At 49.9% G+C, this 141454-nt stretch overlaps 2 protein-coding genes across 2 annotated transcripts; one reads left to right on the plus strand and one right to left on the minus strand.

Annotated features, from left to right (window-relative positions):
* Positions 1–16457: 16457 nt before the first annotated feature.
* Positions 16458–78966, plus strand: IGFBP2 (insulin like growth factor binding protein 2). The gene is made up of 4 exons (XM_059820646.1): positions 16458–16860; positions 74606–74829; positions 76286–76426; positions 78665–78966. Exons 1-4 carry the CDS (start codon positions 16458–16460, stop codon positions 78830–78832), a joined length of 936 nt encoding a protein of 311 aa, XP_059676629.1. The 3' UTR covers positions 78833–78966.
* Positions 78967–88622: 9656 nt separating this feature from the next.
* IGFBP5 (insulin like growth factor binding protein 5) lies at positions 88623–108839 on the minus strand. The gene is made up of 4 exons (XM_059820616.1): positions 108509–108839; positions 89674–89900; positions 89376–89495; positions 88623–88963 (listed from the first exon to the last, which is right to left on the minus strand). The coding sequence occupies exons 1-4, from the start codon at positions 108837–108839 to the stop codon at positions 88832–88834; spliced, it is 810 nt and encodes a 269-aa protein (XP_059676599.1). The 3' UTR covers positions 88623–88831.
* Between the last annotated feature and the right edge of the window lie 32615 nt (positions 108840–141454).

Consider the following 141454-nt stretch of genomic DNA (forward strand, 5'->3'; position numbering starts at 1 on the left):
CAGACCACAATGCTCAGCTCCTTCTGAAAAAGGACAAAGCTGTTCAGCAAAACTGTGGAACTGGGAGGCTTGTGGGCTGAAATGAGTCCAAAAGACATATTAACAGGCATGAGAGGCCTGTGATGAAATAGCTAAGGTATTAATGCAGCCAGAGGCTAGTAATGAATATAAGAAATGCCCACGTTTACCCAAGAGGTCCCAAAGGTCTCTTGTCCAGAACATTGTGATCCTTAAAGGAATCTTAAGAAAGTTAAACCACAGGGTTAGGGCTCCAGGAACAAAATCTGGGCTAGTGTGGTCTCTCAGCTGCTCTAACATCTTAGCTGATGAGACTCTATTTAGGAACTTGGTGCTTTTTAAAGAGCATGGGTATTATCCTCCGGGGCTTGTCACCTAGAGCCCTGTCAGATGAGGGTGCCCTCTTATCCCTATGGATGGCATGAGTCTCCCACTGTGCCCCATGGCTGTGATGCAGGTAACAAAGCTTAATCCTCATTTTTTAGCTGAGTCTCTGTCACCTAGTGGCAGGGGAAATCCTGAATGCTCAGATATTACCTGGTGATGTACAAAATGCCCTTCTAGTACTTCGCTGTCTCTCTCCATCTCTCAGCTGCTGGAGGAAACCTATGAGGTGCAGAGCATGGGCCAGCGCGGGCTAAACTGCTATCATCACAATTTGACCTTCGCTGCTTCTCCTTGTTGGCTTGTCCTGTTATTTCTTTAATGCACAGAGGGCCCGGAGATGGCCCATCAGTGCTGAGCGGAGCTAGGCAGCAAGGAAAAGATGGGAGCTGGAGACTGATGAGAGCAGGCAGTTGTTGGGTGGCAGAGCATCCCTGGTGCTGGATATGATGCAAACAGCGTGGCAACAAGGAAACCAAAGCAGGTTTGATGGATCTTCCTCTAAAGTTAATTCCAAACCAGTGCCCATCTGACCTAGTTTTTGGAGGGGCTGAACCCACCTTTCAGGAGTCATTCACTGTAGTCAGGCACCTTTTTGACCCATACATGGGGGTCCCAGCATTGGCATGGGCGGGTCCTGCCAGTCCCCAAGGTTGTACCCACACTGCTCAACCCATGTCTGGGTGTCCATTAGCCTCTCTATCCCTGAGAATTTGTTCCTCTTTTACATGTTTATTTTATAGGTTCCTCTTTTTCCCATTCAGGATGCCCCAATGAGGAAGGGCTGGTGAGTGGTCGTCTTGTCGCACAGTACTGGGCCCCTTGACGTGAAAATACCACCACGCTGTCCTTATTTTGTGCACCTGGTGTGATAGTCCTTACAGCCATTCTTTGCTTCAACCATTTACAAGCCCTGATTTTAGTCCAAAACAAGCTTCCTTGAAATAAAATAGTCATTTTCCAGTCTTCCTGTAGAAGCCAAAAGTATTTTAAGTTGGACTGGACTGGCCTAAACACAGGGTGGGGATGGAGTCAGTAGGTTGGGGACATTTTAATAATGAAAAGAAGAATGTGAAAGGAAGGATTAAACTAGGTGTTTTATGTGTATTTATTGAGTCAATTTATAAGGTGCCTTTTGCAAAATATCTTGAGCACTGCATGAAAAACCACAAGGCAAAATATTTGAAAAATTTGGACACGAAGCCAGCATGTCCCAGCGTACAGCCAGGCAGCGGAGGAGAACCTGGCACCAGGAGCAGCTCTCTAATCACCAGGCACCAGCAGAAAGGGATCTGCGTCTTTAGGGCAAGGTGAGCCATCAAGGGAAGGAGCTGCTCCCTGTGGGTCAGCCAGCCACTGGTGGGTCTCTGTGGGCAGCCCGGAGGATGGGGTGGCTGAGGCCATCAGATCTCCTCCAAGCAGAGAGTTCTGGGGTGAGGGACCTTGTCAGAGATGGGGTCACCCTGGCTGAGCCAGGAGGCCTGGAGGTGACCCATCGCAAGCCCGGCTGTTGAGCACACAGTCCCTAGGAGTGGGGCTGCCCAGATGGGGAGCACATTGGGGAGTGTAACCATTGCTCCTCCTGTACTGCACAGTCCCCGGCACTGCTGCCCCTGGACCAGTTTCAAGGAGAGGCCAATTAACAGCCCGTTACAGTAATTTCACCTGGCCACAGCGAGAGCACAGATGTTTGTGGCATGGTCTCTGTTACGGGATTTTCTTGCTCGCAGTGGAAGGTCAGCATGAGTGTTGACTCTGGCACGCTGCCGCACTGACAGCATGTTCCCATGAGATGTCCAGAGCTTCCCATTCCAGCTGCAGGGCTCTGCTCAGCCCTGCCCAGGGGCTGGCAAGTGCTGCCCCAGGGTGGCTGCCTCCCCAAAACCTTTGGGAAGTGTGTGGGACACCTATGTACTGAGGAGCACTATAAAGAAAGTGGTCAACGAGAGTGCTTTGCAGTCACAGGTAGCTGGGTAAGCTCTTGAATGGTGGACTGCTTTTGGACAGGCATGTGAAAAATACTCTGTTGAGGGTGTAGCTGAGTTAAAGAGCAGGTAAAGACCTCAGAACAAAATTGCGGGACCTCTATTACACACCTTCCTCAATCTTTTTTAAGGGTGGCAAGGAACTGAAAATGGGTAGAGCAGAAAAATGACTATGCTGATTGCTTTGAGCCATACAAGATACATTTTTTAGCATCTGTAGTGCAGTTAATATCCTGATGCAGTATTTTTCCTGAATATAGTTTACTGTAATAAAAATGAAGGAACACTATGCCCAGGGGACAGTAATTAATCTGCTGTACACAAGGACATTTCTTCAGGGGTGTAAGCATACCTACAAGATGAGGTTTCATTGCAGGAAATACTGCTCACCAAAATGCCGAACTAAACATATTTGAAGAGATAACTTTGTCTTACAAATCTAACTTGTGCAGTATCTGCTATGGCTCAGGCTGGGGGAGATGAGTGAGATCAACAAAACATTGTGTGTGGGGTGGGCTTCATCACTTCCTTCCTTACAGTCAACCACTTGCCTCTCTTCCAATGAGGAGGAGAGTAAAATACTTTTAAAAACCAAGAAAACCAGCTCATAAAACTACATCTGTTGGCAGTGAGGCCCAAGATAGGAGTTCAGTCTGGTTTTAGCTCTTGCTTTTGTCAGCTGACTGGAGCTCAGTCCACAAAGTAGCCCTTTGGTTGGCTGGGACAATTACTACAAATAACAAGGCTTCAGGCAATCTCTGTTGGGAAAGGGGTTTTGGATAGGTGTTCCTTGAGAGCGGTCCAGGGTCTTTCAGGTTGGCTTCCCAGTGGGAAGAAGACCATGGTGAAGAGTCAGAGGCGCTCTAAATGTGATCCATTTTACTGTTGTATGATCTGCTTGTCCACCTGTCCATCTGTCTGTCCCAGTCTTGGAAGAGAGGAGATAACAAGAATTATGAAGCCCCAACCTTCTGTTGGGATCCTGAGTGAGAAGCGTGAGCTGATGCACCCACATTTTGGTGTGAGAAAGGCAGCATCACCCAGCTTTCTGTCACATGGTTTTCAGGTATTATTTGGAGACTCTACGTGCCTTGAGGACTTTACCAGCTAAGAGTAGAGCTGATTTACAGCCTGATTTTTCTCAGAAATATGTACGTGCCCAAAGGAGAGAGGTACTTGTGTGGAAGATGTTAGAATAGGAGCTGATACTTGGCAGTGCTGCAAAGCATTGCCGGAGGAGCTGGTTTGCATGCATGAGGAATTGACCTTGAACTTTCTCCTGCAGTTCAAGCCAACATCCTCTACCCCCTAGGCCTGAAAAACGTTCCTCCCCCTTGTTTTAAAAATACATTTGTTATGTCTAATGTTTCTGGCCGGAGCAATGGTACAGACTTTTACCCGCAAAGCTATGCAGGTCAGGGGTGGGGGGTGATGTGATTTGTGAGTGGCTTTAGCTGGGCTCACTGAAGTCCCCAGTGCAGTTACACCAGCAGAGCTGTTCTTTTCTGGGGACAGCTTATTGCTGTCCCAGGGGATGGTGGCTTTATTGTCCCAGTGTAAAGTACAGCCCTGCTAGACTTTCTGGGCTCACAGTAGGCTGTGGCAGCCACAAGCTAGCTGTGACATCTATGCTGCCAGTTCAAGAGTCGGTTTGAAAGCAGATACCCAGAGCTCTGACCTGCTCATGTTCAAAGGACCTGCCAAAGGCTCAGGCTCTGGTGTCTGTCCAGGACCGGAGCAGTGTCTCTGATTACCCAGAGCATGTGAACCAAGTCTTGGATCTCGGCTGCAGGGCTCCAGGCCTCACGTGGGGCATGTGTTTGTGTGCGAGTAACATGCCTAGCAGATGAGTCCCATTTTGGGGACAAGCTCAGGTAGAGTAGTCATGTCACCTGCGATCCCACGAGTCAGGTACAGAACACGGCAGGGACAGAAGTGGTGATGGAGTGGGTTTGTCTGCCTGTGCTCCCAGAGCTGCCAGACTGCCCGGACCCCAGCCGGAGCACCTCAGCACCCAGGCCCAGCTGCAGACTGGTTCTCCTCGGGATCATGCACACAACCTCCTCCAGCCCGGCTGTCGGGTTTTGAGCGGAGAGCGAAGGCCACTGCCATGCCACCAGGTGCCTGGGGTGAGTCACGGAGTGCAACCCCCCGCTCCCCAAAGTCAGTCTAGACACAGGAGAAGTCCAGCTGCCTGCAAACACCCCATCCCATTAGCTTCCCAGCCAAGCTGTGCTCTTCTGGCTGGCTTGGGTAATTTGGAAGGACTGCAGCGGGGGATTTGGCAGGCTGATCTCTCACAGCTCTTCCCAGTTCAAACCAATGTGGTGAACAGGTTTACTAAGCACTTCATACTGTTCGCTGTGCTTTTGCCCTTCTTTGAGTAATGGCCGTGTTTACTGGCAAAATGGCAACGTGCATGCAGTGACACCCTTTGTCCTCATGTGAGAGGCTACCGTCATGCTGGACTGGGAGCATCTACTTGCTTTTGCAGGAGAAAAGCGGGTGTAGAGGGCAACCGTGGTGATTTTGGAAGCAGCAGTGTTGGGTATAGGAAGCAGCATGGTTGGGTCCCATCTCTGCCACATCAGGGTGGGTTTTCCATGAATTCCCAGCAGTGGGGGATCTGTGAGCTGTCCTAAGAAACACTTTACCTGTCTGAGAGGATGCAGGCAAAAGAGCGGGTATCACAGCACCATGTGGATCATGCTGAGCTTGCTATCAAACCTCTCCAGGTGCTTATCACTACCGTTGATTTTTTTGATGTGAATAGTTTGTCTAGAGACACTGACGTTTTCCCACAGACCTTGATTTAGACCTCGTGGGAGCTCATGTACAGGCTGCTGGTGGTGAGTGTATACAGGAATCCCGGCTGGCTCCCATGAAGCTCCTTGCCCTGACCTGTCCCATGAAATGAAGAGATGCAGAAGCTATTTCCTAGGAGATCTTTTGCGTTTATGCTCTGCTGCATCGAGCTGGCCCACAAAAGCCATTGGGCTGGGAGTTGTTTCTGCAGTGGCTAAGTGGCTGGAGGAGTTTGAAAGCTGGATGTCTTCTCATAGCACCAGCCGTGCCCCCATCTCCTCTCCGTGGGGCAGGGCAGTCCTGCTTGGACAGAAGGATGGCAGTACCCTCCTGACATCCACCTCTTCCTCTTCCAAGCATGTTAATGCAGCACTAGAAAGCAGTGTTAATCTCCTTCAGGAAGACAGACACCCAAGTCTTGAGAACCTGAGCTAGAAAAAGCTTGTTTCATTGAGACATTGGGCAATTCAGAGAGGTACAAGTAGCAAGAGGAAGACGTTTCTTCTTTTTTTAACTCGCCCTCCACCACTTTCTGTATCCATTGCAGTCTCTAGCTCTGCCATACCTTGTGTTCAGCTTCTCCCCACCTGGTCCCCTTGCAGTTCCCAGTGCATGCAGCCCTGCAGAAGTGCAGCACTGGGCTGTGAAAGAGCTGACTTTACCCCTGGTGCTCTCGCTGTCGGGCTGGGCTCGCCGAGCTCCCGGCACCCGGCAGAGAGCAAGCAAGCGGGGAGAGCAGCGCGGCCCCCGCCATCCCTCCTGCGCTGCTCCCTCAGGCCCACAGCAGCAAACCCAGCCAATTGCGCAGGAAGGATCCTCTGGGATTGTTCTGGGCTCTCAGCAGACAAGATGAGGTTAGCCAAAGCCTTTTTTTCCCCTCTTCACCTGGCTGCATCTTGCCGTTTCTCCTGGCCAGTAACACCATATTTTATTCTTTGCTACACTGGTGTCCTGATCGGTACTGGCATGATCTTATATTCCACATTTTTAGCTATTTTCCAGACTTACTAATGTGGCCAGATACAAGCAGTACTTTTTTTTTTTTGGTATGGTTTTTGTTTCCTATGTCTGTTTCCTGCTGTTTTGGAAGACATCTTCCTCTTTTTCTTCGTCCACTTTGGAGCACAAGCCCTGGGGTCTTGCAATCTGATTCCCTGGAAGAGCTGCTGTTTCCCCAGGCTGCCTGCTACAGGCAAGGAGCAGTTCTGCCCAAGGTGTGTATAACCATTGCTCAAATTGTGCTGCTCCTTTACAGCTGTAATGCATCCATATGTTCACGTTGTTACCTGTTACTGTTCCAGCTGGCAGGTATACAGTCCCACATGCTGTAGGACATGAGAATTTTCCTAATCAAGTCCCCTTCTTTCTGGGGATGTACACTGTTCACCCTTAGACCTGGCTGAGACTTAAGATTTAAGATTTAACCAGCAAATTAAAAAAAAAAAAAAAAAAAAAAGCAAGTTTGAAGTGAAACAGATATTTCTGTCTTTTTTTTGGGATGCTCCCTCTTTGTTCTCAGGACAAATTAGTGTGTGTGCATCATCAAAGTGATTTAAAGTGTGGTTCAGTTCTCAAAAGACATTGCAGAAAAACAGCACCAGTTGTTGTGCATTTGCTTCCTTTAAAGGGTCAGAATTGGGCTGAACTTGCTGCAGGCTGGGAGAGTCGAAAATGCTGGAGGAAATCAGGTACTCATTTGCCTTTAAATGCCTGTAGTGCACAGGCTCCTGGTTCTCTTAGGCTTCTCTGAAAAATCCCAGCAATGAAGGTAAGTAGGCTTTACTCCAGCTCATAGCTGTTCTGGTAGGTAAAAAAGTGAGTAACTTATTTATTGCCCAAGATAAGGGCTGTGTTTGCTCTTTGACAGCTCCCCATACCCCCCTGCAGCCACACCAGCAGTGCCTACAGGACAAAGTGACCCATGGGAGAGGTGGATGCTGGAGGGGAAGGATGGATCCAGCACAGAGCAAGAAAGCAGATTAGCAGGTTCAGGCTGGGTGGATATCCCAAAAGCCAGGGTGTTGCATGGGGTTTGGGGAGGTAGATTTGGACCCTTTGTTAGAGGGGTGGGTGAGGGAGGAGAACCTGCGTTTGCAGAAGGCTCATTAGAAAACAGCCCTTCTGGTGGGATGGGTTTCATCTGGAGTCTGCGAGAGACAATAAACAGGAAGTCCCACAATGACATTTTTATAGAGCTGCTTTGCAGAGAGGGGCTGCGCTTAAACTCCAAATTTAGTTTATTTGAGTGGGAGCATCCTTGGCTTTAATGTCCACTTGCTTTCAAAGCAACATGGTAGAGCTTGGCTCATGCAGCTCTGATGTCCCAACAAACCTGTGATCTGGATCCCTCCTGTTATCTTCCTAAAAGCCCTCTGCCCTTTCATTGGGCTACGTTGGTGCTCGTGCTTTGAGACCTTAGCTGTAGTGTTTCTGCAAAGGGTTAATTAGCAAGTGGTATTCTGCAGCAGAGATTACTTCATTTTAAGGTTTAAGTAGCTTTGTACATCAGGCCAGTAAAATATTCTCGGAAATAGACACAGAGCTATAAACCTAAAATCATGCTCTGCTACTGAGACACCAGAATCTTTAATAGAAGGTCTAGTTAATAACTAGCATGTGATAGCAAGCAATGAGGAGAGGCTGTGGGCTGGGTTTGTTCAACCTGGAGGAGAGAGGGCAAGAGCTAATTGCTCTATTTGACTCTCCAAAGGGAGGGTTCAGAGAGGATGGAGCAGGTCTCTTCTCAGGGTGGTGCCACAAAAGGACGAGAAGCAATAGGCACAAGTTGCTGTGAGGGAAGGTCTGACCCAAAAAAAAAAAAGAAAAAAAGTTCACAGGGACGGTGGTTTAGCCCAGAGAGGCTGTGGGATCTCCATTTCTGGAGATATTCAAAATTGGTCTGGGCAAGGACCTGAGCAACTTTTTCCAGCTCTGAAGGGAACCTCTGGAGCTCTCTGGCCCACCCTTCTGCTTTGCACAGCATCTGCTTGTTTGTGATGGGGGGCCCCAGGAAGTACTGAGTTGTGGGGTCACTAGGGGACCTTTTCTTGGGGTGGAAGGAATATACAGCCTTGGGCAGTTGTGGCCCATCCTTGTTACTTTTGTCACGCATTTTCTTTGGTAGGGTGTTCGTGTCAGCAAGGAGGGGGGAGAGCTTGTTAGTCCAGCTTCTTTTGCATAACAGGAATCAGTGAGGGTCCAGAGGGGCAAGCCAGAAACGAGCAGTGATGCTTGGGCAGAAGGTCCCAGAAGATGTCTTGCTTGTGGGCTGCATGTCACTGCTTGTGTTCACAGGCTGGTACATGTAAACATGCTGAAGAAATGCAGAGACACACTGCTGTGGGAGCGTCCTGCAAGGGGAAAGCCACCCGCCAAGCTGCCTGGCTGCCTCAGCAGGGCTGCACCGGTGCAGGAGGGCTCACTGCGTTACCCTGGAGTGAGCTTGTCCAGATCACCTCCTCCTACACCTGCCTTGACAGGTAGCGTGCTTTAAAGCATATGATTAAATATTCTGAGTTGAGGCCCTGTGTTTTTCTGCCGTCTTCTTGGCTAAGTACCATTATCGGTCGAACGGCCATGGTGCTCCCCAGAGTTGTTCATCTGCGGCCACTAGCAGAAGGGGACACTTTTATACAGGGTTGGTTCCTCAGTCTTTCTCCTATGCTGTTGCTGAGGAGGACAAGGGGCTGTGTTTGGAGGCAGAAAGGCAGAGATCGGGGTATCCCAAGAAGCCTTTACCACTGAGCAGGGACAGAGGTGGGACAGAGTTTATCTGAGGCTGGGGAAGCTGGGGCGTGAGGACTTGTTTCTGTAAGATGCTCTGTCCCCTCATCTCTGGGCTCTGTCTCCCTCTGCGTCGGCCACATCTCCAGAAATGAGTCAGACCCAAGAGAGGTGCAGACACAGGGCCAGGGTAACAGGACTGGGGAAATTCTCGGTTTAGGATTTGGTAGGGGGTCAAAGGCAGCACAGGCCTGCGTGCTCCCAAGCCCTGGAGTAGCTCCTGTTTCCCAACAGCCAGGAGACTGCAGGGGCCTGGGATTTCCTTTGTGTTAGGGCTAAATACCGGTGCACTTTCAAATACTTCTCTTGCCCTAGGAGAGCTTTGCGCTCTGGGTTAAGATCTGAATGGTCTGTCTTGTCCCCTGCCAACACAAGACTGTTCCCTGTATTTTTTCCAGTACTTGTTTTATTTGTCCCATGAGACGAATAAAGTTACTTCCCTGAGGAGGCTTTGACACAAGCAGCTAGATACCAGCAGCTGGAGTCTTTTCTTGATATGTAGTCGCACCACACTTTCCTTTCCTTCATCCTGTTCCATCCAAGCACTTTCCGTGGGCTCGTGTAAGCAATCCCTGCTCCTCCTGAGGCTGCAGCCCCTTTCCACTCCGTTCCCGCATGCAATGTTGTTACTCAAAGCAGTATCCCAGCATGGTGCCTAGGAAAGAGCTGTTTTCTCTCCTGAGTAGATTCTCCAAAGCTGTTATTACTTTTCCAACAGCAAATACAAAGCAAGTGGAAATGTTGGCTGATCCTGCTAATAAAATTCTTAAGCATCTACGTGTGCTTTGAAACGCTTTCATCCCACTGCCCTGCTCAAGGGGTACCAGACATTGAGGGAAAGCTTGTCTATGTAAACGTCAAAGGGATCTTTGGGTTCTCATATTTGTCAGGGGGATCCTGCCCGTTTCCTATTCCCGCTGTGTCACGGGGCTGGGAGGCTGTTCCAGCCCGCTCCAAGGAGCTAGACCCTCTAGCATCTGGACTCACTGAAACAAAGGGATTTCGAGTCTAACTTTTATCTGGGGATCTAAATCCCCATGGAAACCAAGGAGCACTTTGGAAGACTCAGCAGATGTAAGCAACGTGGTGGCACTTACACCCAGGCCTGTGAGTCTGTGGGAGCACTCCTACCACTGAAGGGAAATCAGGACTGAGTGGCCTGGAGAGGGAAGGTCTCTAAGGCCAGAGGAGCAGGTCCTCAGGTAAGAAGCTAGGGCTGTTAGCCACCAAACCCAGAGAGTATTAATCCCCATTCCCCATATGTTAGGACTGGGATTTTGTGATGTCTGAAAAGGTGCTGAAGTTTTAGGGTCTTTGCAAAGAGGTCACCTTCTGCTGGTATCCTGAGGACTGCAACTGGGAAACTGTAATACAGAAGCTGTGGGTGGTACCAGGTCCTTTAGCTACCCAAGGCCCACTTCAAACAGAGATTTGTTTCAAGTAGGAGTAGCTCTGCAAAGATGCGCTGCTACCTTGGACTGAGACAAAGGCTCTTCCTTCCCCTCCCTCAGCTACATCTCCTTCATCCTCACTGGGTCCTCTTCCAACAGCAATTAACCCCCATACCTGCTGAAGTCAAGGAGAAACTCCACACAAATCCTCTCGGCTCTTGTTTTATCATCCCTATAAGCTAAGTCACTGTGCCTGACCAGTCTAGGTCAATATTTAACCCTTTTTGCATCACTGTCTCCTGGTCAGCTGCTTGGTTTCAAACTGCGGGGTACACCTGAGACTAATGAAGGCATCTCTGAGGGTCGGTTAGGCATGAGCAAGGAGTTTGGCTATTGGGGTGTCCAAATCCACAAGCCTCTGCTATGTATGGCATCTACAAACCTCTGCTAAGTATGGCAACTGCAGACCAGACAAACTCATGGCACCCTGCCTCCCTCCCTTGCACCCTCATCAGAAAGTGGCGGTGCTGGGAGATGGGCAGGCACGAAGCACCTGACCCCTGAGCCTGAAAACCACCACTGCTTCATGCCTTCCAGCTAATGGCTGGTTTTAGCTCTGCTTATCTCTAATCAGTGCTAGAGAAACCTAAACAAACTAGCCTGGACCACTCCAAAGCATTCATAATTACTGGTTCAGGCTCCTAGATAATGCATTTAGGGCTGCTCTGAAAACATCTCAGATAGGGTAAATGTAAAGAAAGTGACATATAATTGACCCTTCTGCTGACATCTGAACTCTGGCCAGGCTGATGCACCTGGGGAAAACAATCTGAGGATGGAGAGGGGAGCCTGGGGCATCAGGAAGTTTCAGACCTACCTCTGAGCGTGACCTGTGGAGCAGCAGAGCTAAGGGTGCAGATCAGAGCCACAGGACCTCGCAGGGTGCCTGTGCTCCTCGCACCAGAGCCAGCCAAGCTCCAGAGAGCAAGTGCTGAGGGAAGCACGAAGTATGCTGGATGAGTTTTGTTGGGGGGAAGGACAAGAGACTGAGGTGTAACCGTAGGGCAAACAAAAGCGAGTCACCACCAGGAGCGAAGGCTGGAGGGCAGGGACAGGCAGAGGGTGTGCTGGGGAGACCTGCAACAACCCAGGTGGTGTAGCTCTATCCCTGCCTTGTGTGGGATCAGGGGCAGTGCTTGGAGCCCGCTCATTCCTCCAAGTGAGAATACATGAGCTTCATTTCAGACGAGAATCATTCCCGCTTCCATGTTCAACCATTGCTGCTGACTGAGCCTGGTGAGTGGGCAAAATCTGGCCTGGCACCACTTGAAACTTTGCCTCCTCCTGCATGCCCTGGCAGCACAGGTAAGGTTTGCAGCAAACCTCTGGGCACCTAACGGTGAGGAGGAGGGAGAGGTGATGCTGGCAACTTACTTCTGCACCATTCTTTTATTTCCTTAAAGGCTTGCCATTTTCAGCGTGATTGTCTTGGGGAGCAGCTAGCACTGTGAGCAGGCTGGATCAAGTGGGTCTCGCAGTGCCTCCTTCCTCCCTGCAGTGCCCTGCTCAGCTCCCTCCCACCACCCCAATTCGGTGGGTGAAGCTGCTGAACTGGGGTGTCTGGAGGCACGTTAAGTTTCACCCTCCCTGCTCGTGTGGCGGGGGGCAAGGCAACGTGGGGCTGGAGTGTTAGGAACCTATGGTCCTAGAGAGCATGTAGGAGGGATCAGGGAGCTGTTTCCCAAATGCCAGCATAGGAAAGGGGAGCTGGGCTTGTGGGTGAGGTGGAATTTCCCTCCAAGAGTGTGCGAGGGGGGTATCTGGCCCCCAAAGTTCCGGCAGCATGCTTGACCTGCTGCTGAGGGGAAAAACGTGCTGGCTGGCAAGGACAGGGCAGGGCATCACCCGAGACCGTGAATGCACACGTGTCTCGTGAAGAGAGTTGGCATCTCCGTAATTAGATTTTAAGGCTATTTTTTTTCCTTTTGAGGGGGAGCCGGGGTTCCCCCTGCAGAGGACAGGAATTGGGGCAGAGCTCTTTCTGCCCCCACTGCTGACTCAGCCTGACCTTAAGCAAGTCCCCCTGCCACCCCCCGGGGAGGGACAGGGTCAAGGGAGGGCAGAGCCCTCGCTGTCCTGCCCTGATGTGCTTTGCTGTGAGTCGGTGGCAATTCCCAGGTCCCAGCCCCTCAGCAAACCTTTACTCATGGCCGAAGTCTGCCAAATCTCCAGGAGGACAGCAAGATGCCGGGCACCAAATACTCACATCAGGTTCAGCATGCATCCTCGCAGCCTTCCTCCTCGCAGCCTTCTCTTCCTCATCACCTGTCCCTCACCATGACAGCTCTGGGATACGGGAGGCTTTCTCCAGTGCTTGCCGTAAAGCACTTTGTGTCAGTCTATGGAAAAAGAGGCCTTTAAAAATAATAAGACTGTTTTATTCTTCTTTTCTCTTTTTTCCCCTTTCTTTTTTATTCCCTTCTCCCCCCCACCCCCCACCCCCCATTACCCACTGAGCTAAAAATGAGGGAAAGAAAAACGCAGGAGGACACATTGTTTTCTCCCCCCCTGACCCAGAGCTGTAAAATACTTCTTAATCATTGGGAGCAAGAGGATCTCTGTGCTGGGCCTCCACTTTTTGTTTGCAAGTTTATTTTTCCTAATTCATCCTTGACAAAGGACAGAGCCATAAAAGAATCGACCAGCACGTCTGTGGGAAAAAACTGCCCTGAAAAGGGTCGGAGGAATACTGTAGCATTTCCAAACAATTCTAAGGGCTAAAGCCTCTGTAAGGCGCAGCTTCAGCTATAACTTGCCTTTCTAGGAACAAGCCTACATCTGTTTGGCAATGCCATATTTTGTAGGGTAAAATAAACCCTTGAGAACAAACAGGCCAGCTTATCCAGAGGGGTAAATGCCTGGGAACAGAGCTCACTTGTTAATCCTAAAACTGTCAGCAAAGACCCACTGGAGAAATTATAGCTGGCCACGGGCACTCAAGCTGTTTTCCCTCTGCCTCCCCGCCTCCCCCCATCCCCACAACAGCTGTAAAATCTTCTTTATTGTTCTGCTCGAGTTGGAGAGCGGCATAGAGAGGTCTCCAGGCCGAGGGCTGCAGCAGCCGGGACAGGGGGAACATCTGATCCATTGTATCTGCACCGGCATTATTGCTTCAGTGGCGGACAAAGAAAATGATGGTGATAAAAGGAGAATAGCCCGAGCACCTACTAAAGAGGCATATGAACAGGAAATCCTGGCTCATTCCCACATCTGAGCTGCGTACGGTTTCTTTCCCTCCAGGATCATTATGTTTAATGTCCTCCTGCAATTCAGGCAGCTGAGCTGACGGAGGCCTTCCCTCCCCCTCCTCTCTCCCTTCCCTTCTCTCATCAGATTTCGAGCCCTCCCTGTGGAAAAATGATTTGTGCACAAGCAGCCTACACAACGATGCTCATAAGGAATTTGCCCCTGCCAGGAGTTATTAATGGCACCCCAGTAAATGCCCCCAGCAAAATGGGCTGCTGCAAGCATCAAGTGCGTGTTGAAAAATAGGGTTTAAATCGTCCCTTGGGGAATGACCTATTGGCCACCTAAAAAATGCAGGATTGGTTCACTGTATAATTAAGTTCAGGCCATCTCTCGTGCTTACACACGCAGAAACCCAGATGTCAGCTTGGTACGAGTCAAAGTGCTGGGCTGCTTTTAAAGCACCAGGAGAATACAGACCATGGGGGCATAACATTTGCCACTGGAAGAAAATCTACTTTGAATACTTGGAATATTTAACTGACTGCAACAGATAATTAGCCAAACCCTCTTACGCCTCCAAATATAGATTCATTAGTCATATGAAAATATCTCATCGGAACCAAATGTGAGTCATTAGTGAAGTCAACGGCAGATCATAAAAAAGGTACCGAGAGCCTCCTTCCCCCTATCCCTGAGAAGTCGTGAGTGTGCGGTGGAAATAATTCGCTCCATTTTCTATTGAACATCTGCTGGCAAATCTGTTTTAAAGGGAGGCTTTTGAGGGGCTGCTTGTGTGCAGGGCTGTGCATCCCGCTTTCCCACTTCGCGATTTGTGGGAGTAATGAATGCAAAGTCTGCAAGGCTTTTTTCTATATTTATATTTTTTTGCCTTCTTGAAGAGATTTCCTTGAATCACTTGGGCTAAAATTCGGGTTCTGTAATACAAAAAGAGATTCTGTAACGTGAAGTGGAATAAAAATATCTTTGTTATTTCCCTCTAATTTCAGGGGAACATTTTTGCTAGCTTGGAGTTTCGGAGTCCCCTACACTCAGAGCAATGAGTGCTGCAAGCAGAAATGACAGCTGCTGCCACAGGGACCCCAAAACTAACTGGATTCCTCCAAAAGTGAAACGAGGATGGTTAAAATCACTGCCTAGCTTGAGTGAGGTGCAAACAAACAATGGCACGTTTTAAAAAGTAAACCAAATGGGCAGCTCTTCCACAACGAGGTATCTGCAGTGTGATGGGCAGCCAGAGAAAGGGACCATGCTTGATGAAACTCTTGTAAAACCCCAGTTATTGCTTGGGAAGACCCGGGGACTGGGATGGGACCACGTGCTTGGTCCCAAGGTGTATCACAGGGATTTCATGGAGCGTGCTGAATGCCGCAGACCGTCGTCCCACCCTGCGCTCGCTGATCCCACAAACAAACATCTTGTTGTATAACTCCAGGGCCGTGAGTAATCCTGTGCCGAAAGTTGCGCCGCACGAGTCATCATCATCAGCATTTTGCATTTTTCTTAATGTGAAAAAACAAAACCAAAACAACAAAAAACTACAGCAGCAAACGTTAAGTGCCCCAAAGCTGACATTCCCGCAGCTGAGGGAACTCAGGCTGCCTCAGTGCCAGACTTTAAGCATACAACCCCACAACGATATTAAGCGAGTTTTCCAGCTTCATTAGCTCGGTTGCATTCCCTTGGCTTTGTTGTTATTATTTTTTATTAGTGAACAGAAGTCACCTCTATGTAATACCCCTTGTATTTAAAATCCCCTGCGTAGCCTGTGACAGTCGGGCGGCAGGGAGAGGAGTGTGATAGAGTTTGAAACGGGTATTTCCCACCAAAACCCCAAAGCCCGGAGAGCTCTGTCTCTGCACCCCCTGTTGCACCCTGGATTTCAGGCACCCTTGCGGGACAGTGCCGCAGGGGAGGTGCTGAGCCTGCTGCAGATGCCCTGTGGGGAGCCAGGCTGGAGATGTGGGCAGCCGTATGGGCACGGAGCCCTACGTCTCCAAGGTGGCTCACCCGACCTGAGGGTCCTGCTCCCGTGGAGGCAGGGTGGCTCCCGGGCCCAGCTTTTGGTGGGGGGCTGGATGGCGGGACTGTTCCTGAGCCCAGGTTTTGCCCCCTCGTCCCCACGGTGGGAGCTGGCCTGAAATAATGGCTGCTCATGCCTGGCCTGGCACTTCTGGGGCAGCGGGGTGAGAGAGGGCCCCCACTCCCCCCCAGCTCCACTATGGGCTATCTGGGGGTGCGGAGATCACCCAGTTCCCCCCCAGCACAGAGTGTCCCTGTGGGGCAGGACCCCACCTGTCTTGTGGGGTAGGATCGCCATCCCTCCCCCGACTAGGTGTCTCCGTGGGGCAGGCCCCAACCCCCCCGCGGGGCAGGCCTCGATTCCCCCCGGGTTTGGCCCCGCTCCAGCCAGCGGGGCAGACCCCAGCCTCCTTGCGAAGCAGACCCCCCTCCCCTGCGGGCCAGACCCTGACTCCCACTGCAGTAGGCCCTCGCCCCGTCTTGGTCAGACCCCCCATTTCCTCTTCGGGGCATCCCCAGCCTCCGGTGCGGCAGCCCCCGACCCCCTCTGGGCCTGATCCCCTCTCCTCTCCGGGGCAGCCCCGACCCCCGCGGGGGGGCGGGCGCGGGGGCGGCTCTAGGACCCGGCGGCGCCGCGGCGCGCCCGGCCCCGCTCCGCTCCGCGCCGCGCCGCGCCGCGCCGTGCCGTGCCGTGCCGCTCGGCACCGCTACTCTCCGCGCCGTGCCGCGCCGCGCCGTGCCGCGCCGCCGGGGGGCCGAGCGGCGTGTCCACCTGCCGGCCCCGCCGCCCGTCAGTCCCGCCATGGCGCTCGGCGGGGTCGGTCGCGGCGGCGCGGCGCGAGCCGCCTGGCCGCGGCTGCTGGTGGCGGCGGCGGCGGCGGCGCTGGCGCTGGCGGGGCCGGCGCTGCCCGAGGTGCTGTTCCGCTGCCCGCCCTGCACGGCGGAGCGCCTGGCCGCCTGCCCCGCGGCCGCCCGCCCGCCCTGCCCCGAGCTGGTGCGGGAGCCGGGCTGCGGCTGCTGCCCGGTGTGCGCCCGCCTGGAGGCCGAGGCGTGCGGCGTCTACACGCCGCGCTGCGCCGCCGGCTTGCGCTGCTACCCCGACCCCGGCGCCGAGCTGCCCCTGCAAGCCCTGGTGCAGGGACAGGGCACCTGCGCCCGCCGTCGCGACACGGCCGAGTACGGCGCCAGCGCCGAGCGCCCCGCAGGTGAGCAGCGCCCGGCACCGCGCACCGCGCGCGGCCGGCACCGGGGACGGCGGCTCAGGCACGGCGCACGGAGGGCCGCGCACCGAGGACGGGGCGCCGAGCGCCCTGCGCGCTAGGGAGCGGGCACCGCGCAGCGGGACCGGGCGCCGGCGACCTGGTGCTGGGGACGGGGCACCGGGCGCTGTGCGCCGGGCACTGGGGAGGGGGCATGGTGCGCTGCACACCGGGCATGGGGCACCGGGCACCACGCAGCCGGGACCGAGCGCCGGGCGCTGCGTGCCGGGCACCGGGCGGGCGTGGTGGGCAGCGGCGGGGCAGCGGGGCACCGGCACGAACAGGGGACAAAGGGATCCTAAAGGGTGGCCTGAAGGGGATCCTCCCGGGGCAGAGGGGCCCCTCGGGCGGGCAGGGAAGGGGGATCCCTGCGGGAGAGGAGAGCGAGAGTCCAGGGAGCGACAAAGGGGACAGGAATGAGGGGGGCGCTGGAGGTGGGGAAGGTGCGGGAGTGCATCCATGGGGTGTGGGGATAATGGGGAATTTGGGGGTGCAGCTACCCCGGAGGTTAGAGAAGGAGGTTTCCTTGGCACGGGGCAGGAACCCGAGGGTCGGGGTGTAACGGAGGGGAACGCAGGGACTGCCACGGGGGGCAGGGTGGAGGTTGGGGTCTTCTAGAGAAGAAAACCCATGAGGACAGATAAGAGTGAAGTTTGGGGAGATGCGGCTGAGGGAGAGTCCTTCGGGGAGCAGAGGGAGGTGGAGGTTTAGGTTTGGGTTTGCTGGGGGAGTAAAAGCACCCTGGAGGGTGACGGATGACCCAAAGATACGGGGCGAGACGGTGCGGGAGGACCGTGTGCTGTTGCCTGGTGGGAAGGGGATGGCTGGGGGACTGCCGGGGCCTTGCTACGTGGGGAGCCCGTTCCCTATGGCCATCTTCCCAGCAGAGCCCACCTTGGAGCTGGGGTGGCCGCTGCCGGCTCCCGTGGGGGTCCTGGCCCCCTCTGCTCCCCCTGGTTCAGGCACTAGGTGCCAGGGGGAAAAGGAGTGTCTCCCGAGGACACGGTCCTGAGGACAGGGACGCCAAAATGCTCCTGACCTGTTGCTGCGATTGCTGTGGGAGGGAGCGCTCCCGGGGATGCCGATACAGCAGAGCTTGGTTTTATTAATGCCTCCTCTCCTTCGCAGTCAGCCGCAAGCTCTTTCCTTTTCTGTGGGATGTTGAAAATTGCCAAATCAGGTCTGGGAGTAGAAACCAGCACTTTCTCCTTTGAAATCACCCCTCCTTGACTTCTGCCTCCTTGCTGGTTTTGCTCCCTGGGCTGTACTCGGCTTCGCTCCCCGGGAGGATGGGAGCGCAGCCGGGTACCGGCGCACGCTGCTCTGCTCGAGGGGGAGAGATGGAGAGAGGGGAGTGAAGAAAAACCAGCAGCAGGGAAAACTTTGCACGTTGCAAGCTGCTGCTTCCGTGCACCCAGGCTGCGACTGCTGCGGTCCCCACTCCTGTCTCCACTCTGTCCCTCCTCCTTTGCTCAGCTGCGAAGGGCTGTGGAGAGCCCGGAGTCTGGAGAACATGTTGAAGTGAAATCTTGCTTGACTACAGAATATGAGTGTCAAGGGAGTGAATTTTACACTCTCCAGAAGAAGCCAAGGGCATTTAGATGTAAGGAATCTGGCGCTGACTTCCAGACTTAGGCTTTTATAAGAAGCTGGGGGGGGGGGGGAGCAGAGAGCATTGCAGTGATGGGTTGGGAGTGATTTTCGGAGTTAATGCTGCTTTTTTTGCTTTTACGGAGTGTATTTCAGAGTTATGTTACTTCACTGGGTATTTTGCTTGATTTTATTATTATCTTTATTCCTTTACAATGGATGTAATTTATTTGACTGTATCTCTGTGTGTAATACACACACATGTAAATAGCACAGTTTAAGAACACTTTAATGTATGTGTGCTCTGTAACGTCCATAGGGGGTGAATAATAAAAATACTGGCACATCCTTAACCAGCATGACGTGAAACATGCAGCTGGAATATTCACAGTTGAGCACGTCTTGGCAGAGGAGCTTGAACATCCATTAAAGGGTTTGCTCTCTTCAGATTACAAAACTTTCAACAGGTTGTTGTAGCCATTAGAAAAAAAACAACCAAAACAACAAAACCCACAACAAAAACAAAACCCAAATCTGCCAGTTTCACTTGATCCTCTTCTGTTCACTGACATCGTCGCTTCCATCTGCAGAGTGCCTGCAAAACGTACACGAGGGAGAGTTTGCTTTTCGTTTAAAGCAGTGACAGGGAAAGCAGTCTGGCACCCGAAAGAGCAGAGATTGGAATTCCCTTTCAAATGCTGATGTCAAGCTAGTTTCAAGGGTGCCCGGAGAGCAGGTTTTTGCCTGCAAAAGGCAGGTGTTGAGGCCTTTTTTTTTTTTTTTTTTTAAATGTGCTTAAAGGTATTTGCCCTTTTTCCCCTTTCCAGCTTGAAAAGTCTCCTTTGGCTGATTCAGGGCTGGAATGCAGAGCTCATGCTATTCCTAAATTAAGAGGTTGGCAAGTTTTTTTGTCCCTGATGAGAGGCAGAAGGATTGCCCAAATGAAACAAGGAATAAAACTCTGCAAATTCTCCTGCTGTGGCTCCAGCATTGTTTAGTCTTCCACTTAGGTCTGTAAAGCCAATCCTGAAATGGTTGTAGGCGGAAAGTAACATAAACCATCATGTAGCTAGGAAGCAGGGGATGTTGCTCATTGCACAAGAGGCTTTGGGTATTTTGAAGATGTTGGGAATGTTGGAACAACATAGCAGCAGTCTGTGGAAATAAGGCTGAGAACTTCTACCCCTCCCCGGGGAGGCGAGTGCATGAACTCCCACCGATGGTGGGAGCGAGACGGAGGCTCAGCACCTCCAGGGATTAGGGCCTCTGAAATAGTTTCGATGCCACTGGACCACACTGTTTTACAGTTTATTTCAGGTCATCGTGTAACAAACTACGTACTGCTGACTGAAACTGCCTGAACTAGGGTCAGAGGGTTGTTACTGTGCGCGTGAAGCTCGCGGAGAGTTCATGCCAGTCTCCAGCGTGTTTATTCTCTCAGCACGTCAGTGGGATCGGCACACTGTTTTGCACACAGGGAGCAGATTGAGGACTGTCTGTATGTCGCATTAGGTGTCAGTGACCTGGCAGATAATGTCCCGCTCCCCCATGGCCATCTTCTCTCCAAGCAGGTCTAGGGTGGCCCAGGACCAAATGGGTCCTGGAGACACAATGTGCTTTGAGAGGCATTTCAGGCAGCGTTGGGGTCTCTCAATCTCTCCAATCTCAGCTGGAGGGTGGGGATGCTGCCTTCTGCTTTGGCCATGGCAAACTGGAATCGAGGGCTCATGTGGTCTTGTCCAGCTCGCAGCTGCACTGTCCCTCTTCCTTCCTTCTGCTGAGTTTAGGTCTCACCTTGTGTCAGAGTAGGTTGGTTTAGGAGCTAACCCTGCAGAAAGCCAGTCCTGCGAAGCAAGTCAATGATTTTCTGTCGGATCAATGACCTGAGCTGGCTCAAGGTGCAGCAGGGTGCCAGTGCTGCGCCAAGGTGGCAGCTTGTGCTAGGAGGTGGAGCAGGGCAGATCTTAGCGATGTCAGCAAATGTCCTAAACTGTCTTGCTCAAGTTATGAGAATAGCTGAAGAACATCTATTTTCTCCTAATGGAGACAAGGTCCTAGGAATAAAACTTGTTCCACTCTGGAAAAAAAGGCTCTCGAGCCACTGTTCAAAGTTGACCAGTTAAGGGAATTCTTTTTTTCCCTTTGCCAGTGCAGTTCAGTTGGGTTTGTAGAATTGTTTTATTTTGTTGTTGGGATATTTGTACTAAGTCAGTGGGATCTGCCTCTGAACCCACTGCTGGCTATTGAGTCCTGCTTTGGAATCTCACTTTTTTATTAAAACAAATGTGTTTTTTTCAGTCCATGCCAGTGCAAAGTAACCTTTCCAAATGGAAAGAAAGCTGTGCAAAGAATGAGGCCCCAAGCAAACTTGAACTTGCAGGGCTGGGGTTGCCTCATTCACCTGGTCAGGGACTTGACTTTGAAGTCCCATGATACAAAACCAGCATCAAAATAGTTAACTGTTAAAAACACAGCTCGTTTTAGCATCCAACTAAAATCCTTATTTGGGTAGCCCCAAATGCCACACATCCTTCCTTATGGGTCGAATGTCAAAACCTCCATTTCCCCTTTGCAGGCAGCTGCTAAAAGACAGTTTAATATATTGCTCCAAAACAGAGAAGATTCTGAGGTTGGAGGTAGCATAGTATAAATGGAATTTTAACAGTAACTTGAAAACCATGCCAGTAATGCTATGAGTGCATTTCTCACGTCCACTGAATTGCCAGGAAGACTTCCGCTTTTCTCCTGCTTTTATAAGGAAATGAAGCATCTGTCATGATCTGCATGTGCATGTGTGTATCTGTCCTTCCGCCCCCCACAACTTGTGACCCTGCCAGTCACCTTGGCCAGATCTAGCACAGCAGTGGAGGTCCTGAAGGCACTGTGTTGCTAAAAAGTGGGCGAAGGGTAGAGGAGAGCCAGACTATGAGTGTCCCCCTCGCCCCATGCTAGATGCCTTTTGAGGCAGAAGCACACGAGCAAGAGAAGAGGGAGGTTAGCTACAAGTGCTGCAACCAGGCGTTCAGCCTGGCTTATGCAAGGTTGGACATTACTAGACGTCATAGAAGCCAACTGCCAGAACCAAAGCCACAGGCGCACGTTAGTATGTCCACAGCCACTACAGTGGCTCTGCCCAGGCTAAACCAAATGTCTGCAGAGCTCCTTGCGGAGGAAGAAATTATTAAAAGTGAAATGCAATTAATAACAGCTCTAAGGATGATATGTGAATGAGAAAAAACCACACAGCTCCTCTGTCCTTGCTGCCTCTGGGGCTTTGCCAGTAGGAGGACCAGGTGTCCCAGCTCCTTCGCGGCAGCTGTGTCTGGTCAAGAGCTAACCTGGTCCGGCCCTGGGCTGGCTGTCATCTTTAAGTATTAAGACAACAAATAACACCTTGTGGAGCAGCTTCTTGAAAATAACGCTACCCCCTGCCCCAGTCCCACTTGAGTTTGCTGTAGGGGGGGTGACAGTGGTGTGAAAATGGTGGTTTGGAGGGAAGGGGAAGCCTGGGAAGATTTCAAGGCGCTGGCCCAAAGGAGAAATGTGTTTTCATGCTGTCCCTTGGCAAATGATCCATTTCCTTCTTGCCCTTTGCAGTTGTTTCCTTTCCTCTGGGTTTCAGGCTTATACTCGCTGAGCATGGTATTTGTCAAGGGAACAGCAAGAAGCCCCATCTGTGAGAAAGTCCATGTCGTTTGTTTTATCCACATCCAGGAATTGAGCTGAGATAGATAAACAATTCAGGAGGCAAAACAGTGAAAACTGGAACGCGAGAGGTGTGTTTGTGTATGGGTCTATACTAGACCTGGCTGCAGTATTAGCTGGGGCTAATTTATCTGCCCAATGGGCAGCTGTCGCTGTTACCCACAAACATGACCGGATTTGTGAAGGCAGGGTTTCATCCCAGTGGCCAGCAGCACTCCTGTACCTCTTTTTCCTTGTCACCTATTCAGCACTAGCGACCTGGGAGGAACAGCAGTTTCCCTGCCGGATCTTTTGCGTTTCTGTTTGGATTTGGCAATCCCAGCTTTCTGAGCATGGTCACAGCTGCCTTCCCTGCTAGGGCTCTGATTCCTTCAGGGAGGGTCTTTCGCTTTAGGCAGACAGAGGTAAAATGTGAAGAAGCTTTTAAAGCATTTCTGTTAGAGGAGGAGGGCTGAGCCTGGTGGTGTACTGAGTTTCCAGGTGTAAGAACTCCTGGTTTCTTTCCTTGAATCAGGATGAAATACGTAACTTCGATCCAGTGCCTGCTTAGCAGACCCCTTCTGTATCAGGGGGATGCAAAGCCATTGCCATTGTGTACACTTCCACTATTGCTTCTACCCATCTTCACCCTTGCTCGTCCTTGGGGAGGTGCTGCCTGAATCAGTGTGTGTGTCTGACCACTTTTGAGGGTGCCCTTTAGCAGCACGTATTGAACACATTGGGCCTGGCTTTCCAACTCGTCCTTGCTGACTGTTTGCATTTGCCAGAAGAGGCAGGTTTGTCCTCAGTGGAAGAGCAGGGCTTTACCAGGTGGTATTAGCCTTCTGGAGGAGGCTGCGTCAGGGCCCCTTGTCTGCCTGGGGGAAGGAGTTGTGTTACGTGTCCCTTTGCTGTGTGCCATGCAACAACATGCTGCTTTCATGGGTGCCAAGTGTGCTATGTGATTTGGAGGCTAACCGTGGTGCATGCTCCTGGTGTGGACTCAGGAGAGAAGGAAAAATCCTTGCTGCGGGTCCTAACTTGTTGTACAGATTATTCTTGGCTGCCTTTCATCCCTGCTGAGCTGATCTCGTGGCAGTCATGCCCCACTCCCTCCCTGTCCTTGTGCACATCCTCCTGCTCCATCCTACAGGTCTTGGTCCTTGCCTGGACCCCAGGTGAGCCATGACAGGCAGTTAACCCAACAAAATCTTCACTTTTCTGGAAGGATGAGTTTTCTGCCAGTTTAGCAGATTGCAAATCCAGTTTTATTATTGTGTCCACAAAGACAAACTACCTTCAGCAGACCGAGTCTCTGATTGAAACATCCTTGCCCACCTTCGGCAGTCACTGCCAGCAAGCTGGGAGGTGTTTCTCATTCACGAACTGGCCAAGTGTGACCTCATTAAATGTGTGAGTTGAGATGTAATTACAAGTGAATGTGATGTGGTGGTTATCCTGGGCAAAGGCTTAAGAGCAAGGGGTTAGTGCACAGTTATCGGAGCTTTGCTACAGACCAGCATTTGACAGCTTGTTGTAACTGCCTTATTGATTGTCTTCTGTTCAATGTTTTGCCCCACACGTAATTTAGCTAGATACTATTGGGAAGATAAAGTCTCTTGCTGCATCAGCTTATGGTAGAAACGTTTTAGAAAGGAAAGGGTCAGTAATCACGTGTCTTTCTTACGGACTGAAATACTGGGAAACATCAGGTCACTTTATAAGCCTTAAACTATCCTTTGACATTGCAGCTTTTATTCTGAAGAAAGCTGCACTGTGCCTCTTGGCTGGTAAGGGAACAAGTTCAGTGCCTGGTGCTCACTGTAGTCAAAGATCCCATTAATTCTGCCGGCCGCGAGGAACGATTTCTTGGTATTTCATTCTGGACTGTAATTGAGAGTGACACAAAGCGCTGGTGGGAATTGGACCATGTTGAAATCCCTGCTTTTCCTTACAATTTTCTGCAGATAAACCAGTTCAGGTGGGATGAGGGGATTTCTAATGCTCTGCCCTTGAAATTAATAATGTCTCCAACACCTTACTTGCTGGAGGCAATTTTAGAGAGGAGTTCTTGTGCCTCCTTGCAGCTTGTCCTTGTAGCCAAGTGGTGCAGGATACCTACAACAGTGACATGCTGTTGCAGTCACTTGCATGGTGTTGTGTATGGGAGAGTCCCGTAGTCCTATAATGTAGGGAAAATTCATTAAACCTTGTCCATTACTTCTGCTTCAGACCACAGCAAGATTTCCCTGTAAGATCTTGCATTTCAGACTTCAGCCAGGGCAGTCTGTTCTGAGTTCTTCTGGCTAGTTGTAGAAGACCCAGTCCATACTAATGGACTTCTGTTGGCTTGGTGAGGAGGTTATCTGATAACCTTCCCACGTTTTCTTCTTGCTGTTTTAAAACTAGAAAAGGGTGGGCACCTGATGTCCATGTCCCAGGAGTGCTTGCTGTTCAGTCTGGGGGGACTGGTGGGTGCAGTGAGTTGCTGAAGGTGTTTTTCTGGTTCTGGGTGTCCTCCAAGACCTTTTTGGTACCTCCAAAGATCAGGTCTGTGTCCCCCAGTGTGATCTGTCTCCTGTAGGGTAGGGAGTGCCCTGTATTTTAGAAGTCCCAAATTTTGCTCTCGAGGGGAGCAGGGCAGATCCTGAGCAGCCCCAGCGAAGGCAGAAGAGCAGAAGCAGTGAAACTGTCCAGAATCTGATCTTGTTTTGCATCTGGAAAATTGCTCGGGGGTCATTTTCTGTTTGAATCCAGGAGGTTTTGTCTGCAGCGCTTGGTGCGCCGTTCGGCTCTGAGCTGAGCCCGGGGGAGACGCAGGGTTTGCGACTGGCGCGATGGCAGCCCTCCCACACAGCCCATGTGGAAACGCTCATATCCCATTGCTTTCAGCAGGCAAGCAGCTCGCCTCCATCTGGTGCTGTTTCATCTGGCACTTCAAAAGCAAGCAGAAACGTGGAGAGGAACTCAGGTTTAGCAAGGAGGAATGGCATGAGGAGGAAGAGTGGGAGGGGTGGCCGGTTTGAGGCTCCATCATCCCACAGCACTGGAGCCCAGGGCTGGTGCTGGGGCTCTGCCCCGTAGCCCCATCAGGGACGTGGAACTACTGAGGCTGTGGATAATCTGGGGTGCCTGGCTTGGGGGGTCCCCAAGGTGCCTGGTTTGTGTCCTCTGGGTCCTGGCCGCCAGCAAAGTTCAGTGTGGGGATTGTAGCATCAGGGTAGTTGGCCACCATGGTGTTTCCGTTAGCAGTGAGGCTAACCCAACGGCCCCGGGGCTTTCCATGGCTGTATTCTATTCCTCCTGGTCCTCCTTACTCACCTTGCAGTGCCTTTGCTAAAGACAATTTCCAGTTACATTGGTGAATTATGTCTTGCTTCCTGGGGACACTTGTCAGGGGTGCTGCAATCCACCCTCCACACAGTAGCCGCTTTGCTCTTCTAGGTTTGCAGCTGAACCAGTGCAAGGAAAATGCTGAGTGATAACACTATAACAAATCTTATCACTGCTTTCTGAAGGTTGGAAGAACTGCTCCAGGCTCCATCCCAGGCTCCAGCAAGGCATCTCTTAGTCCAACTGGTCAAGGACAACGTTCCTGTGGTGGTGGAACCTTCTCCCTATCTGGAGAAGCTGAAAAGCTGCACAGCAGAAAAGGACCTGGGGGTGTTGATTGACAGCCAGCTGAATATGAGCCAGCAGTGTGCCCAGGTGGCCAAGAAGGCCAACAGCATCCTGGCTTGTATCAGAAATAGTGTGGCCAGCAGGAAGAGGGAAGTGATCGTGCTCCTGTACTCGGCGCTGGTGAGGCCGCACCTCAAATACTGTGTTCAGTTTTGGGCCCCTCACTACAAGAAGGACATTGAGGTGCTGGAGCGTGTCCAGAGAAGGGCGACGAAGCTGGTGAGGGGTCTGGAGCACAAGACTTATGAGGAGTGGCTGAGGGAACTGGGGTTGTTCAGTCTGGAGAAGAGGAGGCTGAGGGGAGACCTCATCGCTCTCTACAGTTACCTGAAAGGGGGTTGCAGAGAGGTGGGTGTTGGTCTCTTCTCCCAAGTGAATTGTGACAGAACAAGAGGAAATGGCCTCAAGTTGCGCCAGGGGAGGTTTAGGCTGGATATTAGGAAAAATGTCTTTACTGAGAGAGTGGTGAAGCACTGGAACAGGCTGCCCAGGGAGGTGGTGGAGTCACCCTCACTGGAGATGTTCAAGGAACGTGTGGACGTGGCACTGCAGGACATGGTTTAGTGGGCATGGTGGTGTTGGGTTGATGGTTGGTCTTGATGATCTTACAGGTCTTTTCCAACCTTAATGATTCTGTGATTCTGTGATTCTATCTGCACTACTGGGCTCCAGCAGCTGTTCTTTTTCTAGTATAGTACCCACCACTAGCCAAGGGCCATGAGTTTGATATGATCCCTGATGTGTAGAGGGCACTTTCCTTTCTTCTGAACATCATATGAACCAGACTGATATAATGGCAGGGAAATCACTGCTGCACCATCTTGATCTGACTGTGGTGTGAATGGACAGGTAAATCATCTGCCGTGATAGAAACTGGGATGAAGAGGCCTAAGGCAATGGGTGGCCATGGTAGGGGACCTCTTCCTTTGACCATGGTGAACAGTGCTGCCTCCACAGCTTGTGCAGTGGTGGTTTGGGGAGGATTTTGTTTAGACTGTTAGAAATCCAGGTTGTTACAGATAGTCCATTACACAGGACATTTGGGGCAGAAGGTCTGGATTTCTGGTGGTGTTCAGGGAATATATCCATTCCTGGGATGGGATGGTGGAACAGCACTAGAGGTGCTATTTAGAGGCTAACCCTCTAACCCATCACTGAATTTAAAAAGCAGTCCAGAACTGGGGGAGAAAAATGAGACTATGGCAAAATGGTGCCTTCTTACACAACAGGTCAGCTCCCTGTGGGTATTCTGAGTCATTTTGTTGTTGTTGATTTTAGTGACTAAAATAAGTTTATTCCATGCTTTTTTTCCCTGCCAGGCCCCGCAGATCCTGTCACCCCCAGCTCGCAGGGAGTGAGACAGATTCCATTAATTCTTGTGCATTATTGAGGGATTTCGGTTGATGAGATTCTTGCCTGGAATTTCTCTGTGGAGGAGCCCAGCTTCCCACTGCCTGCAGATGGGACCTGAAAAGCTCAGCTTCCTAGCACGCCCAGCTGTGTGGTGGGAATACAACTTCTGATGTCTCCAGGACAAATTTGGTACCCTGCTCCCTTCAGGGCACCTGTCACTGAGAGCATTGCCAAAGCTGGGCAGGTGGAAACAGTTGGTCCGCAGAGCTTTGAATAATGCCAAACTGCCTGATGTGCACTGATTTCGGAGGTCCAGACCTCTTTGAACGTGACTGGGCCATGCTTGGTCTGGGGGCACTGGGAGGAATTTGGCATGGAGCCATCTGAGGCAACTGTCTTGTTTAGTAAAACTTGGGCTGTGGGAGTCGGTGTGAGGAAATAACAACATCCACTTTGGTTTCTGCAGTCTCTGTCCCGGGGGCCGGCTGGGTGTTGCAGGAGGCCACAGGAATCCTGCTCGTGACCACAGCCAGATTAATGGCCATTTTGGCAGCTTTTCAGGAGTGAGGAATTTGGCCACTTTCACAATAATGGCTAGAAATTCCACATGAATTAATTAATTTTATTACGGGACATGTCCTTCCCGCTCCTCCAGGGCTCCCTGAAACACTGAACTCATTACATGAAGAATGAAAATAGTACTAAAAATAAGAATTGGTATCCCAAGCCTTTATGAGGAAACACGCAGAGCATACTGACATCCTCCACCAAACGTGCTTCCCAAGCTGTGGCTTTTGGCCAGATGAGATCTAAACCCATGTTTTAGACCTATTGCAGCCACGAAAACACCCCAGCCTGCTCCACAAGGGTGGCTTCTCTCAGCCTCTTGGCCCCTGCTCAGCTTAAGCCATTCATCTAGGTTTCTTAATTACTCCCACAGTTTCAGTTTGATGCCGTGTTCAGATCCGACCCTTGAATGTTGCATAGTGGAGGCTGCACACCTTCAGCCTCCTCTCTCCCATGGGATGGGTTTCCATAGCACTGTTCCTACCTTGCAAGGACACTCTTTGCTTCTATGGTAGTAAAGTGCTTAGAAATACCCTGGGGAAAGGGTGCTCTGCATTTGAGTTTTGGTCAAGGGTATGCCATAAAAATGACAGCATGGGACTTTGGAAAGGTCTACTTGAGAGCAGCCAGAATAACATGAGATTGAGTAAATATTTTGGGAGCCCAGATCTGATAACTTTCCCTTGCTTACGTTTGTGGGGAGTCAGCCTGTAGAAACTTATCGCCTCTCACGTGGCTTTTTAAACAAAGGTTGTCCATGGACTCAATGTGTTTTTATTTTAATCCCTTTTTAGATGCGCTGACGTTGTCTTGAGATTTGCCTGCTGGTAAGGGGCAGGTGTGCAAAATGCGTGCTGCTTGCCGGTCGTTTCAGTGTTTGCTTTACGAATATTGCTTCAGATACTTGTGTTTGGACAGGGGGTTGTCCTTTTGAGTCTAACCCCTCCTTTCTGCTCAGCCCCACCTTTGTGAACTAGGGCTTGACTTGTTTACTTTTTTTTCCCTTGTTTTAGATGAAGTGAGTTCAACATGGCAAAGCTGACCAGGGAGGTGGTAAAGTTCCTGCAGGTCCCACTGCAGAAAGCGTGGTTTGGTTAGTGCTCAGCCTGCTTGAGAATTGTGACCCTCAGCCTTCAAGGACTAAGGCCAACTGAGCTGACGAAGGGCTGAAACACAAAATTTTCAGCATTATCAACATGTGCCCGGTGAAAAAGAGTAAAAAATCATAATGCAGACATACATTCTTCTAATCTCAGACAGTTGGAAAGCTTCCGTCTTTCTAGTAATGTTTGTTATTGATTTCAGTCATTGCTTTCCTCCATTTTTCTGTTTATTCTTTTTATCAGGCTGGTGTCAAGGATTTGTTACCTTAACCCCTGGCCATGAGGCTGGTCCTGCACATGCTGAAACCGACCTTTGCAAATTCAGACCACACTGAAAGCACTTGGGCAGTGCAGATATGACCGAGCAGCAGACCAACCCGGCCAAAGGTCCCTCAAACCCATAATCCTGCCTTAGGTGGTAGCCAGTGGTGCACAAATTGGGAATTTATGAAAAGAGTATGGACTGAGCCTTGCGAAGTGGGAGCAGTGCTATGGAAATCCATCCCGCTGCCAACACCGCTCAGCCCACAATTTCAGGGATTTCCAAAACACAGCCCAGTCTGCCAGCTGCTCACAAAGGTACCTTCTCCACTGGGTGAGCTGCCCTCCTGACTTCTAGCAGTGGGGCTTCAACCACTGGGGGAGGCAAGCAAACCCGTGGCTGTGTACATCACTGCAGTGTCTTGAGGCTTCGGGGCAGGAAGATCTCCATGGACAAGACCAATTCAGGGTTGCTTTTGTGAACCCAGTTTGCTACCTGCTCCTACCTGCTGCCACCTTATGCGTCCAGCAGCAACAGTCGTGGCGAGAAGGGAGGTCCCATCACTTGGGCTGTGCCCAGTAGAAGCACAACCCTGCCTGGGCCTGTTTTTAACCTGAGTTACGTGCTAGGAGAGTTCAGCCTCCGGTTTGTGGCTGTCGGCAGTGTCCTGTCCCCTGGAACTGATCTGCCCTAGCAGAGCTGAAATGTCTCAGCTGACCTAAAAAACTGCTTGCGATTGAAATGCGGCGGCCCCCTATAAATATTTAACTGAGTCTGTGTTTCTTTTTTTTTTTTTTTCCTCCAGTTCTTCTCTTTTATTTTTCTATGCCTATGTGGGGATAGTCAATTGAATGCATATCCCTTCCATGGCATCCCGTGATGAAGCTGCATTTTTGGCAGTTAAGTCATGCATCTTGCTCGTCTCCCGTCATCATTATCCATGTTCAAGACTGACATCGAGCTCAGCGTTGAGTGTGTGAATACTCCTATGGGCTGCCCACTGCCATATAAATTACATCCTGAGAAACTCCGCAGTGTCTGCAGTAAGCTTTTTCAGCTCTTCTCTTGAATCAGCCCACTGTGGACTCCGCCAGATTTAGGAAACTTTTTTAATGGGGATAGTCCCCACAATTTTGTCCATGAAAGAGCTGTGAATGGGTGGGACTTCAGGCTGTGTGGCAGAAAGCGTCTGCAGTGCAAGACTGCAATTAGTGCAGTAACACAATGAAGAAGGTACCTCTGCGAGCAGCCGGCAGACTGGGCTGTGCTTTGGAAATCCCTGAAATTGCGGGCTGAGTAGTGTCAGCAACGTGACCGGAGCTGGGCTGACTGTCTGACGCCAGTACCTGGGGCTTGTTGTGGAAGGTGTGCAGTCTGCCCTGTACTGGAGTAACCCCAAGCTGGGTTGCTCTCTTTTCGCCAACCGTGGACGTAAGCACGGTGCCTGGAGGGCACATAGCCACAACCCATCCCTCCAGGCTGGCAGGACATCGCATATCAGATACTGTCCCCATGATGGAGCTGGGGAGCTGGGCTGGGGGTGCTAGCTTCGCTGCAGGAGCAATGCCGTGAGGTAGGGCCGCTTGCCGTCACAGCTCAACGTGGAGCAAGTGCAAATTCCCCATCATGATGGTGGTGAACTGCTGCACTTCGGGGCCGGAGACGTGGCGTTGGTTCTCTGCTCTGAACCCAGCCTTGCGCAGCGCAGGGGCTGGTGCGGTGCAGTGCAGTGCTGCCATCCTGTCCTGGCTTGCATGTCGTGTGGCGGGGAGAGCTTTGCTGTTTTCAGCTGGTGAGTCAGACCCTGAGCGGCCTTAGGCCAGGGTTGCAGGTTTGCTCTTCTTCCAGCTAGACACATGCATCTGTTTTAAGGCAGCCAAGGCACAGAGTGGGCAAGACTGAACCTCCCCAAAAACCCTGCAGCTCCCCAGGGAGCCAGCGTGGGGACCTCGGAGCGGGTTTAGACACCAAAGTTTGGGCAAATGTTGCCCCATGTTGCAATGCTACCTGGAGAGACTTCTGTCCAGGGGCTTTCCTGTAGAGAGGCATACCCGGGAAGCAGAAATAGCAAGTGACTAAACGTCATGGTTACATTCCTGCCATCTGAAAAGAACTCCCTATTTTCTTTTGGCTGTGAAAATTAACTTCCCTTTTCTCCTCCCCGAGCGGGTGAGCTGGCTCCCGGTGGCTGTGCCCTTGCGGCGGATACACAGGACGGTCCAGGTCAGGCTGAAAGGAAAACTCTCATACTGGGGGCTTTTCACTGTTGTGCTCCTTTCTAAAGAAAATGTGCAGGACTTTTCCTGGCCCTTGTGAAGGCCAACATGCAGGTCCGTAGCTGAAATAGGGTAAGACTGGCCTCATTTGGGAGCTTGTCTGGGTTTTGAGCTGCTCGCTTCCCTCCCACATCCCCTTTGCTGCCATCTGAGCTGCGTGGGATGGGGGCTGGCATCTGGCTTTTTCTTACTCGTGTAATTAATCTCATCCCTCCCTGGCTGTGGGTCTGCTGCTACCAGGCACAGACTGGCCCTGGGCACCTGCATTGGCCTCTGCTGCACCACAGAAAGCCCCACCTGGAAGTCAGGGAAGCTGAGGCAGGTACCGTTGGGTGTGTTGTTCTTGGGGATACTTATCCTTTGTTCCTGGAAGACCCAGTGATGGGATTGTATCATCTCAGGAGAGCAAGTTTCTTAGACTGAACAGCCTGCTAGTTGCTCCAGTGATGAACACTACAGAAATGATTATGGTGCCACATGGCGCCTAGTTTGAAGATGCCAGGGTGAGGAAAACACTGAAAAAGCAGCAATGCAAAATCCCCTGGGATTTTTTGGAGTTTATTTTAATATTCTTTCCAAAAGTAGAAGCCTGGACTTTTGTGGGATGAGAGCCTGACGGATAAGGAATGATCCAGCAGCTGCTGCACCCAGGAGAAGTCAAGAACTTGGTCCTGATTTGCAAAAGAGTTTTGGGGGCCCTCTGGAATCTTCTTGGTGCCGAGAAGAAAATATGCACCATTATACCCATGCTGACCATGTGCATTCAGACCAGCATGTTCATCCCAGCCCCTCTTGTCTTCTTCCTTTGCTGCTGATTTTTTTCCCTAGAGCCCTGTACATTTTTCCAGTCGTGTTTTTTTCGTCAGCAAGTTTATTTTTTCCCTGCTATAAAGTGCTGCACTCTTTCTTCCTCTTGTTTTCTCTTGCTGCATTTCTGCCAGCCTCACCTTCTCTCCCCATGCCTGCTCTTAGATTTACTTTGCATATTTTCAGTGGGGTGCTGGCAGGCTCATTTTGACCTGTCTGGCCCAGTGAAGACATGCTGAAACCTGCTGTTGCTCCAGAGAGAGGAGCCATCAGGGGCTATCCCGCCGGGGTGGGAGGGTCAGGCCCAGAGTTCTGCGTGAGCACATCTGGGAGCTGCAGAGGTGACACACTCTGGGTTTGGAGTACGATGGAGTCCGCATGTTGGTTCCTGCTTTGGGCTGATCATTTCGGTTTGGCTGCCAAACCATTAAAAAAAAAAGCACAAAATCTAAGGTTTTATACAGGTAACTTTCAAATACTGGCTTTTGTCCTTGGGAGCACAAAGGAACCTCAAACAAGCTTTGCAAAGATGTTGAGGGAGACCAGCAGCAAAAAAAGTTTCCCATTTGAGCATTTTTAAAGAAAGCAAAGGGAATGAACAGCCAGACTCTCAAAAGAAGAGCATGCCACCAGTTTACCCAGTGACCCAGGATGTGCAAAAAGTGGCCCCAAACTCTTCCTTTGCCTGAGACGTGAACACAGGCTGTCTGGGCTCCCGCACTGTAACACTTGGGACTTTGCAAGCGATGGCATTTCAGTTCACGTAGGCAGCTGGTGGTGTTTGGGGGAGAGGCTGGAGGAGGGCAGTGATCCCACTTGGCTTGATGAGCCTCCTGAGCAGCAGCTGCAGGAGTCCCGGGATCTCTGGCTCAGTGGGTATGGAAGAGTTTAGTCCCAAATGGCCAGGCTCTTGGTGGCTTGTGTTTTCATTGCTCTTCCAGTTCTTGCTGAAACTGTGGCATAAACGTACCTCCTTGGTGGAGCTGCTGGTACACAGGCTCCCTCCCCTCCACCCAACTGGCCCCAGTACTAACCACAATCTTCTATTTCTTTTCCTTCTATAAGGACCAAAAGGAAGCCTTGGGCTTGACCATAAGCAGACCTTTTTGACTTGGTTGCTGTTATTGCTGTGATTAAGCCCAAAGAAAACCAAAACCTGGAACGTTTTCTATATGTCCAGTTGTATTTCCTTTTTTCCAGGTCATCAGCCAAACCAAAAGGCCCCAAACAGACCCCAGGTGTTTGCACTGTCTTGGTTTTCATGGAAACGCAGAGTTGCTTTATAAAAACCTGTGCAAGAATTTGAACTACTTTGGGGTTTTCCTACTCGCTCTCTTTCTCAAGGGCATTTGGAGAGAGCTTCTCTTCTCTGTTGCAGCTGTACTGAGATGTTTTAGTCCTGGCGCTCTCCCTCCAAGATGGGGCAGGGAGAAGGCCATCAAGAAACTATGTAGAGACCAGTGTGACTGTGAACCCAAGTGGACTTTGGAGCAGAGCCCTACAATGAAGTTTTCCTGGGGGTGTCATTGACCCTCTGGATGGGTTAAATGTCTGCATCTGTAGCCACCCCTTTTCCCCCACTCCTGCAAACTGAACGGGGCTTTCCTGGGAGCCCATCCCAAAGCTGGGGCTGGTGGCTTGCTGTCATGTAGAGCGGTGCAAATCCAGCGCCTGGACTGCACTTGGACCAGTGCCCATCCAGTTTCCAGTGGGTGGGGGGCAAATCCGCAAGGAAAGTTTTCCCAGGTTTCGGCAAGTTGAGTGACGATCAGGTCACGTGGGCTGAGACGGATGTGGACCTTCATCTCTTAGCTCTTTTTTTCCAGTTACCTGAGGCACTGTCTGTCTCCTCAGCATGCAAATTCCACTCTGCTTTGCATCACCCATAATTCAAACGGGTGCAAATTGCTTGCCTCCCGCTGCTGATCTCCATTTTCTGACTTAGCGTTTCTGCTGTCATTGAGTTTTGGCCTTCACCCTTTGGGGGCTGGCACCCACTGAACCCAGCTGAGAATGTAGTCCTTTGTGCTGGAGCTGTTTGCAGGAGCCGGGGAGCTTTGCCTTCCCTGCTGCGAGCCTTTTTGGCTGGCGAACGCGTGCCCTTTTCTGGTGGGGAGGGATTTAGGGGTGAGGGGGAGGTGAGAGCGCTCCTTGTGCTGGAAGAAAAATGATGAATGACTCTCTTGTGCTTCTGAACAAAACCAGGAAATCAGAGGGGGGGGAAAAAAAGCAAAAAAGGAGGAAATGAGAAACAGTAAAGAGGCCTCCCCCGCCTTCATATAAGCAATCACTCCACAGCATCTGGAGCCCAGTAAAAGGGCCATTCCCAGGAGACCTCGCACTCTCCAGCCACACAGATCTCCTTTATTGCAAACTCCCGGGGCTTGCACCCCCACCTCCCTTGCGCCGGCTCGGAGGGCAGCCCTGCGCCCAAAAACAGCTTAATGAGGGCAAACTGAAGCTCGGTTTCCATGGCCGTCGGCACCGGAGAGCGTGTCCGGCTCGGCTGGCAGGTCGCGGTCTGGATCCGTCCCGAGGACACGGTTGCATTGCTGTCGAACCAACTGGAGCACCCGACATGGTGTTTGTGCTGGCATGCTGCCTTGTAGCGGCAGGGCTGACAGTACCTTACCGGCATCACGTTACAGCAGCACAGATGATGCGATAGTCTATCCGGTGTGAAATCCGCTGGAGCAGAGTTGCACCTCCTGCCCTCTTCCCTGCAATTGTTTTGGATGCAGTAGATGCATCAGGGATGAGCACGGAGTGGCTCACTGGCCATCGTGGTTTGGGTCTGATTTTAAGCATCCTCAGGATGGAGTTAGCATGTCGAGAAACCCTGGCATAAGCAATTTAGTTAAAATGATGTGGGAATACATAACTGGTGGGGCTGGAGGTGATGGCACTCCAGCACAAGCCATGACCGATGCGGTCTCCATGCGGAGAGTGGTCCCTCAAAGCTCTGCTGCGGCTTGTTCTGACATAGCCACATCCACCTCCATCCCTGCGAGGCATTCAAAGTGCACTGCAGTTTAGTCATTCAGTTTGAAGAAGCTCCTTTGCTGTTTGTTAAAAAACATATCTGGTAGGGACTTTTAACAGGCCAAACTATTCCTCAGTGTAACCTCCCTGGCATTACCGGTTTACTCGTTGTGGAAGCGCCTTGTCAGCAGTGGGAAAGCTGTTCCTGAGCGTAGCTTTAAAACCATAATGCTGGTTTCAGAAATAGATACCCTGCGAGGGGAGCAGCTCTTACCCGTTTTCAGCTGGAGGTGATTGTGGTTCAAGCAGCTGAGCATCCTCATCATCCCAGCCCAAACACTGCCTACTAATTTGGTTGTAACTCTTATCCCTCTGTTGTTTCCATCGAGTCCCACCTGAATTTAAATGTTAGGTGGGGGTAGGTGAGGAGGCTGGCTGTTTGTTTCTCCTTCCCAGGCTGAGAGGCTGTGGAGGAGCTCTTCTTCCCCTGTATGTAAGTCTGTTTGGTGTGTTTTACCAACTGTTGTCCTCTGGTATGAGGATGGTGAGTGTTTCTGGCATGGGATTTGTGTCTTGCTTGGGAATTTTCAGCGTTCAGGGCTCTGTAGGAGAATTGTTAGTAACAGCAGTAACGCAGATACTGTGGGCCCTTTGTGCTGATAGATCCTTTTATTTCTTATATCCAGAGATTGTATTTTCAGCCAGGATTTAGCACAATGCTTGCTCACCTGCTTGTGTGACCCCGCTTTCATTCTTAAAAATCTAGAGGATGTGATGTGTGTCTGAAAAATATATTTGCTGTCCTGTGTGGACATGGGGAGAGAAAGTTTCCTCTTGTGAAAAGGTCAGTCTTAATCGCTGCCTTGGATGTTTGCAGCTGCTTTTGGAGGTACCTCTTATCACCTTGTGAGTAGAAGGGGTTCCTCATCCTCTTTCACAAATGCAGTGTCATCAATGTGTAGCTCTGCTTGGTACATTCCCGAAGGAGCTCCCTCTCGAGGGGCTGGGGAGAGGGATGGTTGGGCTTGTGGAAGGTGCTGTGAGTGCTCACATGGACGAAAGGCAGAAACACCGTAATTGCAGAGGAGCTGCAGACGCTCAGCTGTTGTGGGGAAAGGCAGAGAATAAAATTAGGTTGCATCCTTGCAAAATGGTATCTTAGGCTTTCCCTAACTAGTTAGTGGTGGGGTTGGAGGTGATGCTAGGGATTTGGGCTGTTCAGCTGGGGCAGCTTCCATGTAAGTTGGTGGGACTCAAGAGGAAAAGCAACATTGCTCTTGAGTTTAGAGCAGCTCCCAGGATTGCTTAATCTCTAGAGCGGGGTGCTAAGCAGGACAGTATTGTAAACCCCCTTGTCTCTTCTGCCTGCAACTGACAGGGCAGCACCTTCCTGAACCTACTCTACCTCTCCCTCTGTGCCCTCAGCTCTGGGTGCTCAGGGAGGCCTGTGGGAAGCCAGGCAGTGCCTCCGCTCTTTCCACTGCCTCTGTGAACCCCTGGGTCAGCTTTGGGGTGACCCCTGAATTCCACAAATTTGGAGGCAGTGATCAGAAAAGGCACTCTAAGCCCTGCTTGCCATGTCTGAGCTGTGCTGCTGTGGGCTCCTTAGCTGGAGAGTAATGGTTTGCGTGGCAGTGCTGTTTTGTGTTTCGTTTGGTCAGGGACTGGGCTGGGAGCTGGGCATTTCTTTACAGTAGTTGTTAAGATGTAGGGGGAAAATATAGGGCTTTCTCCTTGTGCCAGCAGTGCCCGTAGGAGTCTGGTGAGGAGTGTCTGGTTCTTAAAGGAGGGCAGCTTATGATTTTCCCCATGCTTCCTTTTTGGGTTTATACCAGCGATGCTTTTAAAGCAGGGTCCTTGGGTGGCCAGGGAGGGGAATGTGCTGATTCAGCACTTGTTGCTGCCACTGTGTCAGACCTTGGGCAGGGATGTGAATTTTTGGAGAAGCTCTGGAGCATCGTAACAGCTTTTGCTGGCCACCCCTGTGTGAGGGGGACCTTGTGCTCTCATTAGCGCTGGCACAAACCGGTGGCATTTGAGCTTGGTGAGCTTACTTTCTCTGGAAGTCACTTGATTGGAAACCCTGGGCTGGTTGGCTGGATGACTGCTGCATTTTGGTCCTGAGCCCTTCGAATTAGCTGGGCCCGCTCAAAGGGAGAGAAATCTCCGGGCTTGTCTTCCTTGGGAAAAGCTCCTGAGGGAAGTCTGACTCCTCTGTGGTTTCCATAACGCCATGCTGAGGTGTCTGCGCGTCCTGATGTCTTACTAATTTGCCAGTGATGATTTTTTTGAGTTATTTTTAACAGGCGCATTGTGCAACTAATGGGCTTTTTATTGGTGGTAAACAAGCCGAGCTAGACAGGAATGCTGCTGAGGCTGGACAGGCAGGCTTGCCTCTCGGTGCTGTAGAAATAACTTGTTCACTTTTTCCCTTTAGGAAAAAACAGAGAGAAGACCTGTGGCTCTCCTGCAGCCTGATGTTACTGCATCCCCACCAGCCTCCCCTGTGGAAGCAGTGGCAGAGCAGCTGAGGTGTATGCTCTGCACCTTGTGGCCTGACTTTTAGGTCTAAAACTGCTCTTTGCTTTGGTTTAAAGGGCTGTAACCACTGCTGGAGAGGTAATGGCTTAGCCCTCCATAGCTGGACCATGCAGGGCCCAATCCTGTCCTGGCACAAAGGCTGTGGCCGGGATGCTTGGGGCGGAATGCACGGAGCTGGTGGGTCTTGGCGGGGGCTGTGGAAACCCCTGTGTCTGTTATCGTGCTTCTTGCTTGCTAAGCTCAAAACTGGCTGTGGACACACAGCGTTTAAAAACCCTCCTGGGACGGGAGTGGGGGTGTATTGGAAACCTGTACAACTGGTGGAAATGCAGGTACTGCCGCAAAGCGTGCGGCTGTTGCCTTAAGCACGCCTGGTGATGCCCGATGTGATGTGTGAACCCCGACCCATCACCACGGGGCTGTGCTTGGGGCACTGGGGCTCGCACCAAGCTGGGAGCTGCCCATGGGCTCAGCCTCCCTCGCTGCAGCGTGTGTGCCACCACTGTCCAGGCTAACCTCAAGTGAAAAGTATCAAACTTCAGTGGCCAAGAAAAGAGTGCTGACCTATTTTGGACACTTATTTATATTCAGGTTGCTTCTCTCTGTCTCTGTGAAAAAGCTGTTGTGACTCCAATACTTTTTAGAAGTTTTTCCCCTCCCATAGCTGTTGTTTTTAACAGGGTATAATCTAGGACTAACATCTGTATTTTCCAGTAGTCAGAATAAATGTCTTATTATCTTTTCTTTTTAGCTTTCTTGCTGAAACAACACTTTTACAGAGCAAAGCCAGCTCTGTAATACAGCTAAGCCTTTAGTTGCATTGTGTCTCAATTCTTACAGGTTGTCTTTTTATTTAAAGTCTTTGCTGCAATGCAAAGTTTTCGGACCAAAATGGAAAAAAGTTGAAAATATATCACTGCTGTCTCTGATCATGAGCCACAATAAAAAGTCATCTAATGTAGCGTCACAAAAATTATGGAAAGCTGTTGTTTTTAGTTTCTTCTATCACTTACTGGCTGTATCGCTTTGCTGAAATCTTGATCTTCTCCTGAAAGGTCTTATTGGTGAAAACGGTTTTGGGTTTTTTGTCTTGTTTTGACAGCTAGCTGTTCTCTAGCTTTATATGCTGCAGTTCACAGTTAATTTCTGATGTCTTTTAAATTGAAACTGTAGTGTCTATGACAAAATTGTATCATTGGAATAATAAAATTTGAACAGCTTGGTCAGTGCAGCTGTGTGCACTGACCCTAGCTGGATACTTGTCATCCTGCATATTTTAGGACTTGCATTTATTACTGTCAACAGTAGGAATATAAGTTAGATACTTAACCAGCAAGAAAAACAAAGGCAAATGCTATGGATATGTCATCCATATGAATGAGTGATGGTTATTTTAGTCCATTGTATTCTGTGATTTTTCCTACTTTAATGTAGGAGCTTTTTCTGTGTATCTGTTTTCTTCTCTTTTTTTTTTTCTTTAAGACCTGAAAGAGCAAGGGTGAGAAAACTGGGAGTGCTTCTGATACAGGACCTTGTACTGATGCAAAACCATCCTGAGAAGCTCAGCATTGCCCTTAGCAGGAGTGAAATAGATCCTGGCCAAGTGAAGGCTCCATGCTGTATGCTGGGGTTTGAAATGCCAAATGCTCTTTAACTTCCAGTGGTTCACGTCTTTTTAATGTTGTTTGTGACCCCTGTGTGTTAAAAGCATTTGTAAAGCTCCTCTGAAAGGAGGTAAGTCTGGAGGTGACGCTAGTTCCTACTGCTGCTGGGATCAGAGGTATACAACAGCTCTGTGTCCTGAGTGATGTGTTACTTGGGCTTGGTTGTTCAGACCTGGCCATGGAGAGACCAGAGAGAAGTGTTTCTTGAATGTTTTACCTGTGTATAAATGGTTTCAATGGACACCATTTCTTTGCTTTCAGTAGAGCAGTTCTAGGTGACCAATCACCCTAACAAAGAACATAGCTTAAAGAAATGATGGGCTCCGGAAGAGATGCTTATTTTGTCTCCTGAGTATCCTCCATAGGCTGCTGCAGATGAGCAATGCTGCTGGCACCTCCTGGTCAAACCTGCTGGGGTGCTTTCAAATCAGCAAGGAACCCAAGAGTTTCCCAAACCCATCTGGGATCTTCTGGATTAGGCATGATGGGAGGCTGCTGAGTGTGGATGCCCAGGAATTAATGATGTGTATGTAGTCTGGATTAGCTCTATTCATAGAAGGTTTAATGCAATACACTTACTGAGAATTGAAATGCTCCTTGTTCAAAGTAAGCAGAATTATCCCTGCAAATAAGAAGGCAAACTCAAAGGAGGGATGCTCTGTATTGAGTTGGCATGTATAACATAGTTTAACTACTCTACTGTGAAAGGGAATTCAGATTAAGCTTTCCCTGTGTAAACAAGCCAGTTGAGGGATTTTGTTATGTGATGAACTGATGCAGTGAAGTGTCATTTATAAAGGACATCTGTCCTGAGCACAGGGACTGTCCCTGGAGCTGGTGTTAACTGTCCCTGGCTGGTGATGTTGGCGAAGGTGGGGATAGAGAACTCTGTGGGGAATGCATTACACTATCCACTTCAGTGCTCAGCCCTCATATGTCCTATACATGATATTGGGTCTGAAGCCACAGTTTTCCTATACTGGAAGCTCATGGAGAGGGCTTTTTCTTTTTCCTTGAGTCCCTCAGAATTCAGTCCCTTGTACTTTTGCTTAGTTGTCTTCATGGTGCTGATGGTGTTGTGCACATGGGTATTGGCTCCACACCTGACACACCAGAATGTCAACAGGGTAACTTTTGGTGAAGTTACCAGGGAAAACTTCTGGTATTTTGAATTGTCAGTTTCTTGGAGAGGTTTGGATCCAAATATGAGGCTTGGGTGGTGGTCTTTCCCTGTATTGCCACCACTGTATTTGTCTCTAAGCAGGAAGACTGGTTAAATGACAATGCACCTCTGTTAATGTGCAAGTATGGCAGCTCCCTTAAGTTTCATATTAGCTTTATTTTTCATGTGGTGAGTAATCATGCTCACACATCCAGAGGGTTGAGGAAAGAGCAGTGCACAGCAATTGCTGGATATGCATTTCAAAATTCCCTGTGGAAGACTGTCTAATTAGATTTAATGAACTGGCTGGTGACCATGCGTGTGTGTGTGTGCTTTCACCACCTCTCTCTAGCTAACAGGATCAGGAGTGCTCATGTGTGTCTGAGGTAAATTGGATGAGTATGTGGGAGAGATGTTTTTGCACTTGTAGAGTGCATGTTTGAAGCAGACATTACAGCACATGTCTGTGCTGTAATGAGAGGCTTCCATCGTGGAGGTGTAGCATTTGATAGCGCAGGAGGTAAATTGGAAGTGAGGTTTGCTGTGGTTTCAGCTGCTTAGGTGGGGAGGGATGGGAGCAGAGCATCTCTGATAGTTGATATCCCATCCTCCGTAATGTCCTCCCAAGAGCTGTTGGTGCAGGGGGGTAGCAGAGCTACAGAAGGTCACAGGACGTGTGCCACCAAGCTACTAGGGGAAGGTTTTAATTTAACTGGAGACAAATGGTCGGTGAGGCTGGGATTTCAGTGGGTGAGGTGGATAACAACCATCAGGTTTGCATCTTGGGTCTGTCACCGCTGGCTGATTTCCTGCCCCTCCATTGCTGCAGATGGCCCTGAGTTGGCTGTGTGTAATTTGGCTTTCTTGCAGGGGTCACAGCCATGGGTCAGTGCTCTGCTTCCAGGACGGACCAGTCTGGTGGAGAGCCGTGCCGAGAGGGTGGCCATTTTAATGAGGGGTTTCTCTTTGTGGTTTTTTTATTAATTAACCTTTGTTTTCTGTCAAGAAAGCTGTCCTGAGGCATGACTTAGCGAGGCAAACATGCCCGGACAAAGGGAGCATTAAGCCTGCACAGAGTGAGCAGAGAGGGTTACACCCCTAATTACTTTGTGTGCGTGTAATTTTTTTTCCCCTCTGGTGACTGATGGGTCTTGAAAGGACTTGCCGGGGTTGGTGTGTGATTCACCGGGGCAGAGCGTGTTCCGTGCTGAAGCTGTGGGCTGTCTGGGCCCTAGATGCCGAGGGCAGGCGATGCCCTCGCGCCAGTGTTGCTCATGCCTGAGTCAGCGCTTGTGCAGCACGGCTGCTCCCGAGCTGGGGGTCAGGCCGTGGGTTTCGCTGCTCGCACCCCAGCCGAGCCAGACGGGAGGATGGGGAGGCTTAGTTCTGCCATATGAGCGCTGTCTTGAATGGAGTGGTTTGGGAACACGTGGAGTGGCATCTCCTGGTAGCAATGTACCTTTGTGGGTGCTCGGAGCCATCCTGAGCAGATCTGAAGCACTGAGCTGCAAAACTGCCGCTGCCAGCCAAGGGCTAGAGAAGGAGACAGTCCTGAACCTCTTTCGTGCATCTCTACCCCCAAATAGGGACGCAAGCAGGGAAAAAGGGATTGGTGCTCTCCCACCCTCACAACGAGCAGAAGCCTCCAAACCACTCAACCTGCCATCCTGTCCCTTTCTCTGGTCTTCTTGCCTGGCCCTGGAGTTCACGATAGACACCCAGGCTCTCCTGAACAAAATGGGACCTGGGTTTGGGTGGGAGGGGGGTTAGGGCTCATGGTGTTCACGTGGGAAGCAGGAATAGGGAGGAAGAGGAACTGGGGTGGAGGTGACGAATGGTGGATAAGCAGTTGTGGGGCTGGTCTTCAGGGAAGAGGAGGAGAAGCTGGGGCTGCCTGGGGGAGGGGAGAAGGAACTTGCAGAGTGGGCTGCAGTCCTGGCCTTGAAGGCAATGGATTAGGAGAGCTTGGCAGGGAGTTGGGGATCTGGTTTTAGGGAAACAGTGTAAAATATGTTGTAGAATTCAAGGAGAGAGCTCCAAAGCCAGTGGGCTTGGCTCTGAAAGATCCCACTGGAGGGAATGTATTTTAGCCTTATTTCTATAAAGGTTTTCCCTTTCCCACTAGTTTTTGGATCCATTGACCAACTCCCTGCAGGTGGGGTGGTGCAGAGATCTGACTGATTATTTTCTTCCTGAAAGTTTGGTGAAAATCAGTGGACAGGTAGTAGAGGAAAGGCCCTGCTAGTGCCCACTCAGAGAGCAAGGCTGTAGCGAGGGTTCAACTACCATATAGGACATCAGGGTACCTCCGTGGGTGCTAGTGCCCAAGATGCACTCATGGGTGGCACTGCTCCTGAGGTGTCTGGCTCTTCCTCTGGGAAACAATGCACTTTCTGCACTAGAGTCATAGAATCATTTAGGTTGGAAAAGACCCTTAAGATCACTGAGTCCAACTGTAAACCTAACCCTGCCAAGTCCACCGCTAAGCCATGTCCCTAAGTGCCACATCTATATGTCTTTTAAATGCCTCCAGGGATGGTGACTCAACCACTTCCCTGGGCAGCCTGTTCCAGTGCTTGACAATCCTTTTGGTGAAGAAATTTTTCCTAATATCCAATCTAAATCTCCCCTGGTGCAACTTGAGGCCATTTCCTCTTGTCCTATCACTTGTTATTTGGGAGGAGATCAACACCCATCTCACTACAACCTCCTTTCAGGTAATTGTAGAGAATGATGAGGTCTCCCCTCAGTTCAGGGATGGCCTCTACCCCTTCTCCCACCTCCCAATTTCCTATTCTCACCAGGTGAAATGCTTGGGACATCCCCTCCTCCCCTCTTGAGGACTGCTGCCTTTGAGGAAGGGTCCTTTTGGCTGTTGCTGAGAGGATACTGTCAGCCCCACGGGTTTAGGGAGGCTGTTGGTCTTGCAGGGTTTGGGCACCCTTCTGTGCATTTCAGTTGGCCCTGGTAGGAGACAGGATGTAGGGCAAAAATGGGCCTTTGTTCTGGGTCAGTTTGGCTGCTTTTAGGGTTGTATGGGAATACAGTGAGACCAGTAGCTCCTGGGGGCAGAGGCCAGAAGAGATTGTTGTGGGGTTAGATTTTGCATATGGAAAAAGCCTAACCCTGCCGTGGCTGCTGGGAAATGCAGGGGAGGGGGCCTTTCCTCATGCTGGGTGGTTCCAGGTTTGCATCTTATAGCTTGAGAGATGGGGCTTCCCCACTTCCGGGCATGCCACTCAATAGCTTTGAGTAGATCTTACTGTTGGGACTCTTTTTCTTTTTTCCTGCTTTTCCAACCTTCCCTTCTTCATTTCACCAATTCCTCTTTCCTGCTGGGAAGTGATCCCATGCTTTAAGAAAACTCAGTGTTTTAGAGAAAATATTTGTCAGCAGATTCCCCCCCTCCTATGAACATTTCTTACATTGTTTCCATTAATGAAAAATTGTCTTTAGCAAAAGGGAATGAGCATCTTTGCCATTTAGAGCAAATTTCTCATCCAGCCATGGTGGGGAAATGTGTCTCCAGTGTCGTCTATTTGGTTGGTTCCCCCAGCTCTTCTCTGCTGGTGGAAGATCAATTGCATCTTACAGCTTGCAACAGGGTTATAAGCATTGTTTTTGAAAAGAACAAAATAACCCCCCCCCCCAAAAAAAAATCAAAACCACCCAACTGTCTGGGGGTTCTTTCATTAAGTGGAGCGGAGGGACTGCAGCAAACTACCTCTTTTGTAGGAATTGCTTTTGGCTTGAAAGAAATTATTCATGCAGTTATGCAATCCATGTTGAATTTTCAATTTGTCAGTTTTACCCTGCCCCCTCCCTTTTGTCCACCAGCCCCACTAGGTTCCTGCCGAGTCTCTTCATTGACTCATGTGCTTTAGAGTCCTAATGTGGAGGTGCAGTCCTGATCCGGCAACCCTCTGTGCTTGGAGATCTCTGCTTGGAGCAAGTGGCTGTGGTGCAGAATGTGGGTCTAGAGTCTCTCCCAGTTTAAGGTTACCCCTGCTGGGAGGGAAAGCCATCATTTTTCATCACGAATTCTTTTCTGAGAGGCTGCGGTTGCCTGGTGTCTCAGCTTCCCTCCCTGCATCTGTGTGGGAAAGGCACTAGCATTTCCAAGCAGTTCATGTTCCTTGCAGGAAGAAATCTCAGAAGCAGAGGGCTGCATGATCCTCTGCAGCCATAACTCGAAGATGGTCCCAGCACAAAGTGTAGTGGGAAAAGCTCAGGAGCCTTCGCTTCAGTAGTATTGGCTCAGATGAGCAGTGGCTGAGCTCAGTGTTTCGTTTTGTTCAATTTCAGATGTGGGATGGAGGTGTTCACTGTTTATCCTGATGTAGGAGAGATCTGCCATTTGCAATACGAACCTGAGCTGCTGCTGGCACCTGTTAAATCTCAAATATGAGCCTACCTGTGCTATGCATCAGTTGAAAATCAGTCTGGCACAGATTATTCCTTCATTGGTTCTATGTAAAAATAATCCTCTGCTTCCAGGGAACCTGTGTGGGGTTTGAGTCTGTGTAGGCATGAGCATCAGCATCTTGCAGGGCAGAGGTTTCTCCTGTTGGTGGAAGCAGGGCCACTGAGCGCAAGCCTGCTCCTCCTCTGCTCCAGTTGTAAAACAAAATGGCTCAGCCTAAATCACCCCAGATGTTTGAGTTTCTTATGAACCAACTAAAGTGGAAGTGAGGGGCTGGATGTGTTGAGGCTCCTGGGAGCACTGCATGCGGGTGGCTGCCATGGCTCAGCTGGTGGCCCAGGAGGCTGCTCTGAGCAGGGGGTGAGTGCCCTGTGCTGCCCCAAATGCACGTGCACCAGTGCTGCTCTCCGGTCAGGGGGATCCTGTGCACGTGCACCCTGGTGGGATGGCGGGGAAGGCTCCTCCTGTGCCACTGCTCTTGCCACAGGGCTCAACGGTTGCAGTTATCTGCAACAGGAGTATGGGGATGGGGTTGTCCTGAGGAAATGGTGAATGTGGCTCCTGATCACCTTCACCCTCATGTGTTTTCCCCCTGGAGGAGAGGGGGCCTGAGCTGTGGGGGGGCCTCATGCTGAAGGAGCCATGCACTGGAGCTGAACTGCTGTGAGATGGGGTAACATGCATTATTTTTTCATTTTACTCCTCCTATTCAGTACTTTGCAAGGGTCAGTGGAAGGGACTACAGATAACAAAGCTAGCTGTTGCCATTCACAAAAGAATTCTCTTTCGACTCACTAAAAGCTCCAGCAGAGAAAACAATAAAAATTCACTTGCTGTTCTTGTTTTCAGGGTGTTCATGCCTTGGAGATGCACCAAGATGGTGGAATAGGAAGATCTAAGGGAGGGTGTACATCTCCTGGGGCTGTGGTCAGGAGTCTGAAGAACTGTTTAAAAAAAAAAAATATAAACCAAAGCAGAACAAAGCCAATCAACCCTTCCCTAAAGACCACTTTTGCTGTTCTCCCCTTGGTGCAGCACAGGCCTTGAACCTGACACCCCCATCTTTCCCTGTGTAACTTTCTGTTACTAATTTCTCTTGCTGCAACAAGTGTTAAAATCCCAGCTGCTAAGCAGCAGGTCTGGGCTGCGTTTCAAGCCCCCCCTCCCCTTTCCCAGGGGCTGTGGACGTGCCTGTGCTTGCATCCTTTGTGCTGTGTCCTCCATCCTGACGCAGCTTTTTCTTTTCTCTCTCCTCTCCCTCCCTCATTTTTGAAGGGTTCAGGCTGGGGATGCAATGTGTGGTGGGTTTTTTGGGTGTATGTAAGCCTTGACAATGTTCCTTGAAAACTGTCCCAACCTGAGGAGTGAAGAAAATTTGCAAGAAGATGTGAATTGCTGACTAGTTCAATGGCCTCTTGGGTGACGTGGCACAGGGCAAATACTGCTCCTTGCAGGCAAGGCTAATTGGAGTTGGGAGGGCTCTCACCTGGAGAAGGTGCCCCTGAATTCCTCAGTTGCAGTGTGGACAGCCCAGCCAGCCGGGTCCCCCAAACTGCTGTATTTTGTTTGAGTCCTAAAGTTGCTTTAAGTGAATTCAAACGTAATTCCTCCTGCTTGATCCAGCCCTGTCCCTGGGTTTCCTCCACAGGGGATGTGCTGGAGTCAGAAACATGGGAACACCTCCAGGCCTGGATGGTGTTTGGGGTAAAACATCCCATTCCTACGTGCAGGGCTGCCCATCTCTGTCCTTCCCCTGGGGTGCTGCCCCACTGGCATTGTGCACACAGGGACCATGTCTCCTTGCCACAGCATCTGGGGGCAGGCGGTGAGCAAGCCTTGCCTGCAGGCTTTGGGAGGTGAGCAGCTGGCTTTCTGCTTCCCAGCGGGCTGCTCCGTAACACGTCTGTCCCCGCTTGTTCGTGCTGCTGCCTGAGCCCCAGGGATGGGGAGGGCGGGCGGGATCCCCTGCGCTGCTCCAGGGCCTGACGCTGAAGCTCTCGGCATCTTCGCTTAGTGCAGGCGAGTGCGTGCATGTGTTTTGTGAGGCTGGGTTCACTGTGCCTGTTCTTTGCTTCTCCCCACTCCTTAAAATACCCAAATCTTGCATTTTTGATCCCCATCATGTGCATGCATGCTTCATGTATCCAGAGTGCTCTAAGCGTCTGATTCCAGTCAAAGTGCAGATCCTTCCCCCTTAACATCTCTGCGGTGTGCTGTGCCATATTAGCTCTGTCGGGAGGGTATCTGGGTGATAAAGTGCAAACGTGGTCCTCATTTAGCTTTTGCACTCAGTAAAGACTTCTCTTTCTTGTTTTAAAGCAACATACTGGCTGTCCCATTTTGAGCCTGGCTCTCTTCCAAATGAGCCTTGTGTGTGGGCACGTGTGGATTATCTTTGTCTCTATGGCTACCCTGAAAACTTTTGAACCAGAAAATCCACTGGCGGGATCGAGCTCTAAGATACTGATTTCCTACAGCTTTCATGAAAAATAGTTGCTGGGTGGTGGGATTGTACCTTGTTCACATCTCCTGAGGGGTTGTAGCAGAAACTCAGCCAGTATTAGACGTCAGAGAACCAACAACCAACTCTTGAGCACAGTCTCAGGAAAGAGCTACATAAAACCCCTTAAATCAAGCTTTGTTAATTCTGTCACTCTGGTGCATTAATATTAATTAGGTCATTTTACTAATTACCTGTTCATCTGTATGTAAGGGGCAATTGATAGCTTGCTGATGGGTCCCAGCTGGAAACTGTAGAGCATGAGAAACAGACCTTGGAAGTCACGTGTAGGCAAGAGGGGGTTGATTATCACCTCCAAAAGCTCTTGTTTGCTAGGGTTTTAAATCATTTTGGCAATCCCTAAGGTCACATGTGGAATGGGAAGTACTCTCTCTGAGGGTTAAACATGTGCTTTTTAAAAGAGAATTAGTGCATGTAAGCACTGGTGTGTGCTTGCTAAAAGCTGCTGTCAACATTTTGAGAAGATAACAAGTAACATCAGTTACAAATATCATCATTATGTTTTGGCTTTTTTCCGGCACCTCCCCAGTTGGGGATTTAAAGATGTTTCTAATTAGTCAGTGTTTCTGGCTCTGGGAGATGACTTGCTGAGACTCCTGTCACAGTGATGTCTGTCTTCTGGGCCTCTCTGGAGCTTATGCCAGGGTGAGCATCGTCTCTGCTCCCCTTGCGAAGGTCACACGCTCTGCGGTGAGCGTGAGGAGCTGAAGCAGTGGACTGGAAGGGGAGCCTTGTGGACTACCTTGTGTTATCACATTTCCTGGGGGTGTTAGGCCTTTTGGGGGGAGACATTCATTGGAGACTCGCTGACTTGTCTTGTACCATCAGTTGGATGTGCCAGGTCCTTTTTCTTTCTCTGCCTCGTCCAGCTGCAGTGGCACACAGCTACTGTCTGGCACCAGGAGTTTTTCCAGCTCCACCTTGACTCTGGGTGCTTCTATGCTAGGCTGGTACTTTGGGGGTGGGTAATGCTCGGAAAGCAATGATTTGGTGGTAAGCAAATGTATAGTCTCTTGTCAGTCTTTCTAGCCTGACTGTGGAAGTCAGGTCCTATGGGTGACTTCCAGCCTGTTTTTAAACAAACGTAAGTGGTGACATTCCCCATGTTTCAGTTGTTCCATTGCATGTCCGGTGTCATCATCTTTGAAGCCATTTAAACTATCTGTTATTCATTCTGTGAAAATTAGCAGAAATGAAATCCTTTTAATACTTTGAATGTGATGTCAGAGAACTGCATGGAAAGCGTTCATTTGTGCTGGTCCCCTGGACAGCTGGCCTCCTTCGTTCTGCTCCCTGAGGGACCCACCAGTGCATCTTCATTTTGGTCAGAAGAGATGCTGAAACTGGCCTCATCCTCCCCCAACCCAAGAATATTCTGGTAGAAATCTGGCTATTTTAAGGTAATTGTTCTTTTCTGCCTTGTCAAACCTTTTCTTTCCTATTCTCTGTGTTCTCCCTGAGAGCTGCTGCTGCTTCCCAGGGAGGTGGTGGAGTCACCGTCACTGGAGGTGTTCAAAAAACGTGTAGATGTGGCACTGCGGGACATGGTTTAGTGGGCATGGTGGTGTTGGGTTGATGGTTGGACCTGATGACCTTACAGGTCTTTTCCAACCTTAATGATTCTGTGATTCTTCCACCCCTGTGGATGGCAGGTTGATATCTATCAGACCGTCCAGGTTCCTTCTTCAGCTCCCTGAGCCCAATTCCCTTTCTCAAAGTGTTTCTTGATCATGCAGCACAGCACAACCTTCAAGTTCAGAGTAAGCTGCTGGAGAAACTGCTGTAGTCCCCAGAGGCTCATCCAGGTGGGAATCCTCATTATGGAATGGGTTTGGACTGGTGCTTATTTGGCATCAGAGCAGAAGGGAGGATAGGGTCACAATCTAACATTCTTCTTAGAAGAGAGACAGCAAAGGCTTGGTCCAAGATGTGAAAACATGGAGGGGAAACAAAGAAAAGAGGGAGGAGTGTCCTTCCCTGAAACAAGAGCTGTTGTTGCTCAAAGCAGGGAGTGAAACATTAGATATAATTGATGTTGTGGCGTAAGTGGTGGAGACAAGACAAAAGAAACATGGAGGTAGCTGCCTCTGGACATCTGTATGTGAATGAACAGCTGTCTCAGGAAGAAATTAATTTGCCCTGGGAAGAAATTACTCTGGATGGGAACTGGTTAGGGCAGGTTTACTTAAGTACAAGGTTGCATCATGCAGCCTTTTTTCCCTTGCCGTAGGCTGCCTGGGGATTTTCTGGCTGATCCTGTTCATGCTGCTTTCCCTGGGTGCTTGAGATATCTCTAACAGGTGCTTGCGATCAGCTGTGGTGGAAGAGCACAGAGCTGGCCTAGCTCATTAAGGGAAAATGGGTTCAGAGCAAACTAGGCTGATTGGGGGGTATTTATCAGTGCCTTCAGTGGAAGATAAGGGTTGGGTTTTTTCTGTTCGTTGCAGCAGTTTACTGAAGGCACGATGGATCTGGTGAGATAGGTAAATGGCTGTTGTATTCGTGGAAGCAATGAAATAAGATTCTCCACTGCCCTTGGCAAGAGTCCTTTGCCCTGCTGTGTTGCTTCAGCAAGGCACTCTCATCTTCCAGTCATTAGTCATCCTCTTGTTATTTCATTTTGTGGAAGAGATTATAACCAGCTGAGGAGATAGGGCAACATGACAGACCAGGCTGCATCATATACCGCTGTATTGTTCCTTTGTCTTTGCCTTGTCCTCCTTCCAAACCCATGGCCATCGAGACCCTACAATGGAGAGCAGGCAAGAGCATTCTTTATGGTGGGAGGAGCAGCCAGTCCAGACTTGTGCAAGTCAAGTTGCCTAACCCTGGAGTTATGCTATCCATTGTGGAAAAAACAAGGGCTGGAGCCTGGGACTCTATTCCCAGCTCTGCCACTGATGCCTGCATGATCTTAAGCAGATGACCCTCAGTTGCTCCAGCTTGCCTGTCTGCTCTATGTAAGCATTACAGTGGTGCAGTGTTGATTTCAGAGAACTTACAAACTTTGATGCATTCAAGGAGAGTGAAGGCTCTGGGCTGGAGGACTTCTCCATAACGTGGCTGGTTACTGCAGCCTTTGAGTCAGCCAGGCTCCTGGAGGTTCAGCAGGAGCAGGTGTATTTGAGGGAGCTCAGCTTCAGGACCTGAACCTCAAGATCCATATTAGCTAATCCAGTCATGAAACAAGGAGATCAGGGGTGCTCAGCTCTTCCCTTAGAGCCTGACGGTTTTCTCTGAAGAAGTCTTTAGAAGACAAGACTATCCCTAAATGGGTCTGTTCAGCAAATTGTATGCTGGGGCTTTGTTGTCCTGAAGGGACCTCAGGTCAACATGTTCATCTTAAGTGACAACAATAGCATTTGAAGAAGTGACTCAGGTGTAGAGTTAGATTTATGACTTCTAGGAGGCAGAGTCTGACCTTTGCTCCCAGGGTCTTAATGATCCTTTCAGGACCAAACCTTGGTCCCTCTGAAGATCTTTGCTGACTGGGATCAACTTTCTCCCTGTGAGTAAATAGCTCATTACTGCCTAACTTTTCTCAAGGGCAAGTTAGAGACTACTGTTGCCTCTTACGTGCCTAGGCTCATGTGTGTTTTGGCACGTACACCTCTTTGATATGAAAAATGACTGGGTTGAGAAAATGCAAATTACTTCTGCAAAACTGCTGATTCTTGTTGTGTGGGAGGGAAAACAAGATGCATCCAAATCTTTCCTGAAAGTCCCAAGTTTGAGGAGTGTCCAATCTCTGCCATACTCGGTAATCACAGTGCCTGGTGCCAAGCAAGAATAGTAGTTTTTCAGCAGGTAACAAGGTGGTATGGTTAGGGGGATTTTGTTTGGTGCTGTGGGGGAACAGCTGCATTTCCCCCACCCTGCTGGTGGTTTGGGGTAGGAGCCAGGTCAGGGTAAGCATCCAGAGGCAGCTGTCTCTCCTAGCTTTCCACATGGGGTCAGCTTTGCTTAATCTGCATAGCCTGAGATAAAAAGCAAGTCAGATGCACAGCTCAGGGTTAATGCCTGGGGTTGTCTCAGTTTGGGCAGCTGCAGTGCATGAGGTTTTTTGTGAAAAGGCAATCTTTGGAGTGAGGCAGGTGAGGTAATTACCACAATCCTTTTCCTCTCAGATCTCACTAAACAGCTCCACCCTTTGCAGGGCTGAAGAGAGAAAGAAATCTGACTTTTTGTCCCCCCTTTTCGCTTTAACCTGTATGTGCAGAGATAATATGTTCCCAAATAAAGTGAAATTATTTATGTGGCACTAAAAGCATGGTCAATGTCAGAGCAAGGGACTTGCACCTAAATGTGTATTCAGTGTGGCTATATGGCTGTCCTTGCCATAGTTACAAGGACTTCCTCCTATCTGCTGGCTTGATGCTAACAGTCGTTCTGTCAAGGATGGGATTTTTATGATCCCTTTTTTATAGATGTGTGCTGCTGGATAGAGTGATAAAATTACTTCCTCAAGGTCTCTTAAGGAGGGGGAAGCAGGGTAGAAGGGCTTGAATCCAATTCTCTTGAATCCCAGTTCGTGAACTTGGCCCTGGGACTGTTTATGGGACCTTTCTGGTGTCAGGATTGACTTCCCTGAAGTCAGCTATATTGCACCAGCGTGAACTGCCTTAAGCAGATGATGGCCAGGGCCACACTAGCTGCTTTCAAGGACTTCGCTGTGAAAGACAATGCACAAAAATTGGAGTGGGAGCACGAACAAAGACAGTACTGAAAGCAAAGCTCTTTGGCCTCACAGTCAGTAACAAAATGGGTACTGGGACTTTCTTAGTCTCCCAGAATCGATTTTTGTCTTAGTCTAATTCATCCTCTTTCATTTGCATTTCCCCTTTTTTTTTTTGATAACATTGGGTTTGATGAAGAAACATGCCAGAGCCTGTGACTTCCACAAGTCCATTCACAGTCCCTCACATTGAGACAACACTCCTGACTCCACCTCAGACAGACCAAAGATGAGGACACCAGTAGCTGAGCCTTAAATGATCTTCAGTGAAGGGTTTTTGTGGTGGTATTTTTGTGTGGTGATGTGTTTTGTTTTCCTTCACAGTATCCTCAGAAAGGAGGAGGGTCTGGGTGGCTGTGATCAGAAGGTTAAGGGCCCCAGAGTTCATGGTGCCACAAGCACTAGCAGGTAGACTATATGGACTGGTAGTCCTAGCCATGGTAGCCTAAAGACATAGGCAAGGCAAGCTTTGTGGGGAGGGTAACCTCTCTTACTAGGCTGGTGGCCAAGATTTCAGGGACACGAGTTGAAGTCTGGAACAGAGATGGCAATCTTCAAAGCTACGTTCAGTTTGAGAGCAAATACTCTGAGCTTAATGAGGTATGTTGATCACGTAGGTTGTTGGAGAGAAAGGTAATTCATATCTGCATACAAGAAGGGTGTTAGCAAAAAAGTGAAATTAACTTCTATGGGGAAGAGAGAGAGAACTTACCATCTGTTGAACATGGGATTAGCTGGGAGGAGGCAGGACAGAACTACAGCAGGCAATAAAGCTAATCTCCCTGTTGAAACCAGGATTTCTAGTGTCTAGTGGAGTTACAAATGCTTGTTTCCAAGCTCTCCTTTTGAAGATGTTTTATGGGTCTCTTTTGAGGACCACAGCTGAGAGGTCAGAGGCTGCCCAAATAAAGGGATGTGCCTTTTCATAGCATCAGTAGCTGAGTTGTGGGGCTACTTTCCAGAGGATGCTGTGAACGCTCAAAACTTCCGAGTGCTCAAGGGGAGACTGGGGAAGTTAATGGGAGTTAAAATCCCCTCAGTCAGTCTTTGATCTCCACCCAGTTTTCTCTGCTGCAGGAGATGAGGCTATGTGGACCTGTGGTCTGAGTTGGTACAGTTGTTCCTGTGATGGGCTGGTTGTTTTGAGAGACAATCTGGTGGTAAGACCACTTGAAGGTATTCACAAAATACATTAGGAGACTGCAGTTCACCTAAGTACCTTGGGAAATAGCCATGGGAGGATAGATAGTGGTTGTGGTGAGGTGGGTGTTGGTCTCCTCTCCCAAGTGACAAGTGATAGGACAAGAGGAAGTGGCCTCAAGTTGTGCCAAGGGAGATTTAGACTGGATATTAGGAAAAACTTCTTCACTGAAAGGGTTGTCAGGTACTGGAACAGGCTGCCCAGGGAGGTGGTGGAGTCACCATGACTGGAGGTGTTCAAGGAATGTGTGGACGTGGCACTGCGGGACATGGTTTAGTGGGCATGGTGGTGTTGGGTTGATGGTTGGGCTTTATGGTCTTACAGGTCCTTTTCAACCTTAATGATTCTGTGATAGATAGAGCTGCAGACTGTGAAATGAGGGGTGGCAGGGGTTGTGTGGATAGATCTCTCTGTAATGTTAGTAGAAAGATAAATGTTACCAAAATAATATTGCCGTGGGAACTTAGGAATGTATCTTAATATCTAGGAATACACATTGGCAAACACATTGTATTAATAAGGTAAAACATAGATATTCCTGGATGTGATAGCCCAGATTATTTCATTAAATAGTAACAGCACCAGCAAATGGAGGTGCTATTTTAGGTTTTGTTTTGGTAACTAGTGTTGATGTTACAGGAGGGCCTGGTTTTACAGAGGAATCTTGGACTTAGTGCTCATAAAATGGATTCCTTTTAAATTAAATGGAAGCCTAAACAAAAGTAGGTCTGGAACTAGGATACTTGTCTTTGAAAAGGCAAACTTTGAAAAATGAAAAAATCTGGTGGGTGAAGTCATCTGGGCAGAGAAGCATGAGAACTTGAATGCAGAGGATGCAGAGCCTCTCTCTAATTCAGAGGTGCAGAAACTATCTGGACTAGGGATCCGAAGCAAAGGAGGAGAACATGGCAGAAAAGGGCTCCAGGCTGACGCTGGTGAATAGCCACCTTAAAAAGGATAGTTGGGATTAAACAGAGAGTCTGTAAAGAATGGAAAAAAAGACTAATCGGCAAAAAAGCAATGTCTTAGAGGTCAGGAGGGGTAGGGATAAAATGACAATTGCCAAAAGTCAAGCTGCTTTAGGCCTGGCAAAGGAAATTAAAACAAATAGCAACAGGTTTCTCAGCTATATAAATAAAGAGACTTGAAGCTGCTGCGCAGTGAGGACCAGCTGGAGATTAGAGATGATCTAGGTATGGCTCCAGTATTAACCAAACTTTGCTTCAGTGTTTAGTACAGTTGGAGGGGATGAGGATATGGAAACCTTGAAAACTGAGGGGAAAAACCAAGAGTCAAATAATTAAATTAATTGAAGTTGGTCAGAGAACAGAGGCCAGGAACACTGGCCCCACTTTCTGAAGGGACCAGGACAAAAAAATTTAATTACTGTGTTAGGTTTAAAGAATTCTAGGTCACAGTGTAAATAGGAGATGGGGACCCAGTATTTCAGTTAGCCAAAGGTCAGGGAGTGATTCAAACAAATGCAGACCCATTAATCCAGCCTCAGCTGTGGATGATGCTGGCAGAATCTGGAGGACAGAGTAATAAAGAACTTGATGGTAGATGCCAAGCAGGTAAAGCAGAGGTGGATCATGCCAGGCTGAGCCAATACCTTTTTCTGGTACACTGCAATTTTCTGAAAAATCAGTTATCTGGTCTGTGTGATCTCCCATGGAGCGGTAGATACAAATGCATGTGAGAAAATATTCCTTCAAATAGGGACAAGGGGAGTCAGTTTGAGAAGTGGTGAGGGAGTGACAGAGGTTTGTGCAGGGATGGTGGGATTTGGTTGCAGAAGACCCCAGGGATAAGTGAGGTGTACCTGGCTGTGGGTTTGCAATGATGGCCCTGGTGGAAACCATAGGTGTTGAACATTTGTGATTGCGCTGATGAGGTTCATTGTCATGGAGAGAGAAAGCTCATAAAAACTCTTTAGGATAAGTGCTGTGGAGGGGTGACAGGATCAGGAATGGGATAAAACTGAATAGCACAGAGTGCTGGGATGGGCAGTGAAAGACCAGGCTGGAGACTTTGAATGGGACTGTTGCTAGCAAAATCTTTCAGTGGACGACTGAGACCTGTATGTTTTAGTCGATCCCAGGGTGAGGGTGGACTGCCGCTCAGGTCCTGCTTTGCAGAAAAACACCCAGGCTCACCCTATATCCAGAGAGAGAACCATCCCAGAGGGGGAGGGAAGTGTTAACCCCTCTGGAAGCAGCTGGCAAGCCCTTGGCTGCAGTCACGAGCTTGAAAAAATGGATGTGGGCAGGCACAGGTGCAGGCAGTAGCTCCAGGGGGGTGTGAGCATGTGCCATGCGGAGGGCAGGGGAGGACTTGGCTGCTCCCTTGAGATACAGGAGGGAAACAAAGACAGGGAGGGGAAAGAGTGCTGTGAGCTAAAGTGTTGGCATGAGAACAGCATACCATAACTCAGCCCTAATAATACCCCGTCTAAAACCACAGCATCTTCTGCTGGCTGGAGCACTGTCCTTCTAGGACATCTTCTCCAGGTGAAACCTCAAGGGCAGGGCGGATGCTTTGATGTTACCAAGGAGTGATGTGATGTGGCTGATGGCAAGTCCCACATCCAGTGGCTCAGGAGACCCTTGCACTAATACCAGGGAGGATTTTGTTTTTCCCTTAAACAAGATTTTTTTTTTTAACTTTTATTAGTTCTGTTCATGGGCCCAGCAGGTTTTGCAAGTGCACAGGGAAATGTAGGGCCAGCCTTGCCTTACTAATGTTCCTTCAGCTTGGCAAAAGGGAATTTTTGTCATAGGAGAGTTGTTGTTAAAGATCAATATTTATCCACCAAATTCAAAATAAAATTCTGCTCTCAGAATTTGGGGTCTGGTTCAAAGTGCAGTTGGATCTAGGCTAAAGCAGTGTTATTCTTTCACGATAAGTTACTGTACTGAATTTTCAAAGGGAATGGAGATGTAGAGTTTTTTTGCTGTCTTTGTTAATACTGTTTTCTAGGTTTAGGACCCCAATCTGCCTGTCTGTTTTCTTTTTTAAAATAGATTTTATTTTTAATTGTAGCAAACCAAGCAGCATGACATACTCTGACCTAAAGAGAGTTTCCATGTATTTATTTACTGAGATTTTCTTGCTCAGCATTTCAGGGTAACAGAAGTGTCCTATGTGTTTGTTTTCTTTAGGCTCTGGAGTTTGCCCTGCAGCCAAGCCAAATTACTCCAGCTTTGGGGGGAACTGAAATGAGGAAATCTGTACTTTGTGACCTTAAACTTTCAATGAAAGGGGATTTGGGGAATGGAGAAATGTCAAGCGCTCAGAAAGTGGATATTTGCAATGGCGAAATGGGGGAAAATTTCAAAACAAAGCCCTTGTACCATGCCAATAACTAGATAATGTGATAAAGGATGCAGAATCAGTTGCTCAAGAGGAGGTATCAGGTACATTGTCTGAGGCCAACAGCCCCAACAGAAACAGGGAAAAGGATAGCTGGCATCTCTGATACTTTAATTGCAAATGAAACAAAAGCTGGCAGGAGAGAAATTGAGAAGTGTCACATGCCTTTAAGGTCTCCAGAAGGCTCTTCCCCAGCTTACAGTGGTCCTTTGTAGATTGCTGTAGAGCGATTTATTCCTGTGACTCAGTGAGGGTTGGATTTTTTGGCATTTGCTTCTCCCCACCTCCAAGCTCCCCCAGCGCGGCCGTGCTGCCTTTGGGGCAAAGGAGCAAGATGCACTTCAGACTATTTATGGCTCATTCTACAGTTTCATTCTGGGAACATCCCAGGGAGGCTGATGGCTGTTTCAGCGCCAAATATTCATCATCCTTCTGCCATTTTCCAGTTAATTTGTCTGGATGACTTCTCCAATGACTTCTTACATTTTCCACCACCTGATGCTCTATTAAGAGTTTATTTCTTTGTCTGTCTCTGGGGCTGTTTTGTTGTATTGATGCTGCCTCATTTTCTGTCTGATTTAAGGATTTATGCTAACCTCATCAGTCGTGGCAACTGATCAAGGCTGCTTTTGTAAGGAATCATCATCTGGAGACCTCTGTCCCATGCTCACCAGCTCCACAGTAGCGGGTCTTACCTGAGTACTGCCCTTTTCTTTGGCAGAGGTACTCAGTTTAGGGGTCAGCCCATGTGATGTCAGGTCTTCTAGGCGCATCCATCTCTGCTGCTTTTGGGTTCATTTTTTCACAGCTTGGTCCAGTTTAGACCACAGATTTTTTGCTGTGTGAATTGCTGTTTTGACTAGAGCATTACAAAAGATGTTGAATTTTGGCTTTAAAATCACTCACAACAGGAGATGCCATCACAACCCTTTTGTAAACTGTGCCAGTGGCTAATTAATTGGATCATACATGTCTGTCTCATCCAGTAAAGCCTTAATCTCAGTAACAGTTGACTATTTGCAAGTGTCATTAATTCCTTTCTGCTCTTCATATACTTTAACTATAGGTGAAGTCAAATTTTCCCTGGTTGCTCTTTTTCCTTCTTAGTATCTTATCTGACCAATTTATCCTGCTTTCTTCTGTGGTGCTCCATTACAGTTGTATTTTAGGAATGAGTAAGAAGCGTGTGGGGAATTTTCTCTGCAGGTTTTATTCACTTTTGCTTTTCATTATTGATTAGGAGTTTCCATTCTCCTATTCTTACACTCCCTTAATAATAAATATTTGTGCTGCCCCATTGATTTACATAGTATTCTGCGGACATCAACAGAGGCAAAGTCCTGTCCCACTGATCTCTGGTCTTTCCATGCCTCTCCTGTGCTGTTGGGGGGGCAAAGGGAGCAGAGATGATACAGCTTTGCTGTGGAGGACCCAAGGTGCTGAGTGTATTTTGCTCCTTTGGAGCTCCCTGGGAATGGAAGGCTTTCCTACTTCTCCTTGAAGAGAGGGGAGGATGTATCCACTGATGATGTTTCATGCAGAGAAAGTGGAAGTACTCTGTTAATTCGCTTGGCGTGTCTACAAGAGGTGGCTCATGCAGTGCATTATGCAGTCTGGTCTGTGTATGGAAACAGCAACTGCCGTTAAAAACCCGCTGATCTTTTGTTCTCTGCATGTTGGGTTGTTGCATGCTGAAACCCACTGACAAACTTTGCAGGGCTTGCTCAGCCTGCTGCATGGGGTCTTCTTCTGCTGGGGTGGGGGAACCAGCCTGCTACCCGTGAAACCGATCTGCCAACTCTGCTGTCTCGCTGCTGTAACAAATCCTGTCTTTGAATGCTCTCCCCCTGCAGAATTTGCAATACTGCTCCCGTGAGGGGTTAAATGCCCCCAGTAACTCTTGGCTGCTGGCTACAAGCCCTTCCCTCCAGTGCTGCCTGTTTGCTGCTCCTCCAGACACACTTTAAGCAATGTAGAAGGGAGATGTAGTGAAATGAGTCTGTCATTCAGCTGTTGCAGCTTTAGGGATGTCTCTGGTCTGGAAGACCATGATGATGAACAGATCAGTGGCTGTGTAGGGACAAACCCAGTGAAATGGGTAGAAATGAGATCAGCCCAAGGATTTTCTTACCCTGGTATTCAATAGGAAGAGTCAAATGCAAACATGATGATTGCAAGCACATGTGGCTGTCCATCTTGAGGCCTGTTCAGTGAAAACTGGGTTTATCTGTTTGCCAAGAGCAACACACTTTTCCCTTTAACCCTCAGCAAGCCTTCCAGCTTTAACCCAGCTGACACCACCATGGTTTATTTAGCAGGGCAAAGCATGGTGAGGCTGAGGGAGTGGTGCGAGAGGCCACAGCTGGGCTTTGTGAAAGGTGGGGATAGGGCAAAGGAGAAAACAATTAGGAAAAAGCAAGTGTTTTGGTGTAGAGTTTTAGAATGGGACTTGCAATGTTCACAGTGGTAAATAGTTGGTTAAACAATACCAGATTGTCTGTTGGATGTCCTCTTAATTGCTTCAGCCTGTGCCAGACACTGATATCCTTGAAACCTGAAAAATCCCATTAGAAGGTGCTTTCATTGGGGTGTAGCCAACATACTTCGCAGGCTTTTCAGAAAGAGCAGCATGTGACAAGAGCAAGCGCTGACGGGCTGGGGCTGTCAGGGCAGCAATGGGGGTGGCACTGGAGGGGTCTCTCCCCACGTCAGGGTACCCTGTGCAACTTGTCAGGAGCTTGCAGTGAATCCCTTGCTCTGGGGTGGCATCCCAGCTCTCCAGTTAGGCAGTGGTAAGAACTGCTGCTGCTGTTTTTCATGTGCTTTGGCTTTGTTCCTGTGCCCTCAGCTTGTACGAAGGCCTTCTGTATTAGAGCAATGTCTGGCCTTTTCACATTCTTGTTAAAGAAGAGGTGTCCTGGCTCCCACCCCTTTGTGAGGGCTGTGGTTGACTTCAGAGGTGTGATGGAGGTGTGTGTGGCACACAGCAGGTGCATGTTGCTTTCTGAAGGTCACCCCTTGATTAAGTGGTCTTCAAAACCTGTCTCAACAGAGTATGAAGACCTGTGCTTTGGTGTTTAGGTCTTTCTGCTGACTTGTTACTGTGGGCTGAGATGGATAGCTATGAAATTGTGAATAGGGGGAGGAATGAGAAGATCTCTATTTTTCAGTTCCATTTAGCATCCCGTGAAAAGATCAAGCAGCACATCTGGGGGAGCAGGACACAGAATTAAACCATGAAAGTCATTGCTGTAGGAAGTTGGAAATGACCTTGATATAAATGGCTTCTAAAAGGAAGTATAGAAATTCAGAGGGATAGCTGACTATGAAATATGAAGATACTTTACAAGCCAGAGGCTGCACATGTCCGTATGCCATTGGTTTCCAGAAGCAGAGAAAAAGATCCTTATGCTCCTCCTAACATCTGCTGCTGACCACAGCTGTAGCTGCTGGTGGATCAGAGAGATAGCCTGGTGCTGGAAGAGCATGCTGGTGACTTGGCAGGGAGACATGAAGCAGAGTCATGTGCTGGGACCTCAAACAAGCTGCATGCAGCTGGATGGGTCTGCTCTGCTCCTCCCTCAGCCTCTGTGTGGATGAGCCTCTGCGTCATGGTCAGCTTGTATTTTGGACTCATGACTGGTTTGGTGTCTGCACAAGGAACCGTCACAGCCTGCTCCCTCTCTCACTGGCGAGCATAGCTGCAGATGCCCTCCGCTGTCCCCTCTCCATGGCTTTCATTTTAAGGGGGGGTTAATGTGGGTTCCACATAAGCCATACTCGGCTCATGGGGAGCATGGACCCTGAGCAGAGGACACCCAGTCAGAGGCTCCAGCTGCAGGCTTTGCTTTTTATGTACTGCAGTATAAATTCTCTGCCTTCCCCAGCTTTAGAAGATGAGGTGTCCTTGTGAGGATGACTTGGGTTGGTCTTCCTGTAGGTAGAGCCCAGCTGGGTTCAGTTAGAAAGCCTGAAGAGGGATTTTTTTATATGAAAGATGTCTCTGCTTTGTGCATATGAGCTTTGCTGGAGGAAGGGAAAAGGACAGGGAGAGGTTTAGAAACTGTAATTTGCTTACTGCCTTCCTCCCAAGGAATCCAGAAGAGCTTGTCTTGTTAAAGACGGGACTGTTTTCCTTTCCAGTGAAACGAGAGTGCCTGAGTAACTCTCAAACCCACAGCAACACCCACTAACAGTTTGGGATAGGAAGTGCAGAGCTTAATTACATTTTGACCCTCTTTCACTTCACTATTCAGATGTTTCTTCTCCTGGTCTTGAAGTCTTGTTGGACTGCGGCAGGAAGGACCAGGGGAGCTCATTCGGCTGCTGCTACTACGCCTTGCTTTTTGCTCACTTCAGGGGTGGCTTTTGTGTTTAGACATCTGAGAAGAGATACCAGGCAGCAGGGATAAAAGATGGTTGGACTCAGCACTGCAGCATGAAATCAAACTGGAACATAGCACTGGGAAAGCTGACAGTGCTTTGAATATCTTACTCTCGTTGAAAGGGAGACAGGCAGGACATCAATGCCTGCTTCCATCAAAGTTGAAAGCCAGAGCTTACACGGAGGGATCAGAGTTAGGCTGGCTGAACAGGACTCCCTTGTGGGTGGGGGACAGGAGAACAAGTAGCTGATGGTCAGGGCAGCGCATCTGGGGAGATGACCAGTGGGGTGAGGTATGTACCTGATAAGCACAAAAAACAAGTGGTGTCACTCAGGAGCTTGCTTCTGAGTGTCCAAAACCGATTGTGAGGATTGCTGCATCACAGCCATGATATGTGGTGGTGGAATGAGGCATCACTTTTCATCTAGCCACTTATCCTGAAGCTGCAGTAGTCCTGGTTTCAGCAGGTCATCCTGCTTTTAGCAGGTATAAAGCTCCTGGGCTTCATGCGTGGGTTGCATCCTGTGTTAGCATCAACTAGCATAATGCATCTGCTGCACTTTTGGTGCTCGGTGAAAGCCAGGCTGCCTGCTGAGTGGTCTCAGTCTATGGCAAGAGAAATACTGTCCGGGGCAGTGTTTTAAAGCCAGGGTTTGGAGACATTGCTGGTGCCTGCCTAATGCCAGCTCGTGGCCTGAAAGCTGTGGAAAGATGCTGGGCATGGGCCCCTGGGAGGATGCTGCAGCCCAGCGATGGTGCCCCAACTCCTTCCCGCAGGAGGGACCAGTCCTGTTATTCTCCCAGTGGCTGGGAAGCACTTGAGGTGTCTTAGTGGGCAAACAGCCAACTTCTCAGCCTGTACTCCTCTCCGTTCCCAACTATTCTGTGTCTGGCTTCCCCTTTCACAGGGAAACACAAGCATCTTCCAGTGTAGGAGCTGGCAAAGGGGCTTGAGGGTAACCTTTCCTCTGTCTGGGGGCATGAAGGACCTTTGCGCTTCCTGGAAGGGATTTCGAGCACCCCATGCATTGGATGCAGGCTTCCTGAGCTGGGCTTTTCTGTTGTTCAGGCCACCTGGAAGGATGTGCCAGAGGAGGCTCGCAGCGTGATTGTGAGCAGTAGCTGGCACCAGTGCAGCCTGCGCTGGGTGGATTGAACGGGACGTGGGGGCTGTGTTTTGATTCTCCTTTTCCTGTTTGTTGTAACTTGGCAGAGGCAAAGTTTCAGAGACTGCAGGGGCAGCAAGATCCTTTTCCTTTTTCTTCTTTTTTCCCTGGCATGTACTGCGATACCTTCCGCCAGTAACTCTGATTTTTTTTCCAGGGGGAATGGAGGAAGAGCGGGAGGGGAGGATTGGTGTGTTGAGGCTCTGCAGCTTTGGAGCCCATAAACCAGAATATTTAGGATGGGGTTCATTGTCTAGAGGGGAGACTTTCATAAAAGCAGCCCCAAGAGTGTGGGCAACTGCCATGGGGGCTTTTGTTCCTGCTTCAGGTGGGATTTCAGTGGCAAAAATTTTAAAAAGGACAAAGGAAAAAGAAACAAACCCAAAATGCACAAAACCCTCTCCCCAAGGCCTGTTCAGAAAATGGAGATAAAGCAGTAGTAAAGTCAAGTGCTCAATTAAGCCAAATGTACGTGCTTTAAAGCACTAACAGATGTGGTAACAGCAGCTCTAATGAAGTGGAGTTTTATGGACCAAGTGTGATGGAGGTGGGTGCGTGTGCCCATTGCTTCCCGACAGGGAATGACGTGGCAGCGCTTTTGTTCTGGAGGCTGATGAAAGCCCTCGGAGGGTTTGTGGATGCTCGAGGCTGATGTTTCCCACTGTCCCCTCGGCTCCTGCCCCCTTGCCCCTGAGATGGCTGTGGTTACAGTGCTTTTCAGTTGTGGTGGTCTGTCTGAGAGCAGTGAGGGTGGGTTAATTATAGCACTCCGGGGCAATTTCTCTAATGACAGCCTCCCACCTTAGTGGTTCCAGGAGGTTGTGGTGGCCCCCTTGATGTGCTCCTTCCCCAGACCCTATGCCTGGGGAGTTCCATGCCCTTAAATGACTGCCACATTTTGTTTTGCAAATCTGGGGGTTCAAAAATGCAGCAGAAAGCTGTGAGATGCTTTTGGCTGTAAGAAGATGGATAAAGGCCAGGTAAAACCTGTTATTCACATTCTGTGCAACACCTGCAATGTATGGGGTGAGTGATACTTGCTGCAGAGCAGCTGTCTGGGTTTTGGCTGGGGAGGCTCACCTGAGCCAGGCTTAGACCATGTGCAGGGTTGGTTTGGAGAAGGACTTAAATGTCAGTATGCCACAAGCCAGCTGAAGCTGTGCAGTGTTTTGGGGTGAACTCCATGTGAATGCCAATCCTTCCTGAAGCCAGGGGACTCCCTGGCATGTTCTTGCAGAAGCTCAGTGTTTTAACTATTTGGCTTGTTAACACAGGCATGGGTGGTTTGCTCTAACTTGGGGACCACCCCACCACCACATGTCAGCACCTCCTCCCTTTAAAGGGCTCTTTGCCACAAGCCAGGGTATCTTCCAAGCCTTTAGGTGGTAGCTAGATCCTCCCACCAGGAAAGGGGTGCTGTGTAGATTGGGTGCACAGCAAACACACAAGGGCACTGGTGCTGAGCGTACTGGCTGGGTGTACATGAAATGATTTATGAAGCTGTTTGAGTGGAGAGCTGACTGTTGCACATCTGAGCTTCCCTTCCAGTGGTTCAGCTGGCTTATCACATCTGTCTCCATCACACTGTGTTTTGCGGTGGTCTGTTTTTTAAGCTTTGCAATGCCTCCCTCCTCCTTGGGAATGCAGCTGACTGATCTTCCCCTTTCTTTTCTTCCTTCCTCTACCACAGTTTTATGACTCTCTCTTCCTGCCTTTTGCTCAGCGGGAGCCTGCATACTCCTGAGGTTGGAGCTTGGGCAACTTCATGGGTGGCCCAAAATACATTTGGAAAAAAGTGAGATCCAGTGCCTTTCTCTATAAAGGCAAGAGACCAAAGCAATGACACAGCAGGGCGAAGCAGCAGGCTGCCTTGCACTGCTTCCCTCCCACCTGTGTGGGAGGAAACTTCCCCTCCTGAAGGCCAAGTGACATTGATCTGGCCATGCTGTAGGCTCTGGAGTTTGGAAGTCACTGAAGGACCATAAAGGTAACTTAGATTACTTGCGTATGCATGGCTGTTGTATGCCATAAACAGTTATTACAGATCAGCTGATTTGCAGTAAATTGCTGCCTTCTGTAGTCTGTCCGTGAGTCTGAGCCCTTCATGGCGTTACTGCGTGTGTGCGCATGTCATTCAGCAGTGGGACAAATCCGCAAGTCTTAATTTTGGCAAAACTCCTGTTAATTTCAATAGCAGTGTTGTGTCAATAAAGACTTCATGCCTAGAGAGTGGCAGTTGCCTTATTTCAGTAAATGCACATAGTAAGTTAAATAGTAAATAAGCATAATAAATACACATGCACATACACATTCAGTCCCTTCTCACATGGTCCCTTCTCACTCTAACATGAAGGTTCAAATTCAGCTCTGCCCCTATGTGGGAGAAGGATGAAACAAGGGTTAAAGAAATTCAGCAAAGTGACTGCTGCAAAACTGAGTGAAATTCTGCCCCAAGAACAGATGAACGAAATGTTTTGACATAACTTGAAACAATTGTAATGTTGTTTAGTTTGTGGTTTTTTCTCATTTGATGTTCAATCTGTGAACAGCTCAACTCGGGGCTTAAATGTAGGATATGGCAACTCGGTAATAGCCCCCATGAGGAGGGAAGGATAATGTCAGTGAGTGCTGGAGGCAGCTGGAAGATGCTGGTGGGCAGAAGAGACTCACAACTACATTACAGCAGATACTGCCTCTTTCCACCTACAGTTCAGTGTTCTGGTTTTACTTGGAGGCACTTGTGCTTTGTCCCTGGGGAATGCAGGTTCCTGGGGAAAAAGCAGTCACAGGGTTGGCTTCAAGGGCTCGTGCTTGGCTGGGGGGCTGTATGGGGGCAGCAGGTCCAGCAGACCTCGAGGTGACACTGGTGGTAATGGCTGTTGGGCTCTGGCAGGGTTTCTGAGGAAAAAGGTAGGAAGGAATTACCATAATAATAGTGCGTTTTGAAAAAGGCAGACTTTGAGGAAATGCGCAATGAGATTTGGGTGGGTGGTGAGGGGAGCCCTGGACTGAGCCGCTGTCTGGAAAATCGACCGTGGAAAAGTGAGATGTTATTTAAAAACTACTAATACAAATGGCTGAAGTTCATTCCGTTTGCATGCAATAGTCATAATAACCGGAGAAGCCAATGTGGCTGAGAAGGGAGTGGAGCAATACCGGAGATAGGCGAGAGACGGCTCTTGGCAGGCAGGGTGTGGCACTGCTCTGACCTTTCGGGGATTTTAAGTCTTTTTTACTTGTATTTTTTTTCCTCCTAATTTTGAAACTTTTCCACCTTTCTGCAGGGCGGAAGGTCAGACTTTTGGCTGATCTGCATGCAGCCTTCCCAGAAGGCATTCAGAAATACTCTGCCGTAGGCTCCTCTGGTCATGCCCTGTCCAGAGCTCCTTCCTCACCAGCTGTTGATCTCGGTGGGGGCTGTGATCAGGCACCAAAGGGCACAATTTGGCTTCCAGAGCCAGAGGACATCTTTCTGGTGAGCTAAACCATCCTTGAGGAGCCACAACAGGCAGAGGGCATTGTCAGAAACAGCCCCTAGACTATCTCCCCTAGCTTCTTACATGATAAAGACCACAGAATTTCCCTCAGCCACCTCTCCTTGGAGCAAGATGCCTCATATTTGGCTAAAGCACCCTATCCAAGAGACACATTACATGGGTTTGAAGACCCCGATGGGCAGATGTGAGCACTTCCTCCAGCAGCACATCTTTCCTTGTTGCAGGTTCAAATTGATTGTTTGATAGTCTGTCTCCAGCTGACTTGATGTTTGCTTGTCACTGCCTACTTCTAGAAAGGTAATCATCTTAAAATAGGAGAAGAGTCTGAACAGGTCCTGTATGTTATACTTTTTCCAAAAATGCGTGAGAGAGGCAGAAATGTTTAATGTGAATTTGGAGAAGAGTTTCTTGTTTGTGATTGTGAGTCCATCAGATCATCAGTCCTTCATCAGCCCTTTCTGGCAGGCTGCAGAGTGTCATACCTGGGAATCAGCCTTATTAAGACTCACAGCTTTTGTAACTCTGCCAGCCTCTGGCTCTCCTGCAGGAAAGAGCGGTGCAGCATCCCAATATCAAACAGAGATCATGTGGGTAATAATTAACATGCAGGCACCCTCATGGAGACTGTGGTAAGGAAAGCTCTTCTGTGCTTGCATAATCTGGACTGGGATGCAAAAGCCCCGATGGGCTTGGACTCAGGGTCAGAGATGAGCCTGTATTTCCCCAAACAAACTGGGGAAATAAAGGTAATTCAAACACAGCAGTAAAACCTGTAGGAAATGAATGAGGAGGTTTTGTGGTCTGGTTACATTCTGGAAATTCACAGGAACTGAGGATTTAGGAGCCGAGCTTATACTAGAAGTCAGTGAAGGCTTTTTTGGGGTGGCTGGGGCACTGAAGACCACACGGATGCGTGCGAGTGACTGGGGAAGGAGATCAGAGTCTTGGCCTGGTAAGGTTAATGGCTCATTTCATTCAGGCAGAAGGCCCTAATGACTAAGTAACAGCTACTCTGGGGATTTTACAGACAGGGTCAAGGTCAAATGGGGAAGCTGCAGTGCAATTAATTTAAGCTTGGAAGTGTTTTCAAGTTAATTCATTTGGTTCTGCTGGGAAGGTTGCAACCTTGCAGAGGGCTAATTGGATAAGTGTGTTGAAAGGGCTGAGATATGGTTCACTAACAAGGGGGAATGCTTTTATGGTGGCAGGGAGCTTGGAGAGCCTCATTCGGCAAAACCTTCCAAACATGTTAAGGTCTTTCCCCAGGCAAGCTGCCTTCGCACATGTTGAAGATAAGCGCATGCTCAAAACCACTGTCATCAATCACAAGGTGAGACCCTCTGGCTCCTCAGCTTTTAGGTGAGTCTGGAGAGTCTCTGCTGTAGGTGCACATTGGGATGCTCAGCAGCCACACGCTGCGGGGAAGAAGTGGGTGAAAGAAGAGCAGGATTGCAAGTGGAGGTTGGGTAAATGAGGGGACTTGAAGTGTTCCCCTGCTTTTTTGAGGGACCTGAACAGCGTTTTCCCTTATCGTTCTTGGCATGCAGTGAACGGCTGGCGCGGGAGGGAACAGGATGTTGCAAACAACACTTGCAGGCTCGCTGTTGGCAGGAGGAGGACTGGAGCAGACCTTCCCCAGTGGTGGTTTGTGCTCCGCTGGGCCCACACAGAGTGGGCTGGTGATGTGCTACACGGCCCATCAGTCGAATAGTTTGGGAAGAAAGCCAACAAAACAAACCTTGCTATTTTATCTCTCTTCAGCCTGACTGCACATTTCCATGAAATGGTGGAAACTTACTATTTTTGAGAATACTGTTCCTGTTTGAGATGTAGTTGGCATTTGCTGACGTGTTTGTAGATATATTGGGAGGTAGAGGGGGAGGAAGACTAATAGGGAGACAGGCAGTCATGCAAACACATGCACATGCAGAAACACATAGAGGCAGGCTGTGTTATTGCACAAGTCCTGTATCCTTGGGAAACCAGTCTACAAACATGATTTAAAAAAAAAAAGACTGTTTGAAGTAAAGCCCAGGGGAGGGGACATCTCGGTCCCTCTTCTTCCCTCATCTGACATCAGCTCCATTTCAGTATCCCTTCTGTGCTTGCTCCAGGGTGCTAGATGAGTTTGTGTCTGATGGGGCACAGGCACACTGTAGGGCACTGTGGACTGGGTAAGAGGTTTTTCACTGGCTCTGGACCTAGGTGGATGGAGGAGGGAAAGTTGCTCTCTCCAGCCACCAGGAATGGGCAGGGAAAAGGGTGAAGCAGGCTGCTGAAAGCTGTGCTGCCCCGAGTCAATGTCCCTGGCACTGTGGAGGAGCATAAAGCATTTCCTGTGGGATGCCTGAGCCAAAGGAAGGCACTGGGTGCCTCTCAGATCACCCCTCAGCACCTGCCACTCAGGGCAGTGAGAGAGCTTGCTAAGCAACCCCTGGCCAGGACATGCTGTTCCCTTCCCAGTCCTGCCTTCCCGCTGGTAGAGATGGGCTGAAAAGACCTCATGGCAAAAATAAAGGGTGTTTGCAGAGCCCCAGGGCTCTCAGCCTCAGGGGATCTCACAGTGCTTTGTGGACAGCTTATCACAGAGGTAAAACAAGCTCTTGGAGACTGATGCAGGAATTTTTTGGCTGTGGTGTGCAATTGCCTCACTATTACTAAGCAAGTTGGCGTCACGAAATAAGCCTGGGGAGTGCAGGCAGGCAGAGGATCCCGGCAACCTGCCCTGAGGAGCTCCTTGGCAGATAGAGATGCTCCGAGCTGATCTCCGTCCCTGTGTCTAATGGGATCCCATGGTTCTGAGAGATTTGGGAGACCAGCCTTCCTGGCAGCCCTCCTGAAAGTTGAGTGGTGCGGACACCCCTGGGCTGCCCAGGAGTGCTGGCACCAGATCAAGTGCTTAAAGATCCACGTGTTGCCTGTGCAGAACTGGATGAGACTGAGCAGAACAGGCTGCTGGCTGGGGAGACATGACCAGGAGGAGGTATGGGGGGGGTGTCCCTGTAGTTGAATCCGGAAAGGGATCACGCATGACTCCTCCCCAGTTAGGCCCGTCAGTGGCTATTAAACCCAGTCTAGATGCAACCTTTGGCTCCTGAACTGCTGGTTGCCAGGAGGAGAGCTGGGGAGGGATTGCCCTGTAATTGTGTCCTTTCTTCTGCTTCTTCCCCTGAGCATCTGTGGTTGGTCCATGTGAGAGATGTTGCCCTGGGGCAGGGGGGGGCTTCTTCTCTGCTCTACACCCTTCTGGTTCCCTTCTCCCATCACCCCCTCTCCTACATAGCCCATTGCTCATGTTCCCTCTGTAGTATTTCCCAGTCGTGGGTGGGGTTTTTTTGTACAGAGTGAAGAGGGAAACTTGAGCGGCTGCTTTGGTTTCGTCTGCCTCTGGAGAGCTGCATCCAGGCTGGCTTGCTTACGCCTGGGGCTAGACCACGTACTGGTGGCCCCGTGTTTCCCCTCCACCACTGGCTGAGCACTGACGGGTGCTGTGCTGTGGCTCAGTGCTTTGCAGTTTTTGGCAGTGGTAATCGGCAAACCTTGGGTCCTTTTTGGGTTAGGATGGGCTAGAGGGCCTGGGGGGTACTTTGTTCTTGGCAGCTCCTGCTGCGAGGAAATTGCAACGCTGGTATAATCCTGACTGGCAAACGTTTTCTGAGGTATTCAAGCTTCAGGTCAACAACACCCACACTAGAGCTATTGCACAGGAACCTTTGCCCAGGGCTTTTCTAGAAATACTTTGCAGACTGATGAGGCAGAGGTCACTGGGGCTGCGGTCAGGGTTTGTCTGTTCCTTCCCCACCTTCCTGCAAGTAATTCTCCAGCCATGGCGGCTGTTCATGTTAAAGGTCAGGTTTAAAGGCCTTGTCTGCTCTTAGGCTGCAAAGGACAAGTGCTGCGTTCCTGGCAGCCCAGGACAGGCAGCTTTGCTCTTTAAAATAAAAAGTGGCAAGCAAAACCCAGAACAGGCACTTAAATTATCCTGGAATGGTAGAACTTATGGCTACAAGAAGCTAAAAGCGTTGGGGGGTGGGGGGGAAGCTATGTGAGACAGACAACACTGCTCAGGGTGAAAAATAGCTCTCTGGATGCTGCGTTCCCGCAGCCCCAAGTGCGCTCAGTCCTGTGCGCAGTGTGGTGCCAGGGCAGAAGCGCAGGCTCCTGGGTTTGCTCATCGATTCCCTGCGTGGCTTTGGGCAACGCTCTCAAATTTTTCCGTGCCTTTGTTTTTTTACCATGTGCAACCCAGGATGAATACCTCTCTCTCCAGGGTAATTAATGAACTGCAAAGCGCTTTGATGTCTTCAGAGGGAAAGTGCTGGCCAACGGAGGAGGCTGCGATTGCTGTGGGAGGGAGATGTAAGCTCCGTCCAGCCTGGGACACAGCCGGGACCTGAGTCTGGCGGGGCTCCAGGCAGGCTGTTGAAGGCCACTTGGGTGAAACTTTCTGTAGGTCTGGGACCTTAAGCAGCGCTTAAATGCTGTGCAAACACCCTGGGCAGATAAGCAAATGCATGTGAAACCCTGTGGGCAAGCTGTCGTCGAAGGAAAGCAAGTGCAGAGAGAGAGCAGCGCTGGAGAGGGCAGCTGCAGTCCTTGGCATGGTGCGTGCTCCCCGTGATACAGGCTGGCCCTCTCATGCTAAGTGAGTGCTACTGGCTCGATCCCGTCCCGCAGCCCAGATACGCTTTGGGGCTCTTCAAAGGGATGAAGATGTATTTTTAACTTCAGGCAGCTGCCTTTTTTTGTGTGGTGCTTTTTTCTTGTAGCTCTGGAAGTGGCAGGTTGTTTTTAAGCCCCTCTGTTTCTCAGCTGTCTCGGCAGAGGTGCCTAGAGGTCTCAAACCAGATTCCCGAAAATTTCAGCGCTGGAAATTGGTAGCCGCTTTTGGAAATGTTGGCGAGACTATGCAGCTCCCTACAGACATTAGCTGATGGTCATTTGAACATGCTTTCACCTCAGCCAAGTCCTCGCCCCCTTGAAGCCAATGGGAATTTTCCTTGAAAAAGGCCATAAAGAAATCATTTTCTTGGCATGGAGAGAGGTGTTTCATGGGCTCCACATCAGTGTTCAGGAGAACTTCAGCTATCTGCTTTGATTCCTGCCACGCTTGTCCCACCCTGCACAAAGTGCTCTACCTCTTGATCCAGAATAGTGCAGGAGATGTTTTCCATATGCCATAGGAAAATGGAAGAACTATAAAACTTTGTTTTGGAGTTTGGCAGTTCACAGATATATTAGTGTGAATTGAAATTGGTCAGCAAACAGGCGTTTGCCAGGATGACAAACAGATTAGGGTTGTATATCTGAGGTAACTGTATACCTGCCCATCCCATGCCAGTAGCATTGATGGGTGCCTTAATTGGTTCACTGATAATCATAAGCAAGCATGCACAATTTGCTTCCTTTGGGCAGTGTTAAAAAGCATTATCTGGCTGTAAAAGGCATTGTTTGGCTCATGGCATGCTCTGTGTTCTCCCAGCCTTGAGGTTTGATGTTTCCACTCGTCTTGTTGCCACCTGGCCCATTTGCTTTTTGAAATGTGGTCCGTCACAGCTGATGCTCAGTCTCCTCCTGTGCATGCAGCTCACCTGTGAAGGAAACACTGATGCTTTGCATGTGGGGCCAACTTCTGTCCTGTCTCCCTTCCCCAGTGATTGAGCCATCTCTGCAAGCTCCAGGTCAGGAGAGCTCCTCCTGAGAGCAACACCAGGTTTGGGAGAGGGAAAAGCTGTGATGGGGCTCCAGCATCAGCCCCATGTGGATCAATCAAGCTCAGCGGCAGGGCGAGGGAACAGCTTGCTGTGGCTGGCTTAGCCTTGGAGAGGAGAGCTTGCAGTTGATAGCAGCTAGACCTTCCTGGCCTCTGCTCCAGGCTTGCTCCTGTGATGGTGCCCAGGTAGCCAAGACCAATCTCTCCTGTCCCTGGGTGTGTTCATGCTCGTGGGCTTGCACGCTCTGCTCCCATCGGTGGTTTTCTTTGGGCTGGTATTTGTTAGCATTGGAAAGTGAGAAAAATGAGCAAAAATATTATCAGAAGCAGGTTTTGTGAATGAATCAGCCGACAAGAGGCTTACCAGCTCGCCTTCATTTACTAGCGCAGTGCTTATTTGGGCAGATGTCTATATGTTTTAGTTGGAGGCAGGAAGGAGCAAGAATCGATGGGGGAAGGCACCGCTTCTAGTTTGCTGCTTTTTCGTCAGTTTGTACGATTGGTTTTCTGAATGAAGCAGGGGACTGCGATGTGTCTGAGATGCTGCCCTGCTGCTGCGCTTGCTCTTTTGCTGTTGACAGCTTGGTGGGACGCTAAGGAGAGGAGCACAAAAGACTGTCAGAAGGCTAAAACCCTCCTAAGCAGCTCATCGAGGATCAGAGCCTGGCCAGCCTTGCCCTTCTCTTACGTGGTGCTTTTTCATTTGATCCTGTCTGAAGGGCGGCCTCATGGTGTTCTCTCTTCTCACTATGTGTTTCTAATTAACGAGGAGACTGGTGTATAAACAGAAGATTCCTGCTCAAAATATTCCTTGTCCGGCTCCTAGGATGACAGCCAGATAGCAATCACCAGGCAGCAGCCCAGACTTTGAGCTCGCCCATCTGGCTATCAAACCTGGTCCCAGTTCTCATCTGGAACAAGTATTGGAGAAAGTCATGGACTTTGCCAGATTGGTTTTGCCCCGTGTTTGCTTTTCATTTGCTACCTAAGCAGCTAAAAACCTGCAGACCAAAAGCATTTAGTATTTCTGGGAAATGGAACAATCCCAGTATTGGGAGATCTGAGGCCAAAATGGTGAGGAAGTTCAAAAAGGATATTGGACAAATCCATTGAGAGATGGGTCTGTTGGTGGCTTTTAAATCCTCTGGGTCAGATGTAGTCTCCAGCCATGAAAGAGCTTTTACTGCTGAGCTGCAGCACCAACTGGGAATGGTCCTTCTCATGTGTGTCCCCAAGCAGCTGCTGATGGTCTCTTGTGGATGGCATGCTGGGCTGGAGTGGCTCTTTGATCCACCCCACTTAGGCTGTTCTCTTGCCATCAATCTGCAGGCAGCTGCACATTTGCTGAGTAAGTTCAGACAAAACTCTTCTTGCAGTTTCCCCTTTGTGAGCTTGGCATTGTCATACCTGAAAAGAGCTTGGAAAGCTGTGGCAGAAATCAAACACTTGCTATTATGATTTTTCACACTCTGTCATGACAGTGGGAGCTATGCCCCAACAAAACATCACAATGCAGCTTCTGGAAAAAAAAGGAAATGTTAAAATCTGTAAATGCTCTGCATACTTGGTCTTCCAAGAAGCAGGAGAGAGCAATAAATTAAGCATTGTTACATGAGCTAAAGCATTGCTTGCCCTCTGTTGTGCACAGTTTGATGCGATTTCTTTACTTCTATGTAAGTGCCTGAGTTCCGCAGTGCTGGAAAGCTGAAATCAGAGGTGCCAGAGAGAATGCTGATCTTGGGAGGCTGGGTGCTACAGTTCCTCCTTGGCATATGTTGAAAGACACTTCACGTTTGTCACCGTTGTAGGACCAGAATGGCCTGGTCTGTCACTGGTATGGGACCTGTGGAGCTGCTGAAGAGCTCCTATATACATAGATGTACTTAGCCTGGGTTATTGAGGTGAGACGTGATATGTGTGCGTGGGTTAAATCACAGTTTGGGCTGGAAAGTACCTCTGGAGGTCTTGGTCCAAGCCCCTGCTTAAAAGCAGGGCCAGCTTCAATGTTAGGTCCAGCTACAGTGTTAGACATACTTGCTCAGAGAGATCAGACCAGGCACCAAGGAGGGGTCAGCTGTCACCTTCTGGTTTCTGGAGTAAGCAGGAGGAATTGAGATCCGTCCTCATTGCCGCCATAAAGTCCAAAGGGACTGGTGTCTGCAGCATCGCAACTGTTATGTCCTGCTTTGGCAAGGATTGCTTTCAGAAATGGCACCCAGTGAACTGGGAAAATGCGCAAAGCAGAGAGTGGAGGAGGTGGAAAAAGTCCAGTGTTTATCCCCAGATTTCTGCTACCTGATTTTGAAACGGCTGAATTAGCTGGGGGTCTTGTGGCTTGCAGCGGTGGCAGATTTGGACCCAGGACATGTGGGCCTGTTCCACAGTCAGCAGAAGCAGCCAAATGCAGAAGTAGGTAGAAGCTAAATGAGTAATGCACTGTATGACAAACGATGTGAAAGACGATACGGCAAGGACGATCCCTGAAATGGCAGGATCTCCAACGGAAATTGGGGTGGCCATAAAACAGAGGCAAGGTATTTTTGAAAGCAGGCCTGAGAATTTATTTTAGCACATTAATATTGAGTAAGTATTCCTGGAGATACTCTGGGGGATGACAGATGGACTCAAGGTATTGTTACTAATCACTGTGGTTTTAAGTTTTGGAGCCGAAGTACACTTGGCATCCCTAACCCAATTGGACTTCTGATGGGAAAATTACATTCTTCGGGAAGTAATTTAGAAGGTCAAAGAAAAACCAGAAAGAACTTCTCCAGCAGTGATTTCCCCTGCTCTCTAAACTGTCTTTTAGTGGGGTAATAACTCCAGAATGAAAGGATCTATTCTCACCTTCCAGATGAAAGGGCTAATGCAATTTAAAATTTTTGCGTGCAAAGATTTTATGGCTTGGTAACCGGCTATGCTTGAAAGCGATCCAGGATGGGATGAACACATGAGAGAGCGCCTGGCTGAGCTTGACCCTTTCCTTATCTTTTCTGTCTCCTGCAGATAATGGCGATGACCGGACCGAGAGCATTCTTGCTGAGAACCATGTGGATGGCACTACAGGGATCCTGAGTGGAGCTGGCGGGAGGAAGCCCATGAAGACGGGCATGAAGGAGCTGGCAGTTATGAGGGAGAAGGTGAACGAGCAGCAGCGGCAGATGGGCAAAGTTGGCAAGCCCCATCATAACCATGAGGACTCGAAGAAGTCGCGGCTGTCGACGGGCAGGGTGAGAGGGCAGGGAGCATGGGGAGCTAACGGAGGCAGCTGCAGGCTCACTGGGAAATACTGAATGCAAAGCCTTAGTGACATCTGCAACAAACTATCTTAAAAAGAAAAAAAAATAAAGAGAAAAAAGAGGGGAGAGAGAGGAAAAGAAAAAAAGCAAAAGCAAACGTTTGTTTTGGCCTGAAGCTGGGGCCGAACACAGCATCTGATGAACTTTGATGTGCTGGCGAGGAGGCGTTATTTTCATTGCAGCTTCACCTCCTGACAGCAGAGCTGGGGAAGGGGGGGTCCCGCTGGCTTGACACCTACCTCCGCAGGGGTGCGAGCGTGCCCTTTGCTTGCGGACCAGCTTTCTCACATCCTTTTTCCCTAAGCAAGTGCCAGAGATGGCCCAAGGGGATTTGGGGGGGGAGGGTGTATGCCCGCTGCAGGGCAGCCTTAGTCAAGGTTGGGGGGCGGGGGGGCGGCCGGAGCCCCCGAGGATGGGCTGTGGGGCTATCACATAGCAGGGAGAGTGCTCAGAGCCCTCCCTTTCCTCCTTTTTCCCTGTCTCTCTGCCCTCTAGTTCTTGGCCATGGTTTCCCTCTAGTGGGCAGCTTGGTCAAGGCAACTAGATGGAATGGGGATGGAAAGTCACTCTAAAAGGTCCATAATACATATCTCTGTAAACATTTAGGGTATTTATATCTGGGGAGCGCATGAACAGAAAGGGTCTCTAAAAGAGAGCCCTCATCCCCTCCAAGAAACAGGCAAAGCAGAGGTTCAAAATAAGGTGCAGGCACCATCAACTTAGAGAGCTCCCACACTGCTGCTGTTCCTTTGGGGAAAAAAAGCCAGCAACTGCAAAAGCAGAGAGGGGTGGATTCACTCTGACTCTTATCAGGCGTAATTCAACCAGGCTGCCTTGGCTGGGAGCCCTGGCTTGGGGCTGCTGTAGAGCATGAGAGATGCCTCCAGAGGCTGGCTTTGCTGGGTGCTCTCGTTCCCAGGGCTTCCCCTCCACTCCCATGGGGTCTCACATACTTTGAGTTGCACTTTTAGGCCAACAATGCATCACAGATGTGGGATCTGGGCTGTGCTCATGGAAACCCTCCTGGTCTGTCTGGATTAGTCCTGCTTCACATCACTTGTGACCACCAATAGGACCCATGGGAGCATCTCTGAGGCTTCTCCTCCTCTGTGCTTCCAGGGCCTGTGACCTGGTGTCATGTTGGCTCTTGGCTACATGAGGCACATAGGAGAGATGGCACATCTCCACACATCGGCATTTGTGGATATGTCTTTGGGTGCCTGCAGGTGAAGTCAGCAGCAGGACCCAGTGGTAAACCTGTGTCCTGAGGAGGTACACACAGGTGTTCATCCTTACTGGTGTTTTTGTTGTCCAAAGTGTTGATACTGTGAATGGTCCCATTGCCCTGATGGGTTTTTTGTTTGTTTTCTTTCTGGGCTCTTTTCAGACCCCTTGTCAGCAGGAGCTGGATCAGGTCCTGGAACGCATCTCCACTATGCGGTTGCCGGATGAGCGAGGTCCCCTGGAGCACCTGTACTCCCTCCACATCCCCAACTGTGACAAGCATGGCTTATACAATCTCAAACAGGCAAGTGGGGAGACCCAGAGCCCCAGGGCTGGCCGCACTCCCAGCAGCAGCCCTCAGCTCAACACACGTCCCCGCTACGTGCAGCCAAGGAGTACACGCAGCAGCTCAGGGCTGGGCTGATGTTGTGCACATGGTGTGGGGTAAACAGCAAATATCACACGCTGCATGGACAGATTTAATAACACCCAGGTGCACCTGCAGCCATGGGCTAGCAAGTGGAGACGTGAGACCCACATCCATACATGGCTGCGGGCAGCCCAGAGATGGAGAATCTGCTTAGTTCAGAGCCCCTTCTTCCCTGCAAGAGCTGCTTATCTGTCCAGGTCTATTTCATGTGCTTTGAGCCAAGTCTTGTCCTGGCTGGGCCCCACTACAGGGGAAAAGCAGAGAGGGGCTGAATGCTGGCCAGTCCTGCAGACAAAGCAGACAGCACTTCTGCTGGGGTCAGGAAGGTTTCTAGTGCTCTTTACTGGTTTTCCTCCACAAATAGAGGCTGGTCCCACGGCTCCAGGAGGGATTCCTTCCAGGTGAGGTGGGGGTTGGGGTGCAGCATGCTTCTGAAAGTATTTATGGTGCTCAAATGACTTAATGTGTGTCAATTCTGACTTCTTGGCTTCATTGATGTCAAACCAGCAGGTGTCAGCAGCTGAGGCGTGGGGGGAAAAAAATGCCAGGAAAAACCTCTTGGGCAGCAAAACACCAGCTTGTCCAGGGTTGACTGGCAGTCACGTGTGAACGGTACCTGGATATGAGCACCCCTTACAGCTATGTGTAACTGAGCCTTTGGAGGGGGCCCCAGAAAACCTGCTGTTTTCATGGCTAAGTCGTCTTCTTGGGGCTACTTCTACCCCTTGATCAGGAGCATTTAAAAAAAAAAACAAAACCAAAAAACATTAAAAATGTAGGATGGTCTGAGATAATACCGCTCTGTCCCTTCTCTCTTCCCTGTCCCACCTGGACCCTCACCTTCTGCCTCCCCCTGAAGTGCCCCACAGGCTGGCTGGATCCCCCAGCATGAGCACACTTGGAAGGGGTGCATGGAGCAGAGCTGGCAAATTCCCCGTAAGGAGATGAGCTGTGTCTGGGGAATGAGCCTGGGCAATGCAGTGATGCATCATGTGCTAAAAAAAAAAAAAAAGACGACAGTCTCTGCTGCTCCTCGTGCCTGGGAAACAAGTCCGCCTGCACTGAAGGGTGCAGATGAGTTACACACTGGTCATACTGCAGAAGAGAGGGGACAAAAATTGCTTTCTCTTCTCTGCCCACCCTGCCCTGGCTAAGGGCAAAAAAGGCAAATGTGAAGCAATACTCATTTCCCTCCATCTGGGTTTCCAGAGCTGAGCATCAGCTCCTTTTCATTTGCTGGAATGCAGGTGCCAACAAAAGCATTCCGCGTTGCCTCCACATCCCATGGGCCAGCACTTGGGTGGAGGGTGCCTGGATGTACTCTCCTGCTGGGGAGGCTTTTTCTTCCTCTCTTCTTGTGCTTTTTATTCCCATGAACAAGGCTGCATTTTGATCTCAGTCCAGCTGCAGAAAATGGCTTGAATTCAGCTTTACAGAGTGCACGCAGAGCCCAGCCTCCTGGAGTAACCTCTGTGTCTCTTGCTATGCCCTATTCAGAGAGGTATCTGCTGGGGATGGATGGATGAGCATCAGGTTCAAAGTGCCTGCAGCCCTGCCAGGGCAAGAGGTGGAAGATAACAATTAGGGCAAGAAACTTCTCTCTATGCAGACCAGGCTGGGGGCAGAGTCCAGGCCCAGATGCACCACAGTCTCTACCTCTGCGCTGGGACAGAGTGAGACCCTGTTTGGAAACATGTTTGGATCTGGCTCTGGGGGCCTTACTGTCATGTTTCAATTTGTTTAGCCCAATTTGCAGGTGAGAAAAAGCTTACACAGCTCCTCTGTCAGTCTGTCTCATCCTTCTTCCCCTAGGGATTTTTGACTCCATGGATGCTTTCTTCCACAGGTGACAGAGCGATGCATCTCAGGGGCAGATGCCCTTGTGGTTCATTAAAATGGGCTTCTTGGTCCCTGGCATAGCCTCTGGGAGAAGAGGTCCAGCCCTCAGCAGTGCTGCTAGTGCCATATATCTTGCCTAAATCTAAACCTGTGCCAAATAGCTGGAGAAACCCCAGCTCTGCCTGTGTTCGGGCTTTGGGCTGGTGGGGCTGGGAAGGGCGTTTTGTCCCCCTTTTTCCTCAGCTCATGCCTGCCCTGTCCCTCTCCGTGCAGTGCAAGATGTCGGTGAACGGGCAGCGTGGCGAGTGCTGGTGTGTGGACCCCATCCACGGGAAGGTGATCCAGGGCGCACCTACCATCCGCGGGGACCCTGAATGCCATCTCTTCTACACAGCCCACGAGCAGGAGGACCGGGGAGTACATGCCCTGCGGAGCCAGTAGATGGACGTGATCCTGCTTGCTGGAGGCAGCTCGCTGTAGCCCCAGTGCTGGATTTTATATGGGTTTCAGTGTGTCGCTTTAGGCTCTGGAAGAGACTGGGGTTGTGTCCTGCGTGCTGCCCTCCTTCCCCTGCTGCCCGGCTCCTGGGGAGGGGAGGGATGAAGGGAGGGGAAGGGCGGTGGGGGGGTTGCAAGGAGAAGGGACTGCTTTCCTATAGTCTTTCACCCAGTGTAAGCCAGAAAACTGGTCTTTTTTGCTCCTCACCCCATGGCCTTGCCTTCCCTGCTGCTTCGCGGCATCTTCCCCCACCCTTCAGCACTGAGCGCGGTGTGCTCCTTGACACTTACCAGGGGGCAAAACCCTTCGCCAGGGGCAGGAGGGGAACAAAAAACAAAGGAAAAAACGAAACCCACCCTTTTCCCCTCTTTCCCTCCCTTCCCCGAGACCAAAGACTGTAAATACTGTGTCGCCTGCCTCTGGCATCCCACTGGTCCCCTGCACCCCAGCCCGGCCATTGGTCCTGGCAGGGGATGCAGTGTGGGAAGGAGAGGAGGAGGAAAGCCCCCTGCTTCCCAGTGGCATCAGGATGCATCCCCAAAGAATTATCAGCAAGGGAAAGCGCTAAGGATGAGGCAGCCCCCACCAAAACAGCCCTGGGTGCTTCCCTTCCTGGCACTGGGGCACAGCCAGCCCTGCAGGGACCCAGCTCCAGCTGCTGGTCTGGGAGGATGGGGCTTTTGGGTGACGGCGAAGCTAAATGCTTGGTTTTCCATGGGGTTTGAAGGGCTATTACCCAGTATTTCTTAGGATCAGCTTATGCTGAGGGAGCTAAAGTGAACTTGCTGGGGCTGGGGGGAAGGATGCCTGTGTAGATTTAGGCTAACAAGCCAGGGAGTGTCTCTCTCTCTCTCTTTCTTTCTTTCTTTCTTTATTTCTAGATAGGAAAAAACCCATCGAAAACCTGCACTCCCAAGCAGCTCCCCTTGTCCCTCCATTTTTGCTTGGGACTGGAGTGAGCATCTGCTATTCAGCACACACTTTTTCTTTTTTTTTTTTTTTAATTAAATTACAGTATATATCTTGCTTTGTAAAGGCCCTGAAACACACACGCCCCTCCGCCGCCCTCGCCCCCAGTTTTTATAGATTAAATCCAAGCAATTCCAGGCGCTCTGAAAGGTTTTGCGCTGGACATGTTGCTCCAAGGAGAGATATTTCTCTGCTGTTATTTTACCTGTTGATTTCTTTCTGTACAGAGCACACCGACGCTGAGAATAAATAACTTCCCCATTGCCTAAGCAAGGAGATTTTATTATTTTCTTTTTTTTTTCCCCTTTTCAATATAGATACCATTTGCAGACCAATTGCAAAAATCCTCTCCTTACAGTAAAGGTCTCGGGTCTCCCTTAAATGAAGTCAAGAGAGGGTGGGAAATAAAGTGTTTCCTAATTTCTAGCAAATGCTTCTGAGTAGCTAACAGCTTCCAGATCCCAGGTCCTCCGCAGGGTTAGGTTGAACAGGGTGGAGGAAGGGGGTTCCCTGGCAAGCGTGGGGTCTGGCTGGGAGCACCCTGTGCCTGCACCGCACAAGCCAGGCAGCAAAGCTGCCTTACCATGACTGCGACCTGCAGGGACCAGCCCAAAAAAACCCAAATGGGGCTGGAAAAATACCACATCGGGACCCGCGCTGCTCATACCCACCTCCATCCAGGGACTTTGATCTGGATAAGGAAAAGCAAAAAGCCCAATGGGCTCTGGAGGAAGGGGAGTGCTGGGGTTCGTTGCTTTTTACCCCACTTCTTGGCCCCACATTTCAGATCCCAAGTATGAAGGGCACAGGTGGTCTCTGCAAATTAAGCACCTCATGACTTTGAATGTGGTAGTGGAGGAGACAGGGAAAAGACTTGCTTTGGAAAGTTGGGGTGGGGGTGTGTGCATGTAGATGTGTATGAGGGGGAGTGAGAGTGCACGAGAAAGAAAACACACCTGCATGCAAAGCCAGGTAACTATAAAAATGATGCTACCTGTTTTTTGTTAACATCCAAGGGTGTTTTGCTTTTTCATGTAAACCTTGCACATGTTGGCTCTCATCTGCAGTTTGTACTTTTTGGTTTGTTTAGGAATCAGGAAGTTTTCTTTTGTGTTTTTCTTTTTCTCTTTTGGAAAAGCTGAGTTGCATAAAGTTGGAATAAATTAAATGGGATGCCAGAAAACTGTCATCTTCCCCCCTCCCCATTCCCCTCTGTTTATAGGACACGTTTCCTTGCCTGATGCATCACTCCCAAATTTGGGCTTGTTCAGCTTTTGTCCAGGGGGTGTTGTAAACACCGGGCCCGACAAGCGGCAATGGGACTTGGGCCTTTCATCGTTGCTGGTCCCGGTTGTACAAGCAGAGAGGAACTGGTGTCGCTCATCCGCTGGCCTGCTATGTTCCTGCCCCACACGTAGTACCGTGTGAGTCTGCAAAACGCAACTGTGCCCTCAAGTCCTCTCAAGTCGGTGTCTGGCCAGCACGTCTGCAGGGACCATCTCCCTGCCTGACAGCAGCTAGGTGTGGTGGAAAAGGGTGGTTGTGTCCCGCTTTGCTGGGCAGAGAGGATGGCAGCGTGAATGCTCTGTCCGACGTGATGCTCATGGAGCTCCCTGAGCTGCCAAGAGGCTGCATGAGCGCGGTGGTTTCCTGCTTCTTGAGCAGGGGAGCAGCTTTGCAAGGGAAGGTCCCTCTTACCCAGCGCAGGGACCTCAAGGACCTTGGCAGATGCTTGGGCAAAGGCTGCAAGGAGAAAGGAGCTCTGCTCTTTCAGCTTCCCAACCTTGGTATTTCAGGAGCTTCCTGAGTTGTCAGTTGCATCCAACCATGCTGCTTATTAGCCAGCAGACAGACCTGTTCTCCATGAATCATCCAGGCTCTTTTAAGCATCTTGCTGTGGTCTCCTCTGCACCCCATGCAAGGAGTTCCTTGGCTGAGCGGGGCGCTGCAGGGAGAAACCCTCCATGGGGGACCCTCCAAGGGCTGTCCCCTTTGCTTGCTCAAGTAGAGCAAAATTTGAGCCAGCCGAAAAGCCAGCCTTAGTATTTCTGTGTGAAGTCTTTGCCCAGAATAGGCTGCTGGGAAGGTGCAGGGAGGCCTGGGCTGTGTGTGGGATCGGAGCTTGGCTGAGCTGCTCCACTCATGGGGCCGTGGAGAAATGTCCCTTGAAGGTCTTGCACATTCTCCCAGAGTGAGACGTGCTGCCTAAGGGAGCATGATGGCACAGCTCAGTGGTTAGGGCACCACAGGGAGGCAAAGAATAACAATAATAATTAAATCCCTGCCATGCTGCATTCAATTAAAATTGCAGCAGACTGAAGGAGAGGTCCCGTGTGGCCCCGACAGCCAGCATCCAGGTGGTTGTGGTTCACCGTTGGCCTCCCCAAAGGAAGGCAAAACCACCGGGCTGCTTCCCCACCTGTTTTTTCCTACCCCATGCCAGTCCGTTGAGTGGGACCGATGTGTGCTGAGGGGCTTGGCAGTGGTGGGGAGCACCAGGAAAATGTATGGGGACAGGAGGCAGCGAGCACATGGGGCTGCAGGGGACGGAGGGAGGGAGGACAGGCAGGATGGGGGGTGGGATGTGAGCTGAAGAACATGGGAAAAGGAGCAAAGTTAACATTTAGTACCACCCTGTTTTAAGCCCCTGGGGGGAGCTGAAGGTGGCTCGGGAGATGCCATGGGGGAGATGCTATGGGGGGGATGCCGAGTAGCACCGTGGGGTGTGAGGGTGCTGCAAGCCAGCAGCCCAGGGAGGGCTGGGGGTGGCCGAGAGCCCAGCCATGCCTGGGGCCACCCTCTGATTCAAGGGCTGGAGGAGAACAGGAGCCCTCAGCTGAGCAAAGGGAGCCTGCAGCTGGGCAGGCACCTTGCAGAGGGGCAGAGGGACAGCAGTAAGGCAAGGGGAACAAAGAGCTGCTGCTTAGGTTTCGAAGGGTTGCGACATGGCCTTGAAGGCTGCATGTGTGCATGGGTTTGGATCCTGGCTCCGGGGTTTCGTCTGGGCTGGCTTTGTGCCTCCTGGGCTCTGGGTAATCGGGTGTGCGGTCAGAGGTTGGGACCTGGCCAACTGCACGTAGGGTACTAGCTGAAACCCCAGCAGCTCTGGTGTACACACACAAAACTAGCTATACTGGCAAACTGCAATTTTAGTGTAGCATAACAATTATGCACTAGTGTAATCTAAACAATAACAGTTAATATAAAGAATATAATTAGTCTAAGACTGTATGACTGCATCTATGTACAGCTACTGCTGTCTATATCTATATACACGCATATAGCTATAGCCTGTGGGTAGGACTAGGATTTACTAGCCCACTAGCTGAGGGGGCGGGGGGGGGGGGGGGGAGAGCCCTAACTTTTTGGGTGGAAAGCCCATTTTCAGTGCCTGTGTGGCTGAAAGAAGCAGCAATGCCTCCCTGCCCAGCTGCGCAGTTAGCGCAGGCAGCGCAGTTAGCGCAGTTAGCGCAGGCAGCGCAGTTAGCGCAGTTAGCGCAGGCAGCGCAGTTAGCGCAGTTAGCGCAGGCAGGCTCGGCGCGCCGCCTGGTGCCGGCTGCGGCGCCGTGCGGCTCCTGCACGCTGGGGTGCGCGGGGGGAGCGGGCCCAGCCTTGCGGGGTGCCGTGGGGGGGCAGCGGGGTGCAGACCCCCCACCTCGCTCGCTCGGGGTGGCAGTTTGGCCCCATTCGTGCTATGGGGTGAGAAAGCCATCGGGGAGCAGGTGGCTGAGCCGGCCCCGGTGGTGCAGATAGGAGGGGGGATATGTTTTAGCACACTCCTGGCAAGCCACGGTCCCCAGTGGGGGCCGAAGACGACGTTTTTGCGTCCCACCCTGCTCTGGGTGCAGGGGGTGATGCTGGCAGCCGGGGCGGATGGAGGGGATGGGGGGCAGAGGAGGCGGGAGATGGGGGGGGGTGTGGGAGGATGAAGGGTGATGGCGGGGTGGGTGGAGGGGGAGGCTGGATCCGACACTGGGGAAGACACGGGGCAGTGGGAAGGGCCACCGAGGACTGCCACGAGGTGTCTGAGGACCACGGTCTGGCCGGGCGGCCCAGGGATGGCACAGGGATGCTGCTGCATGCTGGGGCAAATCTCCCTGCTGCCCAGAGGGTTCTGAGGCTCAGACATCATGTCCAGTCCCAAACTGGGGGGTTGGACTTGATGATCTTACAGGTCTTTTCCAACCTTAGTGATTCTGTGATTCTGTGATTCTGTGACAGCAGATGGGGCCTCAGCGTCACCAGCAGCCAGGCCCTCTCCCCCCAACTGCTGAAGGCAGTTGCCGTGCCCCACTGCCACATCCATGCAGAGAAATTGCTAAAAAGATGAGGGCAGCTCTGCTTTAAGGATGCTCTGAACTCAAGCTTGCAATTTTACCACTGCCTTAGCATATTGCTCCAGTATCAAAAGTTCTCCTAAACCATTGCCACCACATTACCCTGCACCCTGTACCTCCCCCAGCACACCTACGGATCTGGCTGAACCCCCCAGGGGGGATGCTTGGCGTTGGAGCAGCTCACTGGTGGGCCCTGGCATGCAGACGCTCCACGAGGGTCAGGCACAAGCTAACTGAATGCATAACTTTATTAAATAAATGCTTTGTCATGAGAAAAGACAAAGATCAAAGAGTAACATAAATTATAAGTTGAATAAATAGTATACAGCAATCTTCACTTTTTAATAAAACGTGAGATTTTTTTTTTTTAAGTACAAAATGCTAAACAGAGCATTAAGCTCTTCTCCATCGTCAGTTTTTCACAAACTGCTTTTTTTTTCCCCACCAGTAAGATTATGAGTATTTCTTGTTTACTGGAAAAAAACAACAAAAACAAAACAAAACGAAACAACAGAGCTACCGTATGTATGTAAAGCTATAAAAAGCTACCGTAAAATGTGTAGTGAGTATTGCTTAAAGATAAAAACCAGGCAGGAAACTCGGAATCTGGTGTGTTTTAACAACTGTGTTACAATGGTGGGTAATGTGCACGGTGACATCTGTCCCGGTGGCAGTGGTGGGGGCTGGCGGGGCTGGGGAGGGGGGCACAGTAGGCAGGGCTCCTAGCCAGGGCCAGGACAGCGGTCTGGAAGCGAGGTGAACTGTCGGTCCTTAAATATACAATGCTCCATTTGGGGGAAAAAAAATCAACAACAACAAAAAAAACCAACAACAAAAAGAAAGTTTTCATGGGGAAGGGGAGAAAAAGAGAAGGGAGGAGAGAGAGCAGAGAAATAGTGCAAAATGCTCTTGTACTAGTGGTTTTCGAAGTCCACTGCAGTACAGACAAGGGGTAGCCCAGTCGCTGAGCGCTGCTCCCCGGGAGATGTGGTGGAAGGGCTGTCCTGAGCCCTGTGCCATCCTTGTCCTCTCCTTCCCAGCCAGCATCCCGGGTACCGGCATGGGCTCGGTGCAAACACTGTGGCCGGAGACCCTCGAGCCTGACACCTCCCCCGATGCGCAAATTGCCAGCACTTCCCCATGTGCCTCGACCCCCCCCCCCCCCCCAGCCCCATTGCTCACCCAGCCCTCTCCAGCTCCCAAAGCTGTCCTTTTGGTTTTTCTCACCCCAAATGCAAAGGGGTGCTGCTGGGTGCTGAGAACGGGAACACCTCGTCACCCTAGCCTGACCCAGGCTCCAACCCCGGTCCTAAATATTAGTGCAGCCTGCAAACAGCCTCGTCCTGCCGGGGATCCTCAAGGGAGCGGGTGGCTGGGGGGTCGCTCGGTGCCCAGTCCTGGGAGCCGAGGTGGCTTGGGGGGGGCGAGGGTGGTGCAGCCCCTTCTTTGCATCCTCCTCCCCCCAGGTTGGTGGGGACAGGACAAGCAGTGCCATCCCAGCGCTGGATGTGCAGGGAGGAGGGAGGCTGTGTGGGATGGATTTTGGTGCTCTGGGCTCCCGGGGCTATAGCTGAGACTCATTTTGTAGGGAGAGGTCGGGGAGGCACCCTGTGTCCCCCTCCCAGTGTCACCGTGGTGGCCACTTCATGAGACCACCACTGGGCCTTGTGAACTGACCCTCAAGCTGCAAAAGCATCAGCCCTGAAAGGCAAGGTCCATGGGGAGCTGCCATCCCTCTGCCTGCTCCCATCCCATCCTGGCAGCACGTCTCCTTTCCCTGCAGCCACAGGCTTTCAAGTTTTGGGAAATCAAACAACAAAACAAACAAACCAACGAACAAAAAAGCAAGAAAGAGGGAGAAAGAAGGAGGGAAGGGTCCTGGGGAAGGTGGTACTGGCCTATAACAGTCAGGAAGTTTTGCACGGGGATCGGCAAGTGGAGGAGATGGGAGACAGTGGCGACAATGGCAACCTGCAGCCCTTGGGGTTGGCACAGGCTCCTCCTCCTCCTCCAGCTGCCTTCTTTACCCCATTCTTCACCCCACCTTCATTGCACCGTTAACCCACCACCCTGGTCAAACTGACCCTGCTCCATCAGCCCTGCAGAGCCTGGAGGGGTCCCTCCCCCGGCCCCAGCACCTGCCGTGCTCCCCTCCAGCAACACGGGGGTCACCTCGCTCCAGCAGGCTTTTTTGGGGGGGCAGATCTGCATTTGGTGGCACTCTCCCTTCTTTTCAGCAAGGGAAGGTGCCTTGCCCCCAGCTCCAAACATGCCCCACCAGGTCTCTGTGGAAGTCCATTGGCAAAACTTGCCCCCGTCATTACTCTGAGGGAAATCACTGCGGGGCGTCCAGTCCTGCCCTTGACGGGGGCAAGCGTCCTGAGTGGGGGGGCCTGTGGGGTGCTCGGGGGAGTGGTGCCATGCTGTGGGAGGCTATGAGGGTGCCTGACCGGTGACAGAGACGAGCCTCCACCAGACCCCCCTGGTGTCGAATCCCCCTTGTCCCATCCCTGGGGACGCAGTGGCACTGTGGACCCCCTTTCCTCTCTGCCCAGCTCCGGGATGCTCAAAGGGGCTTTGGGGGTGCAGAAACCTTCCCTCTGAGATCAGCCGTGTCCTTTGACCAGCACCAGCTGCCATCTCCAGCCATGGCAGTGGGATGTGGTCCCCAGTGGATGGTGTTTGCCCGCTGGGACTGTAGCACCCAGACCGCACGGCTCGCTTTCGTTTCCTTCCTTTCCTTCGCTGCAGGATCTCCTCCCAGCACCAACGTTCCGGGGACCCTTGTCATGGGGAAATGATAGGCAACAGTCCCAAAATTGAATGTAAAAATTAAAAACAACAAAAAAGTCAGGAAGGCAGCTGAGGGCTGTCCCAGCATGCCTGAAGCAGTGGGTCTCTGTGGTGTGGTGGCTGCTGTCACTCAACAAGGATCTGGGTCCCAGGTTAAAGGCGAGGGCCCATTGCAGGATCTTACCGTAGGGTGGCAGGAATCAGCTGTGGCAACGTGAGCAGTATCCTCAATGCGAAAGGCTGAAGACCGGCATTTTTCTACCCACGGGAAAGGCTATAAATCAGCCTTAACAAAAATCCAAGACAAAACAAAGTGTAGGTTTGGGTATTTTTTCCCCTGGAGCAAACCACTTTTTTGGCTGTGAAAAAAAAACCAAACAAAAAATAAAAATCTCCCTAGTTGGTCTTCCATGTGGCAGCAAAGGGTGGTGAAGAGTTTTGGCCCTGATCCCCCTGTCCCTGCATAGGGATGCTCCAGTCTGGACAGCGATGGAGTATCTGCGGGGTTGGCTCGGATGCAGACCTTGGCGTCGGCGGGGCCCTGATCCCGCAGGCACCGATGCTCCTCCGTAACTCTGCTCCCGTGCTCAGTCCGACAGGTTATTATTACTGTTTTGGGGGAGGTAGCATCTCTCCCCCTGCTTACAGTTAAGCTCTCCAGATTGCAGGTTTCGAGGCAAAGTTTTGCAAGGAGGAAAAGCCATGTCTGTGCACACATACGCATGCAGGTGACAAACGCTTCCACACCTGGATGGACAACGGTCAGAGTCCCTCTTGTCCAAAAAGATTTCTGACCTCCTGTTCAAGAGGAAGAGGTGGAGAAGGATATCTTTCCATTTTGGATGATTTCTTTTTGAAGTCCATGAATATTTTTGTGAGGAGTATTCATGCCGTTACAGGAGCTGTGTTTCCCTCACTGGCGCATCTCCAGACACGAAGCCATCAGTCCCACTCCTCCTCCCGACTTGTCAAAATCTGCCTGGATCCAGGGTGGTCATTTGAGACTGAAGTCAAATCAAATCGACTTGAGTGAGTCCCAGCAATGGGGGGAGGAGACTCCGGAGGACCGCAGCAAGGAGGGGGAACGCTGGTGGCCGCAAGGTTTTCTCTCGAGACCCTTTAGAACATGACTGGCTAACCCAAAAAAAAAAAAAAAAATTAACCCACCTGAAACCCGTACTGGAAAATCACCGACTCGGAGAGCTTCCTACATCGGGGTGGCCTCTGCTCAAGGCGGGGGTGGGGTGGGGGGTGGCACTGGGGAGGGGCATGGGATGGCAGAATGGCCACTGCTGGTTTGTCTCTGGCTCTGTCCTTTCCTTGCTGAGTCCTTGTTGTCAAGAGGCTGCTGTAGATTCCGAGTCCTCAGTTTCTTCGGGGTTTGTTTTTCTCTTTTCTTCTTTTCTTCTTTTCTTCTTTTCTTTTTTCTCTTTTCTTTTCTCTTTTCTTTTCTTTTCTTTTCTTTTCTTTTCTTTTCTTTTCTTTTCTTTTCTTTTCTTTTCTTTTCTTTTCTTTTCTTTTCTTTTCTTTTCTTTTCTTTTCTTTTCTTTTCTTTTCTTTTTTCTTTTCTTTTTCTTTCTTTCCTTTTTTCTTTCTCTCTTTTTCCTTTTCTTTTTTACTTCTTTCTTTCCCTTTCTTTTTTCCTTTTCCTTCCTTTCTCTTTATTCCTTCTCCTTCCTTTCTTTTTTTTCTTTTCCTTCCTTTCTCTTTTTTCTTTTCCTTTCTTTTTTTCTTCTTACATGAGATGAAAGGAATCGGAGTCCCGGGGCGCGGGGAGGTGCAGAGGGGAGGGTGGAAGGGAACCTGGGTAGGTAGTTATGGGGCGGAGGGAGGGGATGTGTCTTCACTCCACGTTGCTGCTGTCGAACGCATGGCACTGCAGATCTCCGCTCAGGTAGTCAGTCCCCGGCAGCTTCATGCCGTATTTGTCCACGCACCAACACAACCCACGCTTCCGGCCTCGGGAGGGCTTGCACTGGGGAGACACCCAAGGGCAGAGATCAGGAGTTGGCCACCAGACGCCGCGTGGTTCCCTCACGCTGGGGATCAGCATCAGCCCTGCGCTTTGCCCCTTTCACCCCAGCGATGCAATCCCCTGGATGGGACCTAGCTCCTGCTCTCTGCTTTCACCATATCTCCATCCCCACCGGTACCCCAGCCCAGGGCTCTCTGCCTTTTCCTCCTCCCACACCAGCTCCTTCAGGATGCTTGCCTCAGGCCAGACGGCACTCAGAGTCGTCAGCAAGGCCACTCACCACCAGCTGTGCTTGGAGATGTTCACAGCAACCTCCCCAGCAGCCCAGCAGAGGAAAAACCTCCATCCTTTCCATCCAGGGCAGCGGACCCTCCCGGGGTGGGAAGCATCCCTCCACGGGGCTCTTTCTTACCTGCTTCCTCTTGTAGAAGCCTTTTCGGTCACAGTTGGGGAGGTGGACAGCACGGGGGACCATCCGTTGGCTGCTCTTGAGCTCCTGCAGGGATGCCTCCATGTGCCTGCGGCAGGGACCCTGCGAGCAAGGAGAAGATGGAGCGTGAGAAGGGGAGCACCCTGCAGCAAGCCTCCAGCTGCAAATGCCCCCAGGTCCCCTCTCCCCCCCCCACCGGCACCGGCTCCCCAGGGGGGCAAAGCCCTCCTGCAGCCCCCTGCCCGCAGGAGCCCCGCGGAGGGAAGGCAAAGGCACCCACCAGCTCAAACTCTTGCCGGAGCTCGGGAATGACGACCCGGGGATGCGCCGTGTTCTCCGCCATGCCCACGAACTTGGCCAGGGTCAGCTTCTTCCGGCGGTCCTTCTTCAGGGCCTCAGCCTTGAGCTCGGAGAGGCGCCCATGCTTGGGCCGGTAGGCCTTGGGTGGGTAGGTCTCCTCTGTCATCTCTGACGTGGTCGGCTCCTCATGCTCTCGGGACTCCCGTTCTGGAAGGGAAGGGGAGTCAGGTCTCCATGAGCTGACTGGGGCTTGCTTTTGCACAGAGAGCCTCCTGCCCGACCCCAGAGGACATCTTTGCATCAGGCAGGACGGGAACAAATGACCAAAGAAATCCCTTTCCCAGCTGTTGCCTACAGCCCTGGCTTTAGGTCACTGTGTGGGACTTGGCGTGGCTTTCGTGTGACCCCCCAGGCTCAGGAGAGGAAGGTGTCTGAGGGCGTGGAGGATTTGGGGGTCAGGATGGGCTCCTACATACAAGGCTACCGCCGTTCGCAGTGTGTCAGTGGAGAAGGACTGGTGGGAGGGTTATGCCACACCCAGAAAGGACCAGATAACACACAAAATGTGTCAGAGAAGCCCCTCTTTAGCCATGGTGAGAGGATTAAGTGACAAATTCACACCCCACCCCACCTTGCAGATGCAAGAGCAAAAGCCAGGGATGCTTGAAGACAGAAAACTCCAAAGTCAAGGTAAATCCCACAGCAAAGCCACCATGTGGTTGTGGCAGCGATGCCGAAGACGTGGCTGACAAGTGCTGGGATCTCCGGGGTCCTCAGTCTGCAGCCCCACGCTCACAGGACCGAACCAGCCCCTGTCCGCTGGCACTCGCAGAGCAGCTGGCAAAGCCCAGGGTAACACTGCCGAGCAGTGCTGCCTGACCATAGCTGCCACCGATGGCAAGGGAGGAGCACTTTTAGGCTCTGCCCACAGCAGTTGCCTTCCTATACAGCCCCCGGATCACCCCAGCATGACCTGTGCTGGCAGGATGCAGTCGGGAGCCCTGCATGGTTATATATAGGAGAGAGCTGGTGACAGTCTAAACTTAGATGACTTGTGACATTTAGTACAGCTACCAGAGTGAAAAAGGGTTATTTCTGGACTAAATTTGAATAGAGTTTAAGGGTCCTGAGGCTCCCGGTCTCCCAGTCCCTGGTTCTCAGCAGCCCTGCCCTGACACCAGGTTTGTGCTGGGGCCAGCGGACAGGCATGGACAACCCACCGCGGTGGGAATAAAAGCATCAAAGCGGCTGAAATCCCTTCCTGCATGGTGTCTCCTGCAACTTTGATGCCAGTGAACCCGGCTCATCCCCTCCTGCAACCCTGTGGTGAAGATAGCAGGCCACCCATTTTGCCCCTCCTTGCAACATCACTATTGGGACAAAAGAAAAAGGCTCAGGATAAAAATAAAAGTTTGCCAACAAGGCAAACAGGAGTCTCCCTGCGGACCGGCTGCTCCCTGGAGCCCAGATGCACCCCAGGCAGGAGGAGGATGGCTCTGCCCCACCGGACTGCCCAGGGGTGCCGGGGGACGACCGGCGAGCGCGGCAGATGGCAGTACTGGCCAGGACAACCCCCCCAAGGGGGGTGGCCTTTGAGGTGGCTGAGGGGACAGGCTGGTCGCTGGACCCCCAAGCCTGCCACAGCTGCCAGTCTCCCCTCCCTCCTTGCCAAGGTGGACTTGCCCTCTCCCAGCAAGACTGGAAAGTTTTCTATGGCCACTTATTTATTAAAGCAGCCTTTTTTTTTTCCTCTTTCCACAAGAACAGAGCTGGGTCAGCATGCCAGACTCAGCACCCTCCTAACTGCCCACAGCAACGTAAATAACCCCATGCACCATCCCTGGGACTTGCAGGTATCCCCAGGATGGGATTCTCTTGCCATTTTGCCCCATGATGCTCATATGTTTGGGTTTTTTTCCTTGCTGCAGGACTTAAAGGCCCCCACAGGTTGGGGGTCCTCTATTAGAAGGAGATGACAGACAAGGGACAGGGAAGAAATTGACTAAATTGGGAATGAGCTTGTCCCCCAGGGAACGACACTCTACAAGGTGCAGTAGAAGACCACCCTTTGACACAAAAATGTTGCGGCAACTCGAGGTCCAACAGGAGACCAGAGACATCCACAGTGACTAAGCCCTTCCACGGCAATGAAACACGCTGTGATCTGTCCCAGGAATCCCCTCTGGCACTGACTGCCAGGGCCGGAGGCAGCAGAGCCAGGGCATCTCCCTGGGCTGCCCTAGTAATGAAGGGGAGGGGAGGATTCACACCAGTGCAGGGAACCCTACAATAACACAAGAGGGGCACAGCTCATTACCTCTGCAATAACAAATATGAGAGGCACAGCTACCTGGGTAAACCTAGAATAACAAACAAATGGGACAAGGCAGTGAGGATTCAGTCAGCAAAACAGCACAGGGTGTCCGGTTCCTGCGACTTGCGGTGCAATGGGTGATTGCAGCGGCTCAGCCTGCTCATACAGCCAGCAGCTTCAGCCCCTGCAGACACCTTATTTCTCTGCTTCCCGCAAGCTGACAGCCAGCCAGAGAGAGCTGGGAGCTGGGGACTAACGTGGAGCCCTTTTGGCAAGGGGAGATGGGAGCCACAGGAGCCCAGTGCTCTGAAGAGGCAGCCAAGGGCTGGCCTGCACTGAAAGCTGCCCAGCTCCCAGCCAAGTCCAGTGCTTCCTCCAGGGCCAAAAAAGCACCTGGAACTGACCCCCTTCGCCCTCCCCGGCACACAGGGGTCTCTGCTCAACTAGCGATATGACAAGGGATGGCTATGGTGGGACTCCTCCGGCTGCTGCTCAGCAGTGATGTCTAGTTTGGGTCTTTACTTCCCAGTGAGAACCCCACGGACGTCTGGAAGGAGTCCCTTTCCTCCACCCTCTGATGTTTTTTGTAGCCTAATTTCCTTCAGCAACAAAGCTGAAGCAGTCCCTGCTTGTGCACTCGACTATCTGTTCCCTAATTTGATACTAACAAGACAATTTTGACAAACTGAAGGGCAGAGGTCCCTGACACACATACTCCTGACAAGCTCTGCGCAGCTGGTGAGAGCCCTTCCTGGTGCCAGCACAAGAGGGAAAGGCAGAGCCGCGGCAGGCAGCATCCATGCAGTCGCCCCGCTTTGCTTCCTGGTCGGCTCATGCACATCAACCTGCAGCCGCCTGCTGGAGCCGGGACCAGACACCCACATCAACATCTCCGGAGCCCCTGCGCCCGCCTACCCATCCTCATCCACCAGCTCGTTCATTAACCTCCATCTGCCACCCCAGAGCTGGTTCGTGGCAGGCAGCGCTGGCACCGCTGCACCTCTGCTCCCGAGGAGACGCCGGCAGGAGCAACGCCCAGTGTCCCTGAATGAGCCCTAATCGTGCCTGCCTGAGACTCAGGGAGGAGGCTGGAGTTCCTCCTCCCTCACTGTCAGGATCTGGCCCACTGCACAGCCCCTTCACCCCGGAGACTGGGTTTCAGGCAGGCAGCTGTTTGCAGAGGCAGAGCATGCTACATCTCCGTATTTCAGCTACGGGCACAAGGCATAGGCACAAAGGCCCTACTCACCATGTCCCCAGCCAGAGGACAGCGGGAAGCAGGAGGCGGGTGAGTGGCTCTCACATCTCCATCCCTTCTCCCCACTCCTCAGGAGGAGGTCACCTCTTAGCGGAGGTCCCAGGCTCGTTGGCCACGCAGAAGAATGACATTGCTGGCCAACCTGAGGATGCCTGGTTAACCTGGACCTGAGACCTGGCTGTAGCCACCTCAAGGGGATGTTGACCCTACAGCCAAGGGCAGGAGACTGAGCTCAACTCAGGGCCACCCCATGGCTTTGTGTCTGGTCTGATGCTGCTGTGCCCATGGAGGACCCAGGGAAAGAGGGGTGAGCATCTGGAGATGCTCCTGACACGTCAGGCCAGAAGGACTGTGTTGTTGATGTCCTAATTCATGCAGGCTCCCATGAGCCCTGGGAGGCAGAAAATACCCACAGCAGAGTGTGGGCTGTCCTCTGCCCCAGGGCTGAGGGCTTAGTGCCCTCTCCCCGCTCCAGGCTGGCCAGAGGGAGCTCCCTAGCAGGAGCCATTTCCAGCTCTTTCACCCTGCCCGTACAGAAGGGACGCAGAGCAGCAAAATACCAGGCACAGTTTCTGGGAAGCTGCAAATTACTCCTGTCTGGCTGCCTCCTGTCCTTGACAGACATCACCCAGAGCAGCCCGTGCACCTTCCTGCACCTGGGCCAAAACCCAGCCTGGATGCCTCTGTGCTCCAGACGTTTTGGACACGTGTGAGGTCCCCACAGGGTGTGTGTGTGTACACATATGGGTGCGGGCGTGTGGGAACACCGCCTCCCTGCTTGCTGACATTACAGAGACGAGAAGGAAGCTTGTTCCAAATGGCTAGGAGGCTTGAATTTTCGTAACACATTTTCATCGGTTTCTGGCAGGAAGGTAGGAAAAGTATCTACGGACCGCTGCTGCTAATGATCCATGCTCGTTCCATCCACAGCCCACTGCTAGAGGACTTGCTGTCCTGTTCAAACACCCAAAAAACAGCCACATGCATCTAAGAAGGACAAGCATAACCATAGCACAACCTTGCTAAACAGCCCTCTCGATTATTATCATGATTATTATTATTTACAGCATGAGCACTAGCATAATACACTGCTTAAGCAGGAAGGTGTTGGAGAAAGACTTAACGGGGATCCCTGTTATACCTCTAGTGTAGGAACTACATCAAATGTCACTGATGGAGACCTTGAGAAGTTGCCCAGTCCTTCCATTGCCCCCAAACTTGGCCATCTCTGTTCAGAGGTGCTCATTGCAAGATAGGAATTAAGGCTTACATTACAAAGGGCTGAAACATCGCTGCTTAGAGAGCAGCAAGTGTCTCCCACTATACAGCACAGTGCAACAGTGCACAATGTCTCTGCTCTCCACCAGAGAAGGATTTACCGCCAGGATGAAGAGCCACCTCCCAGTATACCCATGAAGGGAATATCCTCAGCTGCAGGACTTCACGAGTGATCCCCCACCCTGCTTTTCCAATGGGCTCCTTGTGATTTTGGGCCCCGTGGCAGCTATCTTTGGAGGACCTTAGTTTCTGTCCCATCGCCGCTTACAACGTGGCATTTTCCAAACCTAGCTGGGTGATCTCTAACACCCTGGCTTTCTTTTTGTGGGGATGAACAACATTTTGAGATCAGACACCCAGGCAACTGGCGCTGGCGACGGAGAAGTGAAAAAAAAATATGGGAGAGGCTGGGGGAGAGAGGGAGGGATTTTTCTGCAGTTCCCATCGATCGGGACCCCGAAGTGCTAATCAGAGCCAGATCCGGACACTCCCTCCGAGCTTCACCCATAAAAACAGCTCCCCCACACAAACAGCTGCAGATGCCTATTTACGGCGGCTCCATTATCTGCCCAGCCCCATGCCGGCTTCTTAGGTCTTCCTGCCGGACTTTACATGCACATGCAGGCAGAGGCAATGATTGCTGAAATCAATGTTTGGCTTCTTCTTTGTACCTGCTGGAGGGACGGGATTCTCCCATTTCTCTTTCCTCCCCCATCCTTTATGGTACTGGTTCTTGCTGGGCCATGCAAAGCAGCTTGCCTGGGATCCCTGTGGCTGGGAGAGGAGGAACATCGGTGCTGTCCCTGAAAACAGCTTTTGCACTTGCAAATCACATTAGAGATGTACTGATTTTTCTTCAGATTGCGTCTTATACAGGACGTCTGTGCTTAGGTCGCTGGCTGGTAAAAACCCCCATCGTGCATTTCCCCCAGCTGCCCTCCCCACTTGTCCCCACTCCAGAGGAGGGCACGTGCCTGACCTATGCCAAAGCCTCCTGGGATGGGCAGGCAAGTTCCTCCTCAGCCTGGACTTGCACCTATGACCATGACAGGAAAATAAAAATCCCTCCCTCCTGGTCAGCACACATGGACAGCCACTGTGTTTGCATTCCCAAAATGCAGGCAGGGAAGGGATAATGCAGGCAGGGAAGGGATAATGCAGGCAGGGAAGGGATGCAGAGCGAGGAGGGTCATCTCATCTCGCGCACTTTGGCAGCTGGAGCGCACAACTGAGCAAAAGCATTCCTGGGCTCCCAGGAGGCCACCAGGATCAGCCCAGACAGAAGGGAGCTTTCACCGCCCTAACGAAGAATAGCTCATTTATGTTCCCGTCGCAGGCACAACCCCCCAGCATGGCAGTGAACGACCCCCAGCCCCTCATCACAGCCCCGCAGGGGTGGGCAGCGGAGCAGGCTCAGGCACGATGCCCTGGGCCGGGGTCACTGCTCTGGACCACCGCCCTGGTGAAGTCAGGCGGTGATCTCAGGCGGCCGCCCAGCCCGAGGCCGTCTGGCACCCACTGGAGGAGGAGCAGCCAGGGCCGGGGACGCAGGCTCCAGCCGGTCCCTCCGCTAGCCCAGGGCGTTGGCTGCCAGAGAGCCAGATGCAATGTGCCTTGGACTTTCGACGAACTTTTGTGCTTTGGTGGGGACTCAACGACAGGCCGGCATGGCCCTTTGGTGGGGACTGGCAAGGGAGCACACTGGTGATGCTCATAGGCGATGAGAGGCTGGGAGGAGACGCCACACACCGAGAAGCACAGAAAAACAGCACATCTGCCTGGACTGCCACCCCACCTCCCCCAAGTCCCAGCAACGCGCAACAGGCATTTACGACAGATCTGTGTCAAATAACGCCCATCTGCTAACACAGAGGTGTTGAGGCTTCACTGGATGGCTCAACTCCATGTCTAAGTCATTGCAGAGATGCTGCACCCTCCAAATTGTGACCAGCCCCATCATTTGGCTTGGGTGCCGATTTTAGGGTGGAACGACGTATCTCTGGAGGCTCCAGTCTCTCCTCCTGTGACTCCAATGGTCTCACTTAGGTCCCCAAAGGTCTGAAGTTAAGAAAGATAAATCCCACCACCTCTTCAGTACTGCTCCCCTTGCAGCCTGTGGTGCAGCTCTCATGGTCGGCAGTGCCAAACTGTTTCATGGCACAGGAGCAGTGGTAAGAAAACCCACACCCTATTTCCTTCACTGGGAATTAGGTACCTCAATGGCTGCTGAAGGCAGCAAATCACCTTTGTGATTTGCAGAGTGTGGAGGAAGTCTTTAGCAGTCAAAGCATTGTGGAGCACCCGCAGAATATCCACTCTGCCCCACCATGCCCAGTCCCCTACCAAAGATGTATGATCCGAGTCCAAATAGTCCATGGCCCAAAAGCCACACAAGCTTTTGGAAGAGAGCTCTGGGGTATCCCAGTACCTTAAATCCTTGTGGCAGCATGGTGAAAGTTGCTGGGACCTCACTCTTTTCTTCCACAGAGACAGCTTTGAAGAGAAGGATATGGGTCAGTGGGACCAAGCTCAGAGAAGAGATGGAAAAGCAGACAGAGGGCTGGAAGGACTCAACCCTAGGTTAAGACTTATCTCCATTTTTATTAAGCCAAAGCCCAGTAGGACGTTTGGCAACAGCTCAGGAATACCTGAAGAGCCTCAGAGAGTGGGTGTGGATGGCGGAGGGATGTGCTAGACTGTGGCCTTTTTTTTTTAAAAGTTATTCTTTGGGCGTTGCTGAACTGCCCTGGAAGACCAGCTCTTTCTCAGGAGATTTTTGTCTCCTCAGCGGAAACCTGCGCATGCAGATTCTGCTGCATCAGCCGGGGCTCACCTGCAGAGCGTGAATATCAGGTGCTTGGGCTGCCCCCAGGTTCACGTAGGATTCATGGGAAAGGGAGATCATCGTCCTGATGACCTTGGTGTCCTCATACAGAGCTGGATGGGGGAGAAATGCAGCTCAGCATGTGGGAAAGGAGCTCTCAAGGGAACCAGCTCATGTTTTGGTCTGGTCTGGAAGCGCAGGGCCTATCTGTAGGAACGGATCTCTGGGTCAGCACCACTTCTCCGCAGCACCAAGTGCTGCGGCGGTGAGAGAGATACGGCTATGGGAACTTGAACCGTAAGGAGGGATCTGTATTGCTGTGTGCCAAATGATACTTTCCTGAGCTACCGCTCCTTGCTGCAGCCACAAAACAAAACTCCCTCTGAGCAACTCTCTAGAGCAAGGAGAAAAGCAGGTTTAGAGATGGGGAGCTCCATGATATAAGCTCCTTCCCTCCATGTTGCTGGCTGTTATTTCAGCAGGCTCCAAGCTGTGCTGGTAGAGCCATCAGCTGGAGGGCTGGGCTGGTTCTGACCTGGGATGTACACACAAGGTCTGGGGCTCACTGTCGTCTTTGACCTGTCTCTTTCTCTCCAGAGAGCTCCTAAATCCGGCTATGATCAGCTCTCAACAGAGGCTTGGGAGCTAGCAATGCATATAGAGGATACACCAAGTTCAGCTGAAGGTGTGGGTCTGTGGCGGACAGGCAGTGCGGCCAGAGACTTGAGGGTCTCAGCAACAACCATTTCCATGCAAGAGGGAACCCAAAATGTCTAACCAGTAAAAGAGTTGGGAAACTTTCCAGAGTTTCTCCCTCTGGTAAGATGATGAACAAAAATCCATTCATTACAATTAAATGAGGCTGACGTGCGCCATCTTGCAAAATTGCAGGTACTCTGTTTCTAGATAGCTGCTTGTATCAGCCTGACATTTCCTGAACAAAGTTATCTTCCAGGGAACTGAACTGGCAAGTGGAGGGGAAGGAAGTATTTCAGGATTAGATTTACATCAAGAAGCTCCTGTTGCTGATGCACTGATGATAGGAAGATAAAACATATTTCCTTCACATCATCTGGAGACTACAGATGTTCCCTATTCCATATGCTGAAACTGCAGAAGCAGCTGAGAGCTGAATTGAAGAATGACCCAGAGAAATCTAAATAAATCATCTTTCAGTATCATAGTGACCAAGACATACTTTTCCTTCCTGGAAAGGATGAAATCATTCAGTCTTTCTTAGTCTTGCATCTTTTCCAACAAAGCCACCCTAGGGGCACAGTCTATTGGTTGTAATAAAGGTGGTAAAAAAACCACCAGGCTGCCAAGGAACTAAGAGCAGAAAAGAGCAAAGAAGGAAAATGCAGGGAAGAAGATTGCATGACAGTCTCTGCCTAGCTGCCACTAAAGGTGAGGAAAATCTAAAGTAGCTCCCCGACAGGCATTGTTTGTTTACCAGCAGTTTCTTCATGGGGTTTATCTGTGGCAGAAAGACAGGAAAACCCTTCCTAGAAAGCAAACATATTTTCAGGTCTTCTGAGTGAAAACAAAAGGGTGTGAACTGCTCATCTGGCCACCAGGTGAGAAGGGATCACCCGGAAAAAATCTCACTATGTCTTTAGGAATGAAGGAGGTGTGATGGGTCAGAAGAGAAGCCTAATAGCATCCATCAACTATCATTACTGTATGAAAGAGAAGGGGACAAGGAGGACTTTTTTAGATGGAGGTAGCCCAACAGCAGTGGTGGAGGAAAAGTCACTAGGGAGGAAGAGTAGGTAGCTTTGCCCCCTTGGACTGTGTGGGGCCTGTCTCCAAAACTCAGCAGAAGGCAGGTGTCAATATACATGAGATGTCAAGAAACCTGGACTTGAAAGCAGGGTGCTGCCAGGACGCTGATACTATTTTGATCACTGAACATGACAAATCATAGTAGAGCCAGGTGCTAAGAAGGCCTTAAAAAGAGCACCATAACCAGGAATAGTGTTGCTGGTGGCCATCAAAAGCTGGGATATCACTGTGGATATTGTAGCATTTTACCCTGAGAACAATGTGCGATTAAGAGGAAACCTCTATGTTAAAGGAGATGATCCCAAGAAGAGGATGTCCTACTAGAGATGTGGCCACTACAGTTTATGCTAAGCTCTCTGGCCTGCTTATGGACGAAGGTGGCTTTTGCCTTTTAGTCAGGGTTTTGAATCTGCTTTAGTTTCACACCAAGCAGAAGCTTTTACCAACTGGCCAACTGGAACTGAATCTGGGAGAGGCTGCTCCCACTGGAGGCTGGTGGTCTCCATCACAAGATCCATCCTCACTTACGTTATTCATGGTCTCTGTCAGCCTCAACAGCAGACAGTAACTGGAAGAGCCAAGAAAGCCAAACCCTTTGCCTGCCCCAGGGAGAGGTGAAGGCACATCAGGTGGAGTCTGGAGATGCACCTGTGTCAGATGCTGGACAAGAACTGGTCCAACACCACAAGTATTTCAGGCGTGCAGCTGTGATTGCAATCTCCAGCCTAGCCTGGATTAATTTCTAGGCCTTCAGCCTGACTTTCACAGCTCTGCCTTAAACCAGATGGAAAAGATCTGTGAGATCATCCATTGCTCATCTCTGTGTCAACACCGGATGACACACCATCACATGTACCATCCGACCTGACTTTTACAAGCTCTGAGTGATGAGATTTCCACCTCTGCCCTCAAGACTCCCTTCTACTTTCTTAATGGTTCCTTCTCTCAGAAAGCCTTTGCCTGGAGTAGGCCTGGCCATTATTTAATGTCTCAGTCCACCTAAGTAGTACCACAAAAGAGTACCAGAAGTTTGATGTTCACACTCTGACAATACTGATACGCCGAACCTTGCCCAAGCTTGATCCTAATGGATGACTCTTGCCTCTCATAGCCATTTCTCTCCCTGCACTGTACCATTGCATACACTAACCAATTCCCTTTGGTCCAACACAATGCAAAGATGCTTTTCAACGTTACAAAAATATCACGGGTCCATTGATGGAGCAAAGGGTGCAGACCTCCATTTTGGGGTCTGAAACTCCAAGACAGACAACTGATCGCCCTTTGCCACAGGTCCGGAGCCTTTCTGGAATGATTAAATCCCTGTTGCACTTCATTGTTTTTCCTGCAACCTCAAGCTGCCTCTGCTATTACAAAACGAAATAACTGAACACTGAAATGGTTATGAAATGATGCCGTAAAATTTCACCCATTTCTTCCAGTTCTTCAGGAAAGCAGAAGTCACAGTGTATGACACTGTATGCCACTGTGTTTAGACATTACTAAGATGTATTAAGACATACATGTGGCTGTGGCAGCACCATAATGACTGCTGGACAGGTGTAAGACATGCAGTCCCTCCCGAATAAAACTTTTTTTCTTTTCCAGCATCTCCTTTAAATTAAAAAGTGAAAGCCAGGTTCCATAGTTGTTCACTGGCTTATTTAATGACTAGATTTTCATCATTAGTCCAATGCATAACATCTGATTTCTTAAGCATGAATAATAAAGGGGTCTGTTGATTTAATTGTCTTCCGAGGATGAATCCCATCTGAATTTGGAAAAAGAAAATATTTCTACTGGTTTTCTACAAAAAGAATTATGACTATTGGCCAACTTTGCCCCCAAAGTTACCTTTAAGACACATGCCCTCTCTTGTTTAGCTAGGGGATCATTTCCTTAAGTATTGGTCAGGATTACCTTCTTGCCCTTAAATAGCAACCAGACCAGTTATCTCCATCAACATAACAATTATCTCCAGCAGTGAGCCAGCTGTGTCCATCCAACAAGCAAACAAACCAAACTACAATAACAGCCCTCAAGGCAGGCAGCTGCTAAGTGCTTTCCAATCCTACTGAAGCCAACAGCATCTTCGGCTTTGGCCTCACAGTCCTTTGAGGACTGAGGTAGCTGGCTCTCACGAGAAGGGGATCAGGTGCCTGAAAGCCTGTGATGCTCTGGGCCTAGTGAAAAGGTGCTCAGCATCTTGCAGGATCGAGCCCTGCCAGGCTAATAGGGAACGATGTGCCAGTTTGCTTGGGGGGGTATTGACATCCCATTTGCACATTGTGTGAAAGAGGCAGCACCAAAAGGGTGGAGGCACAGGGAAAAATTAGGGGAACATCAGAGAGGTCTGGAGAATGAGGGCAATAGTGAGAGCAAGGCAAACACACACAAGAGGTACCCACTGACTCCACAGGCATAAATTTAAGATGCCTCCTCAAGGTTTAGCCTGTTGACCAGAATCTCTCTGCAGCCAGGGAGGCTTGGACCTTCCTGAAGCCATAGCTTAAAGCAGGTGCGGTCGCCCAGCCAGAAGCTGATGGTTAAAAGACGTGGACTGATGGGCAGTTAGTGCAGTTGCCCTGGAAACATCATAAACAGACAGGAGATCCACCAAAACATGCTGAGAAATGGCTTCCTTGAGAGCAAATTTGCCCACATCAAACCGCTGAGAGTCGCAAATTTTTGCAAAAACATTATGCTGGCTTCCGCTGGGATTAACTGCGAGCCATGGATTGATGTAAACACTAAGGGGTCCCCTCAGATCACTAGCATCAAAGAGCCACCTCAAAAACAACATCTTGCTGAGAGTGGCCTTGGCTACACAGCTGAAAGAATAAAGAATGTCTCATGGGGGTTGAGTGGTGAGAGGATGGGGGATTTCGCTCCTTCATCACAAGATGTGACGTGACCCTTCCCAGGTAGGCAGAGGCATCAAGGATGACCTGTGCCCCAGTGCTGGCACAGCTGCCACCCCACTTTGTGACCCACGGGCAGCCCTGCACATCGCCCCGAGGAGACCTGGCATGGAGGCTCTCGCTGGTGGCCTGGGTGGTCCAGGTCTTAGAGGATTGCAGCACGTGGGCCAGGATTCCCTCTTCTCCTTGCCAGCAGAGCCTCCTCGTGCTTTTGGCTACACCTGTCCTGAGGATAAACAGATAATATCTATCTTTTTACCTGTAAAAAATCTCCTTACAACTGACTAGGTGGTTAGTATGCTGGCCGTCAGTGAGTTCACCCAGGCCAAACCCTTTGGATCATCTTTGACCTCTGCATGCACCATGTCTTCAAGTCCTGCTGCTTCCACCTCCTCAATGCTGGAGGTTGTTTCTCCTACCCTCAGCTTGCCACATCTCAGCAAATTTGCCATCTTTTCCCAATTCAGTTCTTCTTTCCTGCTTTCCCGAAGGCCAGTTGTTGCTGCCTGGGCAAAGAGAAGTTTGCAGGGTCCCAGCGCCCTCAGTGCCCCTGACACCATCTCCTCCACCGATGCCACCAGGCACCACTGCCCCCCGCACGCGTCCTCCAGCCCTGGCATGGGGCAGGAGGTGGATTGGCTGCCCTCTGCAAGCAGCAACCTATCCACACCTCCACTGGGACACCTCTCGGGGTATTTAACAAACGTAGATTTAGTCTATCCGGAAAACACAACCCACCTCCAAGCACGGGGGGTGAGTTCAGATCCACACAGCTGGCTGGGAGGAATATCTTGTGTCTATCTCCTTTCTTGCCTCCAGTTGTTTGATATGCTCACCTGCTGCATCTCATTTTCTCAGCCCTCAGTGGGAGGATAGGGTAGGCTGGTCTGTACGCCAGCATCTGATCTTGACGGCAAAATACCAATGTGCCAGTCATAAGCAGAACCACTGCACCTAAGAGAGGTTTGTGTGTGCTGCCTGGAAACCATTCTGCCCCCAGAGACAAAAATGCTCCATGTGTGTGTTTGCACACATTAAATGCTTGTGCAGGCGTGCGTGGGCATGTGAACACAGGTCCATGTGTGCGTATGCTCACATGCATATCTTGTGCATATTAATCCTGCTGCTCTGCAGCCCACATCGCGGTGCAGGTGTGTTCCAGCCAAATTCTGCTTTTATTTATGTCCAACCTTGAATTTGCACTACTAACTGCTTGGTAAAAAAGTAAGCAGGATTTGCTGTGCCCTTGTATCTCCCCTGTGACTTAGCACAGGTGAAACGAGCTGCAACTGTTCTTAGCAGCTCACCCTGCTGAGCAGAGGAGGATGAGCTCCAGAGGGGCTGAGGTTCCTGTCCCCCTTCCCAGACTGCTCCCAGGCTTTCCAGTTTGGGTGAAGAGTGCTGGGAACTGCCACTGCTGTAACATCTCCCGCAGCTGCTCCTACATCTGTGACGCCTTTCAATCCAGCATGGGTAAAACTTCCAGCGAACGTTAGGAGGAAGCAGAGCACCACGCTCTGCGTGAGGCAGCGCCTGCTCGCTGCTTCTCCTCCTCTCCTTCCTCCCCGGCTTCCCTGGCACACATGTGCCAAACTACACGACCAAAAGAAACCAGGGGCTGTCCCAAAGCTGGCACAAAATGTACCCGAGCTCTCCTACCCCTCTCTTCCGAGCCTGACGGGACACCGCACCCTGCAGTCATGCAAACACTTCCAGTTGCACACAACTGTGCTCACGCCACCGACATGCCAAAGCCACGACGGTCATCTGGGCACAGGGTGCTGGTGCTTAAATATCGACGCGAGGAGTCACGCAGCCTTCCTCCAGCATCCCTCGGGTTTGCAGAGGCTCCCATTTAAGGCCAGCCCCTGTTTTCCGCTGCAGCAGTACAGGCTCTGGAGGGGCTCCCTTCGTTCACCTGGAGTGGGTCCAGGGTGACAGCACTGTGCAGGAGCTCGGGACCAGCTCTATCACTCACGCACGCATGCACGCACGCACAGAGCCACCTCTTTTCTCTGGTGAACTCTGCTGGCACCAGGCAGGAATTTAATTTGTATCAACTACTTAATATTCTCACTCCTTCCTTAGAAACCAGGCTGCCGAAAAATCTTTCCAGCCAAGGCCCCTCCTTTCCTGTTTGAACCACCCCATCCCTCCCTCCCCCATATACACACACCGCAGAAACCCGGCTCTCTTGCTGGCACCTGATGGATTTCACCCTCTTTTTTTTTTTTAATATATTGTTATTGTTGTTGAAACTTCAGATCAAAAGAAAAATGGAGATTTTCCTGTTTCGGATCCGAGGGTTTGCAGGCCTGTTGCTACTAGCTTTTGCCTTGACAGCTCGGGAGCTGCTTCGCACAAAGGACCTGCTGCTCGGCACCAGCCGGCTCCCTCCCTGAGCGACACATGTTTGGAAGCCGGTGCGTCCCAAGCGCCCCGCTCCCACGACCCCTGCCCTAACCCTCACCCTTGCCCTGGACCTCGGCGCGGGGCTGCCCACCTGCCCCGCCACGTCCCCATCGCTCGCCCCTGAAGCCCCACATCCCTGAATGAGAAGGAGAAACGACGGGGTGGGGGGAATATGCCAGGGAGGGATAAAGGACTGCACTGAACACGAGCTGCAGGAAACTTGGGCTCGGCAGCACTCCTCCTCTGCCTACTTCCAGCTGACGCAGCAAAGGCGATTTTCTTAGGGCTAGTTCTCCACCCCCCCCTTTCCCCTCCTGGTTATCGTTGGCTCATGGTTTCGTGAGGAAACTTGCCAAGTCTTGCTCGCTTTCTAGAAAGAGAGCAGGAATGAGAGAGAAGAAGGAAATATTTGACAACCTTTGTTTTTCCACAAGCCTTTTTAGGGCAGCAGGCTCCAATCTGTGCCCTCTGCTCCCCAGCGCTTGGCCTGACCTTGCTGTCTCAGCAGGAGGAAGTCTGGCAGGAGCAAGGGGGAGAAAAATGGAAAGACATGGTGAATTTCAAAGGAAACCTAAACAAAACAGAGAAAACCCAGAATCCTGCAGCCTATGCCATAAATGAAGCTCATTCATGTTTTTTTACCAGGAACAGTGAATTACAGCCATGATGTTTGGCTTTCGGTAAAGGACAGTGTCTGACTGATGTGCCGGGAAGGACTGCAGGGACCATCCCATCAGTACCTACACATCCATCCACTTAAAACGAGCCTTACCAAAGCTCTTTAATCCCACACTCGCTTTCATTTCTGACTTCTCAGCAAACCAGGAGCACGTCCTGCCCAGCAGCTCCAGCAGTTCTCAGTACTGCTGTGCCCAGCTTACAGATGAGGAAACTGAGGCACAATACCTGGAGCATCTTGTCCCCAGGCAAGACATCTGGTCTACAGGAGAGCCAAGCCCAGCCTCCCAGGCTTGAGCTCTTGCAATACCGCTTGTTGCGTCTCCACCATGACTATAAGGAGGAAAGCATCTGGAATTTTAAATTCGGCTAGCGCAAGAGCAGAAATAGATAGAAATGCAGTTTGATCTATTCCTTGCCGCTGTCACATAGTTTATTTTGCAGAGTGCTGATTCTTTTGCAGCAGTTCGCCGCTCAGGGCCAATTTTGGTCATTGATAGATCGGAGGGCCAGGCCAGATTCCCCAGCACACGGTCCCTGCACTGCTGGCCAAACTGGCAGAGGGCAGAAAGTTCAAGTCAAACTTCATTTCTTTCCTTGCCCCGTTGCTTAGAAACATGCCTATGAAAATATACTTTGTTCTCACATGCTACCAGTCGAATGCCAAGAGAGTTTTTTCCCTCTCCCGTCCTCAGGAATTCCTGATTTATTTTTTATTTCTTTTTTGCAATCGCGCAAATCTCAAGAGGAGCCTGCCAGTCTCCCGCGGCTTCCTGCAGCAGCCTCTCCGATCCAGGCTCATCTCCCTGCTGTGAACAAAACCCATCGAAAAGAGCCTCCTGCGGCGCTCAGGGAGTCCAAACTGGAAGTGCAGGCAGTGCCAGGGGGTTGGTTTTGCAACAAACCTGCAACCTCTTTCCTGTCCCTCTCCTTGTTCATCCAACGTGTGCTCCCCATCCCAAGAAAACCAAAAGCAGCGATATTAAGAGGGGACCAGCCAAAGTTTTCATGCAAAGCACCTGCCAAAGGACCGGTTTCCTTTGGAAGAGCGAGGCAGGTGTAACGAAAGGAGATTCACGCTGGGAGCCAAGCGCTGAAGCTTTTTCGGGTGCCTTCGGTCTGTACTGGGCACTCTCGGCCCCACTCTCCCAGCTGCCGATCCGTTTCGGCTGCATAGCTTTGCCTTCCCGACCACACCGCCTGCTCCCGGCGGCACACACACGCGCAGAGTAAATAAACACCGGGGATGACGCGCTCCGGGATACTTCGCATAGCTCCGCTGCCAGCGGGTTATTGCCCGGCTTCCTGGGCTCCATGGCAGGAACGCGGCTCCTGGCTTCACCCTCTGCTCCCTGTGCAGGACCCCTCCCAGCCCTCGCCCCTTCCAGCTCCCCTTCAGAAAACCAAGCTCAGCTTTGCTGTTTCTGGCTGATTTTAAGGGAGTTTGGACATTTGTTGTCATTTGAGGGAGGGGGAAGTTTTACACACAGAATTTGGTTTTGCTCTGAAGGATGGAGCGTAGCAACACAACCACTGCCTGCAAGTAGCAAAGGGGAAAAATAATAAAAGCATCAAGATTTATTAGGTGCTAGAAAGGAGAAACGGATTCCCATTGCGCGGGTATAAGCAGGAGCTTGCTAACAAGCAAAGTGACTTTTTCATGGACCAAAAAAAAGCAGGGGGCTTGTTTCTGGGGTTTTTTTGCCAAGTGGTTCCCCGGTCCCCTGGACATGCAGACATCCTCCCCACCTCCCCTTCACGCTGTGGCAGAAATACAGAGGTATTTGGAAGAATATAGGGAAAGTGTCCTTGCACAATCTACAGGATCCAGAAATGGGAGTTTAATGCGTGCCAAAGTGAAGGAGCACTTTCTTTCATGGTTTTGTCACATGCAAGGTGCAAACATTTCAGAAGCTTGGCTTTGCACTGCTGCTACCATGCCAGCCTTCATGCTTGCTTTTAACCTATTCTTTCTGATTATTCGCAACACCATCATTACTTTTCACTTTCACAGATTCCCTGTCCCTAATGCACCTGCACCTCCCTGGGCTAAAACCCGTTGCCCAACAAAGACGTCCAGCAGCGGGCAGCCAGGAAGAACAGGCTGCAGCAATGGCAAGGAGAAAGCTTCAGGCTGAGCAACAAACCTGGGGGATGCTGAGGATTTTGGGGATGGGGCAGATGGTTGCAAGGAGGTGCCCTGCCCTCCGCTGTATCTCCAGCTGCAGAGGCCAGCTCAGGCCCCAGAGCCAGGTGGAGGATATGGCGAGAGAAAGGGGTCAGGGAGAGGGTGAAGACAGGGATGCAGAAAAGATGTAAAGGATGCAACTGGGGAAGGACTGGGATGCAGCTGTGACTAAAAGGGTGCATCCGGGAGGTGGGGGAAGAAACGCTTTCCACTGGGGATGGGACAACCCAGAGGTGATGGTGGAAGGGGGGGTGAGGGAGGCTGTGAGATGATGCAACAGGAGGTTTGACCAGGGCATGGATGGAAAGAAGGATGGGAAAAGTGGGGGGGGGCATGGAAGAACAGCTGGGGGTATGGAAGAGTACACACAAAGATGGAAAAGCATCTGGGGGGGGGATGAAGAGCGGCCAGAAAGATGGAAAAGCAACTGGGGGTGTGTGTGGAAGAGCAGCCGGAAAGGTGGAAGAGTAGCTGGAAAGGTGGAGAAGCAATAGGGGGGTGGCAGAGCAGCCAGGGGAAGTGGTGGTGGTGGAGATGCAGTGGGAAAGCAACCCGGGGCTTGGAAAAGCTGCCGGTGGAGGGAGTGGGGAGGGGACGGAATGGGGAAATAGCTGGAAAGATGGAAAAGCAGCCGGGGTTTGTATATGTGTGTATGAGAGAGAAGAATCAGGCAGAGAGATGGAAAAGTAGCCAGAAAGATGGAAAAGCAGCTGCTGGTGGTGGAGGGGAATGGAAGAGCAGCCAGGAAGGCAGAAAAGCACACGGCGGGGGAGGGGGGATGGAAGAGCAGCCGGGGAGGGTGGGGATGGAAAAGCGGGCGGAAAGATGGAAAAGTAGCCGGGAAGGCGGAAAAGCAAGCGGGGGCATGGAAGAGCACCTGGGAAGATGGAAAAGCAGCCGGAAGGATGGGAAAGCAGCCGGGGGGGCAGGGAAGAGCAGCCAGTGGGAGGGAGTAGAAAAGCAAGCGGAAAGATGGAAAGGGAGCCGGAAAGGCGGAAAAGCAAGCGGAGGGGCATGGAAGAGCACCCGGAAAGAGGGAAAAAGCAGCCGGGAGGTGGTGGTGGGGTGGAAAAGGCAGGCGGAAAGACGGAAAAGGAGCCGGAAAGGCGGCAAAGCACCCGGGAAAGCCGAGGATGGGAGAAGCGGGGCTCACTCACCGGCCTTGGCTTGCTCGCGGTAGCTCTTCTCGCTGAGGCAGACGGCGGTGCCGTGGAGCAGGGCGTGCAGCGGCTTCTCCTCGCCCTGGCGCGGGAGGCAGCGGAGCCCGCGGGCGCAGCGCTCGGTGTAGACGCCGCAGGGCTGCCCGGCGGGCAGGGCGCAGGTGAGGCAGCAGCCGCAGCCCGGCTCCTTCACCAGCTCGCAGCCCAGCGGCGGCGGCGGGCAGAGCGACAGCGCCTTGCCGTCGCAGGGCTCGCACTGCACGAAGGAGCCCAGGCACCGCGACAGCCCCGGGCAGGCGCCCAGCAGCACCAGGAGCCGCAGCAGCATCGCGGCGGGGATGCTCCGGGACGGGGCGCGGGGGGCTGCCGCCGGCGGGGGGCGGGCGGCGGGCGGCGCTTGCTTTCCGCTTGCCCCTTCGGGGGCAAAAAAGAAAATGTTAAAAAATTGCAAAAAGGAAAAGGGTGGCAAAGCGCAGCCCCCTGCTTGCAGGCGCCCTACTCTGGGCTTTATTCTGGGGGTGCGAGACCCTCCTGCTTTTCTTTTGGCGTTGGGAGAGGGGGGGCGTCAAGGTTTGCTTTTTGTCTTCCCCCCCCTTTTCTCCTTCTTTCAGCTTTTGCTCGCCTCGGAAGGGGGGATTCGCACCGCGATCCGCGGGAGCGCAAAAAGAGAGGGGGAGGGAAGGAGGGGGGAAAGGGAGAAAAGCCTGCAGGGGTTGCACAGCCTACAGGTTGCAGGGGGAGGCGTGGGGGAGCGGGGGGGTTTGGGGAGGTGGGACGGCGATTTCACACACTCACGCACACGCACACACTCTTCCCAAAGGGCTGGGAGGAGGCAGGTTGGGAAGAGAGCAAAGTTCCTTGAAAACCAGTGTCCTGCTATTAATGCATCAAAGCAGTCAAGGCGGGGGGGGTGGGGTGGGGTGGGGGGGGAACCGCAGGAGAAGGAAGAGGGGATGCAGAGCTCCCCTTCCCTCTCTCTTCTTCTGCAGGAGGAGAAAAAGTCTCTCCCGACGCAGCGAGCTGCTGGGAAGCTTGGTATGAAGCAAAGTTGTGTTTCGATCGGCTCTGTTCAACCCTCCCGCTTTCCTCTTCCAAGATTTGCAAAGGCAAAAAAAAGCGGAAAAAAAAAAAAGCGCCAAAAATCGGCAAAAAGAGGAAAAAAAAAAAGAAAAAGGAAAAGTTTTCTGCAAAGTTGGAGTGTTTTGTTGTAAAGCCTGCAGAGGAGCGGTAAAAAACAGGGGGAAGGGGGGAAAAAAAAAAAGAAAATAGAGGGAAAAAAAATCCACTTTGTAGATCTCCCAACACTTTTCCCCTGGAGAAGTTTCTAAAGAGACTGAATACTGCAGAACAGGCTGTCTTTTAAATAGACTGCCTCTGGCTGCCTGCCAGCCCCTAGCTGCAATTTGAGATCCCAATGACACCTCAGCTTGACTGGGTGCCAGCAGCGAGGGCCCTATCAGTGCGCGCCCGAGCCGGTGGGGGTGGGGTGCACAGCTCCTGACTTCTGGGCTTCAAACCCCGGGCAGTGATCAAGGATAATATTATGAGGAGAGACAAGGGGAGGAGGAGGGGGAAGGGGAAGCCGAGGATTGGGAGGGGAGGTGGGGGGAGAAAGTTCGGATCTTCACGGTTTAAGCAAAAAAAAAAAAAAAAAAAAGGAGAAAAGTGATTGCGATTGGGTTGCAGGGCAGCCTGGGCTGCGGGGAGTCTGGGAGGGAGAGGTCAGGGCTCTGAGTTTGGCGGGGGGGTTGGATTGTGTTAACAGGGCCTGATCTTGCACGCTGTACCCTGTGCTGGTGGGGCATGGACCCCCATCCGCTGCCTGGGCAGCTGGTGGGCTGTGGACCCTCAGAGAGGGGGGAGGCGGTGCACACACCTTCCCATCAGCTCCAAAGGTGAGCCCAGCAGGGAGATGGCTGGATGCTCGCCAGGGAGCCACTCTTGCCTGCCCTGGCCCGGGAAGGAGCCTTTGTGTGTGCAGGGTGCCCAGCTCTCCTCTCCTGCCCCTCTGCCCCTGGGCAAGGGGTGAAAACACAGTGAGGCTTTGCCCAGTGCCAGGGTGTGCCCCTGACACCCCCAAACAGCAAGGGTTAACGCAGCCGGACAGTGAGCAGGAGGGAGGGCTGGGCTGCTTGTAAGAACTGTGTTAGATTCCTCTTTGGAAAAGTTCACTGTTGCTTAGGGCATGCCAGAAAACCGGGGGAATTTTGCCATGTGAAGTCCAATTTGCACGTTTTAGCTCATTCTTCTTCTGCCTCTTGCCCTGCACAAAGTGTGGGGGGAGAAGTTAAAAAAAAGCTCTTTGCAATGCTCATCCTCTGTCCTGGACAGCTTAGGGTTTGTTGTCTTTTGTTCCACCGCTGCATTCCTAAGGGTTACAGCTCTCCAGGCCGTGGTCCTTTGCACTTGCCTCCCTCAGTGCTCATTCATTGCTAGGAGCGGGGAAGCTGGAAGCATGGTGAAGGGAATCTCCAAAATTGCCATGTGCAGCCCTGTGGCCCGCCCAGGCAGCTGTGCACAGGGATGTTACACCTGGAGCAGAAGGATGGCCGGGAGGAATGGCTGGGCAAAGGGGTGGGAGTTCGCTCACAAGCACAGATTTATCTACCAGGGGAGTGGGAAATTAAAAGGGATGAGCCAATTCTGGGTGAGGTTTACGTGTGATTCAAGTCAACCCCCCTTCCACATATGCACACACTCCTCCAAAGCCTCATATTCCCCAGGTTTCTTTCTCAATCAGTCATCTATGCAGCTGCATTGCATGGATTTTGCCACTAGAATGCACCCTTATCTATCCTAAGAGGACGGATGGTTGCTTAAAAGCATTAACTCCTTCTTCTCCAAAATTTCCAAGCTTAAGGGTTTTTTTGCACCTCTCAGGTGTTCCTTGTTTTACTGCCTTCCTGCCCCATGTGGACTCTGTAGTAAAGATCAACTCCTTCCTGTCCTCCCCCTGCCTTTTCAAAAAAGAAATCCACATTTCTAAGATATTTTTTTTTTCTTTCTACCAAGAGGGTTTCCAGAGGTTTTATTTAATACTACCTGAATCTCTGCTTAGGTCATAGTTAACTGCCAAAAAATAGGCACCCTTAAGGTAAGAAAAGCCACCCCCTAGGATTTTATCTAGAAGTGTTCTTAAATGGTTTCTCCAGTTGACACGACTTTTACAGCATATTAATAGCATCTGCTGCTCATTTTTATGAGAATCTGCCACTGGTCTGAATGGGTGCTTTGCAGAAAATAGCACCCGGCAGACAGTGAGCACTGTTCACCTGGAAATTTGGAAACTCCTTGTGAGAGGGCTTAGGGCAGGAGAGAATTTGCTTTCCTCATTCTCTCCTCCACCCCTTAAGAAACAGTGTGCCCTATATATTAATACCTGGTACGGAGACAGCCAGAGTATCTAGAGGGGTGGAGGGGAGGTTTCACTCCCACTCCAACCTGCAAGACATGAAATGGTGAGGCGTGTAGAGAACTGCCTCCATCAAGCCCAGCTGCAAGCCCTGGCATAGGAGGCTTGGGCACGGCTAGATTGCCATGGGGCAGAGATCCTGCGAGGGATCCCTGGGGAAGCTGCTCTAATTTAGGTCTGCCCAGGAACATTCTCTGGGGCTTTCAGAGGAGGGCAAAATCCAGGTGGTGTGAAGTTGCCTAGCGGCCACCCTCATTTTACTCCTATGCTGTGCTGCGAGGACCTTCATCCACGAAAGCGTGCCTGGCAACTGAGTCATATCCTCAACCAGAAGATGACAAGGTTTCAGCCATGAGATGTGCCCTGATGGTGGGTTTTCTCCCACATTATGAAAGTAGCCTCAGCCATGGGGATCTTGGGGCTACCACTTGCATTGATCCACTGAGCCCAGCAGTCAGGATGGAGTTGCAGATGAATGCCTGGTCCATGCTTCTCACGGGGGCTATTTTTTTGGCATCTTTTGCTGACACTCCAAAAAAACCCCACTAACCTGGAAAAGCAACGGGGCAGCGTGCAGTGTACGGCTGGTCGTGAGCTGTAGGAGAGCCTGCAGCTAAGAAAGATCACATTTCTCCTGGCTTGTGCTCTTCCAAGGGAGATCACAATCATGTTTTATGTTTGTAAGACATGCTTTCTTATTTTGGGGAGTGAACAGAGAGCGTTCAGAGGAAACCAAGGTTTCTATTAGCGTCTTCTAATATACTTCATTGCTATAGGCTCCATGTGTTACATATGGTTCTGTTGCAAAAAAAGAAATAATTATTTGGAAAGCAGTTACCATTCTTTACATCGCAGATACGTCACACTTCATTACGATACTCTCTGTACTGTGCAAAGATACTGACTTTCCTGGGTATGATAAAGCGGATGGAACACATGCTTTAATCAGTTTGGGCTAATCTGTGTGTTTTGGAGGCACTTGGAACATCAAACAAGTTCAGGCAATCTAGAAAGATTAAGAGCTGAATCACAGATACAAGAGTGAGGGGTTTTTTTTTTTCCTCCTTCCAACACCACTGTCCAGTTTGTTTAGATCTGAAACTCAGCAAAATAATGCTTATACAGGATAACGTATAATTTTTTTTTCATGTGCAAATATGAAAAAATGCCAACAGGTTGTGAAATCAGGTGCCTGAAGCATTGTTATGAAAAAAAGCCAATATGTCATCCTTGGAGGGAAAAATGACGAGTGACAAAAGTGGAACCAATGGGGCAAGTCTGAGACAACAGTGCAGAATGGGAAGATGGGCAACAGCAGGCAGTGCAGATATTGACAAGATATTTCGCTTTGCATGGAGACCGGGTTGAGCGTCAGAAGTAAAATGTGACTTCTTCCCAAAATATTTGTCCTTCCTTTGGACAGTGCCTTCTTGCTTGCAATGATAACCCCAACAAGTGCTCACAGTTTCATGCTGGGAGCCCCTTTCCAGCAGGCACCCATCCTGCAGTGGTGGGTGTAGTAGAGCTAGCGAGGGCTAGGTGGCATACTGGATACGTTGGAGAGTCACCTCCAAGGACTTCCTTCCACATCCAGCAAGGGCTAGGCTGAATGGAATTATCTCTTTGCAAGCAGCTTTCTGTGTCATTAAAAAAACAAAGCAACCGATGCTTCCAGTGAAGACAGCATCAATGTTTTGCTTTCTAACATGCCTCATGGGGGTATCAATTTTAAACCGCATGCAGAAATGGAGTCTCCCCTCACCAGATCAGCGCCTGGGTGTTCTGCGGGGCTGTGTTGGCTCTGTTTCACATTATCAAGGCTCAGCTGCCAAGATTTCTAGCAGTGACTGGTGACTGGGGTGCCTCCATCTCCCTGTGGCCCACCCGAGTCAGCTTGCAAGGTGCGGGGATTCAGTAAGTGAGGGACATCAGATCCTGAGCATTAGGAGGTCCTCAGAGTCTTTCACAAGGACCGAAGGATAAAGGCTGTACTGGATGTTTAAATGATGGAGGCAAAAATGGCTCAGGGGACAAATTCCTCTTGCCTGAGCACAGATGAAATTAGTTCTGCTAACAGGGAAAAGACAGATGTTTCATCATGAGCAGACAACAGAGGTTCCCCTTTGCACCTTCCTGGACGGAGTGGAGAGCAGAGGTCATTGCATTGCTGGTGGCTCTCGAAGGACCTGAGAGCGGTCCCCGAGTGCAGGGTGAGTGGCTCAGCATCCCTCCCAGCACACGGGAGTGGCCCAGCAACAAGTGGGTGCTGCAACTCACCTGCTCCCCTGGCTACGTGTGCCATGGTCACGGGCTGGTGTATGGGGTCACGCTTCCCTGGGGCATCGGGAAAGTGCAGTCTGGCTCTGGGGAGGAGCCTGGCCTTCTTCCAGAGACTCTGGATGACTGGGGGTGAGTTGCAAAAGCAGCTTCAGTTTCCACTGTCTGTGCAACCGGGCTGATGAGGCTTCTGTATCTTGGAGGGGACTGGGTGGGTTTAAAGGGCTGTCTTTGAAAGCGGTTGGAGATCTCGTCGAAGTGCTCTGCAAGCTGGAAATATCCCTGTGATTTGCTCGCTTTCCACCTCCACCTTCCCCCGCTCCATGCTGCCCACATTCTTTTTTTGTTATTAATTGTTTTAGACTCAGACAATGCCTCTCCTTTGGCCTCAGGCAGACACACTGACTGAATCACTAAAACACTTTAACACACATCTGCTGAGGCAGCAAAAACCGGTATCTCTTTTTTTCTCTCTCTTTCTCTGCCTCTCCAGTATCACAGTCAAAAGGTGACCGAGACACAAAGTAGATCTGGAATTGGCTGAAAAGGGAAAGTGCTCCCAGCTGAAGTGCAGAAAACACCTGCATCTAATAAAAACAAATGAGAAACATCATCAATAACCAGAAGAAAAAATGGTATAAATAAAAGGAAGAGTATAAATTCAGATGGTCTCTGGGAAACTTGAACAGATGCCCCAGCCTGCTGTCTTCTGGAGGCATTGTCTAATTATTTACCTTGTAGTGCAATAAAATACAGGGGATTGCTGTGTCTCTCTGGCATAGAGTAAGGAGCTTTAGAAACCTTGCTGTGCAGATGGATGCCATGGTGATGGGTGACGCAGAAATACAATAGATTGTTGCTCTGGCAGGAGAGGGGCATCTCCTGGAAGAAGCAGTTGTCCTCAGAAGGATGCTTCTTTCTGCGCTGTAAGGTTTTGCAGGTTCTGCTGTGAACATTAGGATAATGATTTAGTGTAGAAAATATGCTTGGAGTTGACCGAGAATCCAGACGACCCTTACAGGGTGTGCTGCGTGTGGTGTGGGATGCCCTTTGCCTCTGTGATCACGTACCTGCTGTGTGGCCCGGTGCACTGGAAGTAAGCAGTGCTTTACCTGGAAGAGATGACTCCTGACTGTGTCCACCAGCTCCCTCCAAGCCGCTGTGCACGTTCATTCCTGAGCCTTTGCATAGCGCCTGAGGAGTTGGCATGAAAATAACCTCGTGGGCCCTGCTGATTTTTTTTTTCTTTTTTTTCATTTTTCAACCACTCTGGATTCCCTCCTGCTCTGTGCATGAGCCAAGATGCGTTTGGGATTTTAATTTCCTTTTGCATTGCCACTTGTCCAGAAATGTTCTTGTCTGAATCAGTATCACCACCAGGAACACACCAAAACCCCTCTCCAAAGGGCAGGGGGGTGTAATTTTCATGGAGAGCCCTATGGGTGGGTGTCTGGTTGCACCATTGATAGGAGTCAGTATGGATGGTTTGGAGGCTTTCTAGAGATGAGGAGACGTGACCTCTAGAGCGTGACTCTGAACAGCGCTCAGAAACCAGGCTGTCTCTTCTGCTGAGGTGCCACAGAAGTTCCCAGGGACATCCAAACTACTCTGGGATGTACGGATGGGAAGAACTGGCTGTTGCCATTTATAGCCCTTTTGACTAGGGAAAACTCTCCTTTCTCCTCCCTTTGACTATCACACCTTGATTTCTTGCAGAGTTTTCTGCTGGTGGGATGCCTATGTACAGCCTCCTTCATTAAATACACACAATGAGTAGAGCAGTCATGTCATTCAAAGGACAATTAAGATCCTCACCAATCTAATCCAGGCTGCAGCTTAGACCCTCAGCTTCCCCGTTGTGTAAGGAAAATATCCTGTCTCCATCCCGTCCCAGACACATGCATGGAGCCTCATCCCTGAAGGTCTGCAGAGCGCTGTAAGATCAGGAATGCGTGTAGCATTTCAGGGTCCTGCTGAGCCACCAGGGACAACAGTTTCTGTGATGTGGACACAGGCTCATGCAAGACTGAATGGAGACGGACCCAAACCAGAGGGGCCCTCAAACACTGCTTGGATACATCCTCTTCTTAGCCGCCGGTAACTGGCCTGGATGTGGGCTTATGATTATATCCCTGAAGTAATTCCCTGGACTTTCCCTTACCCCCACTCTATAATTATTCATAGTTATTTTCTAATGGCTGTCCTGCCACTTGTTTTCTTTCTGGCTTTCTTCTTCTTCCGAGTAATGAAAACACATCAATGGCCTTTCTCCAAGAACAGTTATTAAGGCAATCACCCATGCCTATCCCCCCTCCCCTTGTTTAAAGCCTATCAAGCTCCATTGGATTTGTGGCCAGAGTTTGCATCAAATTACTATTTTGGGGTTGCCAAAAAAAGCACAACCAGAAAGTCTGGAGGGGAGGTGGGAAGAAGAAGAGAGAGAGAAAGTTATAATCTTCCCAGATCACTATTAATTACATTTACAATAATTACACTGTTCCGGACGGTTGCACTGCTGACAAGCAGGAGGATCTGCTCTTGCAGGGGAACCTGTGTGCACATTTTGGCCTTTGCTTTTCCTCTAGAACAAGTCCTTTGTCACGCGCAGCTGTTGCTGGGACACCTCCATCCCCGGTGGGATGGAGAGGACGATGCACATGTGCAGGGAGGGAAGATGGCTTCACCCCCTCGATGGTAGAGCTTGCTCCTGCGAATGGGTCCTAGCTTGGCTTGCCAATTTGCCGCCTCCTCTGAGGCCGAATTTCAGTGCCATGTTTCGTTAACACAATCTCCTGACAGTCCGGAGCACGGTAGCGGCAGCGTGCAGGATGCAGGACTAGGGATGACTGTCTAAACCTGTTACTCAAGGCAAAGAGAATTAAGGGATGCCGTCTCCTGGCTGTGGGCTGAGCTGTGCCTCATTCAGATCCGCTGGGAACATGCCGTTGCGTGGATGGGTCTAATGGATAAACACAGCGATCCGGAACAGCCCCTGCAAGTCAGACCATTCCTGATTTATCCAGAGGGGTGTAGCAATTAGGGAAGAGAGCAGAGATGTCAAAAGGCACTTGGGTCTCCTCCAACCAGCCCCTTCTTCTGGTGCCTCTTTCTGAGGCCACCATCCTCCCCAGTCTCCTGCAGTGCTGAGATGCCTGCCAAGTCTCTCCCTCGTACCACAACCCAAGTTATTATCTCCTCTCATTGCTTGTGCTTGACATTTTCTGCTTGAAACCCCCTCTCCTATCCTAAGCCAGAGGTGTGGGGACCCAAATACTCATCAGAAGCAAAACCTCAAACGCATTAAAATAACACATTTTGTCATTGACACAGTTATCTACATTTTCAGAGCTGTCTCACTTCAGACCCATCAAAAGCTTTGGATCCCACATATTCTCACCTGTAATGTGATATATTTTATGTCTTATACCAAATGCCCTTCCTAAAACTGCATATCACGCAGACCACTCAGTGAAGAGCAGAAACACCCACTTACCAGTGGGGAAACATTTTTATACAACATCCACTTCATCTCCAGCCTGTGAATCCTGATCCTCAAGGGTAAGCTAAAATAACACTGACTCTTGAACTAAAATTCATAACTCTCCTGGCTGTGACAAATCACAGCCTCAATAAGAGCTATTTGTTTTATAGCATATTACAGCTTCCTTTACAATTTACCTGTCCCCCAGGATCCTAAAGGCAATAATTATCCATCTGTCTGTCCATCCAGGACCAACAGCCTTCCCGCCTCCCCTTTTGCATCATCCCCCTCTGCTCTCCAGTCGCCGGCTCCCTTAACATAGACAGGCGTAGTCAGCACAGCAAAGAGCCATGGGTGGTGTTTGTGAGCCAGGGACATTAGGAAGCAGGACAGTAAACAAGCCCCTGGCACTCCTGACAAATGGCTTGCAGCGGTGGTCCCCCTTGTTGTCCCGCTTGTGCAGTAGTAACAAAAGTACATAGCGCAAGAGCTGTAGGGCCCTGCTACCAGTCTGCTACCCTAACTCCCTTGCCTCATCGGTGAGGGGAGGCATTTTCACCCTGTGAACAAGACATCTTTTCCCTTGCACTTTGTTTTCCCTAGGAAGCATCCTGACTCCCATTTCTGACCTGCCGGCCCTCCTGGCAGAGTGGAGCATCGCTCATGGATGACCCAGCAAGAGTCCTTGCCACCCTCTGATGAACAGCCTTGGGACACATTGGTCCATAGGGTTGAGACTGGCCCATAAAACCTGTCGTTGTTTCACTCAATATTAAAATAAATAATTAAAAAGTGGTATTAAAACATATGCATAAAAAAGGTAGTTGAAATAAGATCAGATGCAATCCAGGAGGTGGGGAGGGAAAATGGAGTTGGTGCCCAGTACAGAAATAGTGGGGCATTAAACGTACAACTGTCTCTTGGATTCCCAGACTCAGAGCACACATCAAAGGCCTGAACTTGGTCCAAACCATCGTTTCTTTTTTTCTTCTTTCCTCCCCACTTTTTTTTTTTTTTGGAGGGGGGAATCTGCACAGCCTCATATGAACCAGGTTTCACAACCTGGGGCAGGCGCGTAGCTTTCTCTGGACTCTTCCTATTTTCTGTTCACAGCCATGCCATGGTAGTCTGAGAGAGAGGGAGGGGGAAAGGCAGACCCTCTTGTGCCTTGTGTTGGTGCTAACTCCTCAGAAAAGTCATTGGCAGGTTGATTGGAGTACATGAGTCTCTCGGCAGGAGCCAGCACCCTCATGGGTCTGTGCTGGGAAACAGTTATGATTCTTGTGCTTTTGCAGCCTGAGGAAATGTAGTGACTCAACATGCTCATGCCAGTGGGTGACATCTTCGTGTTGTGATGCATGTAATGGCATCAGGAATTAATTCAGTATTCCCCCCGCACGTCAGGCTGGCAGGAACTCACTCAGACCAGAGGCATGCTCCAGCACACGTGACGTCGCATCTTTGAAGGCACTTCTCGCAACGGTGTCGGGAAAACGCCAGCCAACTGTGTGCTGCTTGGCAAGGGGAGGGTAATGGGAACAGGGGAAGGAAGCCGAGCCCTCCTACGAAAGGAAATTCCAGGAGAGCTTCTCCATAGCTGTGGGTCTCACGTTCCACTGGGACCCATGGAACTTTGGTCACCACCCCTCTGTCTGGAGCGAGTCTGGTGTAAATGATGCCTTAAGACACTGGGCTTCCTCTAGGGCAGTTAATTTTTACATTTCAGATGGGAGCCTGGGATTGAACCAGTGTGTGCAAAACGGGCAACAGAGGGTTAAGGGCTCAAAAGACATGTGGACCAACTTGACAGGTTCGACTTAGAGGACATAGTGCCACGAAGAGAGGCAATTTACAATGGAATTAGGAAGAGGAGCAGGGATCTCCCTCTCCTGCAGCATAAGAAAGCTGGAGAGCCCTTTCTTGGTGTTGAAATGTCACATTAGGAAGCAGGACAGTAAACAAGCATCCTGCCAATGATGCCAACTCTGCTGACATTCATATACCAGACTGACGGATTCTTCCTCAGGACAAGAACTTCATCTGTGAACAAAAGCCTGTGCACAAATTTAGGCCAAAGGGAAAAAATCATGCCTCCCACTTGCCTTTATTTTTATGGCCCATTTGCACTCTTTTTCCGGAGTTTTCAGCAGCCTCTTCAATCTTCCTGCAGAAATCCCTCAGGACAGCCTGATCCAATATAAACTTTACTGTAGCAGCTTTCCCAGGTGACTGGCTCCTGTAGCTATCCTCTCTGCTCTAGCTCTGCCTGAAGCCACTACTTGTTGCCAGATCTTTGATGCTTTTCTGAGGTCTCCAAGTCTGTGAATAGCATGTTGCCTGATTTCCCATCTCTTTCTTGAAGACCTTCTTGTTTGTCTTTTAAAATCTCATCTTTTCAAAGAGCGGGCAGAGTTTTCAGACCTTGTACTGTATGTCTCACTGTTCACTGAAACCTTCCTAAATCTGAACATATTTCAAGTCCAGTGATGCACAATGTTGGAGGGGTCATAGTGAGAGTCCTGTAAGACCTTCGTCTCCATCCTTACACCATCTCATCCTCAACTTTACTCGCATTCTTCCAAATCAATGTAGTAGCCTGTACGCCCTAATTAGCTATGCTTGCAGGCTCCATCCCACCTCTCTTTACACATCTAAAAGTTGGTTGTCCAGTTGAAGGTAGTTGTTGAGCTCTTCCGTGGTTAAAGATAGGTGTGGGGGATCTGAGATGTCCCCAGACCTGAGAGTTTTGGTGGATATTGAGAAATCCTATCCTTTCTAGGGTAACTTGACTGAGTGGTGACTGCTCCAGTGCTCGCAGGGCTAATGCCTTCAGTCCTTCCGCCAAAACAGCCTGGCTTTCGTGCCTTGGACTCTGCTGCTTTTCCAGCAGGCTCAGGAGCCCTTTGGCTGATGGCTGCTCAGCTTCCAGGACCAGGCAGGGGCGGACGGCTGCAGTCACCCTGGTACAGCCGCAGCCTGCACGGGATATCTTAGGCTCAGTCATGCCTGCATTTGTTCCAGCTGGTGGGTGAGCCAGAAAGGCTGCTCTTTTAGCTGAAAAGGTAGCTGGAGAGTGGCCTTAGACAAAGTTTGGACTCGGGACTTCTGTTCCTGGAGGTGCCTGGATACAGTTTTAACCGAGCGTGATGTATGTGGCTGCTGAGTTACCATCCCTAATCTTTTTCCCCTCTACCACAACCAGTTTCCATAAGCATTGTGAGGCCAGCTGTGAAAAAAAAAAACCAATCAACCAACCAAAAAAAAATCCCTCTGTTGAGGGAAAAGATTAGTTAAGCGACTACATTTCCTGTACATCAAATGGCTGAAGACATACAGGTTTCCCAGTTTCCAGGGCACTGTAAAATGAAACACAATAGGAAGGGGGAATGAGATTAGTGGGAAAAATGTCACAATCTGCTCTCAGCCAGGGTAGTCGCACCAAAAGTGATGGGACTGTGCCAGTGGAGGTATGAGCAGGATTTGGCCTTGAATCTGTTAAATGAGGACATTACCAGAGTACCAGATTACACAGCCTAGTTCTCTGAAACAAATCCTGCTAAAGTAGAAAGGATTTGTTAGGAGGCTGCAAGGTCAGGAAAGCAAGGTTAGGCAGCCTTCTGCTGCACTGGGGACCCCAAGCGATGGCAAGCACAGCTCTGCCCAGCGTTTCACATCTTTCGCTTTGTCATTTAAAAACTTGTAAAAAGGAGAGTGAGACATTCTCCTTTTTTTCTCTTCAATATTTGCACAGTTTGAGTAATTCTTACTCTGTGCTTTTTTTTTCTCCCTCAGAAAACAAGTGCTTCAATGCCCTTATTTTCTAAATAAACTGAACATGCCCACACAAGTGCACCCACGAATATTAGCAGCCCAGAGTGCATGACCACAACAACGAGCCATTTTGTAGAGCAATCTTCATGAATATCCTGTTCAGACCAGCCGAGCCCCCTGTTCATAAACAGCTCTATAGTTTCTGTTAACCAGCAGCCCTCCAGTAATGATCCGTTCTGTTCAGCCCTGTACCCTTCGGTGACCTCCCAATAAAAGACCCCACTATCGCTGTGCAACTTGGCCACAATTAGTCAATGTAGCTCACGGCTTGCAAAATACTATCACCCTTGCCAGCCATTACTTTCGAGTGACCCTATAATAACAAATCAAGATCCACTGCTGGCAAAATAGTCATATATTTCTATTTTTTTGCAAATACCTCAAAAAAGTTCTCCAAATAATTTTTTTTTTTAGCCATTTCAGAAATTAAAACTTATGGCCAGAACTTTGATTAACATGATCAAAAAGAAATAGTAATTTGGGGGAAAAGGCAGAGATCACTTTTAATAGGTTAATTGTCCAATCTGGAAAAAGAAGGAACACCCAATGCTGGTCTGGAGGATCCAAGTCCTGCGGCATGGCACAAATCACATCTATGGGACTTCATTCTGTGCCCCTGCGCCCCCCCCAAAGAGGAGGATGTCACCCATCTTATGCCTGGGCATGTCTCTTGCCTGTGTGATACCCATCCCAAGGCTTAAAAGATGTTATGACAGCTGTGACGAGGAGTGTGCTAGCAGTTCCATAGCACAGACAGTCACATGCTGGTAATTGAGCCCCTATCCTCTTTAAATTGCCTGTCAAAGTGCAGCCACAGCCTCTGGTTTGTGCCCCCCGCCTTTCTTGGGTGGATTTGCTGGTGGCTAATACTGTGGCTGAGCCACCTTTTCCTATAGTGGGCAGTTAATTTCCAGCTCTCTCCTTTATCTGGTTGCCAGTTTTCATGAAAACTGTAGAAATGTTACAATTTGGAGGACGCTGCAGTGCTGTCATATTGGGCTGAAATGGACCAGTGGGTTGAAAAGCTATTGCAAAGTCATGGAGACGCAGAAATGTCCGTACCCCTAAGCATAAATATGACTGAACACCGTTCAGTCCATGGTGTCTGGTGTCACAGCGTTGTGGTGGCATTTTCACTGTGTCCTTCATAAGCCTCTGCCAAAGTCACAGTCTGGAATTTGTCCTGTTTCACCTTGTTTTAGCACCTGGGGTTGAAGTGAATTTTAAAACCAGAGGGAAGCACAAAGAGCTGGCACACTGTGGGGTCCTGGCTCTGATCTCTCCAGAGCCACTGACTCACTCTGTGATCTTCGGCAAGGCTGTTGACCTGCCTGTGCTTTGTGCTACACAGCTGGAAAATGGAGTAAAAAAAAAAAAAGCAATGGGAACTTCACTCAAAAGAGCAGATGCAAAGATTTTCTAGATAAACAAATCACCCAAGCCCTTCCAATCCAGCCCCCCCACTCCTCCTCTCTTCTTTGCACCTTATAGTTCAAGCAAGAAGCTGTTTAAAGTGGAAAGTCTGGGGCTGTGTTTTCTTACATGTTCTGGATCCTCCTTTAACTGTGAAAATGTTCAAAGTGAAAACTTGACCTGGCAACAGTTTCTGAATGACCTCGCTTTGGCTGTGAAATCCACTTCAGCTTTGCAGGAGCAGATTTTTATAGTCTTCTCTGGTGGAGGAACAAAAAGATTTTTTATTATTATTATTTTTCTTCAAGAGGAAACTTTATACAGACTGCATGTTATGCTCTCTCCCAGTGCTCAAGGTCAAATCAGCAGTTCTCTTCTCACTGTTCCCCACTCACTTTATATCACCCAAAAAAATAAAGCCCTTCCCCCTTTCTCACTGCAGATACTCCACAGCAGCAGAGAGAAAGGACAGAAGAGCAAGCAGACAACGTGACATTTCTACCATTGCAGCCACGCACAGTAAAGCCTCATGTCTAAGCAATGCGATCTTGTAGCTTAAAGTTGCTAATTATAATTGCTTAATGGAGGTGTGACAAATGCTACTTCCTAATTCAAAGGAGTAGTGATTCACTGGAACCCTGAGCTATCCAGGACTCCCAGATCCAAGTTCCTTGTACTACGAGCCATGGCACTAGAGATAAACACCTCCAGTGGATTAACTTCAAGTTGTAACTCAAAAGTGGCCAAAGACACCACTGGTGAAGATTTGATAACAACTGCTCTCCAGCTCGGTAGTGAGTGCAGGATCAGAAACCGTGGCTGAACATCTGGGGCTCAGCTGGAGCTAACTTGATCCTCCTCAAGCACCCTATGCCAGAAGCCCTCTTCTGAACACTGCAAAAACTTGCTGCAGTCCATTTTTGCCAGGGCACTATATGCAGCACCAACCATGTGCTGGTTCAGAAAGAGCATTTATGTTTGCTGAAAAGGCTTCACTGTGTGTGGCAGTGGTTGTTTGCATGTGCAGCCAATACACCTCACACTTCGGCAAGACCCACAAGTGCATGCAGCACAGGACGGTAGGATTTATGTGCCTACACACTCCTAGGAAGTTGAGCCTTAGGTGACAACTAATTCTGAATGATGTGTTAAAAAAAGCAACAGATATGCAATAAGGGCTAATCCTAATGTGAAAAAATGTTTCTCTCTGTCTCCTGGTCTGACCCTTGGAAAGGAAAGCCTGGTCTCTGACATTGACTTTCCCCATGGCCATAGGCAAGTCCAGGCCTCAACTTCTTAGCCTTATATACTGGGCATAATAAACATTTCCTTTTAGTTGGCCAGCTCATGCCTGTGTTTCCTAGGCTTGGCCTGGGGAATAGCATGTCCTGGGGCCATTCTTAGTAAGGACTGTGGAGGTGGCTACCACAGCATGGAGGAGAGAAGGGAAGGGAATTTAGTTATGAGCCAAGCTGAGATGACTTGTGCCAGGCAGACTCCAGAGTACAGTCCCTGATCTCTTAGTTACAAGAATATACAGGGCCTGCATTTCCAGAATTGTAAATGAGACATCACATCATCAGGGTTGAGAGAGTAACACACTGAGGAAAGGGAGACAGGCCAAGGACATATTACAGTATTATCTTCTTATTCCTTTACACTCTCTTTCAATCAAACTGTGTTCCCCATCCAGCATTTTACACAGGATTATGGGCTCTTTGGGGGCAGAGACCATCTTTTAGCTGCATTTGTGCAGCTGCTGAAACAATGAGGTCATGTCCTTGATGAGGACTTCTGGGCTCTAGGGATGCTAGTGATGCCTGGATGCTCACGGGAAGGGCAAAGGAGCGCTCCCCTTCTGACATGCTACTTGACAGCAGAGTCGAAGGTCTGTTTGCTTGTCTTGCTCGTTCCAAGTTGGCGGGGGTTTGGTCATGGCCATCTAAGGAATACCTGCATGCTATTTTGCAACCAGACAGTTCATTCCTCTGCCAAAGGTGTTCCTACATTGGGAAATGCCCACCGATAGCCTCACTTGCATAAGAATTGCCCCTGCCACCAGAAGGTCTTGTGCCTACGTGTAACTGAAATGTGAGGTCTAGGGATTATTGTCAGAATTCTCTTTAAGGCAATTTTTATTAGGTGTTGGATGTCCTAGTTGAGGGTTATTTTCCCTCTTAAAAGCTAATATAGGAAAGAATCACACCATCAGCTCGGCCCTGCCATGAACCGCCGGCAGTCTGTCCACAAGGGGAATGGAGGCGGTGGGATGAGCCACGCTAGATTACGGAGTGTGGCCAGATGTGCTGAGGAGTTTGTGAAGCCTGTTCCTTGCTACGGGTTTGACACATGTGAGGGGACTGCTGTAGCTGATCTTCCCGTGGAGCTGGAGCTCGCCGTTTCTTCAAAATCTTCTCCTCTTCCTCCTCCCTGCTTCCTTGCTGTGGGAGGCACTGCTCCATCACTCCATCAGACATTGATGGCTTTTGGGGCACTGTCTTTGCTCTCCCTACACTTCCAAGCACGCTTTTCTTCTGCAACATCTCCAGTGTCCACACTTGTCTTTCTGTCCATCTGGATGATGTACTATAGCTTTTCCTTCTGCCTACCGTTCACCCCGTAACTGTGCTCCAGGCTGCCTCAACCAGAGAGGCTAAGGAGGGTTAGGGAGGGAGGGAAGCAGAGCAGGGAGACAGGAGTTGTAGTGGCCTGAAAAGGCCATTCAAAGGCACCCAGAAGGAGTCACTTCTCTGTATGCACCAGCCTGGCCCATGCCTTACAGCCATGGGCAGGCGGTGATGGAGAAGTGCCTATAAGGAGGCGTAAGCTGCTCGGAGCTGAAGCTTTCCCATGCATCACCTCCATCAGAGTGGAGCAGAGCAGAATGGTGCATGGATGTTACGTAGCTCTAAGAAGTGGGTGGTAAAACCGGCTCATTACGCACTGGCCTGTGGCACATGCTGAGCTTATTCACCCCTGGTAGTCAGGGACTTGACAGAGGGGGTTAGCTGGTAGCAGAAACATAGCCATCCCTGCTCTAAATCCACTGTCATCCTTGTCCTGGGGATTGGAGACTTGTTGGGTCACATTTCTGTACATCCTGCTGCTCGGTGCAGGTAGACAGGGTAAGATCCTTGGAAATCCACTGGTGTGTTTGACTGCACAGCTACAGACCACCCGGCAGGCCACAAAAATTGAGGCATTCATGAAAGCCTCATCCACCAGCCCTTCAGTTCTGCCTGGTAACTTCTTAAAAAACCCTCTGAAATCAAAGAGAAAGAAATCAGGCAGCCCCTTCCCAGGACAAGCCCCAGTGACTAGATAAAAAGGAACAATCCCCAACTAGCAGATGGTGCAGAACCATCTGTGCTTATACATAATCCACTGGATGTGGACCATGTGAGGAGAGGAGAGCCTGGTGTCAGCCTCATGTGAAACCTACTGTGATGGTAGGACAGCAGGGAAAACTTTTGGGATGCTTATGGCAGGATGAGGGTGGCCAGTCCCACGTGGGCAACATCACGTCAGGCAAAGCAGGGAAGGGTGGCGGGGAAGGAGGCAGTGGCGAAATTTAGGAGTTGTATCGGTGTGGTCATGATTGTGGCTGTGATATTTGCTCAGCTGAGAACAGGAGAAGCTGTCACATTTGTTACCTCACAGGTGACCAGGATGGGAGTGTGGGGAATGGGAAGTCTAATGAAACTATAGAAGACTAAGTTTCACGGTTATACCCAGGAGGGAGCAGGTGGGGATAATCTCTGTTGTGAGCAATCCTGCAGTTCAGTGCTTCTCTTTTCCTTCCCCTGGGGAAAGGAAAACCTGGCTGAAGGGGGCCTTGACTTCTGTTTTGGACAGAGTTGGATATTTCACCTGCTTTATCTAAACCAGTCCACATTTTCCAGGGTCTCCTCCTGTAGCAGCATTTCCACATCACTAATCACAGCTTTGTTTTGGTTTTTGTTGTTGTTGCACAGATCTGAACTGTTTTTGCTTTTCCCAGCGGGAGAAATAAATGCATACTATTATATTGACGAAGAGGTGAGGTTTACGCTGCATCCAGATGTGCCTGGTAGACAGTTGTACAGTGTGTTATGTTTCTGTCTTGCATTATCTCTCAGGTTTTGACCCCAGTGGTGCAAAGCAGAGCTCCTCAGCAAATAGCACAATTAGAGGGACAGAGACAGAGCAGTAGCCTTGGGAAATGATGCTTTCCTCCATCAAGTGCTGGGTGATTGCATGAGACAACCCCAGATTTTGATACTTCTTGTTTCCAGTATTGCCTGGAGTTTTGGCCCATTGCAGCCATCTGCACTCACACTGATTTTGGTGCTGACTCCCAAGTCTTCCTTCCAGCAATCAGATCTCCTCCTGCTCGAGGTCACGCTCAGGCCTGAGTGATAAAACCACACTCACATGTTTTTCAAGGGCTGGATCGAACTGTAGAGGTGGCTGAACCTGGGAACAAATGTCCTGTTATTCACAGAAACATTGTTGTGCTGATTTTTGATACACTCACTTCGTGCAGCCGAGGTGCTGGCAGGCAGTCTGTGTTTAGTTGCCTGTGGTGCAACGGGGTGCTTTATGGGACTACAGCAAAGTATGCAAAGCTGTGGGAGGTTGGGTTCTCTTGCTGAGAGCACCATTTGCAATTAAAGCCCATAAAGTGACCAAAGGTTGTCACCTCTCTTTAGTATGAGATACACCACCAGCCAGGAAAAGGTAGTAACTGCCGACTTTGCCATTTTACGAGGCTGTTTGCAGTCTTCCAGTTTGCTGTTAGCTCTCACAGTCATGTTGTTCTCCAAGCTGAGCTGCATTAATTGTCTCAAGAGACCCAGCATCAGCTGCTTTCTTGTAACCCAAACTTGTGACAAGTAATTCATTTTCTCTTGCTGTAATTGCTAGTAATAAAAAAATATTTCAACCCATCAGAAGGTCTCAGTGCAAGAGGCAGGCGCTCTTGGGCGCAGTTGTGGCTGCCTGTCAGAGGAGGACCTAGTGCTTGAGATTGGAAGTGCACCTGGATTTTGGTGGTGCCAAAACCAGCACATGGTAATACAGAAAGATGCGAGCTGACATCCCTCTAGGAAAGACTTGTAAGGAAATGGGCCACAGCTCCTACCTGAGGCAATTTCAAACAGATTTCTAGCTGTGCAGGGGCCAACTACCCCCAGACTGTCAGTCCTCTTTTCATACCCCATCTGATGTCCATTTTTCTGTTGGGTTTCTGTGCTCTGCTTAGGCTTGGTGAGTTCCCCAACCATGCGGAGCTGAGTGATTTAGCAGCATGTGCATGTGATTTGTAGCTTTTAAGTTGCAAGATTTGTAAGCTATTATAAACACAAAGGCCCAGCCAAACCTTGCTGCCTGACTGAGCTATCAGCATCTCTAGATGTGCAGGAGAGGCCATCCTTCCAGCATGTTTATTTGTAACACAAGGGAAAAGAAGGAACCATAGTAAAGCTTAGTACCACATAATTTACCGAGGAGTGACAGCTAATTTGCATTTTAGCTAAGACATCCAACAGCAAAATGCAATTGCTTTCACACACACTCCAGGATTCCTACTGCAGAATCTTGGACACATGGATTTGATGGACAATGAGTTTTGCTGAAGCCCATTACAAATAAGGAAGAAATGTGATGAGGCTTCATGGAAGTTTTGAGAGTTTATGTGAGAAGGTTTGCATTACAAAAGATTCCTGTGAAAGGTATCCCCACTTGAGCTCAGTATTTCTCCACCAGAAGGTTTGTCTGTGCCCCTTCTGTGAGGTGGCCAGTTGAACAGGTCCATAGTGGATGCTTAGAGATGGGCAGGAGGGAGCTGGCTGAGAACATGACTCCTGAAGAAAGGACTGACTCTGGGATGAAGGATCAGGGAACTGGGACAAGGTCTGTGCTCGTTTTACTCTGGTGTCCCCACTTAGAAATCCTCCACTTGCTGATCATTTTAAATCTTGTTAGTCAAAAGTAAGGTTTTTTAAATTTGTCTTTCCGTAATATCTAGAGAAGCTGGCATAGTACTGTCTGCTTTTTTCTCTGAGGACGGAAAAAATATCCTCACACGGACACCTATTTCTGGCGTGTTATCAGCCAAGCAAGACAGTGGAAATCTCTATGTTTCGTTATCTACTTCACTCCCCCCCTGCAAGGAGCAGTCTGTGATCCAAGTGTGCTGCTGCTAGACCAGGGGGCTCAGTGATCTCTGGTCGCCGGTAGCCAGCGCGACACCCGACCATTACTCATGACAGCTCCTTGGGCTGAGGTTCAGGCTCAAGATCCTTCTGCTGGAAAAGACCCCTGCATCTCACTCCAAAGAGCGTCACTTGATTTTACCCACCACCAGCTAACTCAAAAAAATCCTCATATATCCTCCCTCTGGGCTCTTCTGAGTGCTGGGGTGTGCAGCTCTGTGCCACCTTTCCGAAATGGCTGCAGCAGGGACGCAGCCTGCCTTCATTTCCTAGGTCCAAAAGCTGAGCCCCGCTGGAGGAGGAAAGCAACGTGGACAGATAACAGGACCAGCATCTCAGCGCTGCTGTCCACACAAGCACCGCAGGTGAGCTGAAAAATGCTGCTACAGGCCTACCTTCAGGCTGGGAATTCAGATCCAGGCTGCTCTTTCATGTCTCCCTCCTCTTCCTTCTCTTTTGCCAGACAATATAGAGCAAAATCAGAACTCACACCCTTCGTGCAGGGCCGTGGTGTCTTCTTTCAGCTGCCATTCCCAGGGTGGGTTTGTATTCAGGGTGTTTGTCCTGGCTGGAGGTGGAGGCATACACTGCCGAAGACACGATATGACCAACGGGCTGCACCTGGGACCGTAACTAGTCACAGTTGGAAGGGTTTCTACTTTCAGACCAGCCTGCTGCAGCCAGCTACATGCATCCTCCAGGCAATTTTAATGTTCCTGGAAAGTCCTCCCAAAAACAATCACATCATCCAGATCAGCCGAACATGTGGCTCACTGAACAGCTGCCAAAATCAAATCCATGCGCCTTTGAGAGGTGCTAGGGGAATTGCAGAGACCAAAAGGCGTCACGTTAAACTCAGAGAGCGAGACACGCTGTCTTTGGACAAGCTTCTCGATGAGTCTGCCCTTGGCAGAAGCCACTGAGCCCATTTGGAGAGGAGCACCGCTCTGTGGTCCGGGCGAGTGCCTTGGGCAGCTCCTCTGCCTGCTTGCTTTTCCTTTTGCCTTCACTTCTAGTATTCAGCTGCTCAGAGAAATGCTGGCCATTCAAGCCCAGTCTCCCCAGAAGAGCGCAGGCTCTGCTGAGACCACCCAGCGGAGGGGCTGGGTGCGAGGGAGCTCCTCTCCTGCTGGGTTTGTTTACCAGAGCTCGTCTCGTCCTTATTCTGTTAATACAGTGGCGAGAACAATGGGACCTCCAATCCCTGCTTTGGGTCTTAGAATAATGAGTAACAGCATCATCAGCTGAGGCAACCAGGCCGTATTTGGGGAGGATGCACTCCTTCCTTCCAGGAAACGAGCCTGTGGAGCAGCTCAGCCCCCGTTGGCAGCCTGAATGTGAAACCTGTACGACAACAATGTGTTGAAGACCTTCATCCCCCCTCTGCCTTCCCTCTGCACTACACCCGCTGCGTTGCCCTTGACACTAGTGAGAGGTTTTTTAATAATTAAGAATATCAGCAACCCTCAAGGATATTTTGGAGGATGCGTCGTTCCTACCTTCTTACAAACAACAAAACTAAACCCACAGTTTCCTCTAGCTGCTTTACCAATCAGGCTTTTCCTTGCTGACTCCTGGGAAATATGCTTGTATGTTGCCATTGAAGTCTTAAAACACGTGACCCCATGTCCTTGCAAAGAGCTTAACTGATAACAATCTTCTATTGCTGGTTTGTCAGACTTGCAAGCCAATGGAATGTTAGCAAAGGGGAGAAGGGACGAGATGTCAAATCTCTGGTATCCCCCTGCCAACCTCCCTTTCCACCTAACATCTGCCAGCACAGGGCTGGATGCAGAAAAAATGAGAGGCTACGCCTGCCAGATGGCTGATGGATAATGGCACCATTGTAAAAATTGGCCAGAGCATCTCAGACAGCAGCCCTGCCACCCATCACAGCATGGGACAAGGGCTCAGATGGCTGTCATTCATCTCCAGCCATAAAGCGGGATCTTCCCTCCAAGATCCAAAAGACCTCATCCTGCCAGGTACAAAGGTCTCTGCAGTCTCCTGATTTAAGTGGGAGTTAAGGGTTGCTTGGCATCTCCCAGGAACAAGCATTAATCCTTTTGGGTTTGTTGTTGTGGGATGTTGGGAAAGGGATGGCTCTGATTTTGCCAGGGCAGCCTGTTGCAGAGAGGAGGTGCTGAGATACCTCCTGTAGGACCTTCTCCAGGGCTGTCAGCCCTGATATATTCCTAGCTTTTTTTCCTTCCATCTCTTCTGCTCATTTGTGCTTTTTTGGATTGCTGTCAAGGAGGAAGTTTTTTACATTGGTTGAATTTATACATCAGTGACTCAGCACTGGGCTTAACCATAAACTCAGTTGCCCTGAGGAGATATGGGTAGAAGAGACAATTGCGTGTGTGTGTGTGTGTGTTGGCAGGGGACAACTTCTTCCCCAACCTCATCTGTTCACACACTTTGATTTAGGAAAGACTGAAAAAAACTTCCTCCTCACTCGTGCCGAGCAGAAGCAGGACCAGGCATCATGCTCTGACATGATAAGCATCTCCTTCCTTCGTGCTCAGCGGCTTTTCTCCTGATGCACGCAAGGAGGTCTCGGAGAACAGCACTCCCAGATGGTTTGTAACTCCGAAATTTGTCAGCTGATCGCTATCTTGTCTCGAATACCTGTCTAGTACAGACCATGTGTGGAGTATTAACTCTGCAAAAGAGGGGCTGGAGCATTGGAGCAGGATGGCCGAGGAGCTGAGCTTTAACTCTTTCACCGCAAAGATCCTTGCTCACGGGTCGCAACCACCATACATTAGCAGTAATGGTGCAGGGGGATGCAGAGCCGCCCATGAGGATGCATGGGGACTGAGGTGGGCACCCATGGGGTGGGCACCAAATGGAGCTGGGGGGGCCAGGCCAGAACCAGCCAAAGGAGGCAGTTCCTCCTGTGGCATGCAGTCGATCTGTCAGATGCATGGCCAGAGGATGTCATGGATGGAGAAAAGCTTCCGGGGGAAACTGGATAAGTTCATGAAGAAGAAATTCACTGGGGATTAATAAATATGTAGAAACTGATCATGTTTAGGTAGACCTGGGGGAACAGCATATATACTTGTCTTGTTCTTACTTTCCCCAGGCTGCAGGGCTAGATGTACATGTGGTCAGACCCAGCTCAGCTGCCCTCATGTTCTTATACAGTCTTCTAGCTCCTTGACAACTGCCTTCATCTGAACTTTGCCTGGGATGGGCCACAGACCCTAAGTATGCCCTTCCTGGAGCTGCTATAAGTGTTCATACAGAATACCAAATACTTGTCTCTTGGTCGTCATTAAAAGAATGAGGGGAGAAAAGTTACTTGATGATAAGCCAAGATGTTTACACACAGCTGCTGGTCCACAAAACAATGTTGCTTAAACACACTGGGGGAAGTTTCCATACTAACCATGAGAGCTAAATGCTCTCCCTTGGTTCTTCACATGCAAAGTGTGTGCAGTAAAACCTGCTTTCCTGCTATAGGCTGTATGGTGCTGGGTGACCATACAGCCTCACTACTTTCTTGGCATTTTGCTCCCACCAGACTAGATGTGTCCAATGCCCAGTGTCCAGCCACCTGCATCTAATCCAGAGCCTCCTGCTCCACGGTAGGTGTGGAGCAAGACACAAATTAATAAGCTTAACCTGGCTCATTTACTGGATATGGCACTGCCGTGCAGAGGCACCACAGGGATTGTCAGAGGTACAGGGAGAACAGCCAGGGGACACAGCAGGGTTTTTAGGTCTTGGATGGTGGAAAGTGTGACCTGCCCTAAGCAAGGGTCAGGAGCCACTCATCTGTGAGGTTATTGGAGTAGCAGCTAGAAGATACTGCTGGCAGTATCCCCAGGCATACCCTGGCTGTTAGCTGGGGAGTTAGTACTAAAATGATCTCCTCTTTCAGTACCGTCAGGCATTTCTGAGCATCATCGTCCTGTTCTGTAATCCCACTTAATGTTAAACTCAGTAATCACTTGGAAATGAAGAGGCCAAAGCCCCCTTCTAGTGCACACTGAGGAAGCAGGCTGGTATTTCTGCTTCCACAGAGGATCTTTGTGTCTCCTCGCTCCGGAGGAAACCCACAAGGCTGAACCTTATGCAACACATTTGGCAAATGAGGCTGTGGTGGGATTGTGGCTTTGTAACCAGATGAAGTGACACAGGGTGGGAAAGTCCCCAGAACTCGCACCAAGAGCAAAAGGGACAGATGTAGAAAGGAGAGAAGACTGCTGTTGTGGTGGCACGAAACAAGAAGATCTACCAACCCAGTGATAGGCTGTGAGGGGGAAAATATCACATCAGGGAACAGCAAAATCACTCTGCTGTCCCACGGGGGTCTGGCACAGCTTTACCAGAGAGGTAACGACCCAGCAGGTTAGAGAAACAGGATAAAATGAAGGAATTCATCTAGTGAGTGGTACGGTTAATGTTACATAGGAGGCCAGTCTCAAGGTGGGGTCAAACCCATCTAATTTTAAGCTGTCTAGTATTTGCCACAGCAAGCTATATAGATAGGCAATGGAGAAAGTTGTGTATCTCTAAGGAATATTTGTACCAGCCTGTCCCAGAGGTGGAGGGTCTTCCTGGTTGGAAATGCCTTCATTAACTGAATAATCTATACAGCTACTTAATTTAGGCACCTAATTTACAAATGGCTAAAGTTGGTGGGATGAACATCAGTGGAGATAAGAATGAGTCCTTCCAGTCTTCTTCATCTGATTCGTTACATAAATATTCTCCTGCACAACATTTAAGAAGATACAAAAGTTGTTTTCACCATGTGAGTAACAATAAGAAGTACTTACAAGACTGCGGAGAACCCCAAGGTCTTTGTGCTGTATTGTAGACAAAAGAATTACCAATGTGGACTATTTTCTTCTTTCCTTTGCAACTAACAGAAGAAGAAACAGATTTCCAAGAATATTGTTTTTAATGTAAATGTATCAGTATTTTTGGGGAGGGTGTGACAGAGCCTTTTATGAAACTGAGTTTTTAAAGGCAGTTTGCATATACAAAGATCTCACCACAAATGACTTTTCTATAACTTCTACAGCATGTAGAAGTTCTCTTCTGAATACAAATCCTCATTTTGTCTGTGGAAATGTTCCTCATATTAGTGATGTGGATCACTGTTGGGTCTGGAGCAACTGAGGGCTATTAGTTTTCTTAATGTAGTACAGCTAGATACAACTTTATTCATTGGTCAAAAATGCTCTTAAGGGAAGGGCAGAGAGTCACCCCCAGGGTACACAGGCTGGAACCAATCTTGTAGAGACTGAATTAATCTGAAGGAAGAACAGTCTCTGGTATGAAGAAACTAAGGCTCCAAGAATGAAGGTAGGATGAGTCAGTTGCTGCCCTGGGACTGGAAATCACAACTGCTACTTTGGTGTCCACAGAGCCCCACTGCAGTGAATGGGGCAGTCCTGTCCACTGGCTATTCTTCAAACTGGGGCATTGACTCAGCAACATCCTGAGGCAGGTGCCAAAATTTAAACCTTATGAGTAATCCAAGGGGTTCCCATGAAGATGTTACAAGAACAGCTCATGTATCTTAAACTAGGCACGTGCTTCAGAAAGAGGAGAAAGTCCCTCATTCCGAGAGTATGATGAAGGCATTAGGGACTGCCATGTTTCTGTCACAGTTTTATATTCCTCTCTCGTATTTTATTTGTTAATGATCTACATCAGAGGGCTACTTTTGAAGTCTTTTCTGTGTGGAATTCTTTCCATGTTTCTGCTCTAGATCTTTTTTATTTATGTTATACATTTTCTGAGGGCTGGTGATTCAAACTATGTTTGAGGTCAGGGAGTGACGCTCTGTACACAACGGCATTTTAGCACTTTCAGTCATGTTTCTAGCCTCTTCCTAAGAGTGATGTAGTCTCTGCTGGCCACCAAGACCTTGAGGCTACAAAGGAATTTGGCACAAGACTCAGGGAACAACTCTCCAAATTTCCCTTTAGGGTGTTCTTCTCTCAGCACACCTCATTTCCGTCTCACTGAGAAACCAGTTTGCTTTCACCAAGGTCTGCAAAACTTTTTACAGTTTCTTTAGGGATTTACATATATAATAGAAAAAAATACTCCTATAGCTAGGACAGAAAGTGGCACAGAACACCACTGCTCAAGTATTTCTGGTGTGGAAAGAAGGATGCTCTGTCAATCTCAAACAACAAAAGTGATTCAGGAAGAAGAATGCAGTTTCTCTGCAGTAACTCACCCAGAAAACCAAGGCTAATGAGCTTTTTCCTACTAAATGCAGGCTGGAATCCTCCACCATTGCAGACTGATATGGTCTTCGCTTAAGTCCTCTTTCCTTGGGGTGCCATCAGACAGAAGCAGGGTGTTCATTTCCTAACACTTCATGAAAATATAGAGAAGATAAAGGAGTATTTTATCATGCTCACTGCTCCTTACAGCACCTGATCGTTGTTTGACAATCTCCATTTCAGGTTAGTCAAAGGAATTCAAGAAGACTGATTCTTTTAGGCCTCACACATGGAAGAATCTCCTGGGACTTTCTCTTCCAGCAGATGTGGATATCCTAAGCTCACACTTGGAATCTCACTGGGAAAAGGACGCTCCTAATTATCTCCTACTCCAGGATAGTCTGGCTTCAAAAAGGTCCATTGCTCTGTGCAGGGCAGAGTAGAGCTCTGGAGGTGTGGACCAGCCTCTTTTTCCCACTTAGTTTTTACAGGGATGTATGCAACTCTGTCAGAAACACTGTGCTCTGACTCATGCAGATTAAGTGATGGTGTCTCTGAGGAGCTGCGATGAGGTATCGTCAGGGACAGAAGATACTGACGCAGAATGTTTTAAAAGCAATCAATCTGTATGACTTAAGACAAAAAGCATCATTCACACTCGCACACATCCAATTGGCAAAGCCTACCAATACCCACAGAACAGCCCATATAGTTGCATCCTTTCTCAACCACTAAAAACATACCAAGAAGAAAAGAATTTCACTTCTTCTGTTAGCCTGAAAACACATGAGTTTTTAGAAGGACTATTAGTATCCTGAACATATGGCAACTCCTTGCATTGCCTGGGGAAACTCTTGGCTTTCCAGTAGAAAAGCTGTTAAACCAGTAATAGGGGACTGGGTGTATCAAGTGTTTATGAGTCTCCCATCTGTAGGCCAGACAGAAACATCTCATACTGAGTGTTTTGCAGTATCATCAACCCATCTGCAGAACTGTCTGGTTGACCCCAGGTACGTGATGGACTTGGCAAGAAGCAAGAAAGAAACAAGGATGGCAGGGGGGAGGGGGAGAGGTGAAGAAAGGAAGATAGGTGCAAAAGGAAAAGATATAAGGTGAGGAATGTAAATAAGCCTGTTCACATATCACAGAACTGACATCATTATATTTCTTCACTCAAGTCCTTCACTCTCAAACTGATAAACTAATTAGAGAGATGCATTTTATGACTCCATCAGCCTACTGCATTAAAATCCATTTTTTCAGCTGGTCTGGCCAAATTCTGAGGAGGACTCCAACCACATGTTTGCAAGGGAAAGTGTTAATGCATGGTATGGTCGACTACATGACTGGAGGGACCCAATTTTTACTGGTGAAGGAAATAAACAGCAAACTCATATTTGTTTTTATTTTTTAAATTTCTCTTCTTTTTGGCTTTGGGCAGTGCTGAACTTCCCACCCTCTGCAATGCTGTCAGCCTGAACCATACAGACATCTGGCGTGCAAACAAATTGCAGCCCAGGCAAATTCTATCTTGTAGTTAAGTTTGTCAGTCTCTCCGTCTTGCTTGCTTGCTTTCTCTCTTTCTCTCTTACTCTTTCTTTATTTCTTGCTTTCTTCTTTTCTGCTGTCTCCAGCACCTGTCTTTGTAATAAATTAGTGGTCCAGCTGCCTTCGATTCATCCCAGAGGGAAATAATTGGAAGGCTACAGTGTGATGACACCCCCACGGCTAACAGCTAGACTCATAAAGCATGTTCTCATTAAAGCATTTCAGTTTTTATGATGGAAACCAATCCATCACAGTCAGCCATGGGGTCTTAAATACATTTTCATTTCTACTAAAAAGGCACTGACCGTGACAGTATACGGTCAATATATTCTCAACACGCTTCATGATCTTTAAGTGGCAAGGATGTTTACAACAGCTCATGAAATCACTGACAGCTGTAAATACCACACAACAGTCCTCACCCTTTTCTGATTACTGAAACAATGATTCTGGGTGGGAGAGATACGTAAATCTGATGGGGTTTAATTAGTTTGGACAAAACTGGCCTCAAGTTATACAGTAAGAGGACAGTTCAGAGTCCTCCTTCAGATTTCATTTTCTTTCACACTTTAGCTGTGTGACACAGCTTTACTAAAAAGAGAGGTGATCAAAGGTGTCCTTTTATTGAACTGCATGTCCAGTGCCAACACAGGTGCCTTTTAAAGGCCATTTCAGGAAAGAAGGTATCACTTGCAACTGTTTCCCAGCCTGCTTTTCCTCATCTTGTTGTTTAAAGAACATTTTCCCAACCTCAGCTTTTCCACAGAAGATATTTTCTGTCTTTGAAAGTGAGGAAGAGGATAAATGCATCACATTTAAAATGCATGTTATGAATGAGGTTTATTTATACTCATTGGTGTTCATGAAGTTCATTCATAAGCCAACACTAGATTTTTCTATAAACTATATAAGCAAAAAGATAGCTCTCTGTAAGAGAGGGGACAGAAAAATGGATACTGAGGTACTGAACAATGAGAACAATGAAACATAACGAACAGGTGTTTCAGCATATCAGAGATCGAACAAGTGCTGAGACTGCCTTATACGTTATAAAGAAGGAAAGTTTTAAAGATGGATTTCAAAGAAGATAACATCATAACTTTGTAGATATTCATAGTGGGCTTCTTTAAAGGGTGTGGGAACAAAATATGAAAGGAGTTGTCCGAAAATGTGAAAAAGTTTTATATAGAAGTTGATCCTCTTTCATAATTTATTTTTTAACTTTTTTTTTATTTTATTATTTTATTTTATTTGAAGCCATGATTGCTGTTGGGCTGACTGCTGGCCCTCCCACGTACCCAATGCATCATAGCAGTCTTGGCTTGGCCGTGCATTCCAGCTGAGCTGGGGAATGGCAAGAGCTGGGTGGTGTGCACAGGGCAATCAAGAGAAATATGGATTCTTATCAGTCTTCCAGATCTTCAAAGTACTGCATGAAGTGAGGTTGATGCTGGTGATTGTTTTGGGAGCAAGTCTGAATCATTGCTAGCAGGATTCCTGGCTGGAACCAAGGAAAGTTGGTGAAATGTGAATGTTTGGAACCAACTGTTAATGGAAGAGGAAGAACAGATGGTATCTAATCCAAAGAGGGTAAGCAAGACTTGCCCAGATCTGTCTTTTCTTCAAAACTGCCACTTTTATTGATTGCAACAGCAGAAGAGCTAACTTTTGGTCATGGAGAGTGAACTTTATTTGCTCTCCTTTTTGCTGAGGTTCCAAGCTGAGGTCTTGTTGCCAGTGGGTGGAGTGGTGAAACTTATATTGCATCTACTATGGCTAAGCAGAGGACCTCCATTTCCAGGGCTGTCAACTGAACCTTCTTCACACTACAGAGAACACTTTATAAATGCAAAAAAAAAAAAAAAAGAAAGTGAAATGTGATCTTGCTGGAATGGGGATGTATCCAAAAGAACTGTGCTTTGGGTTGTACAGCCTTCACAAGGAGTCAGAACAAATATCCAGACTTCAGTGCGAGACCAATCAGAGTTGGTCAGTCCCTGTGGAGATGAGATGTAGAACTGGAGAATGTAAACAGATGTGGAGACATTTTGATGCATTTCTGAAAAGACAAATTACTTTTGTTCTGCTATATTTTAGAGTTCACTCCATTTCCTTATCAAAAATGTGATGCAAACAACAATAGTCACTTCATTTTCATTTCTCAATCTGCCTGGAGACCAAAAGGCACAGTCATTTAGTAGATGAGGTAACAACAGTGCCTAACAACTGTTGGGAAAGACTTGGAGAGATTAAGACACTGAAGAAAAAGGAAAGAATCATCAAGAAAGTAAGAGTCTGAAGGAAATCACTATGATAGACTGAGATCTTGCAATAGCATGTATTTATTTATTATTGCAGGCAGGTTGATTAGCGCAAGAGAGATTCCAGCACAGCCTCATCCAGCTGGAATAGAGAATGCAAATGATGAGTATCCAGCTAACCCCATAAGGATAAAAAGGTTCCATAGAAACAAGAAACTATAGGATACAAAATAGGTGGAACTTCATTTCCTAGTCTTGTCCCCCTTTTTCTGCAGGGGAGAACCACTCCATGAAAAAGGTAAGGCTGGAGCAGTAAAAGGCAGGAATATTCTTGGCATCTGTGGAGCTGACTTCTGTGGGTGGACAGGGGACGTGCCAACAGCCAAGAACGTCTCTATAGCTAAGGGTATTGAAATGGCAAGGCCTGTTGTTCAAGGATATCTCAACCAATTTCAGCTAACCAACGTGGCCTGCTCAGGCCAATATTATGGACAGCAATAAACAAGAGGACACTGTGTCTCATCGGTCTCATGGATATAACTTTCTGCTTACAGCTGTATTTGGCAAAGGCCTGTAGATGGTTATGGACTTTGAGTCAGTGGCTGGGCTTGGATGGGAGCCTTCTGGCTTACAGTCCTGCGCTCTAACCATCTAATCTCTCAGCCCAAAGGAAATTGTGGTGTCCCTGTGGGCCCTTGGTAAGACACCACAGCTTTGTTTGTTGAGTGCTTAGCTTTTGATGAGGATATTTGAAGGTTTCACAGATGGCAGTCAGTGACTCTCTTCCCTTTTTCTACCTGGAGGCTGCCAAAGGATGGCAGCAAAGAGGCAGACGTTAGAGGAACACCAGGATGTTAACAGAGTGGGTATGTGCAATAGAAGAAGTGCTGGAATTGCTTTTTCTGTGAAAGAAAAGCATACCATCCTGGAAAACAAACTATCTGGAATACAGTATTTTCTGCAGTTTGGTGCTGCTAAAAAGTGCTGCACTGGCATCTCTGCAACATGATACTCCAAAGCAAGAATACAGTTTGTTATTACATCTGCGGCCAGTAGGACTTCGTGGTGGCGGAGGAGACGTCCTCAGCTATGGCTGAGTGTTTAGTTTCCATGTCCCTTCTGTCCTAGGATGGCAGTCAGCAATAATTACTTCAGTGGTTTCTACCCTGCAATTCATAACCTCTAGGGACTATACACAGCTCCACAAATTTGTTCCATGCGAGCCCCTTCTAGCAGGATGATGACTTCTAGTCTCTGCTGAACTTGATGTAGATTCACGTGGGAAAGCTAGAGAAGAAATGCCAGTTCACTGGAGCGGCCAGTGCCAGGACAGCTTTCTGTAATGAGCCTTTTACATTTGGAAACAATCCTGAATTGACAGAGAAACAAACATAATGATGGATCTGAGGCATATGATTTAATGAACTACCAGCCACCAGATCTAGACGGGAGAGGAAAACTGATCACGGATAACAACTGTTATGCACAGGAGTGTTAAGAATATCTCCTGATGACACAAGAACATGGGCCTGTGTCCTTTAAATCTGTTGCAAATACCTGTTATCTAAGCATGCTTTTCTGCAGAACAAGAGAAGAGGCACTTTCTTTTTGTTTTCTTGTTTAACACAGCTCCTGTGCCTGACATAATCTTTACGCTTGCCTCCCCAGTTAAGTCTCTTTTTTCTTTTCCTTCCCTGGTGTTAGCATGAACTTGGTGAACCCTCATCACGTGTGGCAGTGTTTATATTTGCACAGGCTGTTCTGCGTGTCTCTGTTTGTGTTGCCACCACATCTATATGGCTTGGCAGCAGCCCCACGGCTGTTTCAGCTGCATATAAATCAGCTTCCCTCCATCCCCCTGTGTTTCCATCTGTCTGTCTTCCCTGATCGCTCTGAAATGTTACAGGGCATGGGGGTTAGCCCGTGGCTGAACCCTTCAAACAGAGATGGTAAAACCTGAGCTGCTTCTCCACAAACTCGACTCATCAAGGTACGGAGGTGTGGGGTGTTTATGTTTTTGAAGGGAGAGGAGAGGCCTCAAAACAGGGACTAACCCCTGCTAATGTAGTTTTCAAGCCTGTTGTTTCCCCAGAAAAGTTGGTGCAGAAGGTCTGAGGTTACCTCTGGACTGTGGAGCTCATCATCCCTTAGACCTTCGTTACATGAAGATCTCCCCTTCCCCACATAAATTTCATTTCTGCTTTTTTATTAGGTATAATATCATTAGTTCACTTCTTTCATTGGAGAAGGAGATGTGAAATGGGTCCAAAGACTGGTGGCACAGGGAACTGGGGGTACCTGGTCATCCAGGGAAAAGGGTGTCAGG

This window comes from Gavia stellata, chromosome 8 (assembly GCF_030936135.1).
Source record: "Gavia stellata isolate bGavSte3 chromosome 8, bGavSte3.hap2, whole genome shotgun sequence".
Classification (NCBI taxonomy): domain Eukaryota; kingdom Metazoa; phylum Chordata; class Aves; order Gaviiformes; family Gaviidae; genus Gavia; species Gavia stellata.

What these genes read in the sequence shown, in the direction of transcription:
- IGFBP2 (XM_059820646.1), top strand. Translation starts at nt 16,458, where the DNA reads ATGGCGCTCGGCGGGGTCGGTCGCGGCGGCGCGGCGCGAGCCGCCTGG. An exon ending in CGCGGCTGTCGACGGGCAGG is followed by an intron (nt 74,830 to 76,285) that starts GTGAGAGGGCAG and finishes GGCTCTTTTCAG; the next exon opens with ACCCCTTGTCAGCAGGAGCT. An exon ending in GCTTATACAATCTCAAACAG is followed by an intron (nt 76,427 to 78,664) that starts GCAAGTGGGGAG and finishes CTCTCCGTGCAG; the next exon opens with TGCAAGATGTCGGTGAACGG.
- IGFBP5 (XM_059820616.1), bottom strand. Translation starts at nt 108,839, where the DNA reads ATGCTGCTGCGGCTCCTGGTGCTGCTGGGCGCCTGCCCGGGGCTGTCG. An exon ending in CCGCGAGCAAGCCAAGGCCG is followed by an intron (nt 89,901 to 108,508) that starts GTGAGTGAGCCC and finishes CTTCCCTTCCAG; the next exon opens with AACGGGAGTCCCGAGAGCAT. An exon ending in GCTTCTACAAGAGGAAGCAG is followed by an intron (nt 88,964 to 89,375) that starts GTAAGAAAGAGC and finishes GTGTCTCCCCAG; the next exon opens with TGCAAGCCCTCCCGAGGCCG.